Raw genomic sequence first — 122,691 nt, forward strand, 5'->3', positions numbered from 1 at the left:
GAAGCATTTTTTAAAAATGGATTTAAATTAATAAGCTTTCAATTAATTTTCAAAATTCTAAGTTTCTTGAAGAAAATGTAAATGAAATACCTACAAATGCAAATAAAGACGGCATATAGTCGTGATAGTGTTATAATTAAAAAAATTGTGAAGGCGTGTAAAACATTCCAAAATATTAAATTTTGGTTTTATAGTCTATAAATGAATAACTTTGAATTTTGACCGTTATGTTTTTACCAACATGGCAAATATAAAATCCTTTTATCAAAAAAAGTTACTGATATTCTTTAAATTGACTGCCTGAACAGAATCAGAATGGGTAACTCTTTTTTTACTTTCGTGAAATAGAAAAGGAAAAATAAAAAACAAGTGACAGTTCTTCCTCTTCTTGCAAAAATCAACACGAAATGTCATAATTGTCAAAAGTAAAATGTTATCAGCTTTTGACATTTCTAAATATCAGACCAATGCCGTCTTTAATAGAACAGCCTTGGAGCGAGATTGATGACGTCACACTAGTTAGATACTACGGATTATTAAACATGTTGTAGAATACATGGAAAACATAATTATTCCTCCTATTTTTGGTTTGTATTTTAAAAATGATATAGTTTTACATGAAATATACATAATATACAGTTAATAAATACAACATATATACCTAATTATAGTAATAAATACTTTGACAAATAAATTATGAACCATACAAATGCAGCAAATGTTTTACAAAATACTAATGATAAATAGGTACATAAGATAATGGGTAAAATGTAAAATATATTTTAAATTTTGGGGTTTGAAAATCGATCTAATTGAACAAAAAACATTCAATATCTACTAATAGTGATGTATTATTATTTGCATTCACAAAATTTATATGTACATTTTGCAAATATCAATGTTCGAAAAATTATATTTGCAAATAATACAATACCATAGAAAAAAAGGCGTCAGCGATGGCTATGACATAAAGATCGCTGTCATTTTATATGTAAAATTATTCTAAAATTTTCTGATTAAGTTTTCATTTGGTTTTTCATTATTTTTTATTTGGTTTGAAAAAAAACGTTTCGGCTAACATTACCTTCTTCAGTGTTGTGTCATATGAAAAAATATGAGTGTCGAATATAATCCAAAAATTACATAATACGTTTATACAATATATTGTATTTATTAACTGTATATTACGTATGTACATTTCATGTAAACTATATCATTGTTAAAATACAAACCAAAAATACGAGGAATAATTATGTTTTCCATTTTTCTACAACATATTTATTAATCCGTAGTATCTAACTAGCGTGACGTCATAAATCTTGCTCTGAGGCTGTTCTATTAGAGAGGGCATTGCGTTAGCATGGCCGCAAGTTGCCTAACCTAATAAAATTAACACTAGAAAAGCCCGCGGGACCTGTCAAATTCAAAGTTATTCGTTTCACAGACTATATTAAAAAATCAATGGACATTAAAAGACAAAACGATACAAAAAAAGACAGAAACAGTGTCGGATCCACGAGGGGCTTCGGGGTTCAAACCCCTTCCTCCTCCCCCCCCTCCTTTGAGTTCAGCCAATAGCCAAGTAATACGATATTATTAATTTCTTTAGTTACAAACGACTCTGGAGTATGTACTTTGAGTAAAATTTTGTGTCTAGCTCCCCTCCTCTCAAAATTTGTTCTTCGTTTTTAGAAAATTTTGTCAAAAACTTTACATTTTAGTCAAATACTTCTCTAATGAAACTCGCCTTTATTTTTTTCCTAGAATCCGAAAATTATTTAATATACATATGCGTATAGGATATTCCATTACAAAAAAACAACTTTGATATGTAACTTTTTTTGGGGACACCTTGTAAATCTCTCTATATTTTTAAAAACTGTTTTAAGTTAACCTACATACGCTCACATTTCATTTCAATACAGTGTATTTCAATACTTTCAATACATAGAAAGTAGAAAGAATATTCATAATAGTAATAATAGATATGAGTATATAATAGATGAGTAATTTAATAGGTTAATTTGAGATTTTAATATAAATTTTAATACAATAATGGAATAATGGTAAATAGTATTATAATTATTTTAATTTAATTATATTTCATTATTAGTGTTGAATAGATTTTGTAGAGCATATTAATAAGTTAATTAATATAATTAGTAAATCCTACATAATAATATTAACTGGAATTTCATTTTATGCCTACATTCGCATGAAGCTTCATCCAATCTCCAGACCCTAATTTAAAGTTTAATTTCCGAAGGTCTAATTTCGTATTTAATCTTATTTGAAAGAGTTAGTTTCTACACTTAAAAATATGTTACGTTTTTATAGATTACTATTTCAGTTTTCCCTTTTCGTTCGGTTCAATTTTTATATCATATTTCTCAGCTTATTTAACCTTTTCCAATTATTATGGTGTAGCCTGTTCAACCTTTTCCAATTATTATTGTATCATCTCGGCGCACTCAGTGATGAGGTGTACTGGTGTTTCCTCATTTTCCCCATAGAATCTGCATTTAGCGTTGTCCCTTAGCTTCAATCTACTGAGGTATTGACTGAGGACTGAGGCGACAGTGTCCTGTTAAAAAACCCTTGACAATACTCGAATATTCTTACTTGAATGTTCTTACTTAAATGAAAGAAAATTTTTGATTTTTGTTGGTCGCGAGCCCTGAGAAATTTCCTCGAATGCCTTTGGAGGATTTCGCCGAGATGGAGTCTTCCACATTCTTCAGTTCTGCTTTAATTTGGTTTCCACTTGGGAAACAGAACGTTCTGGTCCAGTTAGTGGAGTGTTCGCTTCTTTTCTGGCTTAGATCGTTTGCTTTTTCATTATCTTCTAACTCTTTTAGACTGGCACCTACAGTAGGAAGACATCATTTTTTTTTGCCTAATTTGTTCAGCTTCTCTAGGCAATCTTTGACCAACTTCGAGTTGATGGTTACTGAGTTGATCGCTTTTAAGGCCGCTTGTCTGTAGGATATAATGGCTATTTCTTGTTTCTGACAGTTCCTATCTAAGTTGTATCTACGCATCTTTCCATCCATCCCTCCAATTCTTTTTGTTGTCAGTACTACAGTGAGGTGTTTCTCAAAGTTGTACGTTCTTGATATGTCATCCACTTGGAGTTGGAGGAGCAGAATTCTTCTTCTTGAGAGTGTTCCAAGCTTCTGAGCTGACAATTATTCTTCTAGTATTGTTTTCATCAGTGGTGTTATGTCTAGAATGACCTCTATTGCTGCTGTTGGGCAGGTTTTCATGGCTCCTGTTATGCAGATGCATGCCAGTCTCTGCATTTTGCTTTGCTGTACGTTGCTGTAGTTTTGTGTCCCAAGCAACTGCTCCATAAGTAATCATGGGTGTTATATGTAATGGGTGTTATAAGTAATCATGGCTATTAGGTATGGTATACATCCAGCGCAAAATATTAAGGGCAAATCCGGACGTTTGGAAACCCTAGACATATAAAAAATACTATTCAAAACTTTATTTACTATTTTCAAGAATCGGATACTTCTAGAACCCTGAGAGAAAGTCTGAATGATCAATCTGAAAGAAAAAGAATGAATGATCAAGCAGAGATTATTTTATTTAAAATTGAGCTTTCTTCCATGCCTATTATAACTTATTTTTTAATCATAGATTTTAGATTGTATATATAGGTTTAAACCTGACTTTAAAACATACACCATTGACCTGCTGCCTTTTTAATTGCTGTCCGGCAAAATAACAACGTTCTGTAATTCGATTGTCATCTAAAGCATGCAATTATGGGGCTTTTATAAATAGCCTGTACCATTCCGTACATGGAATTCGCAATGGACAAACAAGGTGAAATTTGTTAACCCGGCAATTTTAAGCTTTGTATTTCCAGAAGTCAGTATCGTCTGGATTTGGTTTAATAAAATATTGTAATATACCGATTTGGTCATTTTAGAAGTTTGGTCTGCTTAATGGAAAACAAAATGTATTAAAAAGAGATAAAAGTTGAGTTGATACATATCTTCTATGCGGTATTGCCGGATTTTGCATCAAAAGTTCAAACCGCACAAGTAGGCGTTTATGGAAAAAGTTGCAGCTAGAGTTGGAACCTTATTCTCCCTTCACAATTACAAGTTACTCATTTTACTATAGATGTAATAGATTATATTTAGCTTAGATATATTATCTTCATTTCAGTAGTATCCATGAAAGTTTTTAAAATAGTTTATTTTTTTTCTACACAAATTTTCCTACAAACGGAAAAACCGGCAACACTGTATGCCACTTTCGATTTGTCACTCTGTCTGTCAACCGGTCATTATTCTTTGTCTTACACGTTAAAATCTAGACCACACTTCTAAAATGAGCAAATCGGTATATTCGATACCAATTAAATTTTTAGTTACGTAATCGAGGGCGCGATTTTTAAATTCATTGTTGCCAACCATGGACATATTCGGCGCCGGGCGCTCTGCTGTTAAAAATATCAAGTTGCTACATTTATTTATTTATTTCTTAACATTCTCATTCGTTTTGACACTTTATTTTTGTATTACGAGTTTTTGGTTTAAATGAATGGTGTTGTGATACTGTAAGCTTAAAAAATGTTTACTAGCAGACCTTGCAGTCAAACATTGTTCTTTTTAGAACCTCTTTTAGTGCTAGGTGTGCAAAATAGCTTAATAGCCGTAAAAACTCATCGCAATTTTATTAGAATATTTTGAAGGAGAAAGCGGTGAGTTTTGTTGATAATAATAACTAAAGTAAATAATAACTGTTTATACATTTATAATTAATTTATTTTTGTTTCCTAAAATATTTTGATTAAAAGAAAATATATTCAAATGGGCTAGGTTGTGCCGGTCAAGCTTAATCACGTGATTAAAAGTTTATTTGATATGAACTATATACTATATTTTTTAATTTGTTCTCGTTCAATGTATCCAATATTTTAATAAATTTTAATGTCATTAGAAAATGAGACCAGCGTAAAATTATTATTATTATTATTAAAATTTAAAACCATAACCAGAATTGCCTGTGTACATCTTAATGATGTTTATGAAAGATATTTTTACTTAAGTCCGTTGGTAACAAAATTTCATTAGCAATTCATTCAGAAAATTTAAATTGTGTAGTTATGTTTTGTAAATTTTGATAAATAAACTTTGCTGTTATCTATTTAATTTAAAATTAAACCAATAAAGAATATAGGAATAATAGTATTAAATTGTTTCTAAATTTATTAGTCTGGTCAACTATTATCTGACCTACATGTCTATTTGTAAACATGTTTATCTGCTGACCAACCACATTCATTGTTACTGTAGACTTGATTGATTCAATTTATGTAAATTGTACTTATAAGTTCAAACATAAGGTAGTAGGTATTAATTTTATTTAGAAACTACATAGAACAAAAGCTAGAACTGATAAAAATATCTTTATTACTTACTAATATTATTATTACCAACTTACTTAATTATTTATTACTTTCTTCTTCTTATTACGCCCTCTCCTGCCGAAGGTTGGCGATTCAAATGGCAATTGTGGCTCTGGAAACTGCAGCCCGGAAGATTTCCGCAGACGAGCGTTCAAACCATCTCCTCAAATCTTTTAGCCATGAGTTCTGGCGTCTTCCTACTGATCTTTTCCCTTGCACTTTGCCCTCTATTATGAGGCGCAGTATTTCGTATCTACCACCTCTCATCACATGACCCAGGTATTGAATTTTTCTTTCCTAGATGGTGTTCAGTATCTCTTTTTGTTTCTGCATGCGCTGGAGTATTTCATCGTTGGTGATCCCATGAGATTCGCAGCATCCGTCTGTATACATGCATTTCGAAGGCTTCTATTCTCTTTTCGGTGTGTGAATCCAGTGTCCAGCTCTCACATCCATAGAGTAACACAGAGAAGACGTAGCATCTGGCCATTCGAGTTCTGAGTTCCGCACTGAGGTCTCGTCTTGTTAAAAATGATTTCATTCTCACGAAGATTTTTCTCGCTTGCTCAATTCTTGAAAATATTTCTCTTTTCGGGTCGCACTGACTATTGATGTTAGCTCCTAAATACTTTATTGAGGTCACGTGTTCGATTGTTTGTCCCTTGACACGCAGGTGTGCATTTATTGGAGTCTTAGAAAAGACCAATAGTTTGGTCTTGGAGACATTGAGATGCAGTCCAAACATCTCACTATAGTGGACTACGGATTTATTTATTTATTACTTACTAATTGTAAAAACATTTGTTAGTTAAATTTGTAATCAGGCAAAAAATTCTCCATGGATTTTAAATTTATAGACTTTTTGTATTAATTTATTACTGCAATTATCCTTATTCAAGTCAAACTATACAGTCTAACTGTGAGTCTTAAATAAGTGCAAATATTTTTAGGGGTAGTATATTTCGACCCAAAAAACACGTCTATGGGTTTTTTTTCGCGAAAAAAGGATTTCACTTGTTTGATTTTTAATTTTTTGAAAAAATTTTGGAGTTTTTTAATGTTTTTTAAAAAAACATAATATTTTCATAATATGGCAACATAGGTAGTAGATTAAATTTACAAGAAAGAAAAGTCAGAAAAGTCTAGAGGTTCGCAAAAGTTGCTATAAGTGAGACATATTTTATTGCTAAAAAAAATGCCAACATATTCAACAGCTAGGAACGTGCATTATGAAATGTTTTCTAAAAAAAACATGTGCGATGTGCGCCACTGACTTTTTGCTCTCGTCTTAGCAAAATTGTGTAGACCGTTTAATGCCGATTAAAAATAGTCTCTCTAGATATTTTATCGATTTTGGCCTCCTTGATGTGATCTCACAACTGTTTGTAGTGGAAGAACTGCGTTGCAGGACTTTTTTGGTGGCAGGATTTTTAAAAAAAATTTTAGATGGCTTGTCATATGTATAACTAATACCGTTGATTGAAGAAATAAGAAGATACGCAACGTTAGGGGCGATTTCGTTGCACAAAACATGTCCGAGATGTAGCTGGCGTTACCGTCAGAATGTCCGAGATTTAGTTTAGCTCTGAGCTGCTGCTCGCTGATAGTCGTTTACAGCGCAACGGATAAAGAATACTGTACCGTAGTTCTGTTTCAAGTCGACAGAGTGGTTGGCGGACAGTGTTGCCAGAACTACGGATTAATCCGTAGATATAGGTACGGATTTTGGATTCAGCACGTTAATAATACGAATTTTCTACCATTAAACAATTTAATATTATATCATTAAACAAAAAACCGCGTCAGAGTTGGCTTGGAACTAAAGATCGCTGTTATTTAATATGTAAAATATTATGGTAAATGAGCCAGCTAAACGACTTTTTCGGTCATACGAAATATTCAGTACCTATAAAATACTTTCTATTTTTGTTGTTTATTCTATGCTTAACACGAATACATTTTCAATACATAAACGCGGATTTTTCATCCAAACATTTTATTTTTGTCAAACGTATTACAGATATTACACATTTTAATATGGCAACTCTGTCGCTTTCAGTTCCACACCGTCTTCGACAATGACTAAAGAATACAAGGACGAATAACACCAGCAACCAAATTGCTACCATACCACCAAACAGTGCCGTGGCACATATTTTTCTTAACATAGCCGCTTGAAGAGATATTTATATTTTATATATATTTAGATTAGATTGGATTTTATATTTGTTTTGATAAATGTTTTGACTGCGCCTATAGTGTATGCGGTAGTATCATACTAATTAATTACGAAAAAAAAGTATTAAAATGTTAACAAAGGGTACAAAACTAATATCGACGTATAGCACATATCAAGTACATATAATATCATAAAAATAATTATAAAAAAGCTAAAAAGGCGGAGAAAGTCTTTATTTACCTATGAAACAAAAAAACAGCAAAATAAAACACTAAATCACCACAATACATAAAAAAAACACTTATCATCTAATTTAGATTATTAAGACTAGACTGTAGTCTTAATCATCTGCTAATGATGCTAACATGGTTAGCGAAACGCGCGTCCAGTGTAAAAGTGTTTTGGTGTATTGTGGTGATTTAGTGTTTTATTTTGCTGTGTAACACCAAAGGTTCCAACCCCCAGCTCTTACCTATGAAACGTAACTCCTGGCTCTTTCTTATCTCTGCGGCTTTTACACTTGAAAGCTGAAGAACTAATCACCATTGTAATAAAGTTTATACAAAGTTTACTACACATAAACTATTAAAAATCGTTAAAATTGTCGCTAATGACTTATTCATTACAACCAAAAAAAATGGCGTCTAACAGCACAAATTCTGTTGCAGCCTTATATGAACATTACATGTTCTTGTATTCTTTAGGCATTGGTCTTCGATATGCCTTCGCTGGCCAAATTGAGTGTTAAAGAAAATGAGTGTTTTATGCGTTGATTGCAGAACGATTGGTGGCTCCACCATACAGCATTTAAAACATAAGGGAAATCAAATCAGCCTTGTCATAAATTTGCCCATTAGGTTACATATTTATTATTACATATTTTCTCAACTCTTTCAATCAACGTTAATAATGTGTGGAAACATATTGTAAAATTTTGTTAATATTTTCCCTATACACAGAAAATTTAATTATCTGCAGAGAAGACTGTAAATTTCCAATTTTCCAGTCATACATATTCAATAGCTTTTCCTACCAAAAAAAGGTCCCCCGAAAGATTAAAGTCGGAATTTCGTGAATGCGTGTAAATTATTCCACAAAAACGTGAACAAGCATTTTCTTTTTGGTTAAAGGGCGTGAGAAAACCAATATATCGAATTCCCTATAGAATGTGTCGTGTCCCTAATCTTCCCGTTCTCAATATTAGGTGTAACTTTTTATTTGTGTGTCAAAGATTTTATTGCTGTACTTCTGAATACATTTTCTTTTACGTATATTTTTCTGCGAGATTTCTTTTGAAAATATTTTCGTAACTTTGGGGTATCGTTATTAAATGAAACTAAGTGCAATCTTGAAATCTTGTGATAGAAAATATTATACATCCATACATACGCCATTACTCGCTGACGAGTATTTGACACGCATCAGAAAATGGTCACGCAAAGAGTTTTCTTTCATGAGCTTTTCTGTGACTGAAAAGCCCGATACGTGATGTTATCTACCGCACTCCGGACATTCAAAAATTTCATTGCTTTGTTGCCTCTTTACTTTTTGGTTGTCGCTGTTAACTGAGTTTACAATTCTTCTCCAATGAGTTCTATTGTGAGCTGCTACCTTCCCACTCATTCTGCATGTTAATCTCCTTTAAGTTTTCGTGGAAATTGTCCTTATACCTTTTGAGTTGTCCACCAAGCTCTTATTATTGCTCGGTACACTGCAAGTTTCGTTTTTGTGCTCACGTCATGGTTGTAGAAAACACTGTCTTTTAATTTCCAAAACGCTATTGAGGCCCTGCTAATCCTGTGCTGAATTTCAGATTCTACATTGACCTTTTCCTTTTGTTCTTCTCCGATTTTTATAGCATTGTTGTGATCTCCTGGGGGAGTGCACATGATGTTATTTTTGTCAATATTTAGCTTAAGACCCAAAGCCTCGTGTGCCCAGGTATATGTGTTCAACATTTCTTGTAATTGCTATAACGTGTTTGCAACTAGAGCGCAATCATCAGCGTATTGAAGTTCTGTGATGAATTTTGTATGTGTTTTTGCCCTGAGTCTTTTATGTTGAATAGACCGACCGCCATCGTATCTGTATCTAATGCCCAATCCTCTCTCCTGCAGTTTGCTGTCCACTGTAATGGAGAGCGCTGCCATGAATATGTTAAATAGGAGAGGCGCTAAGACACATTCTTGCCTAACTCCTGTATTTGTTAGGAAGGGATCGCTCAGTGATCCATGATGCTGACACTCTTGACTTGTTGTTATAGAGGCTTTTACACACTGTAAGAAATTTATGGGTACTCCGAACTTTATAATAATTGCCCAAAGTGCATCTCTGTTCACAGAGAAAATATTATAGATAGTGGTTTAATGTTTTTCAATTGTAGTTTCCACGCTATTTTTATTTTCTGCCACTTTTTGAATGTCGTCTGTCGAAACCATCTCAGACTCGTTAGACAGACAGTATACCGGGTGTTTTTCAAAAGTGGCTCACCACTATAACTTTTTTATTTATTCAGATAAACTATATTTGGAATTTTAGTATATGGTTCCGTACCCAAAGGGTAAAAACGGGAACCCTATTACTAAGACTTCACTATCTGTCCGTCCGTCCGTCTGTCACAAAGGCCTATCTTATGAACCGTTATAGCTAGACAGTGGAAATTTTTACAGATAATGTATCTATGTTGCCGCTATAAGAAAAAATACTAAAAACAGAATTAAATAAATGTTTATAAATAAAAAAGTACTTTCACTAAACATTATTAAGTAAGAATTTTACATAGAATCTTTCAAGTTCTCGGTGGCCGCATGGTTTAAAGCGTTAGGACTTTACGCTGCTATGACGTTGGTTGGAGCCGTAGTAAGGCAGGTTCGAATCCTAGTCAAGGCGACTTTTTTTAATCGATTTTTTTTTAATTTTTACATATTTTTACATATTTATTTTTACTTTTTGCATATTTATTATTGATTAATACAATTTTTGGTAATGTGTTTCTTCATTTTTTTTAAATTACTTATACGCGCATTCAAAATTTCAGCTATATCGGAAAAAAAGTTTATAATAATATAGTGTCTAATGTATAGATAATGAGTGGTACGGAACCCTTCGTGCGCGAGTCCGACTCGCACTTGACCAATTTTTTACTTTTAACTAGATAAAGAAAAATAACTAAACAAGTGTCACTTATAGATACTAGTATTTTGGGTTGGTCGGAGTCATACATATCAGATAGAGAGAATGTGGTTTCTGTGTTGGGTTATAAGTCGCGCGGGTTTAAAGTAACTTCAGGTGTCCCTCACGGCAGTCATCTGGGACCACTATTTTTCATTATATATATATAAACAACATAAAATCTTGCTTTAAACATTGTAACGTACTACTTTATGCTGATGACTTGAAAATATATCGAGGAGTGAAATCTGCAGATGACTGAATAAAAATACAAGATATCGCCAGACTTGAGAAATTCTGTAAGGATAACCAGATGTTTCTAAATACTTCTAAGTGTTTCCACTTGTCATTTACAAAAAACTCAAATAAAATTAATTAAACTTATAAAATAAACAATATAAATATAAAAAGTGTTACATATTATATGAAAGGCCTGGGGGTGACATTTGATGAGAAATTATCGTTTAAAATCCACGTAGAACGAACAATAAATACCGCCAATAGAATGGTTGGTTTTGTAAACAGGTATTCAAGAGATTTCAGGGTTCCTAGAATACTTATAGCTTTATATTATGCGTTTATTCATAACAGGATATCATTCGCTTCAATTATCTGGAATCATCAATATGCTATATATATATATAAATAGAATAGAAAGTGTTCAAAATAAGTTCCTGAGGTTTCTGGCTTTCAAGACGCGTGCGGCTGAGACTGAGAAGAGAGACTACAATTAAATTCGCTCTAGATTTAAAATTATCCGTTTGGAGGATATAGACGAACAGTATCGGATTTGTGTATGTTGTATAAAATATTGCATTCGACAATTGATTCTCCTTACTTACTGTCACAACTCGACTTAAGAATCCCTAGCCGAACCATTCGAAATACAAATTTATTTGATATCCCTTATCGCAGAACCAACACAGGGGGCAGCATTCTCCATTGATTAGAATGCAGAATTCATTTAATGAGTTAAATTCTAGAGTAGACATAGACATTTTTTCGTTGTCTTTTTTGAAATTTAAAAAATTATAAAGGCTTTCTTCCTCTAAAAATACATATAATATATCACGTTTACATTTATAATATATTACATTCAATTGCATTTTTTTTTGTCACAAATAATTTTTGTTATATTCCATTTTATATATGTATATCTTTATGTTTTATTGTATATAGCTTGCTGATTTAAGTATATTGTGGATGCTATTTTGGTACTACGTACAGTTTGCACCCCTAACATTCAATAAATAAATAGTCTATGATACTAGTGCCTAAAAGAATGTCATTTCTTCTCTCAAATCATCTCAAATAAATATCAAAAACTGTCAATTTCAAAACGCTTTCACAAAAAATATATTTTGTGATTAATTTCTATGTTATTGCATTACCTGGTTTTGGCATTATCAGAAATATTAAATACAATAAATACAGTTATTGAACTTTTTATTGTATATTTCATTTATTGCACTACCATCAGCATTAAAATTAAGGTCAAAACGAGCACCGATGTTTATTTTAAATCGATTTTCTAATTAATTTGGTTTGGTGGTCGCTCGTAATAAAATACCTAATTAAAAAAATGTAAAACGAATATTTTGCTATATAAAACAGAATTTGCCGTGATTTAATAGAATAAATGAAGAAAATATTCAAAATATACAAATTATTTTATATCTGTTATATAAAATAGCTTGTAAATAAGTGCTATTAGCTTTGAGGGTGGTTCTGATGTTATTCATGTTATTCTATCTCCAGATATGGTGGATTTTATCATTGATAACCTTCACGTAAGTAATCTTCAGGTAGGAGCATGCATCTTCAATAGCATTCCCCGAATTATTTTGCAGAACAACTAACAGACATCAAAATCTAATTTCACCTAAAAATGATTATCAATAAAAAAAATTAAAAACTACTGCATACATACATACCTATCTCTTAATCATGTTTTATAGAATAACCTAAAGAGGGAAAGGCATTATGTCAATATTTGAATTAAAACCTGTAGTTGCTTTTTCAAACAATGAACTTGTTGAATACTAAAACTTTTCAGTGTTTCATTCAGTTTCATTTAATGAACCTCCATTGTGCTTCAGTTTCGGACGTACCGTTCGTTGCCTCTGTGCTAGTGTTTGAATTATTTCGACAATTAGAATGTTTGTCGTTTTAAAGCCTTTGTGCAAGAGTTTTGGTTAATTGTAGTTAAATAGACTTATTGTATCATAAAGTAATATAAAGTATTAAAACGTTAACATAAATGATTCATTTTATACTTATATTACATTCATATTATATATCTTAATGTTAAAATTTTTAGCCTAGCCGAACAAAAATAAAATATAACAATTCTGAAAACAATATTTCTTTGGGTTATTTTACAAATTTGAGAGAGCTTTTGGTGTACATTTTTTGTGTGTTTTACACGGTTTCTCGTTTTTGAGTAAAGGTACAAAGATGCGGTTTTCACATTATTGAACTACATTTTTATGAAACTAAAGACGCATAAATAATTCTTTTTTTTTTCTTTATTTCTAAATTACAATATAAAAAATTGTGGCGGAATAATCAAGAAACAAAGACTGAAATAATTGCAATAATAATAACAGCCAAGAAAATAATCTATACGAGAATATGACACGATGACATAACTAAACAGCATTAAATAATAAAAAAAAATACTTTTACGTACTAATCTCTATGAAAACAAAAAAAAAATATTGATACAAACATTATCTTTTTTCCCTTGTTATGATTTGAACAATTATTATACAGGGTTGTTCACCACATACGACACGGAGTATTGTAGCTAAACGATGAGATTTTTACAAATTGTAAGTTTGGGGTTCGTTGAAGGACTATTAGAGCTACAATTTAAAAATATTTTTACAAGATACAGTGTCCCAAATAAATAAAAAATATCAAAGTTGTATTTTTTTAAATGGAACACCCTGTATATTATTACATACTTCAAGTTTTCGTAGAAAATGCATTTTCTTATAATTTAGACCTCATTTATCAATATATCCATGAAATATTGACATTTTAGATTGTTTTTAAAGCAACAAATGTATAAAATGTACAGACTAGTAATATTATCGTTTTTAGCAAAACGATAATATTACTAGCCCATTTGTATGCAAAAAGAAAACTATTTAAATCTTTATAAAAGAGTATACCATTAATTAAATATAACACGATTATTTCCGCCCATATACTTATTAATTACATACTTAATTGTGTTCGTTAATAAATTATTATAAATAAATGTGGATTTGAGTCAGAAATCAATATAATAATAAGTTATCAAATTAGTGTCTGTTGTTATAAATAAGCATTTATTAAAAAATGAAATATCATTTTTAAGGTGTTACTTTTTATCACACTGTCTAATGCCCATACAAAATTCAGTTTTTTAGTATTTGGAGCAATTATTATTAATCAACGCAAACAGTCAGTTAATGTAGTTTGAATACTGGAATCATATTAATTGATCCTCTTTAACAACTATTTAAACAGTTTTTTTATATTTTTTAATGAAATAAACGAATTATATCGACAATATTAGTATCTGTATTCTTTAAAAATTTGGTACATCTTTAAAAATAATCTAAAATATCAATAGTCCATGGGTATATCGATAAATAAGTTCTAAATTACAAGAAAATGCATTTTCTACGGAAACTTAAAGAGATAGGTAAAAATGGTATAATATAATTTGATAGACAATTAAATTGTGCATCTGATTCTCGTAAAATATATAGGATGTTCCATTTAAATTAAACAAGTTATTGCCGTTTGAAGCTAATAATTATTTAAAATAAATTTTTAGACACTCTATATAAGGTAGTATTGTTTTTATTATTGCAACACAATAACTGATCAGTAAATAAACTTCAGTAAATATTTAGTATTAAAATTAAAAACTTGGATACCCTTGGAGAAATGAAGCCTTAAAATTTTTACTGCAATTTCACAAATTTGAAAATATTTCAAAAACGGTAAGGTTTAAGTATAATAAACCTTAATCAAATTTACCTTTATTTTAATCGTAGAAACTAAAAATGTAATAATATACAGGGTGTTCCATTTAAAAAGATACAACTTTGATATTTTTTACTTATTTGGGACACTCTGTATCTTGTAAAATTATTTTTAAATTGTACCTCTAATAGTCCTTCATCGAACGCAAAACTTACAATTTGTAAAAATCTCATCGTTTAGCTACAATACTCCGTGTCGTATGTGGTGAACAACTCTGTATATTTTCCATAAAAAAATCATTTATATTGTAATATACTTCTTCTAATAAAAAATATTTCAACTTGTTCCTAAAAACATTTATATTCTTAAGCTTCATTCAGAACCTCGCAATTAGTGGAATAAACAGTGGTTTCAATTACGCTTTATACTTTTTAATTTACGATCATTCACAATGTCTTAAAGACACAATTAAAATTAATAGAATATCCTAGCAACAGCTTGCGGTAGTCAGTTGTATCCATAGAGAAAGCCTAATAGTCTAAGAGCTGGCTACATAAAAAACCTTATCATTGTTACATGTCTAATTTTTCTTGTGAAGTCTCCTTATGTGTAGCCATTATGAAATAGTCATGTCTGCCAGCGCGATCCCGGGGCTTAAAGTGCGGGCGGCCAATCGAAAGGGTGAAATTTTGACACTAAAAATATTATAAGGTACACGAGTTATAATTGCGAAAATAGCTTGTATTTATTTTTATGGAACGTGAAAAATTGTTGGCATACATTTTTCTTGTCGCTAAAATGCCGACAGACAACGTGAAAGAGGCATGAAATTTTAGTCATATTTATTCATTTTAAAAGCTGTATGCAAAAGGGCAGACAAAAAGATCGTGGCAAAATTAGCGGCAGACAGTTATCAAAAGCGCAATATTACTCTAGCGCTTTCAGGAAACGTTCCCCGCCTTGAAAATCATGCATTTTTTAAAAATTTTCCTTTATATTTTAGAAAACTTTGTAGAACTGCCTTTTCACCGTAAAATTTACCCACGGATTTACTCTATGATTACGACACTAAAAGAATGGATGCAAATACAGAAAAAAATAGGTGACTCACAAAATTATTTAAAATAAATTTTTCTAAAAATGTCTTTAAATTTTCAAACTTGAACGGTTATTTTGGACTCATTTGAAAAACGGTAAAGAGAAAATATATTTCTTTTGTCGAGATACCAGCCCTGAACATATTCCAAGACTATTCTAAGAGTAATATCGCGCTTTTGATAACTGTCTACCGCTGATTAAGCCACGATTTTTTTTGTATGCCCTTTTGCATACGGCTTTATAAATAAATAAATAAATATGACATTCGACCAATCGGCATGCATGTATACGATTTTTTTTCAAAATTTCATGCCTCTTTCGCGTTGTCTGCCGGCATTTAACTCACGAGAAAAATGTCTGCCAACAATTTTCCAAGTTTCTTAATAATAAATAAAAGCTATTTGGCAATTATAACTCGTGTACCTTATAATATTTTTAGTGTCAAAATTTCACCCTTTCGAAATGGCTGTCCCCGCTTTAAGCCCCGGGATCGCGCTGGCAGACATCACTATTTCATAATGGCTACACATAAGGATACTTCACAAGAAAAATTAGCCATGTAACTATGATAAGGTTTTTTATGTAGCCAGCTCTCTCTCCGTCTACAGAGAAGACCAGGCTACTAGTAACATAGCTAGTTGCTGGACGAATTACGTTTAAAAAAAAACTTAAACGTTTACCCAATTTGCGTTCGTACTCGAGATTCACTGCCGGCTAGTCGGCTAGTCAGGCAGTACGAAGTTGCAGTTGTGCTTGGTCGGGTCGGTCGTGACAGACTAGGAATACGACGCGAGGAGTGCCGAGTATTTATTATTTTCATTTTAAGTGTTTACCTTCACTTAAGGTAACATTTAAAATAAAAATACTTAAATCTTTATTATTTGAGTGTTTTTACAAGCCAAAACTAAAAATAAATAAATTCTCTAAACCCAAAAAGAACTAAAATATTACTCTAAATAAAAAAAAGTTATAACAAGTGTTGAAAAAGACCACCTTCTTGTGCTAGACAGAAGCCTAGGCGGTCGTAAAATTCCCGTCTGACATTGGCTAACATATTAGGGCTAATAGTTTGGAAAGCCTCTCGTATTTTTACTTGAAGCTCATCCAGATTATTAGCCCTATTATGACCATACACTTTGGGTTTTACATAACCCCACAAAAAGAAATCATTGGGAGAAAGATCTGGTCATCTAGCGGATCACAAAATAGTTCCATGTTCACTAATTAAACGGTTAAACACGTGCTTTAACTCCTGTTCTTCATTAATCAACACATCAACATTGTGTTTTTGTGGGGACACGCCACCCATGTGTTTCAAAATTATTAATAACTCTTGATATAGTAGGTAAAGATAGAATTGGCCTGTTTACAAAAGTTTGTGGAAAAATTGTTTGTATATCCCGATAAGACCTATTTTGGAAATAGCATTTTACAATTTGAATTTTCTCACGAACTTCGTAAACATCCATTATTTTACTTAAAAAATAAATTTTACACGAGAACTGTCGCGAGAATCTATGTATTCGTTTTGGCTATTAAAACACGAATAAATACAAATTATGAAACATTCTTATCACATATTTACCTATTTTTATTTTATGGCATTTTTTCGCCTGCTTTTTATCCGGCGGACGGGTATACGCTAATTCGTCTGGTTCTGCCTATGTTACTACTACGGTGGTCCGGTCTGTATAAGATTTAGCTTATTAAACAATAAAATTTTGATTTGTAACTACAATTTCTCTTGACGGATGATAATCACAGCCCAAAATGACATTCGCCGCAAATTTTGAAGCATAATTAGTGGAAAAGTTAAAAGTTTGTTAACTTTTTCCACTAATTGAAGATTACTACCACTAATTTTGACGTTCTGAATCCTTACATTGATATTAGAGGAACAAACTTCTACGCTAATTGAAACCACTAATTTCGAGGTTCTGAATGAAGGTTTAATCCCAAACAACTGCGGTGAATTTAACATTACATTAGTACGGCATTATAATTGGTGAGCTTTCTAAAAATACAATCTACTCTATACTTGATTTCATAAATAAGGTAAAAACGCATTATTTAAACCTACAACAAAATAAAACACTAATTCACCACAATACACCAAAACACTTTTACGTTTACACTGGACGCGTGTTTCGCTAAACTAACTGTTTTAATCATCTGCTGATGATGCCATCATGGTTAGCGAAACGCGCCGTCCAGGGCAAAAATAAAAGTATTTTGGTGTGTTGTGCTGAATTAGTGTTTTATTTTGTTGTAGGTTTATGTTAAAAAGTTAAATAATGCGTTTTTACCTTATTTATGAAAACAAGTATCTATAGAGTAGATTGTATTTTTAGAAAGTTCATAACAAGGCAAATAAAACAAAACGAAATAATATACAGGGTATCCCATTTAAAAAATTCAAAAGTTTAAGTTATATTTCAAAAATGACAGCCCCTAGAGAAAAGTAGTTACGCCACTGGATTCTAGGTATAAAAACTTCTGGAAAACTATATTATCTACCATTTCAATGTCATATATATTTTTATTCAGTTACACATAAATAGAACTTTTATTACTCTTTTTTTTGTTGCATTTATGACACTGCTTTAAAAATAGTATACATTATTCGGTATTATTAGTACCACTTTGGTTGAACCAATCTACTATAAAAACCAGCAAATACTATTCGGTTTAAGTGAAATGCGATTGGGAAAGCAATTAAGATAGGCCGGGTCTAAAGGTTAAGAGAAGATGAAATTATGTTAATAGCTGTGACAGATAAACATCCCAACCGAGCGGATCATTTCGATTTGTATTCAGTTGTGTCGTTGTGTCGCGAAATGTTGCCATGTTAACGGTGCGGTGTTGGTTGTTACAGATTCATGGATTGGAGCTGTACGAAAACAAGGGTGGAAACGAACGACAGTGTTGAATCTACCCCGGAAGGAAGATAAGGGTACGACTGGAGTGGATTCTAGTATTAGTACTGCATATTACTAGTGTTAGGTAAGTGATTAATAGACATAAGCATAAGAGTATATGCATTTGCATGTTTGCATATAATTAGGATTTCCATCAGGGTTGCCGTCCCGATTTTGACCCAAGAGATCGTCTCCACGCAAAGGCCTAATGTCCCGATTTTTATTTGTTTAATAGCCACGTTTTTAACCCTTATCTGGTCCGGTAATTGATATGTATCATAAACGGTCATGTAGTCTGTAGGACTACGCCTTCTAAAAAATTAAAAAAACACAAAAACTAAAAAATAACAAATTTTTATTTCATTATATATTATTTTATGTATTATTAAACTAATCTAGACAAAAATGGGTTCAATTAATATAAACCTTAAGAAAATATACTACAAAATAAAATAGCATACATATAAATTTGAAAAAAAAAACCGTATATTAAGTTTTAAAAAATAAAACTAAATTTCTGACAGTCATTACAATATAGAAATAAGTTTTTAATACTATATATAAAAAAATAAGTTATAAAACTGGAATTAAAGAAAAAGTTTTAGTTACAGCATGTGACAAAGTTCATTTTTTGTTTTCCTGAACATGTTTTACACAATGGATTTGTACATTCTAGACATTAAAAATAATTAACTTAGACAAAACATTGTCTTTAACTAGTATAAGAACTCTAGGATAAGAAATATCGTCCTATTGTTGCCAAAAGTCACTAACATTTTTCCGAATAACCAAATTCAATCACTAACTATGTTTTCAAGCGGAGAATCGATTACCAAAGTCATTAACTACGATTTCTGGCTATTTATGTTTTATTTTAATACCGAATAGTTACTAACTATAACATCTTTATGCAATGCAATTCATCTTTAGACGCATTTTTCTCGGAAGTAATAAAAAGTAAGTTAGTGACTTTTGGCAGCAATGGGACGATATCTCTGTGGGCGTGTTGTGGTTGTACAGGAATTGCAAGTATTCTACCAATTGTAAAGCATATTTCTCGTGGAATATTTGACATAGTCAAACGCATTTGTCTGGCAGATTGTCATATTGTCACTGTAACAGTCCTCATCATATCATTTTAATACAGTTTCTTCGTCACTAGAGTCTCCTAAACGCAATCTTTTCGAAGGCCCGGCCATATTTTATAAAAGTTTCTCACACACAAAATCTTACACAAACGGTCCGGCGTCGTCTAAGAGACTACGGCTTAAGTAACTTCTGCCAGAACTTCTAAAAAACTAATCCAGTTTGGGCATAAATATGGCTATCAGTTGTTGACCGAGAGGGGGAGGATTAAGCTGGAACGCCAATCGTGTAGGCGGTCCCAGTAACTAATAAGAATGAGTTAATTATTTGGCGTAGTCTGTCAGACGACGCCGGACCAGTTAAGGGTTAATTAAACAATAAAATTGTAAAATTTATTATTCAAATACATGTTTATTCATTTCTGGAATTTAAAAACACTTCTTTTACACGAAATAATTAAAATTTTAGAAATTTTAGAATTAAAAGAAGTAGATATTGATACTCTGTTTAATGAATACTCGATAATAAAAACTTGCATAAAGGAAATTTGCCAAAAAGGATATAAAAACTATAGATAAAAAAATAAAGTATTTTTTAACACTAGAGTAAATTATATGTATACCTTCATTGTTTAAGGGGTTGTTATTTATATATTTTCACGTATGATGTTGAAGTAGACAGATGCTAGAAATAGATTTTCAGTTAAGCTCATTAGGGCCCTGTTCCCAGAAGAATCTCTGACTAGTCAGCGCGTTTCTTATTAGTTGAAATGCGTAGAAACCTGACTAACAATCAGGTTTCTACGCATTTTAACCAATGAGAAACGTGCTGACTAGTCCGGGATTCTTCTGGGAACAGACCTTAGAACGGAACTTCAAATCTCATTTAATTTTACTATATCGCATTTAAGGATTTATGGATCTTATTAAAGATGATAAGGTTCTTATTATTACAGCAACAAAACAAATAAAAAATATTTATTACAGTTGGGGGTTGGAACCTTTGGTGTTACAACAGCAAAATAAAACACTAATTCACCGCAATATACACCAAAACACTTTGCTTTTAACACAGGATCTTCGTTTTGCTAAGCATAAATTTGATGCTAAGCTCGTTAACGAATCGCGTCCAGTGTTAATAGTAAAGTGTTTAGTGGAAATTAGCGCACTTGTAGGGGTTAAAAGACCTTTTTATACTTGTGTATACTAAGTATGTTATATTTTAAAGTGTTTTGTTGTATTGTGGTGAGTTGTGGTTGAGTATTTTGTCAAAAAATGTTCATTTAAAAATAATCAAATATGAATAAAGCCAATTTTACAGATTATACAGCTGAAACTCTTGATTTTGTTTATGTTTTGTTCTAGTTGTTTTAGATTTAATTGATTGTTTACTAATTTTGTTTTCAACTTTTCATTTTTTATTTTTACATAATTATTTATAAATTTTGAATAGTTTTTTAAGTTAACGCAAAAAGGCATAAAATATTGTTTCAAAATCCTATGGGCACATAAAATTTTACGTTTGTCCCGATTTTTTAAATACAAACGGATTTACCCGGACATGTCCCGGTTTTCAAAGCGTCCGGGGTTTTCCGGTCGGAATTTGAAAAAATGTCCCGGAGAGTACGTACAACACTGAGTTAATTTCACAAATGTAGCGCCAGGTTTGCGTCCAACGTTGGAACCAACGTTCGAAGCATCGTGTAAGAGACACATTCGCCAATTTTAATATTGTCGAAAACTGTGTCAAACGTTGGTTCGAACGTTCGTTCCAACGTTGGACGTATAACCATATAAATTTACATGTAAAATGACAGCGATCTTCATTTCCGAGCCATCACTGACGCCGTTTTTATTCGATCATACGGTACTGGTATGTTATTTGAAAACTGTTTATTTTTCATGTTGTATTTTGAACGTTTACAAAATCCTCATATATCTGATCATCAGATGTTGATGTTACTGTCATTCTTGTTTTTACTTTATAGGTCACTGGGTTAACATTTTACGAATATTTGAAAAATCTCCATCATTTTTGTGCATTATCATCATTTAAGAATTATTGATGGTTCTTGATACAAAATTCTGTAACAAACAAAAATAAATACATTTCAAGAGCACTTAATTTTAATTTTGTTTCAAGAAGATAAAAAATAATCCAAAGCAAGACCAGTTTAAAATGTTTATCAAATATTTGCTTAATCTTTCACGATTGTATAACGTCTTGTTAGAATCAAGGAACTTTTAATGTGTCTATTTTCTTACAACTGGTCAAATTTAAGGCACTGAAAAATTTATTTCTATAGAATATCAAATCAGTGTTTTTCATTTTTCAATCAGTTTTGTTCATCAGTGTTCTGTCAATGTATTTTGTCGAGAATTCTGAAATTATATTAAGATAGCAAAGATTATTTTTTGTTTTAAGTTACCAAAAGTATTGTTTAGTGACGTTGATTTCCGTTACTTTTGATTACTCGTTACTAATCGTTACTCGACTACTAAGTAATCATTTTAAATATTCGATACTTTGATTACTTTGTACTGATTTTGGCACTGCTGTCAATTTTCTCAACTGCTGCCAACCTTTGTGTCTAATTTTACACCTTAAGGGATATATTTTCAAAAATAGATTCTTAGTACTCACGTTTTTCATTTAATGCATACCTCTGTGTATAATTCTTTCTCATTTAATGGATACCTCTGTGTACTCTGTGTGTAAATTTAATACTTCTAGAACCGTTACAATTTTTTATACAGATATTCAAAAGTTCACTTGTACAAAATTTCACACCTAATTTCACCCTCTTAGGGCATGAATTTCAAAAAATCTTTTCATCACTTAAGGGCACAATATTGGGACCGACGGGCTAACTTTAAAAATGTTTTCGAATCTGCCAGAAAGCACTCTGAATCACCTAACAACTTTAATAAACATGTCGTTCCAAAATGGTATTTTTCCAAAATGTCTTAGGACGGCAATAATCATTCCACTGCACAAAGGAGGAGACAAAGATGAAGCTTCTAACTATCGCCCAATTGCACTCCTTCCAACGCTATCTAAGATCATAGAAAGGTTGGTTAAAAGCAGGCTGGTATCTTTTCTGTTTAAGTACAAAATACTTACTGAATATCAATTTGGATTTCTGAGCAACAAGTCCACAAATGACGCTATGTTTTCCCTCCTTAATAAAGTTTACTCCAGCCTAAACAACCATCATTCTACAGCAACAATTTTCTGTGATTTTTCTAAGGCGTTCGATTGTGTAAATCATAAGATCCTAATTAATAAACTGCAGCACTATGGGTTCAGGGGATCATCTCTCGAATGGTTTAAGTCGTATCTGAGCAACAGAAGTCAACTTGTGAGGGTGGATACCACGTTGTCTTCTAGCAAGCCAATAGAATGTGGAGTACCACAAGGCTCAGTACTAGGCCCTATTTTGTTTCTTCTTTTTATTAACGACATTGCTAACATAAACATCAGTGGCAAAATATGTCTTTTTGCGGACGACACTAGCTTCACTTGGAGCAACAAGGACATCGCGGCACTTCATAGGATTATATCAAATGACTTAATCACCATTAAATCTTGGTGCGATTCGAACCTCCTGAGTCTCAACATTTCTAAAACTAAGGCTTTGTCGTATAAAAACTCGTTGCAGCCTTTTGTACTTGACAACACCACCATTGACGTCGTAAAATCCGTAAAATTCTTAGGGCTTGTTGTGGACAATTCTCTGAAATGGGACATACATATCGAAGCTTTGTCGAAAAAATTGAGCTCTGCCTGTTTTGCATTAAGGTCTGTTTCTAAGGAGCTTAACTTGTCAGTGGCTAGAACTGTTTATTATGCACTTTTTGAGTCGCACCTCAGGTATGCCCTTCCATTCTGGGGTACGTGTTGTGCGGCTCAATTTGACCGCATTTTCAAGCTCCAGAAGAGAGCTGTTCGATATTCACTGGGACTAAACAGCAGAACTCATTGCCGGGGCTTTTTTAGAGAATTAAAAATATTGACTCTTCCTTCCTTATTTATATTTGAATCCGTTTGCCTAATACGTAAACATGTATCAGCTTCTCAAGAAAGGCCATCTCACACTTATCCACTCAGGAACGCGGAGCAAGATCTTTATCTACCTACCCCACGCTCAGAGTTAGTTAAAAGTTCAATATTATACAACTCGAAAAAAATGCACAATCACCTGCCATTTGAAATCAAATCCATAACATCATTTTTTTCATTTCGCAAAGCATTGAACTCTTATTTACTAGACAAGGCTTTCTACGCCGTAAATGAATTATATTTGAATTGAAAATCGAATTTGATCTTGAAAACACTGGTCTAATGTTTGCTATTGCTATATTTACTAATGACATCGAAATTAATTTATTTAGAGGTCATTGATATTTTGCTATAAACTGGCTAAATATTTTTGAATATTATTTTAATTTTTTTTTGTTCTTTGACATTGTAAACATTTATATATGTTTATTTTAACAATAAGACAAAATTATTTGTATAATGTTTTGTATTATCTTTTGTTTGTTTGTTTGTGTACCTTGTTTTTTTTTTACTTTGTTTGTTAGTTTACCTATGTCCACAAATTGAAAAATTTGTTGACAATAAAGGCATTTATTTATTTATATTTATTTATATTCTGTGCAAATTTACATACTCCTGAAATTTTTTTTCTGAACATTCACCCCTCGTCTCACAACCTTAAAAGGCGAATTTCTAAAAATCGCCCCTTAGTGCTCAATTACGTTACTTAAGAAACTTCTACGCAAAATTGCATACTTCTAAAACCGATTCTAAAAAACTTTTGAGTCTTGAAATGAACTTTTACCCCTTATTTTGCCCTCTTAAGACGTGAAAATAGCTTTTAACTGGTCAATGAGGAAAATGCATGTTTTTAAATAATGGTTTTAAAAAATAGTTCATATAATTACAAATTGAACAAAAAAAAATCGTTGATATCGGTTAAGAAATGCCGAAAGTTAACAAATGCTAATATAAAATAATTAAATATTGTTAATTTAAATGGCCGGGCAAACGCTCTCTACCGCGCCTTGCCGCTGTGACGTCACCCGCCGTTTTCCTGGTTGAGTGGAGCCAGACGCGTGTTTATTTTACACAGTTTGCTTTTAAACGCTGTTGAATCCGAGTCAAAATTTTAGTTATTTGTGTTAATTAATACATAATTAGTAATTAGTGATATTTATAAATAGTAATGGATGAGCGAAAACAGAAAAAAATGGTCCAAGGCCATGAATAGAGATGAAAAGAAAAACGTTAAATTATCCTCTATTTTTACGATTTATTGTTGTGAAGAACATTTTGATGTAAGTTCATATATTTATGTATATTGTCTTACATAGGTATATGAAATTTGAATGTACAGGGTTATTCATTATATTTTGACACCCACATACAGCCTTAACTGCAAGTTTTAGAAGAAAACATTAAATAAAAAAGTTGCACGGTTTTTCATATACTCTCTTTTAAAACTAATTCTAGTTATACAGAGTGTCTCAAAAAAGGTGGTCCACAAAATTGTAGGTATTTTTCACTTTTCAACTGTCAATATTTCGTAAACATTTGAAGATAGGTATAGGATATTATACATGAAATATATCTAGAATATCTAGAAATTTCCGAAGAATCCAAAAATATATAGGGTGTTTCACTTAAAAAAGTAACTTAATTTTGGCGTTTGCTTATGGCACACCTTATAATATTTTCATTACTGATAAACAATTTATTTCCTATAATTTCGTAAAAAAACAATCTTTAAAAATAACAAGGGTAAGGGGGTGTCAATATATAAAAAACTTTCTTTTTCACGCTATGCTCTGGAGTTATTTTTCCACGTACTAAACAAATATTTTTGTCTCTTTTCACTTCTACATAACCTACAGCATTATCTCCATACGTCTCCCTACCTGATCTGAAAAATAAGTTTATAACATTAATATTTATAACTATATAAAAGTTCGTAACAGTAGGTACCTACTTATACTTAAATATGCCTCAGTACTACAAAGCATAAATGTTACATACCTCTCGTTTTTTTCGTCGTAATTCAGCACCAATAAATTGGGAATTTGTATTTATAAAAACAGCCAACATAAAAGCATCGACTTTTGGCAAGTTATCTGATTGTGCTTTTACAAACCCGGAATCTGCCATTACTTAAAAAATTCTCAGAACACACAACACATACAAATAAGAACTGCACAAAAAAGCATAAAAAGCTCCTTCGATTAACGCTAAAAGCAACAAAAATGTCTTAGTACGCCACTTAAATACGTATATAAACGGAACACGTCTGGCTGCTGCTGTCCATCGCGCGTCGACGAGAACGGCGGGTGACGTCAGACCAATAGAATATCGTTTCAATTCGCGAGGCGTCGTTTGCGTTATCCATAGTATTTTAATGACCCGTTTTATAAAATTGTGGTACTGCTTTCAAGAAAAAAGTTTTTTTTGCATTTACACATATTTATTCTAATAAATTGAACAGTTTCTGGCGAAAAATAAAATATATGCATCTTCCTCATTACGCCACATAAGGAACCTATCCGCAAAATTTTATACTGCTAGAACAGATTTTATTTTTTTCGTATACAACATCTATTCCCTCATTTCACCCCCTTAGAGGGCGAATTTCCAAAAATCGCGCCTTAGTGCTCAATTACGTCACCAAAGAAACCTCCGTGCAAAATTTCATAGGTACGCCTAGAACAGATTTTAACAAATTTGTATGTCCATCCCTAATTTCACCCCCTTTTGCCACCTTTTATGTTTTCATAGACTTCGTATTTGATTACATTTACGATACAATACTATACACATTTACATATTAGGTATACGTATAAGTACGATACGATAAACTAAATGATAAATACACACAACCAAACTTATATGGAATCACTCTTTCTTTCTGACTAAATTTCTTGCAAGGAAAAAAATTGGTATACAACTTTAAGATATGGCTTTTTGTTGTAAATAAACATGATAATAAAGAATAACGACTGCTATGCTGCGATTTATTTTCTTTTGAATTTTGTGTGCAATAGTAAAATCACGATTGTCCGGTAATTTTCATTCGATACAAAACAATTAAAAAATGCCTAATGTTGGATTAACATATGTATAGAGAGGAAGAATTATTGCTCTCATTGAAGAGGAATGCCCCAAAGAGACGTAGCAGAGATAGTAGGCGTTACCCAGGGTATTGTATCGAAAACATATGCAAGGTACTTGGAATTAGAACACACAAGGACAGGCCCAGACAAAGTGGTCAAAGTGTCCCAACTGAACAATAAGACCGCCTTGTGTGCCAAATTGCTAGAATAAATCGCAATGTTTCCCATCCAAAACTACAAAGACAGCTTCAGGCAGCTACAGGCAGCTACAAGTGTGAACGTTTCAGTTGAAACCATAAGAAAAAGGCTTCCTGCTCGAGGGTTTTACAGCAGGAGAGAGTTACGGATTCCGCAGTTATCTCGGCAAAATAAAATTGACCGGCTAAATTGATGCCTTCAACATCAAAACAGGACAACTCGGAATTGGCAAAATGTTCTTTTTTCGGATGAAACCAGAATTGGTCTAAGATCAGATGATCATCGAATTCGGGTTTTCAGAGCTCCAGGAAGACGAGCGAGACTCCAGGCTGCCATGGTATAAAGAAGGTACCAAGATATAAAGAAGGAACTGTAATGTTCTGGGGAGGTATTATGCTGGGAGCAAAAACTCCATTGTTACCACTTCAACAAGCCTTAACGGGTCGGAGTTATATTGATTTAGTGCTAGAACTAATCGCTAATCTATGGAAAGCTATAATTGGGGATAATTTTAACTTCATGCACGATAGTGCACCTCCCCATACCAGTAGAGTGACTAAAGAATGTCTAGAAACAGAAAGTGTCATTGCTTTGGATTGGCCTGCATGTTTACCAGATCTAAACCCTATCGAACACTTGTGGGACAAGCTCAAAAGAAGGGTTAGAGCTCGTCGAAACAATTCAGGAAATCCCGCACAGCTTATTGATGCAGCATTAGTAGAATGGGAAAACATACCCCAAGACAACATTGATAATTTAATAAGAAGCATGCCAGCGCGGACAGGAGCTTGCATAAGGTGGCAACAAGGATTACTAAAATTATTAGCAATTTTCTTCTTGTTTTTGCTTTTTGGCCATTAAAAATTTAAATCTTAATTTCGTTTCAGAAACCAAAAAAATTCCATTGTGTTTATTTTGGGAACTGATTATTTTTTTATTGCTATATGGATTATTTTATATTAAAAGTTATTGGTAAGGACTGAGTTTTATTCCTAAACACAAAATTTTCATACGTCTCAAAAATTATGAAAAATAATAGATGATTCCATATAAGTTTGGTTGTGTGTACTATAAGTATTTACGGTAATCAAAGTAATCGTATGGTTTTAAATTCGTTACTCGTTACTTCGGGTATCAATCAGTAACGAGAACTCCAGTAACCAATAGTTACTTTTCCAACACCTCTAGTTTGGTATTGTTACATTGTTCTTGGGTCCTTATACTTCAGCATACAATATCACATCTATCATATATCATATAATATACTTACCGTTAAAGTCATTGTAAAGTTACATTTTCATTTAACTTTGCTTTATGAAGTGTGCCCTCTATAGAAATCATGCTGTACTCGCCACGAATAGGTCTGTCGTCTGTCAAATTTCCCTAGAGTAAAATCTGAATGGAAATGAATTTGAGTCGCTTAGGTCCGGTGCTAGAGTGTTATTTAAATTGAAATTAACACTCACTGCTAAAATATGCCAAATTTCTATGACGTGAAATTGAAAACTGCATTAGAATGGCTTAGATCAGGGATTATAAAGACATTAAATAGAAGTAAATATACTTGTAGAATAAGATTCGCTTGGATACGATTATAACACTAAATTTAAGGGCAACGGCCCAGCTATACGTCGAAACACCGGTTCCCATTAGAACACGGAAGTTAAGCGACGTAAGGCGATACTAGTGGATGGACGGGTGACCGGTTCGAAACTCTGTATCGTGCTGCTGTTCAAGGGAAAAGTGTAAAATCTATTGATACACACTGCTCATTCACGCCGGTACGAGGCCGGATGAGATCGGATATCTCGTGAGTAAGAGTCGATTTAGACACTTGCCAAGTCGGTAGGCCATTGACCATGATATGGCCGAGGACCGCGGTTCGGATTCCGCGTGAACAAAGTAGGCCCCGTCCAGATTAGCCCTGGCAGCAAAAAGGAGACGTTAACTGAAATCTTTACTTTACTTTTACTTTACCTCTATACAAAAGTGCTTCGTTTGTCCATTAGAGGACATCAAACTTTAAAAAAGTAAACACATTTTTTAAGATATTCTTTTAAGAAACTATATTTCCTATTTGGGGTGCCTATATTTTACTAAGCGCTTTAACATTTGACTTTCACAAAAATCAAGAAAAGTACGGGAACGGTGAAAACTAGCGATGGGAACTATCGAATGAATTAGACTATCGAATGGTTACTGAATGAATGATTTCAACTATCGAATGGTTTCATTCGAATAAAATCATTCATTCAGTTGTATACTAAAGCATATGTGACAACCTCGCCGTGCGACTAAATGGTTATCGTTAAGCCACGACTATCGAATGCTTTTGATAAATGAAATTTAGTATTCGTTTGATTTTTGTCTGCGTCACTGCATTATTAGTTCTTCCAAATTTTTATAACTTGCCTTCTAAATACTGTGCTATTTTTGCGTTTATTAAAATATTTAAAATACTAAAGCAGTAGTGTTTTTTTAATTGACGATTGTGTACGTCTGCAGGTGGTCAAAATTTTTCCGAAAATTTGTGTGATTTTCCGATCTTTCAATTATTTAATTTTATACGGTATATGGTCTATTTTTTTTAATGGAAACTTTTGAGAAGTAACAATTTTTAAGAGAGATGAGGTGAACTTACAATTAATTTTAAAAATACATATGTATTTGTATTTTAGATGTTTTAGTAATATGAATTAGTTGAACTTAATAATCATATTTAAGTAATGTGGTAATGTGGTTAAGTAAATGGTTATCGAACTCAAATTTTGGGATGAGAAAATTAAATTGATTGATTAAAGTTTTACACGTGCCAATTTAAAAAAAAAGTTAACGATATTTGTATTTTGTTTATGTTAATTCTCTTACATGTAGATTTTTGTGGAGAAATATTTAATTTATTTTTTAAAGTAAATGCCTAAAAAATTTACTAAAAGTATAAAAAAAATATATATATATATATATATATATATATATATATATATATATATATATATATATATATATATATATATATATATATATATATATATATATATATATATATATATATATATATATATATATATAAGCAGAAAGTAGTCTCGACTGACTAGTGAGTAGTCTCGATTGACTAGTGAGGTTTGATCAAAGATTTTTGGGGTTGCAGTCTACAGAATTTACCTTCATAAAAACTACTTCATTAAACATGGTTTGTGTTGATAACTCCACCGTGAAAGCATCGCTGACCAGTCAACCACAAGGACTCTTATAAGGCGGTTAAGCCGCCAAATATAAGTTAGAACATTAGAATAATTAGGAGATGTTAGAAATTTTTAAATTAAAGAATTTTTTGCGTCTCAATCCGAAGCGTGGAGGCGCAAAACAATTGACCTTTGGGTCAATTGTTTTGCGCTATATCTATTCTAATGTTCTAACTTATATTTGGCGGCTTAACCGCCTTATAAGAGTCCTTGTGGTTGACTGGTCCGCGATGCTTTCACGGTGGAGTTATCAACACAAACCATGTTTAATGTAGTTTTTATGAAGGTATTTTCTGTACCACGTTAATGTCCTGAGGAAGGAATAAATAAATTCCGAAAGCTTGACAATTAACAAAGTGTATTAATTTTGTCAAACCCTTCCGACTGCAACCCCACTAAATCCCAGATTTTCTTTATATATATATATATATATATATATATATATATATATATATATATATATATATATATATATATATATATATATACTAGGTCTACCTCTCTTTCTTCTGCCCTGGGGAGCCCATTGAAAACTCTTTTTGGCCACCTGTTCTCCGGCATACGCAGAACATGTTCAAACCATTTTAAGCTGGATTTTTCGATTCGATCCAGTACTGTCTCCTCCGATGCATTCATGATACGCCTGACCTCGATGTTTGTCTTTTTTTCCATCCTAGATATACCTGCACTTCTTCTAAGGTAGTCCATTTCAACAACTTGATTTTGCGCTTCATGTCTGCACTCAGAGTCCACAGCTCTGAACCATAGCAAAGAACTGACTCCACCAATGTTCTTCCAAGTCTCTTTTTAGTTGTTGCAGATAAGTTTCGGTCCCACCAGAGGCTGTTAAGACATCCAATAACTTGTTTGCTCTTCTGAATTCGGGTTTGTATTTCTTCTTTGCCCAAACCCTCGTTGTTGATAGTAGCACCCAGGTATTAATAAAAAGTAATACACATATATAATTTTGATTTCTAATTTTTTATTTGTATTTTTCTTCTATTACACTGCATGCTTAGAAAATTAATAAATGTTTATATTTCATGATTTTAAAATTTGTTGTTAATATAACGAATTAGTTCTGTAATTATTATTATTTAATAAACCAACGTTGCCAAAAAATTTAGAGACTATATTATTTTTAAATAGGATCTAATATAAATAATTTTGACTTCTAATTTGTTGTTATTATTTTGCTACTACTTAAAAAAATGTTTATATTAAATGATTTTAAATTTTGGTGTTAATAGGTATAACTAATTATTACTGTTATTATTATTTATTAAACCAGTTTTGCTTAAAAACATTAAAAATCATTTTCCTATATCCAAAATAAAAAGTATTATTGCAGTGTAACAGCAGAATATTAATAAAAAAACATGCAAAATATATAGTTATACTATCCCTAACTAACTATAATACCAAAGAATAATATTCTTTGCTAATACCAACTAATACGAATATACGGCAACAGCGCCGTTCATAATGTATTTTCTGTGTAAATACTAGCACCTCAATAAAAAAAATGTGTCCTTATCTTTATCTGACTCAAAATCAAAGATGCCGGCTTTTTTCATACCATTGCCACCGACCGCCGGCCGACCGCTGTCGGGTTTCTAGGAAAGAAACCTACGTCGCCGGGCGACAACTAAAATCCAGTTTATATTTTATTATAATCGATCCTGACGAATAAATGAATTTTACAAATGAATGAATTTTACAAATGAATGAATTTTATAAATGAATGGTTTTTGCTGCCGAATTAATATATTTCAAGGCATATGACGCATCTATTCGATATTTTTATTCGAATAGTTTTCGACGAATGTTTTCTTACTAGCTATCGAATTATTCGAATGAATTGCAACTATCGAATGTTTCGATAGTATTCATTTGATAGTTCCCACTACTAGTGAAAACTACCCCCAAACCTACATAAATTTTAGTACCGATAAATATTTTCTTAACCCATCGATGGCCGATTTTTTTCTCAGAACGGTCCTTCTAGTATTTACTACATGTTTAGTCTCTTGTAAAAAACGCCACCGCGCATACTTTTGAGGAAAAAGATTATTTTTTTTTTCGGCAATTGTATTTAATTCTATTGTATTTGCCGACCTATTCTGTACGACGGACTAATTTACAGGATCGGAGGTAATTTATTCAAATTGCAATCGAATCCAGCACCAACTCCGGTTTCTCCGAATTGTGCAAACGCTCTTACTCTAAGGCCGCTTGCACACACACCGATAATATTGCGCACTCTATACTCTAACATTTTATGAAACGTATCTTATATGGCATAATATTTTAAAATATGTTTCTAATATAGAGGGTGATTCTTGCATAAAGTTGGGAAATTATTGCTGATGACAAATAATGACTAATAATGAAAAAAAAGTTAGTAAAATATTTTTATTTGGGGAGATAACAAACTATTTGAAATAAAAACAAAAAACGTAAATTCCATTAAATTGAATGTGCACTAACTATTTTTATTTACGGATATAACCAAAGACATTATAAATATAGACCGAAGATCTCATTCATAAATACTCGTTGGTAGTGTATCAAACATTCCAATGTGTCAAACAAGGACAGAAGAGACAGAGAAGTCTAAAATTTCCGACCCCGGCAACTAGGCGCATTTGGATTGTTCTAATGGCCAGTGGCATATCGTTTTTTGGAACGAATTTAATTAGTAAAGTAATTAGTAAAATGTTTACTCCATATTAATATACTACATTAACACTTTTTCGTAAGATGAGTTTTGTTATAAGGTCTAATATAATAATATAATTAATATCCCACGTATACTTATGTTGAAACGTTAGTAGGTAGTTTTCGAAAATCGCTCCAACGTCGATTTTCAATTTAAAATTTAAACTTCAGTTAATTCTATATAAATTTTCAGTTACTTTTGAATATTTACAGGGTGACTCAGGCTTCCGAAACAGTTCTATATTAGGTTTGTGGTTGGTGACTTTTCTTCTTCCTTTTTTTTTTAAAAGGACAGTCCTTTTTTGGAATAACTTGTCCTTTTGACTTTTTTTTGACTTAAAAAGTCATTTTTATTTACGTATTTTCCCTGAGAAAATTACCTACAGCAAACAGAAATATTATTTTCGTCCAAATTTAATTAGAGATGTTGTAAAACTTATAAATACATTTTTCTTGTTTAGAATAGACAACATTTAATCTCAAATGTTAATTTAGGTTTTAGTTTTACCTTTTTTGATCTTAAAAAGAACTTTTTAAAATTAGTACATAGTAACGATTTAGTTAGTTCGCAATCGATAGCTTCCTGTAAAGTACTATGTAATAGTTGTTTAATCTTGTATTATTAATAACTTCCTATACCTAAAATCAATATTTAATGAGAAAATTGTGTTTTTTTGAAAATATAAGACAAGATTTGACTCTTTCGGTCTTCTTCTTGTACTATGATGGCTCTGATACGAGGCAATTACGTTTTAGTCTCTCAATAGAAGGCATTTATCATTAAAAGTATCAAATCTGTGTGCTACAGTATGGGATTTCTGTCGCATAATAATGAATATTACGTTTATTTACAAATCCATTACTTTTAAAGGTAGCTGCATCAGACAATCAAATTTTAGTTAAATGTCCCAATCTTCATGAACTGTATTAAGCATATGTATTGCGGTTTAAATCACCCTGAGAATCACCCTGTATGTTGACAAAAATATTTTGAAAATGTGCGTTACAATGGCCCCCATCTTATGTAAAAAATTGAAATAAAAATTGCAAACCTAAAACGTAATAGGTAAAAAGCTTTTTTGGAGGCCTGGGTCACTCTGTATATAGGTATGTATAAAACTAGTAGCCTAAGAATTATTTACAGTTCGTCCCATTCTAAAAAAAGGTAAACACACCGTACAAATAACTCTAGGAAGAGGTATTTGTACGGTGGTAAAAAATTGTTTAAACGAGGTCGAAGGGGTAGATATAATAATGCAATAAAATGTAAAAAAGGGCGGGTAAACACCTTTGTTTATTTGTTGAGCAAAATTCCTTTAGAATATCGTATATAATGACCAAAATATGACGCAATTTTAAGAAAAAAATGTCACTTTCTGGCTTATAATAAAGTTTCAAATGCAACGTTTATATTCAAATTTGTTATGATCTACAACAGTTAAGTAGTAATTGAGACGAATTATCATTCAATTACCGGCTACTACGTTCTTGTTTTAATAGCTCAAAATTCAACAAATATAATTAGAAATTATTTTAATTGTGAGAGGTTCCCTTGTGGGACGCCTATGTACGGCGATTACGGGGCGGCGGAAACAATACCTACCTGAAAAGACAAATTCGGGTAATTTGAGCTTATTTTTCCACATATTTGACACTGTCGTACCATATTGAAAATTCGCAGATTCAAAAGTACGTTAAACAAAAGCAAAAACTACTGAAAAACACTGAAAAGTTCACTTCGGACTTGATTCCGACTTCAAACACACCGTAAGCTAAACGTAGTACGCTATAACGGACCAATGACTGTCGCGAGGGGTGGTGGGACGGACGGCTCATTTCATTCTGGAAGACTAGCAGCGACGTTGCCAATAGTTCTAGACGTTTCAGCACATTAAACAGTAAACATGTCCTTTAATAGTAACGCATATATCCTCTTGTTAATAACATATTATTACGTATGCTTCTTTAAAAATAAACTATTAATTTAATTAAGAAATTGAGATTTATTGATATCCGGTGAAGGTTTTAAAGTCACCTTTTCTGCAAATCAAACTAAGTAGATAGGCGCAAATTTGAGATGTGGCAATGTCGCCTTCTCTATCTCAGTTGGTTTTTACAGTACGTAGTCAACCTCCGATTGTTTGATCGGGTTAAAATGCAAAATGTGATATCTGTTCTTCCTAAATCTATGGATATAACAAACTATTGGAAATAAAAACAAAAAACGTAAATTCCATTAAATTGAATGTGTATTTACTGATAAAGTTGATAAATTTTTGTGAAAAAAAAACTCAAATTATTTCAGAATCTAAAAATATTTTACTAACATTTTTTTTCATTATCAGTCATTATTTGTCATCAGCAATAATTTCTCAAGTTTATGCGTATAGGTTAAGAATCACCCTGTATAAAATTCTTGTGTCACAGTTTTTGTTAACATACTCCTACGAAACAGCTTGACCGATTTTGATAAAATTTTATATGTACAGGGTGGGTCAAATTCGACGCTTTTAAATGGAAACACCCTTTTTTATAGGAGATAGACGAAAACTAATATCGGTGTCTGGAGCTCAATTTTCATCAAAAACATGATGGTGAAAACCCCACATCAATATCTGTTACCGTTTCGGAGTTACGGGGTGTTTTTCAAAAATGTGCATTTTTAACAAATCGCTGTAAGTTTTTTGCTATGGAAAATTTTGTGTTTCTATGAAAACATTTCCAAAGCACCTTTTTACGTAGAATTGAATGGTTTAAGTATTTTTTTTTTAATTAATAATTCAAGAGTTATCAACAGAAAAATTGATTTCTTATTTGGGACACCGTCTATCTTTTTAATTAACTGAAAAGAATTTAAAATTACCTTTCCAAAAATATAGCACACTTGATATTTTGTTATAATCCCCTTCGAAATACAGAATATTTAAAAGTTCGCCACTTTTAACTAGTAGGCTTTGGACCCCTTATTGATGATATGCCCTTAATGGAACTCGAAAACATATTTTACAGCAAGACGACGCACCGCCTCTGAACACTGAAGTTATCAGCAAATTTTTGCAGCCAATTTCAAGAATAATTAAATAGCTAACCAAGATCCCAGCCGTTGGCCGTCGAGGCCGCCTGACTTAGTGCCCATGAATCTAATCCTATGGATATATTTGCGGAAGAATAAAGGTTCCTTATTCTTCCGTATAATCTAGACAAGAATTAGAAATACTTAGCAGTTATGAGAAGGTATCTTTCACCTCCACTGAGATGAATTCCGCGAGAAATGTTCAAAAATTGCCCCGTCTGTCCATTACAGAAGACGGTCGATATGTCGAACATCTGTATGTAGCAAAATCTCATGTCTTGGTTTGCTATTTATTTTTATTGTTATTAGATATAGTTTAAATGTGTTGATGTTGGTTAAATATATTTTAAATTGTTATAAAATTCTGCATCTCTCATAGCAAATATTATTTTCGTTTTAATTGATGCTCACAGCTAGAATTTTTTTGCATTACAGCCGGTGCCGTTCAAAGCCTACTTATTTAAAGCGGGCGAATTTTTATATACTCTATATCTCGAAGAGGAATCGAGCAAAATATCAAGTGTGTTATATTTTTGAAAAGGTAATTTTAAATTATTTTCAATAAATTAAAAATATACAGGGTGTCCCATATAAAAAATCAAATTTTCTGTTGATAATTCTTAAATTATTAATTTTAAAATTATACTTAAACCATTAAATTCTACGTAAAAGGTGCTTTGGAAATGTTTTCATAAAAATACAACATTTTCCATAGCAAAAAAGTTACAGCGATTTGTTAAAAATGCATATTTTTGAAAAACACCCCGTAACTCCGAAACGGTAACAGATATCGATATGCGGTTTTCACCATCATGTTTTTGACAAAAATTGAGCTCCAGACACCGATATTAGTTTTTGTCTATCTCCTATAAAAAAGGGTGTTTCCATTTAAAAGCGTCGAATTTGACCTACCCTGTACACTCAGATGCAAAAAAACGCAACGGATAAATTTTTGGTCAGATTTTTAAATTGTTATATTTTTGTTATTTTTAGCCCTATTTTTATGATTTTTTAGCAGGCTGTATAAAATTATATCAACTGTAATTCGTAAACTCAGTTTTTTATAAACTTTAGTATTTGGCATATTATACAGGGTTAATTGAGGGGTTGTTTTTTACCTTAACTTTAAAACACCCTGTGCAATAATTTCGTGTGTAAATTTTCCTAAAATATAATTTTACGGTCAGAACCATGTCTCCTGAGCATTTTATTTTTTTGGATCATGTCAATACATATCTTGGTTAATTTTTAAGAGCGAAATGAACTTGCCACCAACAATTTGCAATTTTTTCAATTATCATTTCTTTTTGAAGTTATTTTTCAATATGACAAGGCGGCTTTGGTTATTATTGTGAACTATATACTACTATGAACTACCCATCATGTTCGACGTTTGGGAAATTGGTTATAGGTCACGAAAGCGGTACCAGCTTCATTAAATGAACTTCGCTTGGCCCTTAAGGAAGACGCAATATGATATATGCAGCCTCAGTGACAGTATACAGGCAGTTATAGCAGCCAAGGGAGGGCAATACAAAGTATTAGGATATTTTATATAATTTTTGTTTCTGTTTGAATTCTTGAGTATTACAAATGTTTTCTTTAATGTCTTCTTTTTTTTTGTTTTTTTTTCTGTTAGTATACTTGATTATTGCAGATGTTTTCTTTAATATCGTTAGTTCTATTATCGTTATTAATTTTTAACGTTTTTTTTTCTAAATTTAGTATAGAGTATTCAATGCAGCGTATAATATGACGTTACGACAATAGTCACCAAAACCATCTCGTCATATTAAAAAATAACATCAAAAAGTAATGAAACTTAAAAAAATTGCAAATGGTGATCAGTTCATTTCGCTCTTAAAAATTAACAAAAGCATGTATTGACATTTGACATGAATCAAAAGACAAAATGCTCAGGGGTTATGATTCTGACCGTAAACGAAAAAAAAACACCGAAAAAAGGAAAATTTACACACGAAATTATTGCAGAAGTTTTGAACAAATTTTTTTATATTTTTTTATGATTTGACCATCAACCCCTATTTTTTAATAGCGATATTAGTAATTCAATAATTTTAATTTAACAACAAATTGTTTTTAAAAATTGTTAGAATACCTTAAACTAAAAAAGTGGGTATAATTGTATATATACCGGGTATAATGGTATTTACCTAAATTCAATATACTATTTATTTACCTTTTGGGCTTTTGGGTATATACCGGGTGCAAAAACTTGGGTGTTTACCATAGACTTAAAATAAAATATAGACTACACTATTTACATCTCAACGTGGACAAACAATATTTTTTGTACACATGTTTACTTCTGGGTACAGTCGACCGAGCCTTCCTCATCCAGCCTATGTTGTCACGTCTTTAATATTATCAATATTTTTTTCTTGTTATACACATATATTGAGATATTAATTTTACAGTTTTAATATTCCATAGATGTATTAAATAGTCTTTATACTACTAAATTATAAGTCGGATACTGTTTAAAAAGGATAAGTTCTTGACAATATGACAACACCGATTAGAGGCGAGGGAGCCTATTCATTCATTTATTACCTTGTAGTACCTGTCGCACGTGTGCGGTAAAGCTTTGTTGCCGCTATCTCCCCGGCTGTATTAACGCATTTTCTTAGCTTGTAGTCCTTAAGTGTTTATTTTATTGACTTTTTCTGTTCAAGAACTATAAAATATGGTTCGCCAGTGCCAAATTTACAAGAAATTTGACTTAAATAATCCATTTAAGTCTTGAAACGACTTTCGACCGGTAGGCAACTCTCAATTTACCCATTAGGAGTCAGTGGCGTTGTTGTAGAAAGGCGATTATTTAGATAATATTTTAGTAAAATGTAAAATCTGAATTTTTTCTCTTACATTATTTACTTACTTACATTGTAACAATATCATAATTATAACCCTGTTAATAATTAATAATGTTTTTTATTAAAAATATATTCCGGTTTATTCTAAAATTATCTTCAGAATCTAAAATAACATACAAGAATTTTAAAATGATATTACATTATGAAACAATATTTTTTAATATATCGGGTCGTCTCAAAAGTGGCTCACCCCCTATAATTTTTTTATTTTTTCAGATAAAAAAACAGATTTGTATGTTAGTAGGTATATGACATAAATTAGGATTTATTGACGTATTAAATTGTTTTTGGTCACCCTCGGTATATTGCTACTTTATTCGATAAAAAATGACACTCTGAATGACATATCATATGTCAACTTTTGACATTGTCGCTTAAAAACAAATCTTATTTTAAATTTCAATCCAGGGTGCCAAGGGGTTGTTAAAAACTCTAAGTTTTAATCAAGGAGCCTTGGAAAAATAGTTTTGATCGTCTAATAGGTTTCGTGTCTTGTCTAGGCCGGTTAAAAGATGTACATATCGTATTTTTAATCATACATATGTCAATTTTTTCAAATGGAACAAGGGTGACTCGTTCATTTTTTTTATGAATATATTGATACCACACACTTGGTATGGTTTGGTTGTGACCATTGTAAACCATATGCGAAAATGTCAAAAGTTGACATATCATATGTCATTCTATTCAGAGTGTCAGTTTCTATCGAATAAAGTAGAAATATACCAAGGGTGCCGTTTAAAAATTAAAAGTTATAGTAATTTCCGATGAAACAGGAAGTGACCAAAAACAATTGAATGCGTCAATCAATCCTAATTTATGTCATATACTAACATACTAAATCTTAGTTTTTTATTTGAAAATATAAAAAAATTATGGGGGATGAGCCACTTTTGGGACGCACCCGGTATAATAAAGACAGTACCGAGTTAAATAAATGTAGTTTTCATTTTATCCACTTCCTATTAGTGATGGGCAAAACTGTTATTTTTAGATAACTGTTGAAACTGTTATAGTTATTTATAAAAAACAGCTTAAAATAACAGCTTAAAAATAACAGGTTTCTTTATTTTATTGCTAAATATCTGAAAGAATATGAGGCGGTCACCGCCAGGCGTATTAACGCAGTTGCAACAATGACGTGCTCGGTGGTAGTATTTCCAGGGTGTCATAACATTTCTAAATATCGATTGTTATCTAAAATACCTCTCTAAAAACGGGGGTTGTTTACAAATAAGCGCTGTTTACAAATTGCGATATAAAAAAGCCAAAATGCCGCCACTCGTCTATATCTATAAATTCCGATCTACCTACGCCCTACCCCTCGATCCGCGTAGATTCTGAATTGCGTAGCAGTGTACAGGGTGCATCTCACTCGACGGGCGAGAAGCTCTTCGTTATGATTTTACCATTTGCGGTCAAAAAATAGCAATATAAGAAAATGTGTAGTATATTCTTCATAAGTAAACCAACTACACACTAGAGTTCGAATTAATTTTACACTTAAACTAGCATGTACAGTTTGACAAATATAGGAAGAGACTTGGGGATAGCACCGGTCGCGCACACGATAGAGAGAGAACGCATTCGGCGGAAGAGAGATGCAGTTACGCTACGAAAAATCTGATTGAAGCAAATTTGTGGGATGTCCACTGCGCATCGGGGGGCGTCTCTTATTTTATATTTCTCACGTCTCTAGCTATACTTGTTAAGTTGTACCCGCGACTTCGTTCGCATCGAATTATTAATTTGTAATGGTGATGATAAAGCAAAGCAAGAATTTCCATTAACATACAAACTGGATAAAATTTTCTCACATTTGCCAAAAATATGCTTTAAACGTCGAGCAGTTTAAGCAGAATCGTGGTTAATCAATTACTCAACTTTTTGGAACACCCTGTATTATTTTTTAAAAAATTTCAAAATATGTAAAAAAACAAAATAAATTATGCGTGTCCAATCGTTTTCCCGAAAGACTAACCGTTTTTTAAATAATAAATATTGTAATATTTGAGGGGCGTTTTCACCCTCTTGGAATTTGAGATTCGAGAAACCCCTCCTTATCGCACCTCTACACCCCACAGTCAATCCGTTTACCAAAAATCAGCTTTAAACGTCAAGCAGTTTAAGCAGAATAGTGATTACTCAGTGGTCATATTTTATGAAACACCCTGTATATATTTTGTAAAAATCTCAAAATATGTAAAACAACAAAATAAAATATACGTGTTTAAGAGTTTTTTCGAAAAACTCACCAGTTTTTAAATAAAAAATATTCTAATATTTGAGGGTGGTTTCACCCCCTTAGAATTTGAGTTTCGAAAAATCCCTTCTTATCGCACCTCTACACCCTAAAGTCAATCCGTTTTCCAAAAATCAGCTTTTTACGTCAAGGGCTTTAAGCAGGATCGTGATTAATCAATGACCAGATTTTTCAAAACACCCTGTATACATTTTTAAAAAATCTTAAAATATTATTCTGAAAATTTTTCAGAATAAATAAATACTTAAATATTGAAACTTAATAACAAAGTATTGAAACATACAGCGCCATAATATCTCGACCTCCGCCCGTTATGCTCGTAACAGGTTGAAAAACAATATGTATCTAAAACAACTGATGCGTTATTCTCCAACCTGTTTCAAACCTCCGATTATCTCGAACGCCGTTCTGTTATGCTCGTAACAGGTAAAAAAACAACATAGCTAAAACAACTGATGCGTTATTCTCCAACCCGTTGCGAGCCTCCATCGACAATCGACCGATGCAGCAGCGCTCCTTTCCCACTCCTGTTATCTCGACAGCCAGGCGTTATGCCCGCAACTGTTTCAAAAAAGCTGCTTCTTTTATATCCTATTATTTTTAAGCTGTTGTCAGCCCAACACGACGCGCCGCGCCGTAGCGCATACCCCACTCCGTTGTCCGTTGTATCTCGCCGCCTGTATCGATGGTTGTCGAAATAATAGGTTTTCCATCCATACTAGTTGTTTTTTGGAATTGCTTCGAGCAGCATCGAATTTCGTGGCGGTGCAGAGCGCCGACTTCGTTTCACGAACACTCGATCTCTGCGTGTCGTTATTTTATATCTGTTATTTTTTAAAAGCAGTAACGGTTGCGTTATGTTATTTCTAAATAATTGTTATAAAATAACAGATAGTTAAATAACAACCCATCACTACTTCCTATCACCTTCCTTGCTTTAATGGATTGGATTTATGTTTTCTCTAATTTACATAAGACATAACCAAAAAAAAATTACAACAATCATATATTATTTTTTTCTCTCCCTGTCGCCGATTCTATTATATCTGTGGAATAGATCCTGTTTTGATTAATATTAGTGGTTGTAAATGTTTGACTAAAATTAATAATTTATTATTAATTTCAAAAATTACGTAATTTCGATTATAAAATTTCTTCTATAACGTGTATTTTATTATTTTTATCCTTTTTGGACTCTAAGACGTTTTTTCTAAACTTTTATTTAAAAAAACCTGTCCTAAATCTTAATAAAATATAAAAAAGTTTAAATACGATATATTTTTAATTTAATTATAGCTTCATTAAAATAAAAAAATTACCCGGCTATGATACGGAGAGTTCAGGTGTACTTGAGAAACGAAAGACAGTGTTGTGTTTCTCGGCAGAGTCGTCAGGGAACGACCGTTACGACAGAGACAACCTATCTATCGCTCGTGTCGCACTCGTTATAACCTAAAACAATAACACAACAATAACAAGACATTGTCTGACCGCATGTTCCAGCTATTTATGAATGAGATGCTCAGTCTATATTTTATTTTAAGTCTATGGTATTTACCCAAATTTCAATATACCGGGGACTTGCCCATTACTGACCTTAGCCACAGCAACGCGTGGCCGGGTCTGTTAGTTATATCTTTATCTATAAATCAAGGGTTATATATAAAGTTTAGGATGTTTATTCTATTTTTAGGTAGAACCCGTGCGAAGAAAAAGACTTAATAGTAAGCTTTTGGGAACAAATATTCGGCAAAATGAGTTACAGGGAACGTGAATATTTATACAACGAGACTGTCGTCAGCGTTCAACCGGCACAAGGTAAGTTTTTTCTTTTTGTATTTGCATAAAAAGGTAAATATTAAATAGTAAAAAATTGCAAGAAACGGTACATTTATAAATTAGATTCCCAGTGATCTAATGTGTAAGAAATGTTGCGTTATATTTTTTATAATTTACATTGTAGTACAAATTTGTGTTTTACTGATTTAGTGATTTGTTAAAAAAAAATATTTATTTAATAGTGTTATTTTTAATCCGTTTATTTTGTTACTTTTTATAATGATTTTCTTTGATTTTAGGATGTTCAGATTATAATTTTTATACAGGGTGTTTGAAAAAACTTGAGTTATCTCTCGTGGGGAGATTCCTCACGTAAAAATAAGATTTATTTTTTATATTCACATATTGATTAATAGATATAGTTAAAATTAAAAAATATTAATAAATTTAATCTAATTTATTATTAAAATTTATTATAATGATGGTTTAGTGCTACCTACAGCAATTCTAAAAAACAATGGTATTAAAATTACAGGGCTTATTTTTTAAAAGATTTAACATCCTGTAACCATAAAACTATGCATTTCTGCACTCATGTTTATAGAAACTTTTATTCATATTCTGTGATGAAGAATCAATGAATACTTATTTAATACTTTGGTCAGTTATGACATTAACAAAATTAAAGGTTGCTATTGGTCTTGGATTAAGGCAAATTAATAAAATTGCGGTCAAGGAGACCGAAATCGACAAAATATCAAGAGCCAACTTTTAATCGGCATTAAAAGATCCACACAATTTTGCTAACAAGAGAAAAAAGTCAGTGGCGCATATTTTTTAGCCGACCAGCTATTAAGATCGGCAAATTTTTTTTTAATTTCACTCAAAATGAGTTATTTGGGTCATAAATGACCTAAATACAAAATATTTTCATGGTGTCTGTCTGTCTGTCCGTCTGTAACACGATAACTCAAAAACCGCTAAACTGGCACTGTGGCACCCGAGAATCTGGCCATTTGTTTTTGGTGGGGGTGTGGGGTTGGTAAGGGGGTATGGGAGGGGGTTAAAATTTTTAAAAATCGTAACTCCAAAATTACAGTAGCTAGCGAAACGCGGTTTTCAATTTAAGATTAGGAATAATATTTGCAACAAAACTTGTAATAACATCAAAATCAGTCAAAGTCACAGTTTTTGAGATAAAAAAAATTGGAAAACTTCCTTTGCTTTGAAACTAAAAGAACAGAATCTACCAACTTTTTATTAACATATTTTAGTATGCGTTAGGTTAGGTTAGGGCGGCTATACGTGCCTCCCGGCGCCAATTTTTTTCAAATATTCCAGTGATAACCCATATCCTATTGAATATGTCGACTGTTCCCTGATGAATATGTAGACACTTTTCAAATATGTCGCACTAATAGTTACTTTTACCCTCAAAATTTTGTTCGAATCGCTAAAAGCACTCACAAGAAAATTATAATAAATACAAAAAAAATAAAGACTTTAACCCCCTGCAGCTGCGAAACAAAGCAGAATCGGACCTACGTTGATATAAAAAATAAATCTTAGATTATGCCAGGAATCTTCCCACGAGAGATGGCACATTTTTATTTGGAAACACCCTGTATAAAATAAGAACAAAACTTATGATCACTGGTGTAAATTTCATTATATTTTGATTTCACAATTATTTCTTATTTATAATTATTGGAAATATGACATGTATATGCTTACTTACATTGGGCATTGTTATTACTGGTACTGGCCGACCAATAATATAATTAACGTAAAAAACCAAAGGATTTGAACAATATTGATAAGGTGCAAAAAACTATCGATTTAACGACCTGTGCCTGGGCGTTGACGGTAATGCCTACTTTAAAGCGGCGGTCATGAAAAACATTAAACATAAGGTAACGTTTTTATTTATTTTTGTTTACAGTGCGTTAATAATACGGATTTGTTATCATTAAACAATTTAATATAATATTATATGATTAAACAAAGAACGGCGTCAGAGTTGGCTTGAAAATGAAGATTACTGTTATTTCATATGAAAAATATTATTGTAAATGTTAATAATCGTTATTTCCAAGCCAACTAAACGACTTTTTTTCGATCATACGACATATTCAATACCTACCTATAAAATAATTTATATTTTTGTTGTTTGTTCTATGTTTGACATGAATAAATTTGTAATACTATATAAACGCGGATTTTTCATCCAAAAATATTTTTGTCAAACGTATTACAGATATTACACATTTTAATATGGCAACACTGTCGCATTCAGTTCCACACCATTTTCGATATGCCTTCGCTTGCCGAATTAGAGAAAAATAAGCGTTTTATGCGTTGGCTGCAGAACGATTGGTGTCTCCACCGTACAGCACTTGAGACATTAGGGGAAATCAAATCAGCCTTGTCACGAATTCGCCTATTATGGTTGCGTATCTTCCCAATTCTTTTACACAACGGTTGCATTCAAGAGTTTTGGTTGGTTTGGTTTCAATCTTTTTTTTGCGATTATTTCTTTTTTTGATATCATTGACAATGATATGTATTCCATTAGTTCAGTATGTAAGTATTTGTTTTATTTGGAGGTGTATTGGTAACGCTTGGAGTATCTATAGAACTAATCTGTATTCTGTGTTAGTGAACATTCAGAGATTCTAAAAATTAATCTGAATTGCAAAAAAAACCTTTAAAAACGCGAAATTATTGAAACAAGCGCCTTATTACGACGATTGAATTACTCCTTAAAAATTAATTTGCCCTGAAAGATGTTAAATTGAAAATAAGCGTCGCACATTTCTGCTAAATCCGACGGCGAATTAAAGCGGGAACATGAATCGTCCACAATTAACTCGTGACAAGGAAGTAAGGAAACGACTGTCTGAACGAGTATATTTATGTCACGAAACTGGCAACGGTACAGCTTTGTACAGTACGGCTTGCTTTATGGTTCAACGGCACGTGATTAGGGTGAAGCCCGTAAGGATTTATATTTTTTCAGTCGCACAGTATAATTAGGATTTATATTTTTTCAGTATTTTACGTCAAAACATGACCAAAAAGTTTTGTGGCTTTTTTTCGCATTATTAATACACCATAAAAACTTATTTGGAGACATAAATCAAGTTATATTTTTAATATTCGGCAACAACAAAACGTAAAGAGCTACCAATCTACACAGATGCTTCCGTAACAGAGAAGAGGCACAGGTATAGGCATCTTCTCAGAGGAACTAGTCATCCGATGATCTTTAAGGCTACCGGATGCTAAAAGCAGAGGTTTACGCCATAAAGGAAGCCAGTTGTATACAAGGGAAAATCGCTGGTAGACCAATAGGAGATATCGTGATATACTCTGACAGCTTGGGCGCTTTAACAAGCATCACCATGCAATTAGTGAGATCGAAAACTGTGATGGACTTCCGAGAAGCACTGCCCTTGCTGCATCAAAGTACTGCAACTCTGTACTGGGTGCCAGGCCACAGCATTGTGGTGGGCAACCAAAAAGCAAACAGACCCGCCAAAGAGGAGGCCATGGGAAAGGCCGTGGCAGATGACCCACCACTTGTGACGATCAACACACTGAAGGAAGCTATAGGAACTGTCCAGTGAATGCCAGTGGTAGATGGCAAAAAGACAAAACAACTAACTAAACAATAAGAACCTAGCATAATTGTAGGTGCCATCACTGGAAACTGCCCCACTGTACCTCGTGAGACGGAAGATTTCCAACGCCGACTACTGCAGAGAATGTGGAGAGGAAGAAGAAACCGTAGAGCATCTGCTGTGCCACTCTCTTGTACTGGAATACCGACTTCTTAAAACTTTAGGGTAAGGTTTTTTGGAGGAACTAAAGGAAGCAGCAGAAGCCAACATCAGCGACATCGGGAACTTTGCAAAGAGCTGGAAGAGTTTTAACGCAAATAGAGAATGGGAGAAAGGTTTGGTATATAGGGGTATCGCAAAGGGCCCAAGACCTCCGAGTGAGGGATCAAACATGATCGCAAACCCCAGCAACCTAACAACAAAACATATATATGCTTATTTCTAAACATTCATTTGAATCTCCAAGATCTGTATCCGCTTTTTTTTCCAATAACAAGGGGAAACACTGCGTTCCGGCGCTCCTCTGCCGGAAACACTGCGACCTGTGAGGCCTATTGTATTTGTCCCATTTCTATATCTGCACCCATTCTCCTATCCCTGTCCCCTGCACTAACTTATGCAGGTCCTTGATAGGATGAGAACATAGTTCCTCCGATTCTAGCCTAGCTTTACCCATTCAAAAGTGTCGCTTGCGATCCGAACCTCGCAGTGAAATATTATGTACTCCGCTGTTTCAGGATCTTTATCACAGAGTCTGCAGCAAAGACTTCCTTGATACAGGATGAGCTTGTTCAGACAACACTTGACAGCCATGTGTCGTGTCCAGAGGCCTCATGTAATCGGCACTTTATTCCTGCTAAGCATTAACTGTTCTTTTGCGGTTTTAGACAAAGGCCCTGCTGTGCCTGTGCAGAGTGATTGCTGTGCCTGTGCGCCTGACCCAGAGTTTTAGTGCACTACGGGCCATACATTTGGGTATTCCCAGTACTGGCCCTAATAGGATACCGATGATCCTTGCCTAGTTAACTTATCGGCTTTTCCGTTGCCTTAGATGCCGCTGTGGCCCGGCACCCAGAATAATTTAATTCTGTTCCTTCGTGCCAGACCTCCCAATTCACCTAGGCATTCCTAGACGAGTCTCGACGATACCTTTGGGCTCATAAGCGCCAGAGACAACAGACTTTGTTGTCGATAGAGTCCCGTTCTTGCCCCCGCCTGGATCACTATGTGAAGAGGCGGAAGGTCCAGAAGCACCTCCATTGATGCAGTGGGCGTTGATTTCATCACCCCTGTTATGCTCAGACAAGAGACAAGTAACTTTGTTTTTGCGCCTTGCTGAGGCTGAGCATTGTTGTTTGTTGCATTACCTTAGGCCATCATATTCGGGGTCAAGGGTCAAGGATGCATATGTTACTGAAGCCTCACTACCCCAGTGTACAGGGTGTCCCACTAAGAATAGCTCTCGGCTGTATCTCGGAAAGTATTAGTCGTAGAGCTTACGGGAAAAAATATTTATAACTAAAGGTGCTACGAGAAATTGCTGGAAATTATTTTCTTATTTTAAAACGGCCGCTAGGGGGCGCAACTGCTATGGAAAATAAGAAAATAGAATTTTTACAGAATTTTGCCTAGATAATGAGTACTATAAATAATAGCTTCATAATCTTCAGTAAATTTTAGATTTTTTTTGTTAGAACTATTTTCCCCTATCTGCTAAAATAAAGTGGTGGGGGAAGGTTAGATCTATCTTTATTTAAATGTTAATAACTCCGGACTGGATGATCAGAATCCAACAAACGAGGGCTCGTTTAAAAGAGCGTTTCTTACTCTATATTATATCATAAAAAAATAATAAGGTTTTGAACGTAGACGCTCGGGGGCGCTTTTTTACAATTTAACAAACATAGCGCGTTTTTTCAAAAAAATTAAATATGATAGTATATGTAATTTTAGCTGATAGTAAAGAGTAGTAAAAGCTTAAAAAGTCAGCGAAAACTGCATCTTGATATCTTCTTTCAAACCGAAGATATTAGCAAAATTATAATAAATACAAAAAAATAAGCCCTTAATCACCTTATTTTTACAACACGGTATCAGTAGCCCTCTTGATTATGCCCATTCTAACAAAAAAATAAGATAGAAACAGTTAGTTTATTTAATAATACCAGATGTATTAATATCTAATAATTAAGATATTAATAACAGTGAACAGGAAACGATGATTCAGTGAAGCCATGGTAGGCTTTGGAAAAAATTGCTTTTGACGTAATAATATAAACGTCAAATTCTTATTAGATCAACATTTTGATAGTCTTTTATCTTTTAATTGCTTTTTCAAAATGCCTTTATTATTTGAATTAGTTGAAGTTGTTGACATTTTGAAAAAGCAATTAAAAGATAAAAGACTATCAAAACGTTGATCTAATAACAATTTGACGTTTACTATTCGTCAAAAGCAATTTTTTTCCAAAGCCTACCATGACTTCACTGAATCATCGTTTCTTGTTCACTGTTATTAATATCTTAATTATTAGATATTAATACATCCGGTATTATGGTATTCTCTTTATTTTTAAATTTTATTTTATTTTTCGTTGTTATATTGTTTATTTTATTTTTTCATTTTTATTATCAAAATTAAAAGAAGGAAAATAAAAGACAAGGTTTCTATAAAAAATAGATTTTGGTTGCAAGATTATGATTAACTTAATTTATAATAACGAACCAAGCTTAATCTAACAAAGTTGATTTATAATACTCGTATAACAGAAAAATAGAAGTTTTTTATTGGCTATTTTTCCTTCAGACTGAGTTGTATACTTCAAATTAGCATCTCAATGGAGCCCAACTTTACCGTTACTGTCTTCCGGGTGCTGAAAGTAATTCATAAACTTTTGAGCTGGTGGCTTGCCTGAGATATTAAAAATAAGATCGTAAATTACATTCACGTCACTTTCAATTTAAAGTCATTTTAATTTATTTATTACCAGAGAGGTTTATAGAGATTTATCCATGCAAAAATTTTGTGGAAATTTTACATTCAGCCTAATTGATTTACAAACAACTGATTTACTAAAATTTTTATAAAAATATCTATAAAAATCTACAGAACGTGTAGATGTGTTTCAATCTATTCTTCAATACTCACCTTTTGAAATATGTAATTAACTTTTTTAGGCATGGCGTAAAATCAATACATTGATTTTTAAATGGCACCCTCGGTATTTTTTACATTATTCGATAGAAAATGACACTCTGAATCAGTGCCGCATCTAGAGATTGAGTCTGGGAGGGGTAGTAGAAATATTTAAATAAAGAACAAAATTTAAATTAAAGTTTCTCTGAAAGGCACATATTGGAGCCGTGGAAAAAAATAAACTTGGATTGGCCTGGATTTTCTATTTTGATTGGTATTATTAATTTATTTTATAAGAATTTTTATGTTATACGACATTTTATCACTTAAAACTTCTTCCTGGGAGGAGCCATTACCCCCATTACCACTCCCGTATATGCGCCCCTGCTCTGAATAGAATGACATATTATATGTTAACTTTTGACATTTTCCTATAAGATTTATTTGAAACTGTAGCATGCGGTTCATAACGACAATTTAACTGGAGTGAATTAATTTTCCAAATATGCTAATGAGTCACCTTCGTCCCATTTGAAAAAATTGAGATATGATTAAAAATACGATTTACGTATCTACCAGCCAAGACAAGGACACGAAAAACATTAGACGATCAAATCTATTTTTCCAAGACTCCTTGGTTAAAAAAATTAGTGTGTTTTTAACTGTCATGGCACTCTAGATTGAAATTTAAAATACAATTTTTTTAAGCAAAAATGCCAAAAGTTGACATATGGTATGTCAACTTTTCTGTCGAATAAAGTAAAAAAATACCGAGGGTGCCATTTAAAAATCAAAAGTCAAAAAAATAAAGTAATTTCTGGTGAATCAGGAAGTGGCCGAAAACAATTGAATACGTCAATCAATATTACTAATTTATATCATATACTAACATTCCAAATCTAGTTTGTTTTATCTGAAAAAATAAAAAAGTTGTAGGGGTGAGGGGTGAGTCACTTTTAAGACGCACCCGGTATAGATATTAAAATTAATGTATTTAATAAGGTAATATGCTTATTGATTTAAAAAATCAAATTAATTTAATCAATATTCATTTATACTTAGTTTATTGAAAGTGGGTAGCTGAAATGGTCCCACAATTTATCATTACACAATGAACAACTAGTTAGGCAATGCATCTGATCCCACCTGCTATTGACAAATGGACCATTACACGAAGCACAGTATGATTTCTATTATACATATCTGAGACGACTTTTATAATAATAGAGCATTTAATTATATTCTTATATTTTTTTAGTATAAATATTCTTATTATAAACATTCTTATACTTGTTTTGATATTTTTCTGGTCCAGCTTTACCCTTATATATTTTTTATTTGTGACTAACTATAATATAAGAGAACATTATTAAGTTGATATGCATTTTTATAATACACTATGATCCAAAAAAACGGCGCCAGCGATATCTTTGAAATGAAGATCTCATGTCATTAAATTAGCAACTGTAATTGGGAAAATATGCATAGATTTATATACTAGAGAACTTTCTCAAATTTCCATATCGTTTTAGAGAAAAAACATGAAAATATAGTCGAATTTTTTGTCCTAAAAATTAAAAGGCCTTTCTATGGTAATATAATTTCGATTTCATTGTTTGATAAATAGTTATTATTAATTCTGATGAAAGTCATATTTTTTTCGGTTGTAGAATGTAGAATGTTTAGGAGGGGAGTTAATCACCGCGACCTTATAGATCTATTGTGTGTTCCCCTTTCTTGAGTTACAACGAGTTATAGCTCATCATACAGTCTCAGGGCTTTAACAAAAGCAAGTATCTGAGACGGCTCCACAGAGGCCAGCTCTTTATCCTCGACATCAAACGTACCAAGGTTCATGGCACGAATGGTCGTCGTCTCGGCGCACTCAGTGATAAGGTGTTCTGGTGTTTCCCCATTTTCCCCACAAAATCTGCATTCGCAATTGTTTCTCAGTTTCAGCCTACTGAGGTGTTCGTTGAGGAGACAGTGTCCTGTTAGAAACCCCGTGACAATCCGAAGATTGTTTTTACTTAAATGAAGGAAAACCTTTGATTTTTCTCGGTCGTAAGTTCTGAGGAACTTTTTCGAGTGTCTTAGACCGTTGCAGGACACCCATTCCAAGTTACGAATGGAGTCTTCCATTCTTCAGTTCCGCTTTCAGTTGGTTCCCGTTTGGAAAACAGAACGGTTCTGGTCCAGTTAGTGGAGTGTTCGCTCCTTTTCTAGCTAGATCATTTGCTTTTTCATTGCCTTCTATCCCTTGGTGAGCAGGCACCCAGAGTAGGAGGACTTTATTTTCTTTGCCTAATTTGTTGAGCTCCTCTAGGCATTATTTGACCAACTTCGAATTGACGGTTATTGAGTTGATCGCGTTAAGTGCTGCTTGACTATCGGATAGGATGATTTTTTTCGGTTGCAAAATTATCAAATTTTCCGATAACTATTATCATCGTTTTTGTAACATTGAACTAAATAATGTTTTTTTCAAACGTCGCATAAGTATCAATTTTTGCGACGTGATTGACATATAAAAAAAGAATAAAATTGAAATTATATGACCATATGGAAACGTGTTTTGATTTTTAGGATTTTAGAAAAAATTCAACTACATTTTCATGTCTTTTTAATTTTCTCTAAAACAGTATGGAAATTTGGAAAAGTATAAACAGAATTAACCATTTTAGAAAAAGCAAATTTTTTTATGAAGAATGCAGTTTTCTCAAAATGTAAAAATAGAAAAGTTTTTTTCCTCTGGTAAAGACAATCTGGGACCATACTGTACATATTTAATTTAAGCTAATATTCAAAAGAATAGACAAAAATATTTTTTTATTTCATAAGTAAAGGCTCTCCAGCGAGAGGAAGGACTATTTCGACAGGTAACATACAAAAATTGACAGAAAAAAATAATTAGTTAAATCATAATGTCAGACGATTTTAGCAAACTGTCATTGTTATACATTCTCTCGTTGAACACACTATAGTTACAATAAAGCAAAGAAAAATATCCGCTGATAATATCTAAAATCTAAACCATGGAGTTCCTCATGCGTAACCATGTTTACTTAATTTATTTGAAAGTTAGAGAGTGAAAAATTCCAGTAAAATCGTCACATATTTAGATTTGCCATAACGTCATTTGTCTATAGTTTATTAACTGCTCTTATGGTAATAATAAAGTGAATTACTAATTGTAATAGTAATAGCGATAACTTTAGAAGTACATATGTGTTATTTGTTCCAAAAATATTATATTGTGTATGTGTAAAAAAATTATACATCCTGTTCTTTTTACTACAAATGAAATCTACTGGAGAATTTTCAAATTGGTGAGTACTAACATTTATTTCCTTACCACTGAATAAACTAGAAATACACACATGGCCAAAATTATTGCATATATCGTTTAAAAATATACGGAAAGGAATTAAAAGAATATTTTTTTATACATAGCTTTGATAATCTGTAATAAACATTTTTTTGTTAAAATGGATATGGTTAACAATGTTTATCGTTCAGACCCAATATTATTACAAATTCTTGCACATTTCGATTTGTGGTCTCTTGAGTTTCAGAAGAAATTTGACCATTGTTTTGGCCTTAAAATGCCTAGAAACAATATTTCACAGTTTAATAGAGTCAGAATAGTAACACTGTCTCAACAGGGTTACCGGCAAGTTACAATAGCTGAAATTGTAGGAGTTAACCAAAGCGATGTTTCGCGAATATTAAAAAAATTCAGGGAGACAAACGAGGTTACAGACCGGCCTGGAAGAGATAGAAAGAGTGTTAATACTGGTGTGCAAGACCGTCAAATATTCCTAATTGCACGACGCAATCCCCTGCTTTCTAGTACTGCTATTAAAAATGAGTTAGCTCGCCTTGAAGAAGTAAATGTTTCAAGAAAGACCATAGCAAGAAGACTCCATGACAGAGGATTACATTTAAGGAAGCCTCTGCGTGTTCCGAAACTTAATTTACAGCACAAAATTACGCCACTACAATGGGCTGAGGAGATGAGAACAAATGGACCTAATAATTGGAATTTCGTCATGTTTAGTGATGAAACAAGAATAGGCCTAGTGTCAGACTCGCGACGAACTTTGGTCTGGAGAGCATCTGGAAGACGAGCACGCTTGAATGCAGCTCAACCCCGTGTCCCGTTTCAAAGGGGAAGCATTATGATATGGGCAGGTATAATGCATAGAGCTCGAACTCCTCTTGTTTTTATTGATGGCACAATGACAGGTGCCTCACATCTTAGAGCCTATTGTGCGTCAATTTTGAGGTACAGTGGGGGATGAATTTGTTTACATGGACGATAATGCTCCATCGCACTTATCGTGGTGGTTAGGTTGTCGAGCATGCTTGGGACATGCTAAAACGCCATATTGCCAAAAGGAATGATCCCCCCCGTACCTTAAATAAATTGAAAATTGCTGCGCGCGAAACATGGGAAGCCATTCCTCAACATCTTCTGGACAACTTAATGAGGAAGATGCATATATTTTATTTTTCGCCAGAAACTGTTCAATTTATTAGAATAAATATGTGTAAATGCAAAAAAAAACTTTTTTCTTGACAGCAGTACCACAATTTTATAAAACGGGCCATTAAAATACTATGGATAACGCAAACGACGCCTCGCGAATTGAAACGATATTCTATTGGTCTGACGTCACCCGCCGTTCTCGACGACGCGCGATGGCCAGCAGCAGCCAGACGTGTTCCGTTTATGTACGTATTTAGGTGGCGTACTAAGACATTTTTGTCGCTTTTAGCGTTGATTGAAGGAGCTTTTTATGCTTTTTTGTGTAGTTATTATTTGTATGTGTTGTGTGTTCTGAGAATTTTTTAAGTAATGGCAGATTCCGGGTTTGTAAAAGCACAATCGGATAACTTGACAAAAGTCGATGCTTTTATGTTGGCTGCTTTTATAAATACAAATTCCAAATTTATTGGTGCTGAATTACGAGGAAAAAAACAGAGAGGTATGTAACATTTATTCTTTGTAGTACTAAGGCATATTTAAGTATAAGTAGGTACCTACTGTTACGAACTTTTATACAGGGTGTCCCAGAAATAAGTGCAAATATTTTAAGGGGTGGGAGATCTCGATAAAAGAAACATATTTTCTCTTTATCGTTTTTCAAATAAGTGCAAAATAACGGAGTTATTTGACTTTGAAAATTTCTAAAAAAAATGATTTTTTGCTAAAATTTTGAGAACCACTGGATCTTTTTTGGATTTTCTTTCTTGTAAATTTAAACTAATACTTATGTTGCCATATTATCAAGAAATTATGTTTTTTAACTAAAAACTAAAAAAATTTCCAAAAAATTTTTCAAAAAATTTCGAATTTTCAAAATTTTTTTTTCGCGAAAAAAACCTCATAGGCGTGTTTCTGGGGTTGAACTATATTACCAGTTAAAATATTTGCACTTATTTCTGGGGCACCCTGTATAGTTATAAATTAATGTTATAAACTTATTTTTCAGATCAGGTAGGGAGACGTATGGAGATAATGCTGTAGGTTATGTAGAAATGAAAAGAGACAAAAATATTTGTTTAGTACGCGGAAAAATAACTCCAGAGCATAGCGTGAAAAAGAATTTTTTTTTATATATTGACACCCTCTTACCCTTGTTATTTTTAAAGATTATTTTTTTGCGAAATTATAGGAAATAAATCGTTTATCAGTAATGAAAATATTATACAAGGTGTCCCATAAGCAAACGCCAAAATTAAGTTACTTTTTTAAGTGAAACACCCTATATATTTTTGGATTCTTCGGAAATTTCTAGATATTCTAGATATATTTCATGTATAATATTCTATACCTATCTTCAAATGTTTACGAAATATTGACAGTTGAAAAGTGAAAAATACCTACAATTTTCTGCACCACCTTTTTTGAGACACCATGTATAACTAGAATTAATTTTAAAAGAGAGTATATGAAAAACCATGCAACTTTTTTATTTAATGTTTTCTTCTAAAACTTGCAGTTAAGGCTGTATGTGGTTGTCAAAATATAATGAATAACCCTGTACATTCAAATTTCATATACCTATGTAAGACAATATACATAAATATATGAACTTACATCAAAATGATCTTCACAACAATAAATCGTAAAAATAGAGGATAATTTAACGTTTTTCTTTTCACCTCTTCTCATGGCCTTGGACCATTTTTTTCTGTTTTCGCTCATCCATTACTATTTATAAATATCACTAATTACTCTAATTATGTATTAATTAACACAAATAACTAAAATTTTGACTCGGATTCAACAGCGTTTAAAAGCAAACTCTGTAAAATAAACACGCGTCTGGCTCCACTCTACCAGAAGAACGGCGGGTGACGTCACAGCGGCAAGGCGCGGTAGGGAGCGTTTGCCCGGCCATTTAAATTAGCAATATATAATTATTTTATATTAGAGGCATTTTTTAACCGATATGAACAATTTTTTTTGTTCAATTTGTAATTATATGAACTATTTTTTAAAACCATTATTTAAAAACATGCATTTTCCTCATTGAGAGCATGCCACGTAGTCGCACAGCTTGCATTGAGGCTCGAGGAGGCAATACAGATTATTAGTTGTGAGAAATAATTAAAATTGTTTTCAATATTTTCTGTTCAAAATGAAATTTGCTTTTGTTGATTTTCACTCATTATGAATAGAATTATAATAACAGCCTAGTTGCATTTAGATTTTTAATTTTATATTAATTATCGTGTAGTAAGCCAATATGTCCAAAAATATAAAAAGAATCATATTAGGTCCAAAATAAAATAAAAATATCGTTATATGCAATAATTTTGGCCATGTGTGTATGTTTTACGTTATATCTTGTTTAATATTTCAATGGAACACATAACGAAAGAAACTAACAAACGGAAGAATAACACATGAAAGAAATATATTACAATGGAAACATGTTATCTCCATCTGAGCTTCTTGTGTCAAACGAATAATACGTATATCAAAGAGAATAAATAAATTTTTATTTTACACACAAACTCTTTGTATGGAGTATGGCATTTTCAGAAACGATAAAATATATTTCAAATGATATTCAGTTAATAAAGGATATAAGAAAATAGTGAAACATATTTGTTTAACTAGTTTTATAAAAAAAAGGTGGCTTACCCCTATAACTTTTTTTATTTTTTCAGATAACAAAACTAGTTTAGTATTTTAAATTTCAATCCAGAGTGCCACGATAATAAATATAACGACAATTTGACTCGAAATACCAAGTATGTGGTAAAAAATGTCTATACCTATGTGGCGGATTCATCTCTCCAAAAAAATCCTTTATGGGTATTTCGCCACTGCACTGCAAGAAAATCTACAAAATAAAATATTTATTTTTTGTAAACACTGCGTTAAACCTAAACGGACGCTGCTTGTCAGAAGTTATGTTTACAGTTATAAAAATTTGCCTAACAAAGAAAAAAATGCTTAAAGTTTCCGAAAGTTTATCTCCTTCCGTCGTCGGAAGCAAAAAAAAATACAAAGAATAAAGAAAAAACTATTTAAATTCAACTATTCGAGAACACTTTACTTTTTTAAAACAGATACGTCTACAAAAAAAAATATATATATTTTTTTTTAAATACACTTAAATCCATTTTGTTACATACTAAACCAATGAATACAGAACAACAAACAAAAAATGTAATATACCAAATACCCTGTGAATGCGATAAATTTTACATTGGTGTAACATCTTGACCCTTAAATGTTAAAATTAAAGAACATAAAGATTATTTAACAAAGGGAGATTTTCACAAATCTAAGATTTGTCAGCATTCTAGGGACACAGGGCACAGAATAAATTTTAATAACGCCAAAATTATAATGAAACAAGCGATAGCCTCTAAAAGAAAAATAAAAGAGGCTTTTTTAATTCAATCTAATAAAAATAAATGTATTGCTCACGCATCTGTAGATGTTCGTAATGTATGGAAATCGCTTCTTTGATTTTAAAGAACATAACATAAATATAAAAATTTAAAAAAGATCATACAGAGAGTTTGGGGCTTTTTGATTTTACCTTATTAAGTAATTGTTATCAGGTAGTAATTGTTAATTTTGAAGTTTAACTTGATATAATGTAATTTTAACAGGACGTCAACGGTTTCTTGTAGACGTATCTGTTTTAAAAAAGTAAAGTGTCCTCGAATAGTTGAATTCAAATATTTTAAATAGTTTTTTCTTTATTCTTTGTATTTTTTTTTGCTTCCGACGACGGAAAGTCAAAACCATATCAAATCAATTTTTCCAAGGCTCCTCGATTAAGAATCAGTGGTTTTAAAACAGTCATGACACTCTAGATTGAAATTTAAACTACTAATTTTTTTAATTCAAAATGTCAAAAGTTGAAATATAATATATTTCATTCTAAAAATGTTATTTTCTATCAAATAAAGTAAAATATCAGTGTTAATGATGATAGATAACTAAAAGTCTCTTTCAGATAAAGGGATCTCATGTTTTTAGAAAATATAAGCTTCTAAATCCATTTTTGAAAATACTTCAAATGTATTATGGATTTTTGTTGATTAGACCTTAATATGTGTAAGTTTTAAGCCAGTAAAAAAAATCTAATCTAAAGTAAATCGATATCAAATTTTCTCAAATAGCTTGATAACGGCGAGACACAGTTTGATTTAATATCTCGAAATTGAACTAGCTATTCGCCTGAAATTACGTATGTTTCTGAAAAATAATTTTGTAAACGTTAAAAATTTTGAGTCAGTCAGTTGAGTTAAACAAACGTTAATATACAAATTCCACCGGGGCTATGTCTGAGCCTTAAATTAAGAATAAAAAGTCTGATTATTTGAATATCAATTTGGCGACAATTATGCCAGGACCCCATTAGGCCACACGCCACGCCACGCTATCCCACGTGGGCCCCGTGAGCCGACGTGTTGCGACGTGGGAAAGAGTGTACACATGAGATCTGGGTCAGACGACACACGTGTGATAGAGTGGGTTGGCATAACGTGGTGTGGCGTGTTGCCTAGTTTGTACGCAATACACGTAATTAAATGGAAAAACATACGCACAAATCTTTATGACGTGGGGTGGCATGGCGTAGCGTGGCGTGGCGTGTGACTTAATAGGGTCCCGGCTTTAAACTAATTTAGGTTTAAACTAATTTGGTTTCAGTCAGAAAACTAATTATTTTAAAATAATCTATTCTGAATACTGTATTTTTATCAACTCCATTTTATCACCTTTTTTAATATAAGTAAATTCTTTTAATAACACTGACATTTAAGTAGGGTTGCTAACTTTCAAAATAAAAAATAGAGGACGAGAGGGTAAAAAATAGTATTTACCAAAAAGTTATGTCAACGGTATGCGATTGATGGTCTTACTTACTTTCTTAAAAATGTTATACCCAAAACTTAATAAAATAAAACAAACCATTTTCAACAAAACTTTTTTTTCAAAGCATAAGCTAACAGTAATCAAAACATAAAATAGTTAAACATGATATTGCCTCCACAAATATTTCTTGTACATAAATATTTCTTCATTTTCTTTTCTGTACAAACGAGTGGGAGTAGCGAAAGACCCAGATTAACAATTTTTTAAATCAGTGTGGTGATAGACAAATATTTTCTAGATTTTGAGTTTGCTATGTAAAAAAGAGGACTTTTTCAATGCATGAGAGGAAAAAGGACAGTGAGATCAAAAAGAGGACTGTCCTCTGGAATAGAGGACGCTTGGCAACCATACTTTTAAGTGACTCGATTTTAAAATAAACAAGTCGAGTAAAAAAATAAACATTTTTGAAATATTAGAACGCTGTGTATTTTTGTCATAATTTTCGTAATTCCTAACGGAGCATGTTGCGCAACATGTTGGCGAATGGAGTTGCCGTCAACAAGTTTCCTAGTGTATGTATTGGTTCGTCAACATGTTGCTCAACATGCTTCTTAATAACTTAGCAAATTGTCATTTTTTGACGGTTTCGTTTGACTTTTTTGACTTTGTGATTTGTGTTCGTGATTTTTTTATGGTTATTTTTTAATTATTGGTTTTATTCTTTGAATAAGAAGACTAAGGAAGGAGTATATCAAAAATCTTAGGTACACCGCGATGGGCCTCAAATATGGCCGACTTAAATTCCGGTTTATCAGTGTCGTTCTAATTTTATTTAAAAAATGTAAAACTATGATGTATGGTAGACGTGGGGTAGACTCAATAATTTGTTGTTTTATGTTACGTTGTGAATAAATGTTGGTAGTTATTAAAATTGTTATAAAAATATATAATTCTAATAAAAATAGATAAGTTATAATAAGTATTTATTAACACAAACATCCGATACGCTACTGAACTGGTAAGTCAAATTAACGTATCTAAATTCTTTGACATCTAATCTTTGACAAGTAATAAATAAAAGCTAAAATGCAAGAAAAATATATAATTTAGTTAATTTAAATGAATTTCATAAATGATCGGTTTACTACACGTATGTATATTATATAGTCACTTACTAGCGAAAAGTTGTTCCATTATATCACTCAATTTTTGCCGAGATCTACCGCACGCTACACAACCAACTATTTTAGAATCTTTTTCGATAAATCGCGATAGTATCACTGTTAATTTAAGTTCTGCCACAATTTCCATCTAGATTTACTACCTTTATACAACTATCAGTAGTAGAATAAATAATAAATAACATAAAATAAGCTCCGTAAAGACTGACAAATCCACAAAATTTCAAATCAAATTCAAATGTGTCAAATGAATCGTTAAACAGAACTGTCAAGGATCCCCACCCTAGAGTGCTTTTATGGCGCTTTTTTCCGCCCACCATGCATGAATACATGGATAGCATTATGCTCCTTCCTTAGTCTTCTTATTCAAAGGTTTTATTCAAAGTGTATATAGAAGTTTAAAATTAGATCAGAACTTGAATTATAATGAAATTATTGTGAATTTTAGAAGGTCTTCAAAAATAGTTTTTTTTTTTAAATAGTTAGAATTTTACACACCAATCAATTGTATTTTTGTTTTTGCATTTTAGCATTTATTTCCTACTTGTCAATAGTGTTTGTGTAACTAGTGTTTGTGTAACTAGTACAAAACACTAACTACTAACACTTATTTTTTTTGAGTTGTTTTTTTGAGTATTTTAATAAGTATTTTTATAATTTTTTTTTTTTGGTGTTTGTGTAACTAGTACAAAACACTAACTACTAACACTTATTTTTTTGAGTTTTTTGAGTATTTTAATAAGTATTTTTATTAAATATTTTTTTTAGTATTTTAATTTGTTAATTTTATTGTTTATTTTTTATTTTATTAAATATTTTTTTTTAGTATTTTAGTTTAATGTCGCAGTTTGAACGATTCCCTAAGGTAACTGATGAACAAACTTCATTTCCATTAGTCTTTTGAATTTTATTCTCATTCTTGCTCGTGAAGGTCTCGAGGTTCTTGTTCTTCACTTAAAACTATTTTCCGGAATGTTGCTGTTCGCTGTAAGGTGTTTGTAAATTTTTACAAAAATTTACAAATTATTTCTCTTTAGTTCAACTTGTCATTAATAATGTCAAAGGTGTTTTTTGCACTACTGTAAAAAATTGACTTTTAGTACAGTAGATAGTGTAAAAAATAGCTCCATTTTGCACGATCGTAGAAAGAATTATTTGTCAGTGACTTATTATAAGAGCAAGCTGTACTTGCACCAAAGGTGTGTAAACGAAACGATATATGGGAGTCTTTTATTATATAAATTATTATTATTATTATTATAAATTTACAGATAATAAACACGAGTAGCATGGTTTTAGTAAAATAAAATTATTCAAAGCGAAACACCCCTATCTCATTTTTAGATGTGTTACGATGAAAAGATTATGTTTAGTATCATTTAACACGCAAATTCATGTGAAACCGTCATGTTAATAGCATATTAAGACGCAACGCTTCCAGTCTTCAGAATTATTATAATTATTCATGTTACGAACAAGATAATTATATAGTTATAAAGCCAGATAAAACTGACATTGAAGTTATCCTTTGAATAAGAAGACTAAGGAAGGAGCATAATGCTATCCATGTATTCATGCATGGTGGGCGGAAAAGCCACCATAAAAGCTCTCTAGGGTGGGGATCCTTGACAAATTCATTTGACACATTTGAATTTGATTTGAAATTTTGTGGATTTGTCAGTCTTTACGGAGCTTATTTTATGTTATTTATTATTTATTCTACTACTGATAGTTGTATAAAGGTAGTAAATCTAGATGGAAATTGTGGCAGAACTTAAATTAACAGTGACACTATCGCGATTTATCGAAAAAGACTCTAAAATAGTTGGTTGTGTAGCGTGCGGTAGATCTCGGCAAAAATTGAGTGAAATAATGGAACAACTTTTCGCTAGTAAGTGACTATATAATATACATACGTGTAGTAAACCGATCATTTATGAAATTCACTTAAATTAACTAAATTATATATTTTTCTTGCGTTTTAGCTTTTATTTATTACTTGTCAAAGATTAGATGTCAAAGAATTTAGATACGTTAATTTGACTTACCTGCTTCAGTAGCGTATCGGATGTTTGTGTTAATAAATACTTATTATAACTTTTCTATTTTTATTAGAATTATATATTTTTATAACAATTTTAATAACTACCAACATTTATTCACAACGTAAAATAAAACAACAAATTATTGAGTCTACCCCACGTCTACCCTACATCATAGTTTTACATTTTTTAAATAAAATTAGAACGACACTGATAAACCGGAATTTAAGTCGGCCATATTTGAGGCCCATCGCGGTGTACCTAAGATTTTTGATATGCTCCTTCCTTAGTCTTCTTATTCAAAGAAGTTATCAAAGAAACTGACGGGTGCGCATCTCGTTCAAAAAAATACAGAAACTGACAGCTTATGAAAATTTGTCAAATTGTTTTAGTATTCAGTTGAGGCGTATACGGAAGATAAAACGTACCAAAAGTCGTTATTATACAGAGTGTCCCAGAAATAAATGCAGATATTTTAAGGGGTGGTTAGATCTGGTAAAAAGAAACATCTTTTCTCTCTACCATTTTTAAAATAAATTGAAAATAACCGAGTTATTTAACTTTGAAAATTTTAAAAAATAATGGCGACATTTTCAGAACAGCTGGCGATAACCAGCTATTAAGGGTTTTTCACGAAGATTTTCAGCTGACTTTAAAAAATGTTTAATTCATAATTTTACCAATGCTTATTCACGATCATGTATTTGTCAATTTTACACACGTTTTATTTTTTATCTCAAAAACTATGAGAACTTATAGGTTAGTATAATAGAAAAAGTATGAGATATGAAAGTAATTTCCAACAATGTAATAATATACTGGGTGTTCTATTTAAAATAAGAAAGATGCTACCACTTTTCAAATGATGCGGCAACACTAATATAACACTAATGCTGAAAATATTTTAGAAAGTTGTGCGCAGGGGTTTAATATGTTTAAAAGTTTTGGTTTTTCAGATATTTAAAGATATTTAAATATAATATAAAAAATATAAAAATACATACATATATGTATGCATGCTATAATAAAAAAGTTTGTCAACAGCTTGTACATTACACATTACTTTTCAGAATTAATTCTTGTGCTGACTTTTAAGCCAGAGAATTAAATTTTAGTAAAAAACATTATTGCTTCCTTAAATGTATACAGGGGTATCAAAAATTGTAGATCTATTTTAAATATTTATTTCACATAAAAACTTTGTTATTTCCAGTGCAACACTATGTATTTTTTTAAATAAATCGAAGTAGATTGAAATGCTCTTTCAAACTATATAAGAGTTTCCAATACCCATCTAGCTCAGATTTTGAATAAAAAGCGATTTTTTCAATAAAATCAAGATGGCTGGTGTCGCCATGACCATTTGCTAGTGACACTAGCTATTTTCAAAATCGCCATTAGTTTATGGAGTTTATTTAAATTTATAACAGTTTACTTTTATTTAATTAAAAAACCCTAATATAGTTTGAAAGAGCATTAAATCTGCTTCGACTTATTTAAAAAATACATAGTGTTGTATTTGAAATAACGAAGTTTTTATGTAAAATAAATATTTAAAATAGACCAGCAATAATTGTTGGTGCCCCTGTATACATTTAAGGAAGCTATAAACAATTTTAGTAAAGTTTATTTCTCTGGCTTCAAAGTCAGCACAAGAATTAACTCGAAAAGTAATGTACAGGGTGGTGACAACTTTTTTATTACAGCATGCATAGTTAAATATCTTTAAATATCTTAAAAAGCAAAGCATTTAAACATATTAAAGCCGAGATTAAAGCCTTATAATAAAAGCCTTATTTTATGGCCAAGAATCCAAAAATGAAATAAAATACCGGGTGTTCCATAAGAAAAAATAAAACTTTGGTATGGATCTTAGTTCTGACACACCCTGTACATTTGAAAATAATTTTAAATTATGCACATTACCTCTCTACATATACTATACCCACAAAAAAATTTGTTTCTACATCTTTCCGTTTTCGTATAATCAACCAAGGCGAATGAGGTGCGCCACCCTCTATAAATAATTTTATAACATGAAGCAAACTGCTTGAGCAGCAACTACTTGATATGGATGGTTTCTACAAATCCCTTTTTTTAGTTACGAAAAATAAAAGTTTACACCTTTTCAATAAAAGTTTATGTTGTGTCAGAATATTATTTCGGAAGTCGATATATTGTTATTTAGTATATATTTTCCGACTCATCTTCATAGCAACTTTTTTCCATATTTTTTAATCAGGAATCACCCCCTAAAATTTAGCTGTGCAATTTTTCAACACCTTTTATGTTATTATGTACAGGGTGGCCTATTAGTGCGAGGAAATCCAATATCGTCGTCGTTGTCGAAGATATGAAAAAAAGATTTATAAATATATTGGAAGGTTTATAAAGGGGCGTATTCTAAAAATAGTTTGATATATACAGGGTGTCAAAGTAAAAAGTTATGATAAAGTTTAATTTTTTTTTAATTGCACTTCCCAATTTTTCTGTAGATAATTGGATTCGGCATAAAAATCTGCATATAGTACACTATTTTTATTTGAATCACTCTACAGTGGTACTGCCATTCTATTACTTATTTACTAAAAATTTGGTTAAAAACATTGTATCCGAACAGTGGTAAAAAACTGGAGTGAATATCTTTATTAATAATTTTGGATATATTTTCCTAAACAACAAAGGATAACAGAACAAATCCGCATAGAAAAATTTACATTATTCTATACAGGGTATTTTTTATGGCGTCACCAAAATCGGAATATTTAAAATGCTATATCTAATTTTTTTTTAAATATAACACTCTGTATGTTATTTTTCTCAGAATTAAAAAGTGAACATTTTTTTGTATTTAAAGTGTTTTTACAAAAAAACCATATTTGGTGTGTTAGTATATTACAGTTGAGGGTTGGAACCTTTGGTGTTATACAGCAGAATATAAACACTAAATCACCACAATACACCAAAACACTTTTACTTTTACACTGGACGCGCGTTTCAAATAAATCGTATGCGAAAATGTCAAAAGTTGACATATGATATGTCATTATATTCAGAGTGTCATTTTCTATCGAATAATGTAAAACTATACTGGGGGTGTCATTTAAAAATCAAAAGTTGTAGTCAATTCCGGTGAAACAGGAAGTAACCAAAAACAATTGAATACATCAGTCAATCCTAATTTATGTTATTTACTAACCAAATCTCGTTTTTTTTTATCTGAAGAAATAAAAAAGTTATAGGGGGTGAGCCACTTTTGAGGCGCACCCGGTATGTAGAATTTTATGTCGAATCCAATTATCTACAGAAAAATGGGGGGTGCAATTTAAAAAAAACTTAAGACTTTACCATAACTTTCTTATGTGACACCCAGTATACAACAAAATATTTTTAGGATATTATTAGGATGCAACATTTGTGTAAAACATTTTTTCATATCTTCGACAACCACGACGTTATTAGACTTCCTCGCACTAATGGGCCACCCTGTATATTACGTTACCTGTAAGTTATGTCAACGAGTTATCAAAAGTTTTAGCTGTCCAAAAATGACGAAAACTGACAGTTTAACCTAGTTTGTCATTACCTTTCACTCGTAATCTCGTTTATAGTGCATAACAAAGAATCATTAGAAAATTTACGAGGCTTTAAAAAAGGCCGTCCTGATATCGTATTTATTGTTCGCATAAAGTGCTGGACGTTCAAAGAACAGGCCTGGGGTACTTGTTATACTTATCTCGTTGGAATTCCATTAGTGTCTTCATAAAGATAACAGGAACGGAAGTGAAACTGTATACAAGAACTTAAAGGTAGTTAAACCGAAAAAAGTTTAAACATTTTCTTATTATGGATATCTTGTTCCTTGATTGATAATGTTAAAAGGCCTATATATTTCTATATTTTAGAGTTTTATGTAGGGTTTTGTTATTATACAGTATCGGTATTATACAATATACAGGGTGGTCCGAACTGTATTCCGAAAACTTCGACAACATATTCTGCAGATAAAAATAAGTAGAAAAGTTCGTATAACTGTATGACACAGGGTGTAGAAGTTTCATTTTTATTTCGATTTTTTCCAAATAATTCCTGAAGTAACATCAATATTTGATTGAAAATTGGTGTTTGGGAGTCTTTTGACATGAGAAATTTGATTTTTATGTCAATATGACTCCTACTTGCAGAGGGCGCCACCTACATAATTTTTAATTGGGTTGAAGTGTAATACCTTTTCGTCCGTACCTGTATAAAACTACCGAGTAAAAAATAAAAATTTACCATGTTTTTTACCTAAAAAAAGTCTTTTAGTAAAAATGGCTACGAGTAATGGTTCTCGAGATATTTGGAATCGACATTATCGATACCTGTCATCATTGGCATAAATTAAACATGTTGACTAAATAGTTATTACATAGACTAGTATCATAAATTTGAAATGCTTTTGTGCCAAAAATTCAACAGAGATTCATTTTTTCGAAGAAAAATAAAAAGTTCCCAAATTTATTATTTCAGTCAAATATCTATCTACTCAACATGTTTATTTTTAGTCAATAATGACATGCATTGACTATTTCCATTCTAAATGTCTTTGATATCTTCAAAATTAAGCATTTTCGGACATACACTTATTCGAACTTTTTTACTTATTTTTATCTGCAGAATATGTTGCCGAAGTTTCCGTTCCAGTTATATATTATACAGGGTGTCCCAGAAATCACCCAAGCAACACACAATGGTATATTATACGTTTAAACTGATCTAATACCGTCCGTCTTATCTAGGTATACGACAAAGAATGTGAAACGTATAATAAACTGCAAAATGGGGGTCCGCGACTTCAACGTATATTTCAGGTTTTTCTATTCCTTTTATAATCGTATATACATATACCAATATTATACAAAATGGTAAACGTATATTAGCAATTTATGATATACTAAGATTACACGTAGACCAAATACGTGTATTAAATGTTATTTTTCTTTATAAATTTATACGTGAAACAGAACCGTTTATTAAATGTTATTTTTACATACACATTTATACGCATCCAGGAAATGAAATTTAGTAATATAACCACCTAGCATTATTGTTTTTCATTAATATGAAGATTTTTTAAACCAGTATAAACAAACCTTAGGTTACTTAAGAAATGCTACATAATGGTGACATAAATTATACCCTATAACCCTTTTATATAACATAATATTGCAATCTTTCAGTAACCTAAAATTAAAAAGTTTGTTTTTACTGCTCCAAAAATTCTTCCTATTAATAAAACAATAATGCTAGGTGGTTAAATTACTAAATTTAATTTGCTAATACATTTTTTATGATTAATGGTAGGATTTTTAATGAATAAGTATAAAAAACTTAATTAGAAACCTTCTTTAATAACTTCATAAAAATTAGAGACATATACCGTACATTACTGAAATAAAAATAAACAAAATATATTATAATTCTTAAAATAAAAAAACTGACAATGCATAAATATAACTAAACTTAAAATATAAAGAATAATATATACATACGTTCACATTTTTTCTCTGTTATACGAGTAGTACATTATTTTACAAAATCGTTTAAATCAATCCAGTTGTCTACCAGAATAAGAAAGTTTGACAGCTTCTAAAAAATGGAGAAAGGGCAAACGATATATTATACAATTACTGATAGGTTGTAATAAATAACTTCCTAACAACAAGATCCATGTACTAAAATTAATAAAAAAAGTTTAGGTTTAAGAAAGATCTGTTTTTTAAAAAAGCGTTTGCGCGAATTGTTTTTTTAATTTGCAACAGGGTATGTAAACCAAAACCTATGCCGAGCATAAACTTGTCATTGAACATGAACATATTCATGCATATACAAATTTACATAAATACGTACATGTAAAGTTAAATAAAAGCTTATAATTATTGATAAATTTAAAACTTACCCTCAATTACGTTTCCAAAGGAAAAAAATGACGAGCTATGCGTTCCAGTTGTACCAACTTATTTCTTTTTAAAATAAAATAAACTACTTTGAAATTAAAATGACAGACACATCTATCACTGTCAAGGATCTTCTCGTTGGACAGACTTTACTTTCTCTTCTTTCTTCAATTGAACTATAAATTGTGTAAAGGGAGTAGCTGGATATAATATATTTATGTCTTTAGGAAAAGTATTATATTAAATAACGCACTATGGTAGGAAGTGAAATTAAAATTCATTAATTTAATTAATTCACTTATCTATTAAAAAAAAAAGAACGGGTTATACATTGCAGAGAGCTTTCAAAGTTAAAAACAGCCGCTTCGTTCACTTCTCTCTTGTCGCTAACTGCCTTTCTGCACGTAGGCCCAAATTCCATTCGCGCGCATCTCCCACTTCTTGACCGTTACGGCGGCGCTCAGGGTCGTCTTCGGCGATGGCCTACGATGGTTCAGCCCAAACCGGACGCGGCAGACCACTATGCCGGTAGCGACCGTAAAATATTGTTACAGTCTCCCCCTCTGGTTCCGTGGACATTGAGATGTCGAGGGACCAGCACTAGTGTGGTTGGTTTTCTTCGGGCGGCCTCTTCTTCTGATAGGAACTTTAGGTTCTGTAGCGTCATCTCCACGATACTTGAATATGTTGCTACAGTGATAAATGCCTAAAGGTTGTCCTGGAGTATCAATGTTGGCAATTTCATAAGAGACGGGCGAAACCTGTCTAGTTATGACATAGGGTCCGTCCCTTTTCGGATCAAATTTAGTAGTACTCTGTTTAGTGTGACTACTCTTCGTATGTAGCGTCACAAAACCCTTGTCTCCAACATCAAAAGTAGGCGGTGTCGATCGTGAGTTATCGGCATACTTCTTTTGACGATCTTGACATTTTTCATGCTGGCCTTTAGCTTCTATAATCGTTGTAAACATTCCTTGCAGGTAAGGTGTTATTTCTGGGATAAAATTTTCATTTTCCCTAACAGGCCGTGGATCATTCTGTACTTCATCCGGATTTCGCATTTCTCTTGCAAAGTTGAGGTAAGCAGCACTGAAACCGGTTGTTTGTAATCTGCTAGCATATTCGACAGGATGTTCTTCTGAACCTTCACCTTGAACTAGGACCGCGCCTAAGGCGTAAGATGAGGCATCAGTTCGTAGCACATATGGTTTGCTAGGGTCGTTCTGCTGGAGTACTGGTGCACTAGCTAAAGCTCTTAGTAAAGATTCAAATGAGTTTTTCTGATCAGGTCCCCAGTTCCAAGTAGCATCTTTCTTCAAAAGATTAGACAAGGGTCTGGACAATTCAGCAAATCTGTCGATGAACCGTCGATACCAGGAAGCGGATTGTAAGAATGACCGAACCTGCTTTACATTTTGTGGCGGATGCATCTTCGTAATAGCTGAAGTTTTCTCTGGATCTACTTGAATGCCATTAGAGGTGATCAAATGTCCCAAATATTTTACTTGTGGAGTCGCAAATGTACATTTATCACGATTCGCACGTAGTTTGTACGTTCTGAGTCTCTCGAAGACACGTTTTAAGTCTGTCATATGTTGATCAAACGTTTCAGATATCACCAGCACGTCATCGAGGTAGGCGAGTATCAGGATAGATGGAAGTCCACTTCGAAATCTGTCGATCAGCTTTTGGAAAGTTGCTGGTGCGTTACGCAGACCGAACGGCATGACCAGGTACCGAAATGTTCCGAACGGGGTCACGAACGATGTTTTGTCTCTATCTGTTCCCGCACTTTCACTTGATGATATCCCGCACGTAAATCAATGGCTGACATGTATATAGTCTTTTTGGTTGCATGCAGTAGATCGTCCATTCGAGGTAACGGATAATGCACGGGTGTCGTAATAGCGTTCAAAGCTCTGTAATCGCAACATACCCTAGTTTCGCCATTCTTCTTTGGAACGAGTACTACCGGTGCTGACCAAGCTGACTCACATTCTTCTATAATGTCATCTCGTAACATCTTGTCTAGTTCTTGTCGAAGTTTTTCTTTGTTTCCAGGCGTCATTCGGTACGGTGGTACTGAAATTGGTGCGTGTGACTTGGTATCAATATAGTGTTCAGCATAAGGAGTTGGTTCTCCCCCTAGAGCGAAAATATCCTGGTTGGCTTCAAGAAGGTCTGATAACTGCTTATGTTCTTCACTGGATAACATTATGGCTTCATCTGATCTCAAAATTGAAACGGAAAGTACTTCTATATTGGAAATTTTGTGGTCATCTTCATATACCAAGGGATACTTAGTCAAAATATCGTCTGCAAAACTCCAATTTTGCTGTCCGATGTCCAGAACAAGGTTAGCACTTCGAAGGAAATCTATGCCTAGTAAGGTTTTGTCAGCATTGGGTAGAGTCATAAATGTTGTTGGTATATAACGACTTCCTAGTAAAACATCAACTCTCAGAAGTTTTACTTCCTGTTCTTTCACGGTACCATCTGCAAGTTTAATCGTACTTCTGGTTTTTGTATACGGAACGTTGTGTTTCCTTAATGCTTCGTATAATGAGCCACTGGCAACGCTGTGCTTGGCGGCTGTGTCAATCAGTCCTTGACCATTCATTCCTAGTATGTTTATAGGCAAAATAGGACGTGACTGAGGGTAAACAGGAACTTCTACATTGTCAAGAGCACAGAATTCGACAGAAGCTGCGGTGTTGGAACAAGTTGGACAGTTGGATTTAATGTAGCCAGGTCTATTACATCCGTAACATGTCACTTGATTTGATATTCGGGGAGGATGACTTTCCAAGGTCGAATTTGGAACAGATGTCACTGGATTACTTGGTGAAGGCGCTGTAGTCGAAGTTTTTGTTGATGTACTTGCAGTACCTTGTTTCTTTCGGCACTGGTCTTCTGTATGTCCCAAATATTTGCAAAATCGACATTTTGGACGTTTATCGTTAGAAGGCCTGTCAAAATGATCAACAAACGTTTCTTCTACCATGCGACATTCTTTAAGTAATTCGTTAAAAGTACGGATTTTATCTCGAGGTACTTTTTCTCGTATTCGTTTATGTAACAAGCCATAAATCATATCAATCTGCGTCGACTCAGTTAGGGTATTTGCTGGAAGTTGCGCAAGCAATGAACGCGATTGACAGATAAATACATCAGAAGGTGTTCTAATATCTTGTTCTTTTGAAAATATTTCCCGATATACAAGATATGCTGGTTTTCTTGGACCGAAAGTTAGACGTAAAAGATCGAGAGCAGTTTCCCAAGTTGCGACAGTGTCTTTTACTCCGTACCACCACGTAGCGGCAAAATCATCGAGTAGCATAGATAAACCACGCAGAGCGTTCGCGTCGGACACTTTTGAGCAGTCTTTGAAGGTTTCTATAGCGTCTATAAAAGCATTTACGTCAGAGTCTTTGCTACCGTTAAAACGCGACGAACATGAAGAGAAATTCCCTGTTTCCAACGACTGTGTTGACAAATTACTGATGCGTGATAAGAGTGCTTCAAATTGTTGCTGCGTAAGAGTGACGTTTGCTTCTGCCATGTTACGTAATTTAGATGTTTTTCTACTACTGTGGCTCCGTAGCCAGTATCGGTTTTCTTCTGAAGGTTGCAGAGTGAAAAAAAATGTTCAAAAACTTACCGAAATGATGTGGTTTTTGATTTTTTTTTTTTTTCTTTTCTTTCAACCCAAGGTGCTTGGATTGGATGATTTTGTTGAAGTTGGTGAAGCTTATCAGGGTTTAGTGTTGAATTTGCAGCCAAACGACGAGTTTGCACTATGCTGAGTAAATTTCTAGAAATTTTGTCCACACACAAATATTCCAGAATGTTCACTAGCACAATTTACAATGTTCACAAGCACTGTTTCACCACTGACTGTTCACTTTGATAAAAATGTCTATTTTTATCTTTTTAACTTTTAAAACTCTTCATTTCACAATGTATGGCCCAAGTTGGGACGCCAAATATGGTAGGAAGTGAAATTAAAATTCATTAATTTAATTAATTCACTTATCTATTAAAAAAAAAAGAACGGGTTATACATTGCAGAGAGCTTTCAAAGTTAAAAACAGCCGCTTCGTTCACTTCTCTCTTGTCGCTAACTGCCTTTCTGCACGTAGGCCCAAATTCCATTCGCGCGCATCTCCCACTTCTTGACCGTTACGGCGGCGCTCAGGGTCGTCTTCGGCGATGGCCTACGATGGTTCAGCCCAAACCGGACGCGGCAGACCACTATGCCGGTAGCGACCGTAAAATATTGTTACAGCACCTTATATTGATAAACAAACAATGTGTGGACACAATGGCGTCTTTACCCTTGATCACGCTTATGAATACCCTAAGCCTAGATGTTTTATAGAAGACGCAACGTGATTGGGTAGATTTGATCATGTGATAAGATTTTGTAGTGTCGAGTATAGGTTTCATATACGTATACCATATTCCATTTAGATTCCATCTGCTGTAAAAAGTCTAACTATATGATTGGTAGATCTAATCACGTGACCAGATTTTCTAGTGTCGAATAAACGTTTCGTATATGTAGTCTATATACCATTTCTATACAATTTATTGATACTGGTTATATACGTTTTTGAAATTCAGTTCTTTTAATATTTTTACATTGGTGTTCAAATTTATCAAAAAATCACAAAAAACAGTTTGATAATTACTTATTATGCCCTTTGTGTTTGAACTTTTCAAAAATTACGAATATAACTGACTTGGTGCCAAAATCGAAATATTATATACTTAAAATATATGTTTCGAATATACGTCAAAAAGCAGTATAATAATATTCACTATAATAAACGTATATACTAAGATTAATGGAAAATAAAGCCCTTTAATATGCGTATATTATACGTTGCATATAAAAAAGTAATATTAAATACGTATATTATTTATACCTTTAAAAAAATATACGATACTTATACGGATAGTACGTTTATTGTAATAAACGTATATACTCTTGAACAGTGTTGCTTGGGCAGTGCAAGTATTTTAACTGGTAGTATATTTCGGCCTCAGAAACACGCTTATGAAGTTTTTTTGCGAAAAAAGTTTTTGAAAAAATTTTTGGAAATTTTTTTAATTTTAAGTTAAAAAATATAATTTCTTGATAATATGGCAACATAGGTAGTAGATTAAATTTACATGAAAGAAAATCCAGAAAAGATCCAGTGGTTCTCAAAATTTAAACAAAAAAGCATTTTTTGTCTAAATTTTGAAAGAAAAATAACACAGTTATTTTTTACTTATCTGAAAAACGGTAAAGAGAAAAAAATGTTTCTTTTGACCTGATCTACCACCCCTTAAAATACTTGCACTTATTTCTGGGACACCCTGTACAGTATCGTATTGTCTTTACAAAAGGAAATATCTTTAATTGCCATTTTCAGAAAAATGTATTCTTTATAAAATTGTTAATCCCTTTATACTTTTGCAAATTTCCATACCGTTTTAGAGAAAATTTATGAAACATGAAAATATAGTTGAATTCTTTGGTAATCTAATTTCGATTTCATTCTCTGATTGTGATTCTCTGATTCTCTTAATTTTGATTAAAGTCAATTTTTTGCTGTTGTTAGAGTATTACATTTTCAGAAAATGTGTATACCTACGTGGCGGATTCATCTCTCCAAAAAATCCTATATGGGTATTTCGCCACTGTCAGTCCGTGGTCATGGCGAAATATTATTGGTTGAGTATTGAGAATAGGGTATTGTCCTTAGTTAATAAATATCACTTCTTATTTTAACTTGTACGTTACAGAAAGATTAAAACTTGCGACGCCGCTGACTGTGGAGCTAACCGTCACACAATGCTTCGAACATATGGCTCTAGAGGACAAAAATGCAAAACTACTCTTTTATTGTAGGCAATTTATTCAAACTAGGTTTATTTGACACAAATGATGAGTACTCTCATTGTACTAAATGATGATGTTCTTAGTCCCACGTTTATGAAAAAAAATCTTATAAATAATAAAAATGTTGGAGCTGTCTTCCATCTAAGGAAATAATAATTTATAGTATGAAAACGGTGTAAGTATTAAATAAATCCCTGTGATAAAAAAGAATTGAAATAACATTAGAACGTGATTCCTACAATATAAGCCTAATATAAGATAAAAATGTTTTTCTTTAATGAAAAAGAAACTAATGTTATATTTAATTAAAAAAAACTTAAGATACTATAAATTTACTTTAGGACAACAAAATACATAGATCGTAGATAACTACTCTGATTCAGAAGAATCACTGCTGACAGAATCTTCCAAATTTATAGTATCCACATCACAGGTAGATGAAGTATCCTCACAGATATCTCTGTACATTATTTTCTAATATGTTACTTTTTCGCGTTGTTACTGTTCTTTTTGTTGGTATGAGGGGTTCGGATGTTAATAGTTACCTCTTTAATAGATCATATCCATATATCATTTTTTCCTTTTATTGGGTATGAGGTTTTATAATAAATTGAAAGATGGAAACTTTTTTATTCAACGTTTCGCTCCAACATAGTGGGCTTTTTCAGGCACAAGTGGTGTCTCATTTGACTGGAAGGTTCATCAATATCTAATAAAGAACACACTTTTTGAAATACAAATAATTTTGAGTTCTTGTCCTTATGATCAAACCAAGTATTAACCAGATCGGCATTGCTTATCAATTTTACTCCATCTGAAAAGTATTATAAAATAAAGTTCGTCGCAAGCAGACGCAGGTGAACTATACAAAAATTAAAAGTGTATGAATATGACAACAAAAATATTCAATAAATACGATATGTTTTGATATGTTTTTTTAAATGCCTTTTTGAAGTTTGAAAACGTAAAATTTTTATACCCATTTAGAAATCGTCTTAAAAAATAAATAAAAACTAAACAATCACGAACTTGTTTAGAAATAAATTTAAAGAACATACTTTGATTAGCAATATCCATGGTGGCTTTTTTTTAAGTACGTACCGTTTAGCTCCATAATATACAGAACTACTATGAATGTTATTCTTTTCACTGATAAGATAATGATCGCAAAATTTATTTTTAGTGAAAATATTTGCTAACAAAAATCGCTGTTTATGAAAAATAATATACAGGATGGTTGAACATTGCTATAAGTATAAAATTACATATTCAGATATTAGTAAATTTTAACTTTTTTTTCGATTTTTGTCCATGGGACGAAGCACTGTGCGTCAGTGAAAAGTTATTAAAAATCCATTAAGTAAATCAAAAGCTGATGTCACAAAAAGTAGCACAAATTATAGCGACCCGTTTCTAATGCTCATCAGTATATTTCGAAACTATTTTGAGCATCCGTACGATTGATGACGAGCCTGGCTTCTTTAGATGCGGCTACTATACCGCCGCGGGCATCCAACCCTAATTAACCGAGTCCCCTTGCGTTTTCAGGTGGTCGGGAGGACGGTAGCCATGAGAGGACACGCCTCCAGAAACCGGTAAAATTGCAACCGTCTTGGGAAGAGAACAATCTGCCCGATGACGAATTGAATTTTAAGAATCTCACGATGGACGAGGCCAGCCTGCAGATCCATACGCCACCGGACAAGTACAATTTAGTGTACTTGACGTTTTTGATACACGGTATCGGTACCTTGATGCCTTGGAACATGTTTATCACTGCCATATCGGTAAGTTTTTACTTATATTGTATTACTTAATCTAGTCATCAGTGACGTAGCGAGGAAGTCGCGGGCCCGTGTTCAAATATTTTTTGGGCCTCTTGCGCCCTTAACAAATAATAGTATTTTTCTATTTTTTTTTTTAATAAAAGAAGGGTTTTAGACTTCTACAATTGAAAAATATTTTTACAAGATACAGAGTATTCCAAATAAATAAAAAATATCAAAGTTGTATTTTTTTAAATGAAACACCCTGTATATTATTACATTTTTAGTTTCTATAATTAAAATAAAGGTTAATTTGATTAAGGTTTATGACACTTAAACCTTACCATTTTTGAAATATTTTCAAGAGATTCTGAAATCAAATTTGAGAGTTGTGTCAGAAATTTTCGAGCGAATTTCTTCAAGAATTTTTGAATCAGATATGCCCATCAGATAAACAGAAAAACAAAAGAACACCTGGCTATAGAACTAATTACGAAGAATTTCCAGTATTATTTTCTCAAAAAGCAAGCATACCACAACAGAAAATAGATCCTAGCTGTAGCAGAAATATCACAGGTCTGAATTCTCCGACAAGACTCATAACTCAACGGAAAAGGAAGTCGCCAAGTTATCCAAATATATCAAGCAGGGAGAGAGAGAATGTTAAAAAAATTCTCTTTCCAACAACAGATAGAGTTGTTGTAGAGCCATTACCACAATTCCAAACTTATTCATCACAGGACATAGAGGTATTTCAAGCAGAAACAGAGGAACTTAGACAGGAACAATCTTCAGATATAGAAATGGATAATAGGGTAGAGGAAACAGCAACAAATGTGGATGAAACAAAAAAAGATTTCGAGACAGTTTTTAAGACAGTGCTAAAAAAGAAGAAAGAAACAAGAATAGAAAGTATAAGAACGGATTAAAAAAGGGGAAAGAAAAAAGAAGAAAAGGAAATTAAAAAAAAAATAATTAAAAATAGTAATAAAAAACCAGCAAATAACTAAAAACAACTAAGGAGTATAAGAAATGAACATAAAGATTATACATTGGAATATACACATCTACAACAGTAACAAGGACACGCTAATTAATCTTTTGAGAGACTACAAACCAGATATTGTTTGCTTAAACGAAACATGGCTGAAAAAAGAACAAATGACACCATGGTTCAAACAATATAAATCCTTGACAAAGCAACAAATAACCACCATGTGTCGACTCAGATCAAACCATTGCTTATCCCCGTCACATCTCTATAAAATCAGAATTAATAGAGATAATTTGTGTCAGTGTGGAGAGGTTGCTGATGTCTTTCATTTGATAATTGCTTGTCCACATAATTATAATCACCAAACAATCTTATATTCCTATTTCGACAATGAGAGCAAAAACCGATTTCCCTGCACATCCTTTTTAAATTTAACAAGACAGAACACATAAAACAAATCGCTTTGTTTTTGAATGTTAGTAATTTAAAACTCTAAATATTTACTAATAACAAGCCTAACATTAACTTTATAATCAGGAAAAAAAACTAGCCGGACTAAATTGGAAATGTCATAATCACATTTTCTTGAAATGCACAGTAATTATTGGGACTTAGAGCTGCAGCTTCAATCGTAGAATGCATGCATAACTGAATAGTTGCAGAGCTTAAAGCAACCTGTTTAATAGCCTCAATAATTGTTAGTCGTTAAGAAAGATAAATCGGTGAAAGTTCATAAAACGTGACCACCCAAAAAAAAAGAAATAAGAAAAGCAGAAAAGTACTTTGCCAGAATGGTCCTGGCAGCCTAGGCAACGCAACTCTCTGCTGAAAAGGAGAGTTTAAGAAGAAAGAAGAAGAAGAAATATTTTCAATTTTGTGAAATTGCAGTAAAAATTTTAAGGCTTCATTTCTCCAAGGGTATCGCAGTTTTTAATATTAAATATTTACTGAAGTTTATTTATTGATCAGTTATTGTGTCGCAATAATAAAAATAATACTACCTAAAACCAAACTATACAGGTTGCCAAAAAATTGATTTTAAATAATTTCTAGCTTTAAACGGCAATAATTTGTTTAATTTAAATGGAACGCCCTGTATATTTTAGGAGAGTCAAATACACAATTTAATTTTCTTTCAAATTGTATTATACTATTTTTTACATATCCCTTCAAGTTTTCGTAGAAAATGCATTTTCTTATAAAATCTATGGAATATTGACATTTAAGATTGTTTTTAAAGCAACAAATGTACAAAATGTGCAGGTGCTAAAAACAATAATATTAATTTTTAACTCTATGATAATATTACTAGCCCATTTGTATACAAAAAGAAAACTATTTAAATCTTTATAAAAGAATATACCATTAATTAAATATACCACCATTATTTCCGCCCAAATATTAATTAATTACATACTTAATTGTGTTAGTTAATAAACTATTCTAAATAAATGTGGATTTGAATCAGAAATCAATATAATTTTAGTTATGACAATGAAAGTCCCTGTTGTTATAAATAAGCATTCTTCAAAAAATGAAATAACATTTTTAAGGTGTTGTGACTTTTTACCACCCTGTCTAATACACATACAAAATTCATTTTTTTAGTATTTGGTGCAATTATTATTAATCAACGCAAACACTCAACAACATAAATGTAGTTGGAATACTGGAAACATATTAATTGGTCCTCTTTAACAAATAATAACAGTTTTTTTTTAATGAAATAAACGAAAATGATCTAAAATCTCTATTTCATCATTCTTTTTTCTTTCCCCTTTTTTAATCCGTTCTTATACTTTCTATTCTTGTTTCTTTCTTCTTTTTTAGCACTGTCTTAAAAACTGTCTCGAAATCTTTTTTTGTTTCATCCACATTTGTTGCTGTTTCCTCTACCCTATTATCCATTTCTATATCTGAAGATTGTTCCTGTCTAAGTTCCTCTGTTTCTGCTTGAAATACCTCTATGTCCTGTGATGAATAATTTTGGAATTGTGGTAATGGCTCTACAACAACTCTATCTGTTGTTGGAAAGAGAATTTTTTTAACATTCTCTCTCTCCCTGCTTGATATATTTGGATAACTTCGCGACTTCCTTTTCCGTTGAGTTATGAGCCTTGTCGGAGAATTCAGACTTGTGATATTTCTGCTACAGCTAGGATCTATTTTCTGTTGTGGTATGCTTGCTTTTTGAGAAAATAATACTGGAAATTCGTCGTAATTAGTTCTATAGCCAGGTGTTCTTTTGTTCTTCTGTTTATCTGATGGGCATATCTGCCCTGCTTCATAGGCTGACAAATTCTGCTCTGCCATTAACGTGTTGATATTCTTTTGTCTCTTATGCTCTTTACAATCCCATGACGTCGCTGAATGGCCCTCTCCACAATGATAGCACTTGTAGTTTTCCTCACAGTCTTTTGCCATGTGCCCTTCTCCACATTTATAACATCTTGTTTTACTTCGAATGATATGATCAGGAGACCGAGTTCTTTCAAAACCTGAAATAAAAAATGCAGGTTCGTATTTAAAAAAAAGTTGGCCTCTGTATCTCACAAATTATCAACTAATATAAAAATCTAAAAATACTATCACATAGCCCTAATAAAGTGGCTATGAGAATTTGCAATTAGTTTTTTGATTTTTTACGACAGGAAAAAATAAAATTTATTTTCAAAAAAATCCGTTTTTTCCAAAAAACTCAGCAATCCTCGAAATTTTTAAACCTTTTTAGATGGTATCCTGGTGAACATCCTAAAGCGCAACTTTGCCCCAATATAAGCATATAACTATGTTGGTATCTATTACGGTTACCGAGATACCAATGCTCGTACTCCGAATTTGTTGCACCCTGTATATTATAGAAAGTAGGTATTTTTCTTATCTAAAACTCTCAGATATATCACTATAAAAATATATTTGTGTCGTGTCAACAAAACCGATGTTTTCTAAGTGATTGCAAATATAATACATAATTTTGGCACACATTATCTATCGGATATCATTAATCGTAATTATGATAAATGTGTATTAAGATAAAACATGGTATTTAATATTGACCGATTTATAAAGATTATATGTAATTCAAATGCTTATATTGGGTGACTACGAATTTAAAATAATAAAGAATGAATTTGAAATATTCAATTATACAGGGTTGTTCACGTTATTTGACACGTATTGCGTATTGTAGCCAAATGATTAGATATTTAGCGATGGGATTGTTTCACTTTTTTTTATTTAACCAATCGAAACTATAACTAAAAATAATCTTCTTATACAAGGTGAGTTTCCTACGATGTTCTCTATGGGTATCTCGAAAACTACTGGAGATAGAGAGTCAGTTAAATGGGGAAAGAATTGCAATTTTGTGGGGTCATAAATATGCGCCTTTCAGATTTTCGAAAAAGTTCATGGCTTACTAGATATTTCGAAAAAAAACAAATTTTGGCTATTTTAAAAATTGTCCCTAATTCCATTATCTATTTTAGACAAAAAGTTTTCAGATAAAAGTTGTAGAAAATCACATCCCTAATGAGAATGTGTTCTCCGATTTTTTCTAAAGCCTGTCATTTTTGACATATAACACAAACATATGTTTTTTTAAATAGAAACCATAGTTGGCCATGACTTCATAAAAAGCGTCATTTTTAAGCTTTTCAGCGATATAAGCTATAATATGTTTCTTTCACAAAATTACTGAGTTATAGTCAATTCTTACCTTTCTTGACTAATTTCACTTAGTTAGCCACGGAAACAACTTCAATCGTCGTTGCTCTCAGAAATGTGAACTTGTCGCATTCAATCTTCAATTTTAATTTACAAAGATTGGATGTGACAATTTCACATTTCTGAGAGCAACGACGACTAAACTTGTTTCCATGGCTAACTAAATGAAATTAGTCAAGAAAAATAAGAATTCGCTATAACTCAGCAATTTTGTGAAAGAATCATATTATAGCTATAATATATGTTTGTGTCATATATCCAAAATGACAAGCTTTAGAAAAAATCGGAGAACACAAACTCATTAGGAATGTGATTATCTACAACTTTTATCTGAAAACTTTTTGTGTCTAAAATAGATTATAATTGAATTAAGGACAATTTTTAAAATAGCCAAAATTTGCTTTTTTCGAAATATCTAGTAAGCCATGAACTTTTTCAAAAATCTGAAAGTCGCATATTTATGACATGACCCCACAAAACTGCAATTCTTTCCCCATTTAATCGACTCTTTATCTTCAGTAGTTTCCGAGATGCCCATAGAGAACATCGTAGGAAACTCACCCTGTATAGAGCGTCGGCTACCTCTCGCATGTACTTCTGATGTGTGTCATCAGTGTTTCACAAGTACACGGGACGTACAGTTTATTGCCGAATCCAAACAGCACTATTTGAGAGGCTGTACAAGGCAAATATACTCAAAGTGGTTTGCCATTGCCGTCCCTGAGATGGCGGCTCGTTGGTCGCTCTATTTAGATAAATAAATATTTTTATTTAAATAAATAAAGCGACCGTACTGGCTGGGGATCGAATCCAGCACCTTCCGTTCCGTAGATCGACACACTCGCTGGAGCTACGGCCGGCCTAAACATTAATAGATCTACAGAAAACTAGAATTTCATTCCTATAAATATTCTCATTAAACTATGAAACTATTATAACTGTTTGATATTTTTTCCTATTGAAATCGGTGGTTTTAATAAATTTATTTGTTGTCTATGTTGTCGACCCTGTATACTTAAATGTATTACTTGTTAATAGACATTTAGAAACCTTATAACTTTTATATTAAACTTTTTGCGGTACCTCCTATATTTTACCTAATAATATTCCCATATTATATAATAACACTCTGTATATGTTCATACTATAGAGTGTAGAAATGAGGAGAAATATCTCTTATGGGACTTTATTTTAGAAAGTGGTCACCAAAGAAGGAGGGGGGGAAGAATAAGGATTCACCAAATAACCACAGTGGCGCTAATGACTCATAAATTTAAAAAATGGAGTTACCATAGATAAGAAAATAAAAGTAACATAACCAAATATTACCCAAAAAAGCTTTGTTTTTAGATTAAAAGAGATTTTATAGAATATAAAACAATTATTTCTATATATTAGAGGCTCAGTCGGCTAAGCTGAATAAAAATCGATAATTTATTTCATGTGACATGAAAATAAAATTTGTATTTTTTTGAAATGCGCGCCTTCACGTCAAATATTTACCTCTTTTGAAACATTTCCTGTTCTAAACATTTTCGGCGCATATTTTAAATTTTAGGTTTTTGCTACAGCAGCGCCATCTTAAGTCTTCCCATTTTTATGACCAATTTTAATGCACGAAGATATTTCTCCTTACCTCTACACTCCATAGTTCATACATAACATGCAATACTTTGAAAACACTTATTTAATACTTTTTTCTCTCTTGTTTTCAGTATTTTACAGAATTTAAACTAGCACAGCACTACATTGGGTTCGAATTTGAGCATTTGGGAAATTTTATGCAGATACAGACGTTCTGTGCCCAAGTTCCTAATGTTCTTTTCAACTGGCTGAATATTTTTGTTCCTATTGGGTAAGTTCTTTTTTCTATATTCTACTTGAAAATAGAAGCAAGCAGAAGTGTTAAAAATATCAACGTTTAAAAGTTGGGATCTTTCATATCTTTGAATTAAAACATAAATAGGTATTATATTATTTAGTATTTTCACTGTAGAATCGCCCACCACCCAGTTAGATACACAATTTTTTTCACACCCTGTATACAGGGTGTCCAGGCTGAGCGTTCATTAGAAGTTTCTAGAGAACTACAATATCTAGATCAAAGATTTTTTGCACATTAGTGTTTCACAACGAGATCTATCGATTAAAAATATTTTCAACATGGCGGCACTTCCGGAAATACCGGAAGTTGACAGCAACTTTCTTATTTTAAATGGGTACCCCCGTTTTTTATTACTATTACATACATTATAAATTATCTGTAAAATTTTATGAATTTTGATGTCAAACACTCTATATCTAACACTAGCGAGACGTTCGCGTCGAATTAATCATTTGTAATGGTGATGATAAAGCAAAGCAAGAATTTTTATTAACATACAAAGTGGATAAAATTTTCTCACATTTATGTCAGCATGAGGAAAAACAATATGGCGACAATATTATATAACTTGGTAATATTTGAGGGGTAGTTTCATCTCGTTGAAATTTGACTTTTGAAAAATCCGTTTGCCAAAAATAAGCTTTTTACGTCTAGCAATTTAAGCAGAATCGTGGTTAATCAATTACCCAACTTTTTGGAACACCCTGTATGATTTTTTTAAAAATTTCAAAATATGTTAAAAGACAAAATAAATTATGCGTGTCCAAGCGTTTTCCCGAAAGACTAACCGTTTTTTAAATAACAAATATTGTAATAATTGAGGGGCGTTTTCACCCTTTTGGAATTTGAGATTCGAGAGACCCCTCCTTATCGAACCCTTTCTAACCTAACCCCACAGTCAATCCGTTTGCCAAAAATCAGCTTTACAGCGCTTTCCGATGGAGAGGAGCGTCCGCGCGTACGGTCCGCGCGGAGCGTCTGTCGTGTTTTTTCAAGATAGCCGTCGACGAACTCATCCGGATAGAGCTTATATGACCCATGTGAAATTGTTCATTTAAACTCATGGAACACGCGAACGGTCCGCGCGGACGCTCCGCTCCATAAAATAATTAACTAGAAAGAAGTGTCAACTCTGTGTTAAATCGTGGAAACACGATACGCCACCGAAAGCCTTCGTTGTCGTCTGGAGAACTAATTTTCCAATTGACAGGTTGACATGATAAGGACATGATGGCTTAATTCTCATTTCCGTTTCCGGTTATTCAATGGCGGGCCCTCTTTCAGTTCAAATGTATTTTGTATTTTTTATTTTCATAAATAAAACCAAAAAATAATTCATTCACATATATTTATTTCAAATATGGAACAACGTGACTAAATAAATATAAAAATATAGAGGATTGTATTGTTTCAATACCAATTAGTTAATTATATGCACTTTTAACGTAAATTAGTTAAGGTATAAGCATAACTTACAGTAATTTGTAAATAAACACACGTATTCGCAGACTTCAAGGGCAGAAAACGGACACAGGAACATGAAAACGGGCCTTATACAAAACCTGAAAACAGAAAAAACAATTTTTATATACTAAAATTAACAATGTAAAAATAGCAATAGGTATAAAATATAAATATACTGTTTAAAAAAGCGTCCATTATTCCCAAAGAGGCCTGGCTTATTAATCAAAAAGAAGCAAAAAGAGAATTAATAGTCGGATAACATAATCAGATTATCAGTCCGATTTATTGCATTATTGACGATAAATCGCACATACTGGAGATAACTAATGTTGGCTATAGTTAAAAATGATCTTACCTTGCTGTAAATTGCTTCCATTTTCAGAAAAAAAGATATCAAAGATATTATAACACCATTTTCTTGCATCTAAAAAATGTAAAAACAGTGTTTATTTAATACCTATTTTTCATATACATGGGACATACCTACTACTGCAGAAACGTCATTTTCTCCAACTATTCTTCATGTAATATATATTATATATACTTTATTACCATTATATTTATAAATTTCAGCCGAAATATTAAATTGAACTTCCAAAACGAAACTAAACGGAATGAATTAAAATGGCGTCGAATATTTTCGAATTTGTTCTAGAACAAATCTGAAGTTGTCTCTGAAACTGAAATCTGTCAATTATAAACTGTGAAGTTAGACAATAGTTAGACAAAAACAATGCTGTCCTTGTCTAGGCGGCCATACTTGTCGTGAGGAGAATGACAGGAATGACACTAATGACTGTTTCCAATTTTCCTATTTCACTGTCACCCCCCTGCTCCGCTCCATCTGAAAGCGCTGTTAAACGTCAAGCAGTTTAAGCAGAATCGTGATTACTCAATGGTCATATTTTATGAAACACCCTTATAAATAATACATAAAATATGTAAAACAACAAAATAAAATATACGTGTTTAAGAGGTTTTCCGGAAAACTAACCGGTTTTTAAATAAAAAATATTCTAATATTTGAGGGGTGGTTTCACTCCCTTAGAATTCGAGTTTCGATAAATCTCTTTTTATATAACCTCTACACCCTAAAGTCATTCTGTTTTCCAAAAATCAGCTTTTTACGTCAAGCGCTTTAAGCAGGATCGTGATTAATCAATGACCAGATTTTTCGAAACACCCTGTATACATTTTTAAAAAATCTTGAAATATGTAAAAAAAACAAAATAAAATATACGTATTTAATATTTTCGGAAACTTGTCCATTTTTTAAATAAGGCACTATTTATAATATAGGAAATTCAAATAATTCGTTTTCTGACAAATGAAAAGTAATTGTCTGACCGTTTGACACTTAATGTCAATGGAAGAAAAATATACGTTTTCAAATTAAATCTTAAATATCTTAAAAACGATTTATTTTAGGTTTAGAAACATGTATAGTTAAAAAGTAACGAATTAAAAAACCTTCTCATTAGTGAAATAAAAAAAGTGGGTTTCCATTTGAAAAAAATGATGTATGATAATTTTTTAATCGCTCAATTCCATAACAGCTACCGCCATTATTATATGATATTTGAACAATTCAATTTTTGAAATAGATCGCCACATGTCTTTTCTTTATGGCACAGTGGCTGTGGTAATCGTTAAATTTGACTTTTAGGCTATATAACCAAAAATTTTGAATATTTTTTTTCTCAAAAACGGCTAAAGTTAGGTATAGAGTGTTTGATATCAAAACTCATAAAATTTTAAGTATGTAATAAAAAATGGGGGCACCCATTTAAAATAAGAAAGTTGCTGTCAACTTCCAGTAATTCCGGAAGTGCCGCCATATTGAAAATATTTTTAATCGATAGATCTCGTTGTAAAACAATGATGAGCGAAAAATCTCCAATCTAGATATTGTGGTTCTCTAGAAATTTCTAATGCACGCTCAGCCTGGGACACCCTGTATATGATATATGGTTTTAACGGATCAATGGAAGTGAGCTTAGATGCATCCATAATACGTCGTGCGTAGTTCTGTCACTCCAATCATATTTAAGTATGAGCTGTCATTTATTAAATAAACCAATAAAATTACATAAAATCGACTACGCGCGACGTATGCGTGTAAACCCACGCTCAGCATACTGGGAAAAATTACGTGATTGGAACTGGTATACATCATCATCATCATCATCATCATGTAGCCATCGTTGTCTACTGCTGAACGTAGGCCTCCTCCATATTTCTCCATGTCTCTCGATTTTGGGCCGTCATCATCCAATTTCCAGCAATCCTCTTTACATCATCGGTCCAGCGTGTCGGTCGTCTGCCTCTGCTACGTTTATCTGCTCGAGGTCGCCATTCTAACAATCTTCTAGTCCACCTGTCTTTAGATGTTCTCGCCACATGACCTGCCCATCTCCATTTCATTCGAGTTACGTATTCCACTATGTCTTTAATTTTGTTTTTTTGTCTGATAGTGTTATTAAGAATTTTGTCTCTTTTAGTTATTCCAAGCATGGCTCTCTCCATGGCTCTCTGGGCTACTATTAAATTTTCTGCTGACTTTTTCGTTAATGTTAGAGTTTCCGCTCCATATGTAATTACCGGCAAGACGCATTGTTCATAAACTTTCCTCTTCAAGCATATAGGTATATCACTTTTAAAGGTCTCCCGCAGTTTGCCAAAAGCAGCCCAACCCAAACCTATTCTGCGCTGTATCTCGTGTGTTTGGTTGTTCTTTCCGATTTGTATTTCGTGCCCGAGATATTTGTATATATGTGTTTCTTTTATATCGGCGTCACCTATTCTGATGTTCTGTGTCGGCACTAAGTTTGTCATTATTTGCGTTTTACTCGTATTTATCCGGAGACCGACTTTTAATGAGGGCTGCACTAATTCTTCGAGCATCTGCTTTGGATCTCCGATGTTATCTGAGACAAGAACGATGTCATCTGCGAATCTGAGATGTGTCAACCTTTCACCATCGATATTTATGCCCCTATTCTCCCAAGAGAGTGATTTCATTGCGTATTCAACTGGTATACATATTGAATCGTAATTTTCAAACAATAAATCTTCAGTATCCAAAGGAAAATATAACTTCAGTATCCAACTACATATGTATAATTTATTATACTTTTAACTTTGGCACACTTACTACTTACCAACTTACTATAGCCTTATAAAGCTTACATTTTTAAAATACTTACCTTACAAAGTTAGTATACCTACACGACATAATACTACAAATGCACATATTATATGCTTGCGGTGCTCAAAAGGTTATAGATCGTAAAAATTCTAATAAAAGTGTCATTTTTGTTTCAGGGGAGATCTAACCATAAGAATAGTCTGGAGCATTACCATCAACGTAATAGTTTTTATAATAACAATAATTTTTGCTATGGTTGACAGTAGCAAATGGCCTTACTCGTTCTTTTATCTCACTTTAATAAGTATTGTGATAATAAATAGTAAGTACCGTAGGGTTAAAGAGTTTTATGATCAAGCATATTGCTTTGACTAGCTAATTCTAATGTAATTTTCTATAAGAGTTGTTTGACTGACATCATATAAAACACATATGGTCAAAAAACTTTTTGATCATATTATGTTTACAATATCCATTATAGCATATTTTAAAATTTTTAGAAACTAACATTAGTAATCTTAGAAATTTGTATTCCTCATAAACTATAAACTTGTTTACAAACTTATAGATAAATGAAACAAGTTTAGATTGGAAAGTGCCCATAAGGACAATGTAAACACTATTTGGCGCTATTCTTGCAGCGGTCGCGACCCAAAGCTTTTGATAATTTCAGATCGGTTCGGCTTTTTCCGGAATTATGTCGCCAAATATTCTTTATTCAAATTTATTATTATTTTCTTTTAATTTTATAAATAAAATACAGTGTGTTGCATACAAGAAACTTTATTTTATATAAGGACATGTATGTGAAATGCCTATGAAACATTGGAAACCGACGTTATGCCACGATCCACGATGGTGTTTACAGTTCACAGTTCACAAAAACACAGTTTTTTAGTTTTTAATGCCACTTTTTCACAATTATCACGGGTTTGAGTAAGTAAAATTTAAATGAAACTCACAAGATAGCAATAATTACTTTGAGAATGGACGCTTAAACACTTTTCGGTATTTTTTCAATGAAGGCGGTTTAAATTTTGAAAGATTTTATAATTTTTGAAGATTCTGACTTTGACAAGAGAAAATTATTTCTGTTATTGTTTGGCGGTTGTTCTTTGCAACCGCTATAGCAGCGCCAGATCGCGTACAACGATCGCGACCCAAAACAATTATATATTTTAACGGGCTTTCCAATCTCATGATGAAATCTAAATGATATTACCATAGAAACGCCTTTTAATTTTTAGGACTGAAAAAAATTCAACTATATTTTCACATTTTTTAAATTTTCTCTAAAACAGTATGGAAATTTGGAAAAGTATCAACGGAATTAACCATTTTAAAACAAGCAAAAATGTTTATGGAGAATGCATTTTTCGCAAAATGTCAATAATAAAAAATAAAGTTTTTGCACTTGTAAAGACAATCCGGGGACATACTGTATATTAGAATGGCACTGATAAACCGGAATTTAAGTTGCAATATTTTTGATATGCTCCTTCCTTAATCTTTTTATTCAACGTATAAAACGATATGGATATTTGGTAAAGTATAACCCGGATTGACAATTTTAGAATAAGCAAAGTTTTTTAATAAAATTGTTTTTTTTTTAATTAAAATATCAATTGCTGTCCTCCATTCGCAAATTTCAAGTGAGCTTTACGCCCTGGGGCGCTATTCTGTACAATCGTCGGTATCGGCAAGTTACCGACAGCTATCGGTACGTACGGCCAATTAGCGTCGTGTTGATCGTTTTTGTCATAGTTATCGATCGGCCCTATGACAGATATCTCAAATTTGTACCGACGACTCTCGGTATCTCTACCGTGAGGTTGACAAGGGCACGGTTGAGATACCGATTTTCGTCGGTACAAATTTGCGATATCTGCCATAGGACCGATCGGTAACTATGGCAACAACAATTAACACATTTTTACTATATACAAATACGTATCGAGAGCTGTTGTAACTTACCGATACCGACGATTTTACAGAATAACGCCCCTGGGCTACTCGAGAACGGTTTTGAGAGGAGCTGTGCGCCATAGCCTGGTGTCTCTATATGGCGCGGAATAGTTCTGAACTTTATGACTCAATTGAATAGAGTGAGAGCATCGCGTTCTTGAACAGTTCAGAGCTGCACAATTGCGTGAATGGAGGACAGTAAATAATAAACAAGTGTTTCCTCTTGTAAAGACAGTCCGGGGACATACTGTATAAAAAATAATAAAACTGTGGTTACGCTTTTTAGGTGCTTTTTAGACAGCATATTTATTTATTCTGTTTTAGTGGCTACTGGAATCTATCAGAACACGATCTTTGGTATGGCTGCCAAACTTCCGCCTAAATACACAGGTGCTATAATTTTGGGAAACAACATCAGCGGCACTTTCACGACTATTGTCAGTATTTTGTCCAATCTGGTTACCACGAACGCCCGAATGGCAGCAATATATTACTTCATAACGGCTCTCTTTATTTTATTAATTGGTTTTGATACCTACTTCGCATTGCCATTGAACGTGAGTATAACTGAATTAACATACAAGGTGTCTGCGTAATATAGTCAGTAAAATGAGAACGAAATTTACCTCCTAAAGCTTCATTCAGAACCTCCTAATTAGTGGTTTCAATTACACTTTATACTTTTTAGTTTACGATCATTCACAATGTCTAAAAAAACCCAATTAAAATTAATAAAATATCCTAGCAACAGCTTGCGATAGTCTACTGAATCCATAGAGATATATAATAAACAATAAGCTTTTGATTTCTAACCAAAACTTTTCTTGAGGGGTGATAATCATAAGACCAAAATGACATTCCTCGCAAATTTTGAAGTATAATTAGTGGAAAAATCAAAAGTTTGTTAATTTTTTCCATTAATTGAAAATTACTACCACGAATTATGACGTTCTGAATCCTTACATTAAAATTAGGTGAACAAACTTCTACGGCTAATTGAAATTACTAATTTATTCCACTGATTTCGAGGTTCTGAATGAAGCTTTAGTGGAATAAATTAGTGGTTTCAATTACAATTTATACTTTTTAGTAGTGATGGGAAAAACCGATTAATTTCAATAATCGAGTACTCGAGTATCAAGCGATTGCAATAACCGAGTGATCACTCGAGCGAAATATCGCTCGTATTTAAAAATACGGTTTTTTGTCCGTAGCATTTTGTAAGTACTCGTTAACGCCAAGCGCCAAGCAGTAAGCTGCATGCGCAGGGCACATATTCTTTCGGTAATGAACGGCAACTTCACGGTCACTTCCGGTCTCATCGGAAATGACTACAACTTTTGATTTTTAAATCGCACCCTCTGTATTTTTTTGCTTTATTCGGTGGAAAATGACACTCTGAATAGAATGACATATCACATGTCAACTTACGTCATTCTATTTAGAACGTCATTTTCTATCGAATAAAGTAAAAAAAATACCGAGGGTGCCATTTAAAAATTAAAAATTGTAGTTATTTCCGGTGAAACAGGAAGTGACAGAAAACAATAATTGAATACGTCAATCAGTTCTAATTTATGTCATATACTAACATACCAAATCTCATTTTTTTATCTAAAAAAATAAAAAAGTAATAGGGGTGAGCCACTTTTGAGACGCACTCGGTATATACGGCGTCGTATAAATTTGCTACCTGCAATGTATGTAGAAAATTCTCTCGGCTTTTTATCGAGTAAGTCACATTAAAATCTGATTTCAATTTACTTCATTCTAGGATCGCTTGCGTTTGTCGCTTGGTACTCGTCACTTGCATCGCTCGTTCATAATCGAGCGATGTCGGTTATTTCAATAATCGAACACTCGAGCTAATTTTCGCTCGAGTTATCCCATCACTACTTTTTAGTTTACGATCATTCACAATGTTTAAAAAATACAATTAAAATTAATAGAATATCCTAGCAACAGCTTGCGGTAATCAGTTGTATCCATAGAAAAAGTTTAATATCTAGCTTATAAAACAATAAACTTTTGATTTCTAACCTTTCTAACCACATTTTGTATTGACGGATGATAATCAAAGACCAAAATGACGTTCCTCGCAAATTTTGAAGTATAATTATTGGAAAAATTTAAAAAGGTTGATAACTTTTTCCACTAATTGAAAATTTCTTCCACTAATTTTGACGTTATGAATGCTTACATTCAAATTAGAGGAACAAACTTTTACACTAATTGAAACTACTAATTTATTCCACTAATTGCGAGGTTCTGAATGAAGCTTAGGAGTGGTAGTTCAGGGTTGAACTAAAAAAAACATTTCTTTGAACGTGGTAGACAATGATTCAGTATTGAAACTAAAAGAATTTCGGATATCCATTGTCTTTATTTAATTTTTACCTGCACAAAACGTTTCAGTCAGATGTGTCACTGATCGTTATCAAGTGTGTACTAATCGAAATCCTATAAATCTCGACGGTAGATTGAAGGATGGCGTAACGTTTTTCTAATTAACTTCGCTGCTTCTTCGGGGTGTGATTGAGCTTTTAAGGTTCTGTCTGCGTAATCCTTACATTCAAGCTAATGACAAATTTTATGTCCAAAATGATGGTTCCTCGCTCTCTCCAGTGATAGCGTATATGGAATATGGTTTGCGAGACCAATGCCGTTAGTACCGTAGTCGTCAAACCTAAGTCAGAGCAGTCGATACCTTTATGATCTGGAATGGAACCGATAGACAGTTGGGTTCCGTTCTTAGTCATATCAATTCACAAAGTAACTCGATCAAATGTACGATTGAGACAGAGAAAACTTCTGTCTACCGTTTCTGGATGTTTTTGGTGTTTACAGTTCACAGTTCACAAAAACACAGTTTTTTAGTTTTTTAATGCACCACTTTCACGGTATAGGGTTTGATGGTAGGAATTCAGAGGTGAGGCTACGAGATGGCAATAATTACTTTGAGAATGGACGCTTAAACACTTTTCGGTATTTTTTTCAATGGGGGCTGGTTTTGAAGATTTCTGTAAATTTTTGATTCTGACTTTGACTGACTGAGAAAATTATTTCTATTGTTTGGCGGTTGTTCTTAACAACCGCTGTAGCAGCGCCAGATCGCGTACAACTGTCGCGACCCAAAACAATAATATATAAAAAAAAAAAAAAAAAAATAAAATCTAAATGATATTACCGGCATGGCACTTTGAATTTTTAAGGTTGAAAAACAGGTATGGAAATTTGGGAAAATTGGGATTAACCATTTTAAAACAAAGCAAAAATGTTTATGAACAATGCGACAACAAAATGTCAATAATAAAATAAGTTTTTTTTTTTTTTCCTTTTGTAAAGATAATCAGGGACATACTGTATATTAGAATGGCACTGATAAAGCGGAATTTAATTTGCAATATTTTTGATATGCTCCTTCCTTAATCTTTTTATTCAACGTCTAAAACGATATGGATAACCCGGATTCATTTTAGAATAAGCAAAGTTTTTTAATAAAATTGTTTTTTTTTAATTAAAATGTCAATTGCTGTCCTCCATTCGCGAATTTCAAGTTTCAGAGCTTTACGCCCTGGGCTACTCGAGAACGGTTCTGAAAGGAGCTGTGCGCGATAGCCTGGTGCCTCCATATGGCGCGGAACAGTTCTGAACTTTATGACTCAATTGAATGGAGTGAGAGCATCGCGTTCTTGAACAGTTCAGAACTTTACAATTGCGTGAATGGAGGACAGTAAACAATAAAAAAAAGTGTTTCCTCTTGTAAAGACAATCCGGGGACATACTGTATAAAAAATAATAAAACTGTGATTACGCTTTTTAGATGCTTTTTAGACAGCATATTTATTTATTCTGTTTTAGTGGCTACTGGAATCTATCAGAACACGATCTTCGGTATGGCTGCCAAACTTCCGCCTAAATACACAGGTGCTATAATTTTGGGAAACAACATCAGCGGCACTTTTACGACTATTGTCAGTATTTTGTCCAATCTGGTTACCACGAACGCCCGAATGGCAGCAATATATTACTTCATAACGGCTCTCTTTATTTTATTAATTGGTTTTGATACCTACTTCGCATTGCCATTGAACGTAAGTATAACTGAATTAACATACAAGGTGTCTGCGTAATATAGTCAGTAAAATGAAAACGAAATTTACCTCCTAAAACTTCATTCAGAACCTCCCAATTAGTGGTTTCAATTACACTTTATACTTTTTAGTTTACGATCATTCACAATGTCTAAAAAACCCAATTAAAATTAATAAAATATCCTAGCACCAGCTTGCGATAGTCTACTGAATCCATAGAGAAAGCATATTATTTAGCTAATAAACAATAAGCTTTTGATTTCTAACCAAAACTTTTCTTGACGGGTGATAATCATAAGACCAAAATTACATTCCTCGCAAATTTTGAAGTATAATTAGTGGAAAAGTCAAAAGTTTGTTAACTTTTTCCATTAATTGAAAATTACTACACGAATTATGACGTTCTGAATCCTTACATTAAAATTAGGTGAACAAACTTCTACGACTAATTGAAATTACTATTTTATTCCACTGATTTCGAGGTTCTGAATGAAGCTTTAGTGGAATAAATTAGTGGTTTCAATTACAATTTATACTTTTTAATAGTGATGAGAAAAACCGATTAATTTCAATAATCGAGTACTCGAGTATCAAGCGATTGCAATAACCGAGTGATCACTCGAGCGAAATATCGCTCGTATTTAAAAATACGTTTTTTTGTCCGTAGCATTTAGTAAGTACTCGTTAACGCCAAGCGCCAAGCAGTAAGCTGCGTGCGCAGGGCACATATTCTTTCGGTAATGAACGGCAACTTCACGGTCACTTCCGATTTCACCGGAAATGACTACAACTTTTGATTTTTAAATCGCACCCTCGGTATTTTTTTGCTTTATTCGATGGAAAATGACACTCTGAATAACACTCTGAAACATATCACATGTCAACTTACGTCATTCTATTTAGAACGTCATTTTCTATCGAATAAAGTAAAAAAAATACCGAGGGTGCCATTTAAAAATTAAAAATTGTAGTTATTTCCGGTGAAACAGGAAGTGACAGAAAACAATAATTGAATACGTCAATCAGTTCTAATTTATGTCATATACTAACATACCAAATCTCATTTTTTTATCTAAAAAAATAAAAAAAGTAATAGGGGTGAGCCACTTTTGAGACGCACCCGGTATATACGGCGTCGTATAAATTTGCTACCTGCAATGTATGTAGAAAATTCTCTCGGCTTTTTATCGAGTATGTCACATTAAAATCGGATTTCAATTTATTTCATTCTAGGATCGCTTGCGTTCGTTGCTTGGTACTCGTCACTTGCATCGCTCGTTCATAATCGAGCGATGTCGGTTGTTTCAATAATCGAATACTCGAGCTAATTTTCGCTCGAGTTATCCTATCACTACTTTTTAGTTTACGATCATTCCGAATGTCTAAAAAATACAATTAAAATTAATAGAATATCCTAGCAACAGCTTGCGGTAATCAGTTGTATCCATAGAAAAAGTTTAATATCTAGCTTATAAACCAATAAACTTTTGATTTCTAACCTTTCTAACCACATTTTGTATTGACGGATGATAATCAAAGACCAAAATGACATTCCTCGCAAATTTTGAAGTATAATTATTGGAAAAAGTTAAAAGGTTGATAACTTTTTCCACTAATTGAAAATTTCTACCACTAATTTTGACGTTATGAATGCTCACACTCAAATTAGAGGAACAAACTTCTACGCTAATTGAAACTACTAATTTATTCCACTAATTGCGAGGTTCTGAATGAAGCTTAGGAGTGGTAGTTCAGGGTTGAACTAAAAAAAAACATTTCTTTGAACGTGGTAGACAATGATTCAGTATTGAAACTAAAAGAATTTCGGATATCCATTGTCTTTATTTAATTTTTACCTGCACAAAACGTTTCAGTCAGATGTGCCACTGATCGTTATCAAGTGTGTACTAATCGAAATCCTATAAATCTCGACGGTAGATTGAAGGATGGCGTAACGTTTTCCTAGTTAACTTCGCTGCTTCTTCGGGGTGTGATGGAGCTTTTAAGGTTCTGTCTGCGTAATCCTTACATTCAAGCTAATGACAAATTTTATGTCCAAAATGATGGTTCCTCGCTCTCTCCAGTGATAGCGTATATGGAATATGGTTTGCGAAACCAATGCCGTTAGTACCGTAGTCGTCAAACCTAAGTCAGAGCAGTCGATACCTTTATGATCTGGAATGGAACCGATAGACAGTTGGGTTCCGTTCTTAGTCATATCAATTCACAAAGTAACTCGATCAAATGTACGATTGAGACAGAGAAAACTTCTGTCTACCGTTTCTGGATGTTTTTGTCAGTAGCGGATAGAGATAGGTAGATCCGGTATTCTAAAAGAGCCGGATCCGGAGTTACATGAAGCTTCATGGACCTACATCCACGTCCCATTTCTGCCGGATCTATGCCATTCTAACATTTAATTTTAATTTAACTAAATTTTGTTTTGCATGAAACAATCCGCGTTCAAAAGTTCTGTCTGCGTCGTTACCCCTGTCCGGTAGGGAAATCTGATGTTTGCTTATTGCCAAATTATCAACTAATCTTGGCTGTTTATTTATTTGTTAGAGGTAAGTTAGGTTGCTGGGGTTTGGGATCCTGTTTAATCACTCACTCGAAGGCATTGGGCCTACTGCGTTTCCCTGTATTATTGTACCAAACCTTCCTCTCATTCTTTCTTTGCATTAAAGCACTTCCAGCTCTTTGCAATGTTCCCGATGTTGCTGATGTTGGCTTTTGCTGCTTCCTCTAGTCCCTCCGAAAAACCTTGTCCTAAAGTTTTAAAGCGTCGGTATTCCAGTGCAGAGCAGATGATGCTCTATGGTTTCTTCTTCCTCTCCGCATTCTCTGCAGTAGTAATCTTCCCATCTCACGAGGTTTACCCCCGCGGGGCAGTTTTCAGTGATGACACCTAAAAATATGCGTACAAGGTTCTTTTTGTGCTTTAGTAGTTGTTTTGTCTTTCTGCTATCTACCACTGCCCACAGTCTTCGAGCTGTAGTGCAGTCTTGATGGTGTTGCCATATCTCTTGCTGCTTGGCCTTGATGGTAGTTTCTAAAGCTTCCTTCAGTGTGTTGAAGCTGACCCCCGCTTTGGCGAGTCCGTCCGCTTCTTGGTTGTCCACCACATTGCTGTGGCCTCGCCCCGCTTTGACGCTGCCAAGACAGTGCTTCTCGGCAGTCCATCATAGTTCTCGATCTTTCTCAAATCTGATTGCATGGTGATGCTTCTTAAAGCGCCCAAGCTGTCAGAGTATATCACGATAGTTCCTATTGGTCTATCAACGATTTTCTCTCGTATACAACTGGCCGCTTCCTTTATAACGTAAACCTCTGCTTGTAGAACATTACAGCCATCCAATAGCCTCCGAATAGATCCGAAGATCTTCGGATGTCTAGTTGCTCTGAGAAGATGCCTATACATGTGCCTCCTGAAGTTACGGAAGCATCTGTGTAGACTGCTATCTCTATCCGGTTTTACAGCGTCCTTCGTCGCCCTCCGGTCTCCATGCGCCACCTCCGTCTGTTGTCCCAATCTCCTGGTAGTAGGTTCCTTTCCGACATGGCTCTGTCGATTCCTTGATTCCAGGAAAGTTTAGGTCTGTCTCTAGATGTCCACTGCAACACTTGCTTTGGTATTCTATCGTCAGCCATTCGTTGTACATGATCGTACAGTTGTTTTTCTTGTATATCTTGTACAATGTTACCCTCCACCTTGGTCACAAGGGTAACGAAAAGGCAGATGAAAGGGCCAAGCAAGGCTCATCAATGCCAATCATAGGCACAGAACCCTTCTGCGGCGTTGCAAAGGCGGTCACGAGAATGGCCACGGAACGATGGGTGGCCAACAAATCTCTAGAATGGTGGAGAAACTCACCAGGGCAGAGACAGGCGAAAAGGTTCATTGTAGAACATTCGCCAAAATTCACGGTAGACTTGATAAGCAAAGACAGAAAGACAGTCAAAGCTGTAGTAGGTCTACTAACAGGGCATTGTAAGCTAAATAGGCATCTAAAGCTGATGGGATTGACAGACGAAGCTATGTGTAGGTTCTGCCAATCTGAAGAAGAAACGTCAGAACACATTTTATGTCGGTGTGACAGCCTGGCAAATGTGCGGTTCCCGGTAATAGGCAATGATAGGCCATTGCTAAGGAGCTACATGGAGGGTTCAGTCTCTAAGTTGCTAAACTTTGTGAAAAGGATAGGACTGGAGAATGAATCTAATCTACCTCTAAGAATCTAATCTAATCAAATCTACCCTCCACCTTCATTTTTTCACGTATTCTCTCGTTCCTAATTCTGTCTAAACGGGAGATTCGGGCTGATCTTCGCCAGAAGGCCGTTTCGGTCGACAACAACTTCTTATGTTTTTCTGTGATCCAAGATATCCCCAGACCAAAGCACCGAGTTCAGCGCTCCTATCACCTTTCTGCCTTTACCAATCCGTTCTTCGATTTCCTTTTCGCATCTCCCTTTGCTTGCGATTTTTACCACTAAATACATATATTCTTCGCAAGCTTCAATTTTTATATTGTTATTTAATACTAGGTCTTCCAAATCGCCACCAACACTTCTTCTTCTTGTTTAGCTCCAGTCCCTATTTCTCGTATTCCTCTATCAGTTTCCTGGTCATGTATTCTAGGTCTTCTTTGTCTTGGGCCATTACTATCTGGTCATCGGCGAAATGCTGAGTATACAGAGAAAGGTTGTCATTAATAGATATTCCCATCTGAGAGCACTTCTTGCGCCAGTGCTTAAGAGCTTCTGATAGGTAGATTTTACATAAAGTTGGGGACAGGCAACAACCCTGTTTTAGACCTTTTGATATTGGGGATAATTCAGATTGAGTTGGGCCTATTTTACTTCTTGCGGAACAATTGCAGTAAAGTTGCTGTACCGCTTTTATTAGTGTTATATTTATTGGGCTTTTTTCGAGAACTTCCCATAGTTTCTTAATTGGTACCGTATCATAAGCCTTACTAAGGTCCACAAACAGGAGATGAATTTGGTCGTTATTCGTTGCCGTCTTTTTCTCAATGATCTGAATTATTATTGGAAAGATATTATCAATGCATGAGCGGCCTGCCCTGAACCCGGCTTGTTCTTCAATCTCATGGGGCCTAAATTCATCTTCTATTAGGGTTTTAAGTATTTTTCCCTACAGTCTGCTAAGAGTGTCAGACACAGCTATACATCTGTAATTAGTACAAATGTCTTTTCTTACTTTTTTTGTGGATCAGAGTTATCCATGGCGTTTTCCATGAATCAGATATGGGCTCCGCGTTATAATATATGTAGTGAAAATACAAACGAGAATTTTTTTCCAAATTTTTTGGTCCGCATTTCAGAAGTTCCGCTGGTATTCCTTCAGGACCACTAGACTTTCCATTTTTCATTAGAGGTACATTAAGGTTCAAATTTATGACTATGAGGCAAAGCATTACGAATTTTACATACTAATAAAAATAAAAGATAGTCGAGGCATAATTACAGCCATGAAAACTGCTGCATTTGTATATTTTTGAGATTTTTGGGATCCCTGGATTTATTATCGGGATTTTGGCGATAAACACACACCGAGATCCCGGGACCTCCAAACCCTATCAAGCAGTAAAAAAATAACAGTTTTTAAGTCTGAGACTACTCTAAGGAGTGTCTTAACAAAAACAAAACCGAAACAAGAGAAAGAGAGAGCATCTAGCAGGTACCTTGGGAGTGCTAAAAGAAAGCCGTAGTCATATTTAGCCATCCAAGTATGGAAATTTCAACAATATGGCAACCACTATTCTGCACCCAACATTTTCACGAAGGAATGCTCGGCTCTAGTATATGTATAAACTTAGTAATTTTAGATTTTAGATTAGATATATCTAACCGAAATATTGTGTGAGCAAAAATTAAATAAAGACAATAGAAGTCCGAAATTCTTTTACTTTAAACGACATATTATTTTGGACAAATTAATGTTAAACGATTGGCTTAACTGATTTTCAATTTCAGAGATTCTATAGACATTATGAATTAAAAGAAAAGAAAATGCAGGAGCAAAGAAAAGCGACTACGGCCGTAACCGAAAAACAACCATATATGGAAATCATTAAGAAAGCTTTCCCGCAATTGTACAACGTATTTTTCATTTTCTTCGTTACCCTAGCTACTTTTCCAGCTGTTCAAGCAGGTAATTATCTATGATAAAATGGTTTTGTACAGTACAATTCGCGAAAGAAGACGATTGCGTCTTACTAAATATTCTAATTCTAACGAATTAAAAAAGTAATGTACAGGGTGGTCGAAATTGGTCTGTTTTAACAGAGAAACCCTATTTCCTGACTAGATAGAGCAAAACCGACATAGATGTCATGGGCTCGATTTCTGAGAAACGTTTAATGGCATAAACCGCCTGTTGATATTTTCACTGCTAACCCAGATACAGGGTCTTTTTGAATTTTTGACCAGTTGGAAAATTGCCCATAACTTTTGTATTTCGCGGAATAATAGAATTCTGTAAAAACGATCCCAGCCCTTGGCCGTCGAGGCCGCCGGACTTAATTCCTGTTATCCATAGTGGATTTTTATTTTTGCGGAAGAATAAAGGTTTTTGTTTAAAAGTACTCAGCGGTTATGCGGGGGTATCTTTCACCCCACGGAGTTAATGAATTCCGCGAGAAATGTTCAAAAACGGTCCCGTCTGTCCATAATAGAAGACGGTCGACATGCCAATCACACACCTGTAGCAAAATTTCATGTCTTGGTTTGCTATTCATTTTTATTGTTATTAGATATAATTTGAATGTGTTAATGTCGCTAAATATTGTTTAAATTATTATAAAATTCTGCATCTCTCATTGACAATATAATTTTCGTTTTAATTGCTGTTCACAGCTAGAATTTTTTTGCATTGCAGTCGGCATCGATCAAAGCCTACTTATTCAAGTGGGCGAATTTTTAAAAACTCTATATCTCGAAGAGGAATCGAGCAATATATCAAGTATGCTATATTTTTGGAAAGGTAATTTTAAATTCTTTTCAATTAATTAGAAAATTATAGGGTGTCCCATATATAAAATCAAATTTTCTGTTGATAATTATGAAATTATTAATTTAAAAAAAAATACATAAACCATTAAATTTTACGTAAAAAAGTGCTTTAGAAATGTTTTCACAAAAATACAAAATTTTCCATAGCAAAAAAGTTATACCGATTTTATAAAAACGCACATTTTTGAAAAACACTCCGAAACGGTAATAGATATCGATGTGCGGTTTCCACCATCATGTTTTTGATAAAAATTGAGCTCCAGACACCGATATTAGTTTTCGTCTATCTCCTATAGAAAAGGGTGTTTCCCTTTAAAAGCGTCCAATTTGACCCACCCTGTACAGTTCGATTCAATATTCCGATGAACTAAGAAATCAAGTTGTACTAATACACACAACCAAACTTATACGGAATCATCTGTTATTTTTCATAGTTTCTGAGATGTATGAACATTTTGTGTTTATGAATAAAACTCGGTCCTTACCAATGACTTTTAATGAAAAATAATCCATATAGCAATAAAAAAAATAATCACTTCCCCAAAATAAACACAATGGTATTATTTTAGTTTCTGAAACGAAATGAATTTAAATTTTTAAAAAGGTCAAAAAAGCAAAAACAAAGAGAAAATTGATAATTTCAAAAATCCTTGTTGCCACCTCTAGCCCTTATGCAAGCTTCTAGCCGTGCTGGCATGCTTTTTATTAAATTATCAGCGTTGTTTTGAGGTATGTTTTCCCATTCTGCTAATGCTGCATCAACAAACTGTGCGAGATTTCCTGAATTGTTTCGACGAGCTCTAATCCTTCTTTTGAGCTGGTCCCACTAGTGTTTGATAGGGTTTAGATCTGGCAGAACATGCAGGCCAGTCTGAAACTATATGACACCTTCCGTTTCAAGACATTCTGTAGTCACTCTGCTGGTACGGAGAGGTTAGGTATTATGATGAAGTTAAAATTATCCCCAATTGCAGCTCTCCAAAGACTAACGATTAGTTCTAGCACTAAATCAACATACCTCCGACCCGATAAAGTTTGTTGAAGTGGTAACAATGGAGTTTTGCTCCCAGCATAATACCTCCCAGAACATTACAGTTCCTCCTTTATATCTTGGTACAGATTTGGCAGCCTGGAGTCTCGCTCGTCTTCCTGGAGCTCTGAGAGACCAAATTCGATGGTCATCTGATCTTAGACCAATTTTTGCTCTCATCCGAAAAAAAAAAAAACATTTTGCCAATTCTCAGTTGTCCAGTTTTGATGTTGAAGGCACCAAGTTTTTATGTTCAGCTCCTCGTTTGCCTGCCCACTGCCGTGTTGATGCCGCGCTGCCGCCGGCCGGTGCGAATGAAAATTGCAATGTTTTCGAGCGCTGCGATTTTCGTTCCCAGCTCTTCGTTCGCCTGCTCAGTCGCTCAGTGCCGTGTCGATGCACAGCCGCGCCGATGCGAACGAAAATCGCAATGCTGGGATTTTCGTTCGCGTACCACTGCGATTGCAAATCACAACTGGTGTAATATTGGTTACCTAAAATCCAAAAATCGGCAGATAGATGTTTCAATCGCAAGTCGCAGTTTGCTATGGAAGGAATTGCAGGTTGCGATCGCGAATTTACAATCGCTGCGATTAAAGCGATTTACATGCATCCATTATCCGACCATACGATGATACGATATTTATTTTATTGGTTGAATTTAAAGACTTCGATTGGTTAGAAATAGTTAACCAATTGAAGCCTTTAAATTCAACCAATAAAATTAGTATCGTATTATCGTATCGTCGGACAACGGATGCATGAAAATCAAGCTTTAATCGCAGTTTGCGATTTTCTCCTCATCTCTAACCTCTATTATATCCTCTATGCTATATTAATCACCTTATAACGGTAATAAATTCGTTCAATAGTACTCTGAAAAAATTGTCAGAAAAAAAAAAGAAAAAAAGTCTGACGCAATCGTCATCTTTTGTGAAGTAGATAACAGCCTCTTCAGTAGGTACCAGTTATGGTCTTTTATATTGAAATTTGCTATTCTATAAGCTATGTGTAAGGGAATACGGATACGGATACTCAATAAGCTGTAGTTCTAGTAAGCTGGTTATACTGAATGAGCTGAATGATATGTTGTAGCTTCTTTCAGTAAGCTTCTTGTAAATTATACCTCTAGGTTTTAGATTATTAAGTAGTTAAAATTAACGAATGTAATTATTCTTTAGCCTTTATATAATAAGTCTTATTAGCTGTTTCTTGGGTATTGTGTCTATGGTCAATTAAAAATATATCTTTGACGTTTCGCATTTAATGTAATGCTTCTTCAGGAATATGTCTTGGAAGTGCTTATTTTCGTTACAAACTAATAAAACAACATTTCAAACAACTAATAAAACTTATTAAAATTAATGTTACATAAATCATATTTTTCAGATATTAAAAAGAGCAGTCAAACTTTTCATTCAAAATGGCGAAATATATCGACAAATTCTATGTTTCCTTACGTTCAATATTTTTTGCTATGATTGGAAGCATTTTGCCTTCATATTATATATGGGTAAGTTTTTGATATCATTAGATTATTAAAATTATGATTATTGTATACTGGATTGTTCCCAGTAATTAATATATAGAAAGATTCGTGGGTATTGGTAAGGCTCAAAGGAAATAATTATATTTTGTGCGACGTTTCGCGACTCCAGGCACTAAAACTAGTACCACATCATATACAGTACGTCTGTCCGTTCTGTGGCCACGGGGTATCCGTGGGAGGGGAAACGATATTCTCTCGATGTCTTTCATAAAAAATTACACGACGCGTCCCATCAATAAAAATTCGACAAATTTGCAAGTAGCCAATAAAATGAGTGGGCGGAGCGATTTGCGGTGACGTACTCGTCAAGTCGACGTATAAAATATATTGCTGTTTATTTAAATGTTTTTTGTCCGCATTCCTTTCATAGACACAGATCCAGCAGACGAACTGTACTAACGATGGTGTGCATCGTACAAAAAAGTTTCCGTAGTTTATTTGTTCAAATCGTGTATGTTTTTCTAGTGTAACCGGTTATAGAGTCGCCATAGATCATTTTCGTAGGCATTGGGAATACTAAATGTTTTAACTTTTTTAACTTGATATAATGTCATTTTAACAGAACGTCAACGGTTTTTGTAGACGTATCTGGTTTAAAAAAATAAAGTGTTCTCGAATAGTTGAACTTAAATATTTTAAATAGTTTTTTCTTTATTTTTTGTATTTTTTTTGCCTTCGGACGACGGAAAGATAAACTTTCCAAAACGTTAAGCATTTTTTTGTTCGTTAGGCACATTTGCATATCTGTAATCATAACTGCTGACAAGTAGTTTTCGTTTGGATTAACGCAGCAGTGTTTACAAAAAATAACTATATTATTTTGTAGATTGATATAGAATTTTGTTGGAGAGATGAATCCGCCACATAGGTATAGGCATTTTTTAAATGTTTTAATACCTGACGACCCACAGAATATAATTGTTTCCTTTGAGCTTTCCCGATACCAATGATTTTTCTATATAATATTAACATTGTAGGTTAGGTTGCTGGGGTCTTGGGCCTATTGCGATACCCCTGTATTATTGTACCATACCTTCCTCCTATTTTTTCTTTACGTTAAAGCACTTCTGGCTTTTTACAAAGTTCCCAATGTCGCTCACGTTGATTTCTGCTACGCAGGTGCTCTATGGTTTCTTCTCTGCAGTAGTCGTCATTAGAAATCTTCCATCTCACGAGGTTTATTCCCGTGGAGCGGTTTCCAGTGACGACACAATTATGCGTACTATGTTCTTTTTGTGCTCTAGTAGTTGATTTGTCTCTTTGCTATCTATCACTGGCCACAGTCTTCAAGCTGTCGCGCAGTCCTTACAGTGTTGCCACGTCTCTTGCTGGTTGGCCTTAATGGTAGTTTCTATAGCCTTACATTTAAAGACTGTAACCTATTCAATGTGTAGCTAGTTTTCATCTGCCTATGATGCTAACATGGTTATAGTAAAACGTTTTACAGTTCGCAATTTTACTTGCATGCAAGAAAAGTTGCAGCAACTTTTCCTACAACACGTACTTTTAATAATACGTATACGCATTTTGGCATATGATAAGTTGTTGCAACTTTTATTTTGTTTTCTTTCACTTGCAGATGATAGGTCCAGACCAAATACATTTAAAGTCTTTAGACTGAATCGAAGGACTGTAGATCAGTTCAAATCACTCAGATATCGTTGCGTGTAGGGCCTTTTTAAAAGTGACCTGGAACTTAGTAAAGTTACGAACTGTAAGCCTTTAACGTTTTATGTTGTTGTTCGAAGCTGCTCGATAATTTGTTTACGTACTCATATTGTTTGAAATTTTTAGCCCAAAAAAGAATATCTGTGGATCCCTGTAACGTTGAGATTCCTTTATATACCACTGTACCTGTTTTGCAATTACCAGCCGATAGGAATTCAGAGGATTTTACCAGTTGGCATAGACAACGACTATGTCTATTGGTTTATAGCAGCCACAATGGCACTTACCAGTGGTTATTTCAGTTCAATAGCAATGATGTACGCTCCTAGGTAGGTATCCCTGAGTCAGGTAATAGTTTATATAAAAATATGTATATTTCGATTTCTTTTTTTATTATACATATAGTGCATGATACTCTCAAATATCTAAATTTTTGCAAAAATATTGAAAAGTATCATATAGAAACAATGTACCGGGTGTTTCTTTAAGAATAGCTTTCTGCTATATATCTTAAAGTATTAGCCGTAGAGCCTGCGCAAGAAATATGACTAAAGCGGATATGAGAAGCTGAGAGTGCGCAACTGATATGTGCTGATATGATAAAAATGCTGCTGAGACTATCAAAATGTTGATCTAATAACGCTTTAACGTTAAAATCTTACTTCAGAAGTTTTTTTTTTCAAAGCCTATCATGACTTCACTGAGGTGTCGTCGCTTGTTCACTGTCATTAGTATCTTAATTATTAGCCTCTATTAGATATTAATAATATATCTGGCATTATGGTAATCTGGTATATTATCAATACTAGAATAAATTAAACGTTTCTATTTTATGTTTTATTAGATTAGCCAATATCAAGAGGGGTAGCGATACCGTGTAATAAAAATAAAGTAACTATAAGGATTTATTTTTTCGTATTTATTTTACTTTTACTCACTTGTTTCATCGAACTGCCTGAATCCATTTTTACTTCTGATCAAATCGGTGCGATAAAGCTTATGGAAAGCTGTAAAACATTGTTCCGGAAGAGTTGTATTGAGTGTTATTGCACCCAACAATCACGAAATTACGCCTTCATTTTCATGTTGACATTTTCGGCAATTTTATTAGCATTTAAAATTGTCACAACACAACGCGACGCCCAGTTCTGCTTGTTTTTCTCTTAATTTTGCCTGAGAAGTTTATAGTTTAACTACAGCACTAGTAAAAACCAAAATACTTAAATATTATGACATAACCACGATTTTAATATTATTTCAATGCGATCAAGTTGATCGGATCAACAGGAACGGTAACCGGGACGACGTGAAATAAAATAGTCGAATAGTTCTGATTTTTCGCCATACCGAGTGCTGCTCCAAGCCTATAGGCTTGGTGCATTCTCTCCCGGTGCTGCCACCATCGCAGAATATCGTAAACAACCGGCATATACAACTACACGGGTTTAAATAGCGAGTATACCTAACATTTATTATACAAGGTGTCCCAGAAATAAGTGCAAGTATTTTATCTGGTAGTATAGTTCAACCCCAGAAACACGCCTATGAGGTTTTTTTCGCGAAAAAAAATATTGTCGCGACCTAGCTGGGGGTTGTTCACTAGGATCGCTATACCAGGTTCTCTCTTTCAATCAAAATAATCATTAGAAAAGAACACATTTATTAAACAAAGGTTTACAGTGTGGATAAAATTATTGGGACGATTTCAGGAAATGCCAAGACTTAAGGGTTTACTTAAAGAAATACTTACAGAAACATCTTCAACGTCTTCTACTCTCTTCTGCTGATTCTCTCGTAACAAACTGACTGACTAACCTCAACTAACACCGATTCGGAATTTTTTGAAAAAATTTTTGGAATTTTTTTTAGTTATTGGTTAAAAAACATAATTTCTTGATAATATGGCAATATAGGTAGTAGATTAAATTTACAAGAAAGAAAATCCAGAGAAGATCCGGTGGTTCTCAAAATTTGAGCAAAGAATCATTTTTTTTTTGGAAATTTTGAAAGTAAAATAACTCCGTTATTTTCGACTTATTAGAAAAACGATAAAGAAAAAATATGTTTTTTTATCGAGATCTACCATCCCTTAAAATACTTGCACTTATTTCTGGGACACCCTGTATAATTATTCTTAAAGTGCAGCATAATTGCAAATGCAGCATAATGCAGCAAAAGCATAATTTGTGAAAATTCTAAAAATAAAAAAAGTAAATATTTTTATATCTTCAGAGGGTTTCATTCCAGCTAAAAAAACTTTTTAGATGAGTTCAACTACGGTAACGAGCATAGTTTTGCTCACCGGTTTTGCTAGTGGGGTCATAACTGGGGCTATTTCAGCTATAACAAAATGTTTTAAAGATACATAAATTTTATTAACATTTGAATTTGTTACACCACAACATGACGTCTAATTCGGGTTCTTTTTCACTTAATTTTTACTACCCGAAACAGCGTTACATCACACAAACCTCTTACCTCAGTGTTTTAAAGTTTCAATAACTGCACTAGTAAAAAATCAAATACTTAAATATTGTCAAGAAAAATGGCGCATCCGCCAGAAATTAAAAATGTATTACTGGTTGCCTGCACAACCGCAACGTATCCGCCAGAAATTAAAAGACTTTTTCAGGCGCCATCTTTTAGTCAAGTCGAGAAGTAAGGGAATCAGACAATAGAATTGTCTGGTATGAAGAAGTACGCTTTCCGAGAATTGGGGAAATTTCGAGAAGCAGTCAATAGAGTATATAAGCCGGAGCCATCGACAACTGAGAGAGTTTTTGAAATTTGAATATACCGCGTGAAAATTGAAAATCGGACAATTTGGTGAAGGAATCTTATAAATAGTTAGTTTGTTGTGTGTTATAAGTTAGTAATTGTGTATAAAGTGAGAAAATAAATTCGTTAAGTATTTTATCGTGAGTTTAAATTAGTGGACCCACGGAATCCGTAACAATTGGTGTCAGAAGTGGGATTCAAGAGGATTTTAAGAAGAAATTAAGTGGATTGGAAGATTTTAGACCGAATTAGAGTATTTTTATGGTTGGTACAAGGGAACAAGCGAAGAAAATGGAGGAAGTAAGCAAATTATTGGGCGATTTTATGGAGAATATGAGAAGAGAGAAGGCAGAAGAACAAGAAAGACTCCGTAAAGAACGAGAAGAAGAGCGAGCCCGATTAGAAAGAGAAAAGGAAGAGGAAAAACTACGACGTCAACAAGAACAGGACCGGCTTGAGAACATTTTCGAAGATTTGAAAATTCAACGACAACAAGACAAAGAAGAAGAACAGGACCGGCTTGAGAAAATTTTAGGCAATTTTGAAATTCGTCAGAAGAATGAATGGAGGGAAATTTTAGAAGATATAGAAACGCGCCGCCAGAAAGAAAGACAAGAAGATCAGGACCGTCTTAAGAAAACTTTAGAAAAGCAAGAAATCCACCTTCAAGAAGCCGTAGAAGATCTGGAGGAACGCCTTCAGCAGAAAATGGAGAAATTAGAGATGGACCTACAGAAGACCAAGGTACAAGTAAAGACACCTGGCGTTCATGGAACTGCGAACCTCAAGGCCCCGACCTACGATGGACAAACCACCTGGACGATGTACCACCGCCAGTTTGAAGCAGCGGCTGCTGCCAATGGATGGACTGACCAGGAGAAAGCAGCGGCACTTGTCATCGCGCTGCGTGGCCCTGCCCTGGAACTCCTGCAAACTATTCCTGCAGCCCAACAGCAGGAATATCAAACTTTGGTCGCTGCACTGGACAGAAGATATGGCGACCAACATCGACGCCAACTTTACCAGGCACAGATCAAGACACGCCTGCAGAGGTCCGGAGAGAGTCTGCAGGAATTGAAGCAGACTTACGTCGGCTGGTACACCTGGCATATCCAGAAGCACCGGAAGGATTTAGGGAGGAACTCGCTGCTCAGTGCTTTATCAGCGGACTGAGGGACAACGAATTAGAGAGGGCGCTGCAAATATCCCGATTTTCTACCAGCAGCGAAGCACTGGTCAGGGCGCTGGAAATCGAAGCTGCTTTTAGCGCCATCCCTAGACCGAAGATAAGATCGGTAGCGGTCGAGGAACAGCCCGAAAACACTCACAGAGGTTTGGAGGAGATGTGTAAGAAAGTCGACAAACTATGTGAGCTACTAATAAACAAGGGAGTCAGCAACACCCAGACAGAAAACCAGAGAAGATTCCAGGACATAAGGTGCTTTAGAGGTGGCAGGAATGGCCACATTAAACGGTATTGCCGCGTTCAAATGCGATCCCGTTCACCATCCAGAGAACGTAGGCACCAGGAAAACTAAAATCAGTCAATACTAAGGGGCGAGTATTGACTGGGGAGAACAGAGCCCCAAGGATTTTTTCCATTAGAAATCTAGGAAGAACCGCTGACAGTTTGGTGATCGACGGGAAAGTCAATGGAAAGGGAATCCGAATGACAGTGGACACTGGCGCTATGGTTTCGTTGGTGCGGGCTAACTCAGTGCAAGGATTGAAGCTGGTGCCTCTGAGAAGAAGAGTGTGTTTACGTACAGTTACGGGGGAAATGGCCGTTGTACGGAGAGGCTATCGTCGAACTGAAGTTAGGAAATTTGAAGTTCCAGCATAGCGTTTTAGTGGCAGATATTGAAGATGACTTCATCTTGGGCATGGATGTGATTCGTCAACATGGATTTTCGTTCGATCACCAGAGAAATATCCTGAATATCGGAAATGAAGAGTTTATGTTATCTCCAGACAAGGGACCAGGAAGAATGGATGTAAGATCAGCGGAAACTGTGGTGATACCTGGTAATACCGAGAAGATCGTATTCGGTAAAGTGGAGAAAATCGCTGGGTGCTGTGTTGGACTGGTACAAAGTAGCGACAACAAACAAGATAGGTACTTAGTAGGAAAGTCATTGGTGAACACCGAGAAGAATATACCGATCAGAGTTGCGAATGTTTCCCGAATTGTGTCAAGATTAAAAAAAGGTGACAAGATAGCCATCTGCGAACCTGTAAGAAGTGTCACCCGATGTGATGAAGTGTCGTCAGCTGTTACACAAAAGGCATCCCAAGAAACACTAAAACATCTAGAACAGCCATGGGATCACCTAACACCTGAGGAGAAACAGAAGGCTAAGCAGTTCCTGCTAAAGCATGGCAGTATTTTTGAGAAGAACAACAGTGGAAGAACGGATTTTGTGAAGCACCGGATTAATACTGGTCATGCTCAGCCGATTCGACAACGTCCTAGAAGGGTGCCCCTTTCCAAACAACAAGAAATGGAGACAATGGTAGATAAGATGCTAGAAGATGGAGTTATCGAAGAATCATCGAGTCCATGGTCATCTCCTGTTGTTTTGGTAACGAAGAAAGATGGTAGTACACGATTCTGCGTGGATTATAGGAAGCTCAATGACGTCACTAAGAAAGATAGCTACCCACTGCCACGTATAGATGACACATTAACAACTCTCGCAGGTTCGTGCTGGTTCTCCACTCTCGACTTAAAGAGTGGATACTGGCAAGTTGGTCTGGACGAGGAAGACAAAGAAAAGACGGCTTTTCTACAGGAAACGGACTAACCAATTCAAGGTCATGCCGTTTGGATTATGCAATGCTCCAGCCACTTTCGAACGTCTCATGGAGGTGGTGTTAAGAGGATTAACTTGGAAAACGTGCTTGGTTTACCTCGACGATGTATTGGTTATGGGAAGAACTTTTGAGGAGCATTTGCGAAATTTAGAAGAAGTCTTTGGCCGCATACGGAATGCTCACCTGTACTTGAACCCGAAGAAGTGTAGCTTATTCCAGCGACAAGTGGAATTCTTGGGTCATGTAGTCTCGGCAGACGGAATTTACACCGACCAGAAGAAAATCGCTGCGATCAAGGATTGGCCTAAACCTCGCGACAAACATGAACTTAGAAGTTTTCTGGGTTTATGCACCTATTACAGAAGATTTGTCAAGGGATTTGCCAATATAGCTGCACCCTTACATAGACTTACAGGTGATGAAGTCGGCTACGAATGGAACACCGATTGTGATGTAGCCTTTGGAAGACTTAAGGCGGCTTTATGTTCAAGTCCTATTCAGCCTACCCACAACAACAAGGGAGGTATATCCTGGATACCGACGCCAGCAACATCGGCATCGGTGCAGTGCTATCACAAGTGCAAGATGGCGAAGAACGAGTGATAGAATATTACAGTCGAGTTCTATCTAAACCAGAAAGGAATTACTGCGTTACCCGGAAGGAGCTGCTAGCAATTGTGAAGGCAGTTGATCATTTTCATAAATACCTGTATGGCCAAGAATTTTTAATTAGGACAGATCATGCGGCTCTCAAATGGCTTATGGAGATGAAACAACCTGAAGGTCAAATAGCACGATGGCTCGAGAAGCTCCAGCAGTATCACTTTACCATCCAACATCGTGCTGGAAAGATGCATGGTAACGCAGACGGTTTATCCAGAAGACCCTGTCAAATCGATTGTAAGCACTGCAGTAAAACGGAACAACGTGAAATTACTGTCATGATAAGGAGTTTTAAGCTTGGAACCGATGAACAGTGGACGACGACACAATTGAGGAACGACCAAATGGAAGATCCAGACATCGGAGCAATACTACGGCTCAAGGAAGGTAACGGCGAGAGACCACCGTGGCAGGATATTGCAAACAGAGGGCTCGTTTTCAAAGCTCTCTGGGCTCAGTGGAATCACTGGTTATTGAGAATGGATTGTTAAAGCGCACATGGGAAAGTGCGGATGGCAGCACAGTAACAACTCAGTTACTGGTACCAAGGAAGAAAGTTACCCAGGTATTGGAAGAAATTCACGGTGGTAAATCTGGAGCCCATCTTGGGGTAAACAAGACCTTGAGCAAGCTGAGAGATCGCTTTTACTGGGTGGATTATTGCGAAGATGTCAAGAAATAGTGTCGACAATGTAAAATTTGTGCAGCCAGCCAAGGACCAAGCACTCGATCTAGGGGAAAAATGAAACAATATAATGTTGGACTGCCATTCGAAAGAATCGCTGTTTACATTGCAGGCCCACGGGCAACAAGGGCAACAAGTACGTTTTAGTGGCGATGGATTATTTCAGTAAATGGCCAGAAGTTTTTGCCATTCCAAACCAAGAAGCATCGACTGTAGCTGAGGTATTGGTCAATAATGTCTTCAGTAGATTTGGAATTCCTTTAGAGCTTCACACTGACCAAGGAAGGAACTTCGAGTCAAAACTGTTCCAGAAGATGTGTGGTCTGCTTGGTATTCACAAGACTAGGACAACAGCTTTACATCCGCAGTCTGATGGGATGGTCGAGAAATTCAATAAGACCATTGAAGAACATCTCTCGAAAATGGTGGATGAACATCAAAGAGATTGGGATCAGCATATACCACTATTCCTAATGGCATATAGAAGTGCAGTTCACAACACCACCGGACTTTCACCATCGAAGATTTTATTTGGTCGAGAATTACGGTTGCCTTGTGACTTGGTGTTCGGATCACCAGACGACAGCACCACGAACGTAGAGGACTACGCGGATGAACTGAAGGAAAGGTTATTGGGAATTCATAAGGCCGTGAGAAGTAAGATTACGCTAGCCAGTGACCGGATGAAAGCTCGTTACGACCTCAGAGCTAATTCTACGGGATTTCAACAGGACGATATGGTATGGTTATATAACCCACAGCGCAAGAAAGGGAGGTCCCCAAAGTTAACTCCAGCATGGGAAGGTCCTTATACAGTCATCAAGAGGATAAATGATGTTGTGTACCGGATTCAACGCAGCCCTAGAAGTAAGATGAAAGTAGTTCATCTGGATCGATTGAAGAGATACCAGACAGGAAACCTTGATCGGGACGATCAAATTTGAGAAGGGGACAATGTCAAGAAAAATGGCGCATCCGCCAGAAATTAAAAATGTATTACTGGTTGCCTGCACAACCGCAACGTATCCGCCAGAAATTAAAAAGACTTTTTCAGGCGCCATCTTTTAGTCAAGTCGAGAAGTAAGGGGAATCAGACAATAGAATTGTCTGGTATGAAGAAGTACGCTTTCCGAGAATTGGGGAAATTTCGAGAAGCAGTCAATAGAGTATATAAGCCGGAGCCATCGACAACTGAGAGAGTTTTGAAATTTGAATATACCGCGTGAAAATTGAAAATCGGACAATTTGGTGAAGGAATCTTATAAATAGTTAGTTTGTTGTGTGTTATAAGTTAGTAATTGTGTATAAAGTGAGAAAATAAATTCGTTAAGTATTTTATCGTGAGTTTAAATTAGTGGACCCACGGAATCCGTAACAATATTATGATAAAGCCACGATTTTAATATTATTTCAATGCGATCGACATAAACGGTAACGGAACTATGTGAAATACTTTATACTCTGCACTTCTAATTTCTGCCGTATCCAGCGCTGCGGTCGGAATTTTTAAAATTAACTGAAATACGTCAAACCTCTAGATATAAAAATATAGAGAATAGGGGAACAGAATAGTTTTTTTCTTATACGTTCCCTTTTTCAATATTTCGGCTAAAATGGCCCTTATATAATTTTTTTCGAAACTTCTAAAAATGGATTTGGACAAAACTCGCGATTTTGCATAAAAAAGTTCAAATAAAGTTTTTTCTAAATTCAAAAATAAATTAATTAAAAAATATTGAAATTTTTGGAGAAATGGCTCATTTTAAAATGTTATAGAAGTCCCGATAACTTCTAAACCGTATGTACTAGAAAAAAAGTGTAAATATGTGCAATGTAGAGAATTTTTTTTCTCTATCCAAAGCATATTTTACTTTTTTACAATGTTGCCATATTTACACAAATTCGTAATTTTAATTATTTTAGGTATTTTTCCATATTTCATTATAACACATTTATGCTATACAGGGTGGCCCATCGAAAACGTTCCGCAAGGCATAACGGCCAGGGTATTTTTTTTTTCAAAAAATCCAAAAACACGTCAATTTTGTTTGTGAGGGAACTTTTGCCTCAAAAATGATTGCAAAATCTTCAACCCTCTAAGCGGGGGTGTCATCCCCCAACTTTTTTCAAATGGGAAGGGGGGTCAACTGGCATTGCAATGAAAAAGGCTTTCTATTCTCTATATTTCCCCGCTTCGTTTTTAAAAATCGGTCGAGTCATTTTGAAAATATGAAGGATTGAAATTTGAGAAGTACTTTTTGCAAAAAACGCATAAATTGAATTAATTAAAAAAAACTTACCTTATTAATGAAGCAAATGCTGAAAATGTTGTTGAATGGGTTGAAAAATTATTTCCAAACCCGTTCTAGAACATTCTGAAGAACTTGCGGGGTCACTTTATCCAAACATCAATAATTCGTCTTTGCAGGTCTTCTAATGAGGCGGGTGGAGTGCTATACACTTTACTTTCTATGTGTCCCCATAGAAAAAAGTCTAAAGGAGTCAAGTCGGATGACCTGGGAGGCCACTCAATTGCACCCCTTCGTCCTATCGACCGACCGAGAAAGTTATTGTTTAAATATATAGTAAACGCCACGAATGTTTGGGAGTGATTTATCGGTCGCTACCATGTGAACTAATCTGTTCAAGGTCACATAAAACTTAATTCCAGTGCCGTGGTGTTTCAAGTTATTATAATAATGAATATATAATCTGTTGTAATTTGTTGTTTTAACTGTCAAAGTCTTGTCAAAACATATAGTTGGTTATAAATATAAAATGGAATGCCCCATTGGTCGCACTGCAAGCACACCAATGGACTGACGCACAAAAACGAATCAATCAAAGAAATGCGATATAGTATCGCCTTTGTCAATCACGCTAACATTTTAGAATAAGTAGGAGGAGCGCAGGCAGATGATTAGACCGGACCTTTAAAAACCTACGTCTGCTGTAAAAATTTACGTAATTAATGTAAAAATTATAGCGCGCGTGTCGATTCTAACTTCATCAAGCGATGAATCACTCCCAAACATTCGTGGCGTTTACTATAATTACGCACATTTTGAGAGTAATGTGGAGGTGCACCGTCTTGTTGAAATATTAGTTCCGCTTCAACGTATCCAGGATTGTTCTCTATGATGTCACGGCTGGGTCGATGGTATTTTCCAGTAAATCCAAGTACATATAACCTGTTAGATTTCCAGGAAGAACAAAAGGACCCACAATAGAATTTCTAAAAATACCAGCCCACACGTCCAATTTCTGAGGGTTTTGTGTGTGCATGTCGTGAAAAACCCTGGGGTTGTCATCAGCCCAGTACCGACAGTTGTGCCGATTAACTACACCGTTCAAAAAGAAAGTACACTACCTAACCTGATCGTTCAACCTTGTGGCAAGTGAAAAAATGCGTAAACATCTAGAAATAATAAGAAAAAACAGCAAATTGGTCGAAGGAATTTATCCTTATCATTTACTCTGATAAATGCATAGATAAAAGAAAATAATCTACTATTAAGATAGATATGAAACTTAATAGTAAAATTTTGGGTCAAAGCGCCCCTCCGTGTTTTTAGTGGAGACTACGTTTAACCCAGCGCCTTTGCCTTTTCTGCTGTAAATGTTTTTTATGTTTATATTTGAATTCAAAGGATTTATTTTTAAAGTTACACTGATATATTAGTATATCAGAGTAACTTTAATAAAACATACGAATATATATATTTTACAATTATTTTTTTATTTATTTTACCGAGTTTCATGTAAATGATCGTAAGTCGACTGGCTGTCTAATGAATAGACCGAGATTTATAGATTTTAAAGTGAACGAAAAAAAATCAAACAACGAATACATACCATATATTTTTGTTTTATCTAAGATACATACCTTATCGTCTTTTGGAACTACGTTCATTTTTGCAGTTTTGTTAGTTTCTTTGCAAGATGCAACACAACAAGAAAACACCATTTTTACAGTTAAAAAATAATAAAACTATTTCTGACTATGATATTTAAAATTTAGATAGATAGAAAATTAAAAAACAAACCAGTATTTGCAAACGCAGGCCCATATTCAATAAAAATCCAAATTTTTTTCTGCGAGAATCAGGCTTTTTTCACTGAAAAGGTATTTTTTGATTTATCAGCAGTCATTGTCAAGTTGACAATATACGGGGTGTTTTCGAATTAGTCTAAAAAAATTATGGTGTGATTCCTCATGCGTTCTTAAAACAATTTTTATATAACCATTAGGTCTAAAGTATGTACTTCCTTTCTGATCTACAGGATGTTAAAAATTAAAAAAAAAACGATGTTTTCGCTTAACATAAATGGTACACCACCACTGTTTTTTTAAAGAAAATATATTTTTTTCTTGACTGGCCATCCTTTTTCAACAAAATTGATCTTTTGAGTTTTTCTTGTTCATCAAACGGTTGTCGAGAAAAAAATAAATATACTTATTAAGAGCCCGCCTTAATTCGTTTTCTAACGATTTTATATTTTTATATTAATTAGGAAACACCCTGTATATGCATATCACAGGCAACCAAATAAACTAGTAACCTCTAAAAATTATATTTCCTACCACTAGCGACATACCGTGTTTTTAGTGTGTACTAAATTATTTTATCAAAATTTCACCATATAAGTTTCCAGGCAATGGATAAATGTTTAAATAAACTTTTCAAATTTCAATCCTACATATTTTCTCAATGACTCGACCGATTTTCCAAAACGAAACGGGAAAGTATAGAGAATAGAAAGCCCTTTTCATTGCGGTACCACTTGACCCCCCTTCCCATTTGAAAAAAATGGGGGGATGACACCCCCGCTTAGAAGGTTGAAGATTTTGCAATCATTTTTGGGGCAAAAATTGTCCCCCTCACAAACAAAATTGACGTGTTTTTGAATTTTCTGAAAAAAAAATTACCCTGGCCGTTATGCCTTGCGGAACGTTTTCGGTGGGCCACCCTGTATATATTTTTTTACCAAATTTTAGTATGTATAGTATAATGTTATGTTTATAAACTTAATATGTATTTTTCTTTTTGCAGCACCGTTCCAGAACATCAAGCATCCATAGCGGGAATGTTCGCGGGAGCCGCCCTCATAACAGGAATCTTCTCAGGAATCCTGATATCGTTCCTATGGCCTTGGCTGGTCAGCCATGTCGGTTACTAACAAAAGTGCGAGGTGTATGGCACAGAACTGGAATTCTCCATAAAATTCCGATAATACAGGATAGCGTTCTGGCCATATACCATTAGTCCATTGTTATTGTTAAGAGGGGTAGTTAACCCCTTCTCGACACAATCATTGTTCTTCCACAGAAGTAGATTCAAATATTTTTTAAGAGTTGTTGCCGGATGCCGTTAATATAGTCGAAAGATATTCATTATTCTTTTTTGACAGTCTGATTGTTTGTACAATTTTTTTTTATATATTTCCTTTTTTTATATTAAAGAAAAATAATTTGTAAATATTATATTTAATTGGTCTTGTGAACAACAGTAACATTTTACTGATATTATAAATCGTAGATTTATAAAATTAATATAACGATGTAAAGCTAAGAATTTAAATAAAATTTGAACCAAGCTTGGATTCTTTATTATTCTATACAGGGTATAAATGCATTAGCCGTTTTTTGGCGTATCGGTAACCACATTATAATTAATGTACTTGCTAACTACTTCGAAAGTACCATTTAATTTAAAATAGATTTTATATCCCAGTGCTTATAGTTTTTTCTGGTTATATGGTTCAATATATATCTTAAAACCCTAAAAAATACATAATTTTATTAAATTATCGCATCAAAGTTTGCTATCAATGCTACAATGTCATCGATCGGCATTTCAAAGTTAACTCTACGCCGTTTTTTTTTCAATCGTATGGTATACATACTGAAATATATTTATTTATATGCACAAGGAAATTAATCTCTTCAAAGTAGCTCACCCCCTATATCTTTTTTATTTTTTCAGATAAAATAACGAGATTTGGTATGGTTTGGTTTGTTTTGGAAAATAACGGTTAGTATATGGCATAAATTGGGATTGATTGAGGTATTTAATTGTTTTCGGTCACTTCCGGTTTCACTGGAAATAGTGATGTGCAGGTCGGAACGTGCCTCAGGGAACGTGCCCATGTTCCGGGAATGTTCCGGGAACGTTTCTCTAAGGTCGGGAAAGTGACTGAAATTCGGGAAAGTTGTATTTTGATGCGAGTTGGAATATTCCTCGGAACATTCCCCACTTTTCGGGAACTTTTCTTAAATTTAGAGAAAGTAATCAAAACATTGGAAAAGTTGTGAACAGGCCTTGACAACAGCAACTTGATTTATTATTAGATTTATGAGAATAATAAAAATTAAATATATTTTGAAAGTTATATTTTCTTAACTTTATCACTTTTCTGCCCTTTGGGGAATATTTCCGGGAACCTTCCCGGAAAGTTTCCAATTTTTCATAACATTAAAAAAAATTTCCATTCCCATTACTATCCCGATTTGGGGAACGTTCCCAGGAACATTCCCTAAAAATAAGATTCCCGGAATGTCCCCATCTCTAACTGGAAATGACTACAACTTTTGATTTGTAAATGGCACCCTCGGTATTTTTTTACTTTATTTGATAGAAAATGACACTCTGAATCGAATGACATATCATATGTCAATTTTTGACATACTCACTCAAAAACAATTTCTATTTTAAATTTCAATCTAGAGTGCCATGGCTGTGTTAAAAACATTAATTTTTAATCAAGGAGCCTTGGAAAAATAGATTTGATCGTCTAATATTTTTGGTGTCTTGTCCTGGCCGGTTAAAAGATGCCCAAATCGTATTTTTAATCATATTTCATTTTTTCAAATGGAACGAGGGTGGCTCATTAGCATATTTGGAAAAAGCATTTTTTACGAATAATTTGATACCACACACTTGGTATTTTGAGTCAAATTGTCGTTATGAACCGCATGTTACAATTTCAAATAAACCATATGCCAACATGTCAAAAGTTGACATATGATATGTCATTCGATTCAGAGTGTCATTTTCCATCGAATAAAGTAAAAAAATAATACCGAGGGTGTCATTTAAAAGTCAAAAGTTGTAGTCATTTCCGGTGAAACCGGAAGTGACCGAAAATAATTAAATACGTCAATCAATCCCAATTTATATCTTATACTAACATACCAAATATCGTTGTTTTATCTGAAAAAATAAAAAAGTTATAGGGGGTGAGCCACTTTTGAGACACACCCGGTATTACTACGCAGAAAAAAACAAATCGTGGGTGTTTGGGAAGGCTCGAAAGGGAAACAATGTTTTTGCGACGTTTCGCGACTTTATTGTCGCTTCTTCAGACACCAAAACATATTAATCCATATTTTGCCTAAAAACATCCATGGCGATTCCAACCGCCAACACTAAGCCACATACGGAAGAAAGAACAAAAACTTAACGGGTATTTTTTGCCCGACGTACCCCGATGGTCGGTTTGTGTCGTACTCATTTTTTTCTTTCTGCGTACTAATTATTACTGGGAACTAACAATAATCTTAATATATTACTTGACCACTTGATCCTGGATCACACTATTACATACTAATATACAAATGTCAGCAAATTAAATAATTGCTGCTCCAGCTTTGAAAGGAATGATCAATTTTTATTATTATTTCGTATATCGAAAAAAACGGCGTCCAGTTGGCTTGGAAACTACTCTATCGGTGACATTGCCCATATAATGACAATCAATTGCTGTATTTTTTTCATATTAGTGGCAAATCTAGAAACTTAAGATTAGTGGTAAATTCGGATCTTCAGAGTGATTCCAAAAGAGAGGTTTTTATAGTTTTAGAATATTATTACTAAAAACAATGAATTCTACTATTGTCTACCATTTATTAAATAAGAATCATGACTTTTGCTATTCAGACCTACTACCTACTGTTTGTACTAATGTCTATAAATTATAGATGTTTAACTTTTAACCACTTTTAAACAATGTAATTATCAAACAAAACAACCCAAAGTAGTATGTGTACAATGTGTATTTTAAATCATCACTATATATTTTTGGAAATAGAACGTTCCAGGCCTAGATATGCAATATTTTTCATAGACGCCTACTTGTACGATTTGAAATTTTATTCGTATCAATCCAACTTTTATCTCTTTTTAATATATTTGATTTGCCATTGAGCTGTACATCACTGTCTTACACGATAAAATCCAGATCACGCAGTTTCGATCACCAGATCGGTATATAAACTCACCGGCAAAAAAAACCGGCCACTAAAAACTAGACCCAATTTCAAAGTTGGATTTCTCGCGAACCACTTGTAAATCAATTCGTTTTTAACGGATGCTACGTCAGAAATTTTTATTCCGAATTTATTTTGAGCATATACAGGGCACAACAATAAGACGAAGTTTTTTGCCCGAATTTTGTAACACCCTGTAGGGTGCAGCAGCGGTAGTAGCTATTGCTAAATTAAATCACATTGTAGCCTCAACTTTTGTGAGCACTTTGTTTTTTTAATCACCATATTATCTTTTTTTGTATTGGAGATATGCTGTTTTAAAACGAACGTCTCGGAAAAATTCAGAATTCATTTCGGAAAAGGCAGAAAGTTTTATGTGTAAATAATCAAGGCGACATAGGCGAAAAAGGATTTATGAGTATTTGCAATATGAGAAAAACGGTTGTCAAATTAAAAAATGCCATTATGTGTAACGGATGTTGTGGCTTTATTGTGGCTCGTATTGTTGCTTTAATTGGGGATGGCCGAAGTCAACGTTATGTCTCCGATACCCTGGGCATATTTCGAACAACAGTCCAGGATGCCTGGAATCGGTATATGGAAACGGGAAATTTCACCAGGCAAGTGGACACTAGATATTAGTCCCTTAAAATTTCTTTACCTTTTTTTTAATTTTCTTGTTTTAGTTAGTTTACGTATACGTTTTGATGTTTGATTTGATTTTAAAGCTTTTTTCAAGGCGTTTGTTTTAAAGCAGCGTATCTCCAATACAAACAGAGATAATGTCGTGATTAAAAAAAAATGCTCAAAAAAGATGAGGCTACAATGTAATTTGATTTAGCAATAGCTACTGCAGCTGCTGCACCCTACAGGGTGTTACAAAGTTTGGGCAAAAAACTTCGTCTTATTGTTGTGCCCTGTATATGCTCAAAATAAATTCGGAATAAAAATTGCTGACGTAGCATCCGTTAAGAAGGAATTAATTTACAATTTAAAAAAAAATCATCAAAATCTAATGAGTGGTTCGCGAAAAATCCAACTTTGAAATTGGGACTAGTTTTTAGTGGCCGTTTTGTTTTGTCGGTGAGTGTATATTGTCTCTATGGGTGGTCCAAACTGTATTCCGGAAACTTTGACAGCATATTCTGCAGGTTAAAATAAGTAAAAAAATTCGTATAAGTGTATGTCTTAAAATGCTTAGTTTCGGAGATACAGGGTGTAGAAGTTTCATTTTTATTTCGATTTTTTACAAATAATTTATTAAGTAACGTCAATATTTGGATCAAAATTGGTGTCTGGGAGGTTTTTGATATGAGAAATTTGATTTTCATGTCAATATGACCCCTACCTGTAGAGGGCGCCACCTACATATTATTTTTTAACTGGTTTGAAGAGCAATAACTTTTCGTCCATAGCTGTATAAACTACTGAGTAAAAAAATATATATTGACGATTTTTTTAGATAAAAGAGGTCTCTTGGTAAAAATCTCTACGAGTAATGGTTCTCGAGATATTTGGAATCGAAATTGTCAATACCTGTCATCATTCCATTGACATAAATTAAACATGCCTTGACTAAATATGACTAAATAGTTATTAGACTGAAATCATAAATTTGAAATCTTTTTGTGCCAAAAGTTCAATAGAAACTGTTTAATCGTCATTTTTTCGCAGAAAAATTTATGATTAATTTAAAAAATAAAAATTTATTATTTCAGTCAAATAACTATCCTCAACGTTTGTATATTTTTCGTCAATAATGACATATATTACGAGACATTTTTTACGTAAAAATTCATGGAAATTTATATTTTTTCAGTCATTAGTTTTATACAGGTACGGACAAAAAGTTATTACTCTTCAAAACTGTAAAAACACATGTAGGTGGTGACCCCTACAAATAGGAGTCATTTTGACATCAAAATCAAATTTCTGGTGTCACAAAACTCCCAGTTGCCAATTTTCATCCAAATATCAACGTTACTTCAGAAATTATTTAGAAAAAATCGAAATAAAAATGAAACTTCTACACCCTGTATCTCCGAAACTAAGCATTTTAGGGCATACATTTATAAGAACTTTTTTTTTTACTTATTTTTATCTGCAAAATATGCTGCCGAAGTTTCCGGAATACCCGACCACCCTGTATATCCAAATTACATGGCTTGCTTGAAAGCAATAAACATAATATTAACATTGGTGTATATTTTTATTAAATTTTGATAAAAGTATAAAAATAATATATGTGTGATATATTTTTGAAATAGGCTACCTAATAACCTAATACACTTCGAATATACGGGGTGTCCTTTTAAAATATGTATTGTTATTTGGTTAATATTGAATATCTATAAAAAAATGAAAACAGTAGGAAATTATCCAGTTGAACGTGCCACAGTTAAACTATGACCATAAATTTACTGTATTATGACATAATGCATTTAAAAAAGAATCAAATTTATATATTTTTATTCTATTATAATACTTTTTGTAGTTTCTAAACTGATTTTGATCCCAGTTATACCTTTCACACCTGATTTGCCACTTAACCTTATGACACATATAGACTCTAAGTATACCTGTAGACACAGTGGAAAGATATCATTAATACAAAATTTTATTTAAATAAATGATTATTTTTCTAATTTTAAAATTATATATACCTATATAATATCAAATAAAAATATATTTTGTGATATGAACCTTATGCATTATGAGGAGTTTACTTTAAATTGCTAATGCTATCATACTTATTATATAAATGACTTATACAAACTAAAATAATTTAACAACTAGAGG

The 122,691-nt window shown here is 33.4% G+C and overlaps 1 pseudogene; it reads left to right on the plus strand.

Moving 5' to 3' along the window:
• The first annotated feature begins 18,559 nt into the window (after positions 1-18,559).
• Positions 18,560-117,221, plus strand: LOC115884704 (annotated as a pseudogene).
• The last annotated feature ends 5,470 nt before the right edge of the window (positions 117,222-122,691 follow it).

The sequence above is a fragment of the Sitophilus oryzae genome, unplaced genomic scaffold (genome assembly GCF_002938485.1).
Source record: "Sitophilus oryzae breed Bouriz unplaced genomic scaffold, Soryzae_2.0 scaffold_335_pilon_pilon, whole genome shotgun sequence".
In the NCBI taxonomy this organism is placed as follows: domain Eukaryota; kingdom Metazoa; phylum Arthropoda; class Insecta; order Coleoptera; family Curculionidae; genus Sitophilus; species Sitophilus oryzae.